General features: G+C 35.7%; 18 protein-coding genes, 4 non-coding genes and 3 pseudogenes across 23 annotated transcripts in view; 16 read left to right on the forward strand and 9 right to left on the reverse strand.

Annotated features, from left to right (window-relative positions):
* LOC18022145 (kelch repeat-containing protein At1g19470) overlaps positions 1–1317 on the forward strand; it is a 1949-nt gene extending 632 nt beyond the window's left edge. Inside the window, exons 2-3 of the mRNA XM_006404560.2 lie at positions 535–1086; positions 1170–1317. Of these exons, the coding sequence (XP_006404623.2) occupies positions 535–1059 (525 nt within the window). The 3' untranslated portion in view covers positions 1060–1086; positions 1170–1317. The remainder of the gene's footprint in view (positions 1–534; positions 1087–1169) is intronic.
* Positions 1318–14323: 13006 nt separating this feature from the next.
* On the forward strand, positions 14324–15112 carry LOC112088169 (kelch repeat-containing protein At1g19470-like). The gene has a single exon (XM_024158440.1). The coding sequence runs from the start codon at positions 14362–14364 to the stop codon at positions 15109–15111; it is 750 nt and encodes a 249-aa protein (XP_024014208.1). The 5' UTR covers positions 14324–14361; the 3' UTR covers position 15112.
* A 62-nt stretch (positions 15113–15174) lies between these two features.
* Positions 15175–16109, forward strand: LOC18022146 (kelch repeat-containing protein At1g19470). The gene is made up of 2 exons (XM_024158441.1): positions 15175–15687; positions 15771–16109. The coding sequence occupies exons 1-2, from the start codon at positions 15183–15185 to the stop codon at positions 15782–15784; spliced, it is 519 nt and encodes a 172-aa protein (XP_024014209.1). The 5' UTR covers positions 15175–15182; the 3' UTR covers positions 15785–16109.
* Positions 16110–17213: 1104 nt separating this feature from the next.
* On the forward strand, positions 17214–18553 carry LOC18022147 (kelch repeat-containing protein At1g19470). Its single transcript, XM_024158470.1, is given in 3 exon segments — positions 17214–17526; positions 17528–18174; positions 18299–18553. Coding segments are annotated over 2 exon segments (834 nt in total). The 5' UTR covers positions 17214–17314; the 3' UTR covers positions 18150–18174; positions 18299–18553.
* A 1362-nt stretch (positions 18554–19915) lies between these two features.
* LOC18022148 (U11/U12 small nuclear ribonucleoprotein 35 kDa protein) lies at positions 19916–24582 on the reverse strand. The gene is made up of 3 exons (XM_006404563.2): positions 24424–24582; positions 20324–20410; positions 19916–20218 (listed from the first exon to the last, which is right to left on the reverse strand). Exons 1-3 carry the CDS (start codon positions 24580–24582, stop codon positions 19916–19918), a joined length of 549 nt encoding a protein of 182 aa, XP_006404626.2.
* Positions 24583–32527: 7945 nt separating this feature from the next.
* Positions 32528–32599, reverse strand: TRNAQ-CUG. Its single transcript has one exon. It is a non-coding gene; the product is annotated as a tRNA-Gln (tRNA).
* A 118-nt stretch (positions 32600–32717) lies between these two features.
* Positions 32718–35578, forward strand: LOC18022149 (transcription termination factor MTERF2, chloroplastic). Its single transcript, XM_006404564.2, has 6 exons — positions 32718–33392; positions 33832–34240; positions 34328–34543; positions 34629–34736; positions 34853–35127; positions 35208–35578. Exons 1-6 carry the CDS (start codon positions 32749–32751, stop codon positions 35464–35466), a joined length of 1911 nt encoding a protein of 636 aa, XP_006404627.1. The 5' UTR covers positions 32718–32748; the 3' UTR covers positions 35467–35578.
* A 12880-nt stretch (positions 35579–48458) lies between these two features.
* LOC18022150 lies at positions 48459–51942 on the forward strand (the record flags this gene model as incomplete). The annotated part of the gene is given in 10 exon segments (XM_006404565.2): positions 48459–48703; positions 48982–49216; positions 49301–49402; positions 49509–49678; positions 49794–49927; positions 50025–50202; positions 50414–50978; positions 51079–51191; positions 51280–51526; positions 51597–51942. Coding segments are annotated over 10 exon segments (2211 nt in total), but the record flags the coding sequence as incomplete, so codon positions are not given.
* A 411-nt stretch (positions 51943–52353) lies between these two features.
* LOC18022151 (putative defensin-like protein 79) lies at positions 52354–52768 on the forward strand. Its single transcript, XM_006404566.2, has 2 exons — positions 52354–52471; positions 52572–52768. The coding sequence occupies exons 1-2, from the start codon at positions 52393–52395 to the stop codon at positions 52766–52768; spliced, it is 276 nt and encodes a 91-aa protein (XP_006404629.1). The 5' UTR covers positions 52354–52392.
* A 1400-nt stretch (positions 52769–54168) lies between these two features.
* Positions 54169–56279, forward strand: LOC18022152 (cinnamyl alcohol dehydrogenase 2). The gene is made up of 4 exons (XM_006404567.2): positions 54169–54258; positions 54426–54539; positions 55089–55759; positions 55844–56279. The coding sequence occupies exons 1-4, from the start codon at positions 54170–54172 to the stop codon at positions 56044–56046; spliced, it is 1077 nt and encodes a 358-aa protein (XP_006404630.1). The 5' UTR covers position 54169; the 3' UTR covers positions 56047–56279.
* Positions 56280–57430: 1151 nt separating this feature from the next.
* Positions 57431–58796, reverse strand: LOC18022153 (annotated as a pseudogene).
* A 1013-nt stretch (positions 58797–59809) lies between these two features.
* On the reverse strand, positions 59810–60187 carry LOC18022154 (egg cell-secreted protein 1.2). The gene has a single exon (XM_006404569.2). It carries the CDS (start codon positions 60185–60187, stop codon positions 59810–59812), a length of 378 nt encoding a protein of 125 aa, XP_006404632.1.
* Positions 60188–61350: 1163 nt separating this feature from the next.
* On the reverse strand, positions 61351–61723 carry LOC18022155 (annotated as a pseudogene).
* Positions 61724–62036: 313 nt separating this feature from the next.
* On the forward strand, positions 62037–62108 carry TRNAH-GUG. Its single transcript has one exon. It is a non-coding gene; the product is annotated as a tRNA-His (tRNA).
* A 6416-nt stretch (positions 62109–68524) lies between these two features.
* Positions 68525–69118, forward strand: LOC18022156. Its single transcript, XM_006404571.2, has one exon. The coding sequence runs from the start codon at positions 68596–68598 to the stop codon at positions 68941–68943; it is 348 nt and encodes a 115-aa protein (XP_006404634.1). The 5' UTR covers positions 68525–68595; the 3' UTR covers positions 68944–69118.
* A 1278-nt stretch (positions 69119–70396) lies between these two features.
* Positions 70397–78730, forward strand: LOC18022157 (ribonucleoside-diphosphate reductase large subunit). Its single transcript, XM_024158458.1, is given in 19 exon segments — positions 70397–70547; positions 70550–70635; positions 71284–71345; positions 71446–71533; positions 71632–71873; positions 71875–71893; positions 72043–72283; positions 72373–72449; positions 72544–72600; positions 72603–72734; positions 73271–73393; positions 73514–73678; positions 77348–77467; positions 77567–77769; positions 77855–78004; positions 78091–78136; positions 78138–78245; positions 78405–78482; positions 78608–78730. Coding segments are annotated over 19 exon segments (2271 nt in total).
* Positions 78731–79325: 595 nt separating this feature from the next.
* On the forward strand, positions 79326–79450 carry LOC112088298. The gene has a single exon (XR_002900461.1). It is a non-coding gene; the product is annotated as a small nucleolar RNA SNORD14 (small nucleolar RNA).
* Positions 79451–79509: 59 nt separating this feature from the next.
* Positions 79510–79634, forward strand: LOC112088310. The gene has a single exon (XR_002900472.1). It is a non-coding gene; the product is annotated as a small nucleolar RNA SNORD14 (small nucleolar RNA).
* Positions 79635–80340: 706 nt separating this feature from the next.
* LOC18022159 (crossover junction endonuclease EME1A) lies at positions 80341–83760 on the forward strand. Of its 2 annotated transcripts, none has more exons than XM_024158405.1 (12): positions 80341–80643; positions 80866–81048; positions 81177–81241; positions 81435–81602; positions 81676–81826; positions 81980–82089; positions 82402–82577; positions 82649–82712; positions 82804–82922; positions 83106–83195; positions 83273–83387; positions 83501–83760. In XM_024158405.1, exons 1-12 carry the CDS (start codon positions 80397–80399, stop codon positions 83642–83644), a joined length of 1632 nt encoding a protein of 543 aa, XP_024014173.1. In that variant the 5' UTR covers positions 80341–80396; the 3' UTR covers positions 83645–83760. The 2 variants fall into 2 exon arrangements, with proteins under 2 accessions (XP_024014173.1, XP_006404637.1); XM_006404574.2 differs by having other exon boundaries at positions 80866–81003.
* Positions 83761–84226: 466 nt separating this feature from the next.
* Positions 84227–86821, forward strand: LOC18022160 (annotated as a pseudogene).
* LOC18022161 lies at positions 86668–88546 on the reverse strand. The gene is made up of 2 exons (XM_006404576.2): positions 88214–88546; positions 86668–88122 (listed from the first exon to the last, which is right to left on the reverse strand). Exons 1-2 carry the CDS (start codon positions 88532–88534, stop codon positions 86872–86874), a joined length of 1572 nt encoding a protein of 523 aa, XP_006404639.1. The 5' UTR covers positions 88535–88546; the 3' UTR covers positions 86668–86871.
* A 323-nt stretch (positions 88547–88869) lies between these two features.
* Positions 88870–91372, reverse strand: LOC18022289 (probable ATP synthase 24 kDa subunit, mitochondrial). The gene is made up of 7 exons (XM_006404577.2): positions 91201–91372; positions 90714–90807; positions 90136–90280; positions 89840–89950; positions 89546–89692; positions 89294–89416; positions 88870–89212 (listed from the first exon to the last, which is right to left on the reverse strand). Exons 1-7 carry the CDS (start codon positions 91237–91239, stop codon positions 89149–89151), a joined length of 723 nt encoding a protein of 240 aa, XP_006404640.1. The 5' UTR covers positions 91240–91372; the 3' UTR covers positions 88870–89148.
* Positions 91373–96542: 5170 nt separating this feature from the next.
* Positions 96543–97526, forward strand: LOC112088178. Its single transcript, XM_024158459.1, has one exon. The coding sequence runs from the start codon at positions 96543–96545 to the stop codon at positions 97524–97526; it is 984 nt and encodes a 327-aa protein (XP_024014227.1).
* A 5774-nt stretch (positions 97527–103300) lies between these two features.
* Positions 103301–104849, reverse strand: LOC18022290 (ras-related protein RABG2). The gene is made up of 7 exons (XM_006404578.2): positions 104575–104849; positions 104371–104397; positions 104161–104260; positions 103933–104079; positions 103749–103829; positions 103520–103668; positions 103301–103417 (listed from the first exon to the last, which is right to left on the reverse strand). Exons 1-7 carry the CDS (start codon positions 104628–104630, stop codon positions 103348–103350), a joined length of 630 nt encoding a protein of 209 aa, XP_006404641.1. The 5' UTR covers positions 104631–104849; the 3' UTR covers positions 103301–103347.
* Positions 104850–117944: 13095 nt separating this feature from the next.
* On the reverse strand, positions 117945–120032 carry LOC18022292 (probable WRKY transcription factor 59). The gene is made up of 3 exons (XM_006404580.2): positions 119756–120032; positions 119504–119659; positions 117945–118241 (listed from the first exon to the last, which is right to left on the reverse strand). Exons 1-3 carry the CDS (start codon positions 119974–119976, stop codon positions 118025–118027), a joined length of 594 nt encoding a protein of 197 aa, XP_006404643.1. The 5' UTR covers positions 119977–120032; the 3' UTR covers positions 117945–118024.
* Positions 120033–121896: the final 1864 nt, after the last annotated feature.

The following is a 121896-nucleotide window of genomic DNA, read 5'->3' on the forward strand; positions in this document are numbered from 1 at the left end:
CCCCTGTGGCTAATCTGTTCTTGATCGCTAGCCAGAGCATAAATGAGTACTTGGGAGTAGCGTGGGGAAACCAAACTCCTCTGCACCAAGGCACGATCTGTCTCCCTGTTTTTTTGGCTTCAAACCTCGGTTTATACTGTCCATTTTTACCCTTCCACTGTGTCTCGTCTCGATCCTTGGGTGATTTTTCTCAATCTCAACTGCTCTATCTCTGTTTCGATCTCGTTAAGTAGGCCCTGGCGGTGTCTCCGCCTTCTTGGTCTGTCAAGAACCTCAGCCATCGTCGCATGTTTTGAAAATCCCAGGTCAATGATGCCTCGTTCCCCAACTAGCTCCAGCAGACATCCTTTACTGCTCCATGAGTCATACCAGAAAGACGTATGTGTTCCATTTTTTACCTCCACTCGGTAGAAGTTTTTTGCGAGGGTTCTGTACTTAAGAAGCTTCTTCCACATCCAGGAGCCCATTGATGTTGTATCTTTTATTGCCCAGAAAGACCCTTCCCGTATAAGCTGCGCCTGAATCCACTGTACCCATAAAGAGCTCGGGGATGACATAATCCTCCAAATAAGCTTTAGACAGCAAACTTTATTTGCAACCTCAATCGAGATCTCAAGCAGGATCCTTTTTCCCAGGGAAGGTGTTTGGGCACGAAGGAACGATGGTGAAGAATTGAAGAGTTTGTGGAAAGCATCGTCTTGTGTGGTTGATGATAAGCTGTATTCGATCGATCCTTTGTGTAGTCTTGGACATCCAGTAGTCGTGTATGATCCAACGGAGAGGACTTGGAGATCTGTGAGAGGTGTCTATGGTTTTCCTACTAATATCTCTGATTATGACTCTAAAATGGCAAATCTTGGTGGGAAGCTGGTGGTTTTGGCTGGTAAGAGCCCGTTGTTTAGGTCTGATCATCACGGGGAAGAAGAGATTTGGTGCTTAGAGATCCATTTGGAAAGACGTCAAGATGGTGAGATTTGGGGGAATGTCGAATCAATCAAGCGTGTGCTTACATCAATCGAGTCGCCTTACATTGAGCATTGTCGAACTTTTACCCTTTGATGATGCTTGGGATTGGTGTTCTTGCAGGTATGTATGTTTATGTGATAAAGTTATGGCATTTTCGTTACCCTCTCAAAGGCTTTACTTATAGGACATTCATGAACTTGCAGGTGAATCAAAGTGACTCAGAAGCTGTATCTGACACCTCAAGAGTAACTCTTACTTCTTTACCTCTCTGCACAGTGTATATACTCTTTACAGAATTAGCCTTGAGTAGATTTCTTAAGCTGTAAAGAAGATAGGTTTATTCTTTTAGCTGCCTTTATACAAAAATTCTTACGAAATTTGTTGTTGAATTGCATCTCTGCACAGTGTAGATACTCTTACAGAATTAGCCTTGAGTAGATTTCTTGAGCTGTACAGAAGGTAGGCTATTCTTGTAGCTGCCTTTATAGAAAAATTCTTACGAAATTGTTGAAATGCATCTTTAGTTAGCTATGTCTTTAGTTAGCTATCATTTTGCTATCTTTTTTTTTTGTATGTTCTGCAAGTCATATTCAAGATATAGCAGAAATCAAACCTGCTTCTACTAGAAGAGCAATGTGAAATCGTGGTTGAGATAAGAAGCATAACAAATTAATTTAGTTAACCGGTGGTTTTGACTTTATGGGTAACTACAATATCAAATTGAGGAAATACAAAGACCTGAAGCGTACATAGAATGTTCAATGTGGAGAGAATATTACCTTTATAGGTACCAAAACCCAATTTACTTATACCATTTGAGAAATATGAAATTCTGGTTTAGAGATGAAGCAAAACGAACGGTTTAGCTATACATTATAGATAACTACAAGTCTAAAATAGAAAATATCAAGTTGACAATATACAAAGACTAGTCAAAACACAACCATCCAAAACTTTGAATTTAACATTTGTTGACACCATTCGAAGGAAAGATACAGGACAAATTAGGGTTTCTAAATAGAAAACAGAGAGATTTGTGACTTGTGAGTAACGTTAAGAGACGTTTGGTTGCTAGAGTTATAGATTTCCTGTTCTTCTGAGTTTAACAAGACCCATTGTGCTTCTACTATATATGAAATCTTGGTTCAGTTATGTGAAGATGTTACGTGAGCAAAACAAACTAAGTTGCAACTCAAAATGTATTTAACTGTATGCTGATTTTACAAGAAAAGTTTCAAATAATACTTTTGCCAAGAAATGAAGAAATGCCACTTTTTTTTGTTATGATAAGAAAATGGAAACAAGTAAAATTGCTTATATATCGTGGTATATTTTTTCTTGTTATAGTTTTGATTTGCTTAATTTTGGTTGCAAATTGAAGAATTTTAATTGTAATAGTAATCTTTTTACAAAGGAAGAAACCACAATTTAGAATTAAGTTAGATTTTTTGTCACGTGAGTGTCCAATCAGGTTTTTAAAACTACTATTTTATCTCTCGGTTTATGCAAAATGACTATTTGAAGTTTTATTTGGTAAATTAGGTCTATTTTTTGCCGCCATCTTTATTTTTTTTTCCGTCATCTTTTAGTCGATAATTAAAAACAAAACAGAGCAATTAATGACTGAAGAGTATATCTATCTACTAATCAGTCATCAGTAAGTAGTAGACACAAGACAAGAAAATCGAATTAGGCCATCATAATCTCTGAAACTTCCGACGACTGATGGCGATGGTTGTAATCTCCGAGATTACCGACGATTCTAACGGCGGCGATCCAAAATACAATATAAGTTATGAGAAGACAAGCTTAAAAAATAGCCATCAATGAGGTCTGGTAGTAAGTTTATTAGACCTATTATTATGTCAGTCAAAAGTGCTAAACAATTTTTTATAACTCTAACGAAATACCGTTCCTTCGTATATGAGAAGACAAGCTTAAAAAATACCCACCAATGAAGTCTGCTACTAAGTCTGTTATACCTGTTATTATATCAGTCAAAAGTATTAAAAAATTGTTTAGAGGTCTAATGAAATATATTCTAAGTAACAAAACATCGCCAATAAAGGGTTTGGTATCAATGTTATACATGTTATACATGTTATTAATCTGTTTAGCATACTAAATTTTTGATTAGATTGGTTAATATCTATTAGGGCCCTAACTCTGACTTTTTAGAGGATAATAATAAAAATACACCAGTACAAAGTAATTGGTAACAGTTTGGAGACCCATAAAAGACAACAATTTGCCACAACAAAGATAGAGTAGAGTGTCTTGCAATACCAAGTAACATGAAAAAAAGGGTTATCGGACGAGCACATGAAATCCTCAGAGTGGTTCAGCGAATTCGTCAAAGAATTTCATAGCCAATACTTGACTCGCGTTGACAAGTTCTTCTGGTGTCATCGACTTGCATCTCTCCACACCCCCAATACAATGCATCATTGCCAAAAGCACAGCGGATACTCCAGAATCAGTACATATGGGTTATGTGGAATCCTTTTGGCTCTTTGTATCGAGAACACCTTATACTCGATTGGACGTTTGTAACCCGTTAACTTTTTCAAGATGAACGACAACATCTGAGCTAGAGGTGTAAACTCTTTTTTTGTGGCCGCCTCTGTCACAAGTTCGGCTTGAGTCATCCCACCCTTGAACATCTCCTTCCTGAATTGAAAACCTTCACCAATAAGTTGAACCACATAATCCACTTTGGGATCGTCGGGAGTAATACTGAAAACATCAACCTGTAAATATATTACACGGTTAACATAATGCTTAGATAAGGGAGTCGTACAAAACAGATAACCGAACTGTTAGATGGCAGTAAAAATTGTTAGCGGTTACATATGCGAGTCGTTTAAACAGCTAACAGAATTGTTACATGGCAATAAAGTTGTTAGCTGTTACATATGACATTCCTTTTAAACAGATAACGGGAATGTTAGATGGGTATCAAAGTTGTTAGCTGTTACATGTGCATCAACTTTAAAACATATAACGGGATTGTTAGATGGGTATCAAATTTGTTAGCATTTAAATGTGCCACCCCTTTAAACAGGTAACAGAATTGTTAGATGGGAATCAAAGTTGTTAGTTGTTACTTACTTTACATTCTTCATCTACTTCCCTCGCATGGCCGGGACTGAGCCCAAGTTTCGAAACCTCCGATCTGGGGTTTGTCTTAGATGTAATCTGATCTGGGTCAATCGTTGTGTCCTGATCTAACAAGCCCTTACCACCTCCTCCCGATTGAACGGCATCGTCAATGTCAACATCTTCGTCTTCACCACCTTCAGAATCAAAAGAATCAGAAGATTCATTCACTTGAACAACCTCCGTAAGCGCCGGAATGGCCTCCACCAGAATTAACTGAATATCATGAAAAAAATCTTTTACTGCGACGGTGCTTTGTGCAAGGGCAACCTCATATTTGGTTTTTATGTTAGCGATTAGCATCTCGAATCCAAGTCTACCCCATGGATATGCGAAGAAATCTTCCAAATCTCTGATTAACTCGACATGGTCATACACGATTTTCGACCGGTGGTTGGTAGGGCAGAGAACAGCGCCGGTAATAGCAGGGCAAGTGTACTTCAAACGAGTAGTCCAGTCGACAACGGTTTTCTTCTTAAGCATCTTGGTTGCCAAATCAACTTTGAGAAGTCTGGTGATTATGTTATGCCCGAAACTCCCAGTAACCGTCGCCAGTGGCGATGAGTTTCCCGAAAGGCGATTTTCGTAAGTAGTTTCTCTCCTCCTCGTCAAGAGCATCGAGAATGTTACTGATGGTATTCGCTTTATGATAGGAGTTCACCCTCTCGCCGGTGGGTTCGTCGCCGGCGGCAAAATTTCTGGTCGGGAGTTCTTGAAGCGCCATTAGTGACCAGATGCAAGTGGGGAAAAAACGTCTCTGCATTAGGAAGTTCCAGAGATGAATTGTTGTAAATATCTTCAATTTGAAATACTCTTTTCAAATTTTTAAGTAGCATTATTACACTAAAGTCCTAGGGGTTCTTTTACCTGTAGCCTATAACCGTTAGAGTTATAGGGAGTTTTTTGTATTAATGAAAATATGTAAATAGGTGTATAACGTATAATTTTATATGTTTGCAAATACGATCGTATTCTATGTTACAGCATGCAAATTCTCTAAATTAAATTATATTATAAATTACATTTATTGTCGCAAACATTATCATACCGAAACTTCTTAGTTACTTAAACCATAACTTACATGTTATCGTTGCATGGCAATTATTGATCTGATGTAGAACAAAAAGCTTTTTACTTAATCGATAATACTATCGCTATTGCATATGTTTTGTTTCTGAGTGCTTGTTTTCTCAATATTTTTTTCCCTCGGTAGCAATCATGGCTGCTGAAAATAATGAGATGAAGAATGAGGAAGAAGTAAGTTGGGTTTTTGTTCTCTTAAGGGAAAAAGGATCCTCTTTCTTAAATATTAAGTTACCCATATACTTTTGAGGATAAATCATGATTGTATGGTTTTTCTTTTTTGGTCATCCTTAGCTCCCACCCTTTGATCCAACCAAGAAGAAGAAAGTTGTCATTCAGGATCTTGTCAAGGACTCAACAGTCACATACGGAGAAATATGATTCATTGCCTGGTATGTTGAAGAGAGTGTTTAAATTAGATGTTTTGTGTCTTTCTAAAAAAATTTTGAACTCTATAAGCCTGTGTTTTGCTGATTATGTGCCTATGTGTTTAGATGGTATTTTTTAATTCCTTTTTTGTGCTAAGGATGTGGAAGTTAGATTACATGAATAGAAATGGAATCCTTTATCATTGTTCTCACCTCATCTTCTACTCTCTCTGAATGTGGAAGTTATAGCTATATTGACTTAAAAATGAGTAGGTAGTTGTAAAGTTTATGCCTGAATGATTCTGAGAAGAACAAGAATGGAACTGCAGATCATTCTATGTGGAGAAACTATGATGACCTGAACAAGAACTTCTCCTCAAACCATTCATTGTCTAATGTCTCTTGAGTGCATCAAAATTGGCTGGCCAATGCGTCTTGACCATGATTTGTTCTGTATAGAATCGTTAGATACCAGCAAACCACAGAGATGGCAAGGAATACTTAGATTTCGCAAGCAGAATAAGAAAACCGAGGAAGAAATGGAGGATGACGTAGAACTTGAGGTACATACTCTGTTTTTGTCGTCTATACAGCATTGGGTCTATACACTGTTTTTGTTACAGTGTAAGTATAGTCTCATTTATACGAGATTTTGGATCAAATGGACATCTTTCACATAAATGGATCATGTGGCATCTTCTCATCTTTGCTTTCTTTGATTTATTTTTTCCCTTTAGATTTCTAAATTCGGAGATAGTGTTCTTTCATATTCTGTTGTTGTTTATGCGTTGTTCGTTGTTCTTATAACTGATCAAAGAGATAATATTTTTTTGATAATATTTTTTTAGCTGTCTTATATTTGTTCCGTGTATACATTGTTCCTGCTCTAGTGAGCTATATATTTGTTTCCTGGTTCTCATGTCTGTGGTTTTGTATCTTTGCGTTTATTTCGTTCTGTTTTTATCTCCTTGCGATTGTTTTGTTATTATATTTGTTCATGTGGCATCGTCTCCCATATTTCCCTTCTGTTTGACGTTTATCTCTCTCCTTCTTTTTAAAATATAACCTATTTTTTGTGTAATATTGTCTTTTACAGTTGTGTTGTTGTGCTTTTATGGGTCAGATATTTCCAGATTCTGATCCTAAATGGAAAGAAGCGCAGATCCTTCAGTTGTGAACCTAAAAGCTAAAACTCACGAGAAAGTTGATAGCCTTGAAGAATAACAGAAGCATTGCAGCTCATGAAGAAGTGAGTCAATTTTATCACATTCCTTAAATGTATCAATCTTCTTAAGAAAACACTTTTTAATGTAATCCCTTTAGACTAGGTTTATTAATACATTCTTAGAAATAGTGAAAATCGAATCATGTGATGACGATACATTGAAATGGAAAAATGATTCTGGTTTCTGTCAGTTTTAAATAAAACTTGAAATTATGACTTTTTTAGCTGTTTGGATTGGTAACTTCTAGAAATGGATACCGCCAGTAACACCTGAGATACATTAGTTTTTTTTTTTGAAAAAATGTTAAATTAAAACAAATTATAATTGGACACTTGAGATCCATTAGTTATTACTTATAGAAGTATTTTAGACGATTTAGTGATTATAATTGAGTTATCAAGGACTTCTTTTCATACGTAAAACTGAGCTTCTTGTCATACTTAAAACTGTATCCTAGAAGAATATGAATTTAGAGAGAAGAAAAATGACAAAGGCAATGAAGAAGGAAAAGAAAAAAAAAAGCATATAAAGAAAAAGAAAACTTGGAAGAAGAAGAAGAAGTTTGAGAAGATGATGATGGAGAAGAAGAAAAATCCAAAAAAGAAGAAAACTGAAAGATAAAAAAGAAAAAAAGAAGATCAAGACACAACATATAGAAGAAGTAGAAGTCGGTAACTTTCATGAAGATGAAATAAAAAGATGAAAAATAAGAAAAACGAAAGATGTATGAGAGGAAGAAGAAATAGAAAAAATAGAAGTTGAAAACAATAAGATGGAAGAAAGAAAAGAAGTGAAAAAAAAAGAACATGAAAAAAGAAAAACCAATAAAATATGAAGTTAGAGAAGACAGAAAATAAAGAATGAGAAGTGATAAAAACAAAAAATATAAGGAAATAGCGATAAAGAATAAAATTAAAAACACAGAAGAAAAAATAAGAAACAAAAAAGTTATGTTTTAGTTTAATTAATTTGTAGATTTATTCATATATTTATATAATACTTTTTGGCAATTAATTTTGGATTGGGTTTACTTTTTGGATTAATTTTATTTTGATCTCTTATGTATTAAATAGTTATTTTAATTTTCTTTAATTTATAACATAAATTTTTTTTTTTTTTTTTTTTTAAAACCTTTTGGCGCCTTGACTAAACACCTAGTAATTAATTAAGATCGTTATTCGTTGCAGTTCTTATAAACAAGTTGTAATGTTATACGCTTGTTTCATCTATCACAAGACTTCGGATTGTAACAGACGTACGTGAACTTGTATGTGAATGATATAGTTCAACCGGAGGCGATGATTGTAACTTTGTCAATTATTACTTGATTCAAAGCACCATTTTTATTTATTTATTTGATAAGAGACATGTTGATCGTAGTCAAAGCAACACCTTCCAAATATCAATATATTAGGACACTGCAGGTTACAAAGCAAAAGACTTGAAGCTTATTTTGTTTATCTTCTAGTTAAACCTCTTTTGAATGATCAACACGTCCACGACGGCGATGACGACGGCTTGTGCGAGTTGAGTTAGCCTCTTGCACAGTGATGCTGCTTTCCCCGAGCTTCTGACCGTTCATTCCGTTAATGGCATCCCACATTGATTTCTCGTCTTTGAAAGTAAGAAATGCATAAACCTTTATGTTTTCAGAATCACGTTGATCTGTAAGGGAAATAAGATTGTAGAATATTGTGTTGTCTTCATAATGATCTCGTACAAGGCATATATATATACACAATATAAACCCTAGAATATCTTGACGGCTAAGCTATAGACACCGACATACTTGAAGCCCAATATTACCGAGCCCAATTCCCTAATACTCCCCCTCAAGTTGGAGTGTGGAGATTCGAAACACCCAACTTGGACATTAGAACTTTAAACTGAGGACGTCCTAAAGCCTTGGTAAGAACATCAGCAATCTGATCTTTGGAACGAACATGAACCGCAGTAATAACGTCTTCAGTAACCGCATCACGAACACAGTGACAATCACGTTCAATATGTTTAGTGCGCTCATGAAAAACTGGATTGGCGGCAATGTGCATTGCTGCCTCACTATCGCAATAGAACGGAACAGGCTGTGTAACCGGATTGCCAAGATCACCCATCAACTGAACAATCCACTGAATCTCCTTTGTAGCAAACGCCATGGCCCGGTAGTCAGCTTCAGCCGTAGAATGTGAGACAGTACTTTGTTTCTTTGTTTTCCAAGAAATCGGACAACCGCCAAGTAGAACCACATATTCACTAAGGGAACGTCGTGTCAAGGGACAGGATTGCCAATCGGCATCACAATAGACAGACAACTGAAGATTGCTATCGGATTTCAAGAGAATACTTTGTCCGGGGCAGCCTTTTAAATATCTTACAACACGAAGTGCAGCTGTCCAATGAGACTGATGGGGCTCTTGCATAAACTGTGACAACAAGTGGACAGCATAACACAAATCTGGTCTTGTAACAGAAAGATAGACAAGACGACCAACTAGGCGTCGATAACAAAAAGGATCCGAGAGGAGAGGACTTGTATCCGACGCAAGTTTGTGGTTTTGCTCAATCGGTGTCAATGCCGGCTTTGCGCCAAGGAGACCTGTGTCAGCGACAATATCAAGGATACATTTCCTTTGAGAGAGGAAAATACCTTCGTCAGAACGTGCTACTTCAATACCGAGGAAATATTTGAGCTTACCCAGATCTTTCATGTGGAAACATTCGCCCAAATATGCCTTAAACTTTGTCAATCTCTCCATGTTATTGCTTGCAATAACCAGATCGTCCACATAAATCAAAACTCGAATTTCTGTCCCGCCCTTCTCAAATGTGAATAATGAGTAATCGGAATAAGATTGCTTGAAACCGAACTTTAACAGCACAGTAGACAGTTTGGCGAACCAGCAACGTGGTGCTTGACGAAGTCCATAAAGGGATTTCCGAAGACGCAGAACCTTAGTAGGATCAGAGTGCGTAAAACCCGGAGGGAACTTCATGTAAACTTCTTCTTTGAGGTCACCATGAAGGAAAGCATTATGGACATCCATCTGATGCACTTCCCAATTCTTTGCGGAAACAACACCTAAAAGACTACGCACAGTCTCCATTTTAACGACTGGAGCAAAAGTTTCGTCGAAATCTTCCCCTTCCACCTGAATATTTCCCATAACTACCAACCGAGCCTTATGACGTTCGATAGTTCCATCGGCGTTATATTTAATCTTATAGACCCACTTGCAGGGAATAGCAATCTTTCCAGGCGGAAGTGATTCAACATCCCATGTGTGATTATCTTCGAGAGCAACGACCTCGTCTTGCATAGGAGCATGCCAAACCTCATCCTTTACTGCTTCCGTATAGCTCTTGGGCTCAACACCTGCAGTCACTGCTGCCAAGAATGCTTGGTGCGATGGTGAGAACAAGAGATCAGAGACATAAGCATCCAAGGGATACGGTGTCTTACCTTGGAAAGTTTCTGAAGACGCCGGAGTGGAGCAGAGTGAGGAGAGATGGGGGTTAAGGGCGGCGGCATTATACGTAACAAAGCCTTTGAGACGCGTAGAAGGAATGCGCTCTCGATGTCCACGACCTAATACTTCAACCTCAGTAACTGAATCATGGTCAACTTGTCCTGAGGAAGTTTGGGACAGCTCCAAAACAGGGGACTCTGTTGCAACATGGGGTATATCTTCAGTATTGGGAGATGGAGTCTCAACTAGAGATTCCGTCGGAACAGGCAGTGAGTCAGGTGCAGTAGAGGAAAGAGGGGCAGCGGAATCTGGTGTTGGTGAATTCGAAGCTTCCTCCACAGCAGCTGACTCAGAACTCCCCCTGACTTCGGAAACCGGAGGCGATGGAATTGCCCAATCGTCATCACAAAACGACGAAGACGAGAGATGCTGAGGTGCGACTACGGGTGAGACGGGAGGCAAAGACGAAAAAGGAAATTCATCTTCATAGAACACAACATCGCGAGAGATGATGAACTCCTTCTTGTCTAAATCATACACTTTCCATCCCTTTTGTCCAAAAGGATACCCAACAAAACGCAACGACGACTGCGGGAGCCAAACTTGTCTTTATCCCTTGACCGTAAGTGTGTGTAACACAAACTTCCAAATACACGGAGATTGTCATACGATGGTGTTTGTCCGTATAAAATCTCATAAGGTGTTTTGCCCTTAAGAATGGCTGTTGGGGTTCGATTAATGAGATGAGTTGCAGTCATGACAGCTTCTCCCCAAAACTTGATCGGTAAGCTACGTTGGAAAAGTAACGCGCGAGATACGTTAAGAATGTGTCGATGTTTGCGTTCAACTCTTCCATTCTATTGAGGCGTGGCAACGCACGAGGTTTGATGAAGAATTCCTTGTTCACGAAAGAACCGAGATAGACACATAAACTCTGTGCCATTGTCACTATGAACTACCTTCACCGTTTTATGAAATTGCCTTTCTGACATCGCACAAAAGTTCTGAAGCACCATATGCACTTCTGTCTTTTCGAGAAGCAAATAAGTCCAAACTGCTCTTGAAAAATCGTCAACAATAGTTAAAAAATAAACTGCTCCACTGGAGGATCTGGTTCGGTAAGGACCCCAAACATCACAATAAATTAACTGAAAACATTCATTTGATTTATTTGAACTTGCAACAAAAACTTCTCTAGTCTGCTTTGCCCGGAAACATGTGTCACAAGGACTAGGGGGCAGCAGATTTATTCAACGAAAACATAGGTAATGACGCTAAAGCAGAAAACGACGGATGCCCGAGCCTCTGGTGCCAACAATTCTGATCAGCCAAGCTAACAACCGGACTGGTGACTCGATGAACCCTTGCAGCCATGACATCTTTAAAATAGTAAACCCCATCCCTCTCTTCACCTGCTCCAATCAGGGTCCTCGTGAAACGATCCTGTAAAACACACAACGTATCGGTGAGAAGAGCAAAACAATTGGTCCGTTTTAGCAGCTTTGAAACAGATATCAACGAGCAATTAAGATTTGGCACAAATAAAACATTGTCCAACACAATATGGCTTGTTAATGGAAATACGCCCATATGAGTTGCAAATGTGCGATTTCCATCAGCAAAACCAACAGCACATGGTGAGATACGAGACGTGTTCTCAAGAAAAGACAAATTTCCTGTCATGTGGTGAGATGCTCCCGTATCTAGTATGAGATCACCTGCACCACGCTTACCAGAGAGACGATCGTTGGAGGATTTAGTTTTCTCCGAAATCAGCTGAGAAAGTGCTTTCCATTGCTCTTCGGAAAACTCTGGGAACGAGGACGAATTGGATGTGGTAGCATGAGCGTTGCTTGCGTGCACACCGCCATTCCCACCTCGTCCTGCACCGCGACCTCGTCTACCTCCGCGACCACCTTTGTTCGCGGCTCTGTTCTGCGCACGATCTTCCCACCAAGAAGGAAAACCGACTAGCTGCCAGCAGTTTGCTTTGACATGGCCACTGCGACCACAATGAGAGCATTGAGTACCACGTTCATGTTGTGAACCACCTCCAGACGTATCAGAAGACGAGTCCCTTTTTGCCACAAAACCCACCGCGTTTTGCTGAGACTCGCGTTCTTTCGCGGAATTCAGTCTTTGCTCTTCCCGAACTACCTTGGCATAGATTTCACCAAGATCTGTGGATGCATCGGAGGAGATGATGGCCTGACACATACCACCAAAACGAGCCTCATCTAACCCCATTACAAACTGATGCATCTTCTCTTCTTCACGCTCCTTTTCATACTCAGCAGCAGCACTACATGTGCACGCAGGAAGAGGTTTGTACATGTCAAGCTCTTCCCAAATTTTGGACAACCGTCCGTAATACTCGATGACGTCGTCACCGTTTTGTCGACAAACAGCTAACTTCTCCTTCAAGTGATGCACGCGCACCTTGTTTCCCACAGAGAAACGTTTGCGAAGATTCTCCCACAACTTGTGTGAATCTGTGATGAACGTCACCGTAGATCGGACCCGCGGCTCAATGGAAGTGCGGATCCAACCAACAATCATCGAGTTAACCGACAACCACAGCTCAAGTTTTGGATCGCTTGCTAGTGGCTTTGGTATGGTGCCCTCGACGAAACCCAACTTCTGTTTTGCACGAAGGGCATTAGTCATCTCGCTTGCCCACTCATTGTAGTTGTCACCGTTTAACATCACCGACGTTATTAGGGCACCAGGATTGTCCGAGCCATACAGAGTGTACGGCGTCGCAGCTCCAGCGTTGGAAACCATTGGAGCGGTGGTCGTAATTGTACTCACGGAAGACTCAACACCATCGACCATGGCTAATCCTTGAATCGAACTTTGAACAAGGAAGTAAACAAGAACACGCTAAAACGAACTTCGGATTAGCGAAAGAGAAAAAAACAACTGCCTTTAGGTCTCAGAAACGATGTCGCTCTGATACCATGTAAGGGAAATAAGATTGTAGAATATTGTGTTGTCTTCATAATGATCTCGTACAAGGCATATATATATACACAATATAAACCCTAGAATATCTTGACGGCTAAGCTATATACACCGACATACTTGAAGCCCAATATTACCGAGCCCAATTCCCTAATATGATCTTTAATGACCTGTGAAACAATTTACAGATGAATCAAAACTCCAATACCACGGTGCATGGTAAATTGATCCCAAAAACAAAACAAGAAAACAAAAAAAACCAACCGTTGTATATGTAACTTCGCCAAAGGGAGAAAATAAAATGCACTTTCAAGATCATCTTCTTCAGTGTCCGAGTCCAGATCGCCAATAAAGCACGTGAATTCGATATCTTCGGACGCCATTTCTGAAAGAGAGATATAAGACAATTTATGGTTTTTATAAGTAGAGAACAATGCGACTTATCAAGGTTATGAGTGAGGGCTAGAGACGTTGAGTCAATTTATAGAAACTGTGTGAGGTTGAAAATTTATGCATATGGTCAATGCAACACGTTGAATCTATTAAACAAAACTATTCTTGAAATCCTAAACTTTAGACAATATTTGATCTTTAGAATAGTTTCAAAAAAAAGTCATAAGCAGATTTCAAAGTGAATTTCGTTTACCAATTGTTTTTTTCCGGCTAATATCATTTTTTTGGGGTAAAAAGGTGATAAATTACAAGAAACAAATTATTTTGGAAACAAAAATGATGAACATTTTTTGTTAACGATGTTTCTGAATTCTCCCTTAGTTTATAAAATACAAGTTTTTTGTTTTTTTTGTTTAAGACCTAGTTCCTAAACTTTAGACAATATTTTCTCTTTAGAATATAGTTTCAAGAAAAATTCATATGCAAATTTCAAAATGAATTTCGTTTACCAATTGTTTATTTTGTTTCCCGGCTAATATCGTTGTTTTTTTTTGGTAGAAAGGTGAGAAAATTACAAGAAAACAAATTATCTTGGAAACAAATTAAAATGATGAACATTTTTTTAACGAAGTTTCTGATCCTCACTTAGAGAGAGCATTTATATTTTCTTTTCAAAAAATCAAAGTAGGCTCGCTTTTCCGTTAATTCTCTGCTAACTGACTTTACACGGCGGCGATGGCCGTTACCTCTGAAACTCCCGACGGCTCTAACGGCGGCGATCCAAACAAGAAATCAGAAGATGTCGAGAAAGAAGGGAAAGAAGAAGATGAGAATCAAAAGAAATACAGTATCGTTCGATTTCTTTCCCAAATCTTCCACACGAACTCACCTAACAAAGAGATAGAAGAAGAGAATCAAAAGGAGAAACCTGTAGATCAAGAAGAAGAAATACAGTATCGCTCGATTTCTTTCCCAAATCTTCCACACGAAGTCACCGAACGTTGCGTCGCACTCTTCCGGAGATGCAATTACCCGAGCCTATCCCTCATCTCCAAGGGCTTTCGCACTCTCACCGCTTCGCCGAGACTCTACGACGCTCGCTCGCGACCCGGCGTCACCAAATCAGTTCTTTACGCCGCCTTCGGATTCCTTCCATCCCCAGGCCCGAGCTGGTACATTCTCCGCCGTAACGAGATCTCCTCACGACTGTTCAGAATCGACGAACTCCCTTCGATGCTTTGGGGATCTGCCGTCGTCGCAATCGGATCGAAGATGTACGTAATCGGAGGAAGCGCCGGCGGGAAACCCTCATCGGATGTGACTCTAATCGATTGCAGATCCCACACGTATCGCTTGCTCCCGAGGATGCGTAGGCCTCGCTGCCGGGCAGCCGCCGGAGTAATCGACGGGAAGATATACGTAGTCGGAGGTTGCGCGAGGCGATCTTCTACGACTTGGGTCGAATCGTTCGATGTAAATTTCTGAGACTTGGAGTACATTCGTCTCACATCGGATTTAGAAGCGATTGGAGAGGAGAGTTTGTGACATGTGCGGTGATGGAGGAGAAGATTTACATGCTGGATCCTGATCGTTGTTTGATTTACAATCCCAGGGGAGGTGTTTGGGAAACTAGAGTTGAAGAATTGAAGCGTTTGTGGAAAGCATCGTCTTGTGTGGTTGATGATAGGTTGTATTCGATCGATCCTGCGTGTAGTCCTGGAAGTCCATTGGTCGTATATGATCCAAAGGAGAGGACTTGGAGACCTGTGAGAGGTGTGTATGGTTTGCCTAATAGTATTAATATCTCTGATCATGACTGTAAAATGGCAAATCTTGGTGGGAAGCTGGTGGTTTTGGCTAGTAAGAGCCCGTTCTTTAGGTCTGATCATCACGGCGTAGAAGAGATTTGGTGCGTAGAGATCAATTTGAAAAGACGTCAAGGTGGTGAGATTTGGGGGAATGTGGAATCAATCAATCGTGTGCTTACATCAATCGAGTCGCCTTACATTGAGCATTGTCGAACTGTTCCTTTGATGATGCTTGGGATTGGTGTTCTTGCAGGTATGTATGTTTATGTGATAAAGTTATGGCATTTTCGTTACCCTCTCAAAGGCTTTACTTATAGGACATTCATGAACTTGCAGGTGAATCAAAGTGACTCAGAAGCTGTATCTGACACCTCAAGAGTAACTCTTACTTCTTTACCTCTCTGCACAGTGTATATACTCTTTACAGAATTAGCCTTGAGTAGATTTCTTGAGCTGTATAGAAGGTGGGCTATTCCTTTAGCTGCCTTTATACAATAGTTCTTACGAAATTTGTTGTTGAATTGCATCTCTGCACAGTGTTGATGATACATGATACTCTTACAGAATTAGCCTTGAGTAGATTTCTTGTAGCTGCCTTTATAGAAAAATTCTTATGACATTTGTTGTTGAAATACATCTTTAGTTAGCTATGTTTTGGGGGTTTTGTGCCAGTGCACTAAACCACTAACATAGTCTCATGTTTTCTCTATCATTTTGCTATCTTTTTTTTGTATGTTCTGCAAGTCAAATTCAAGATATAGCAGAAATTAAACCTGCTTCTACTAGAAGAGCAATATGAAATCCTTGGTTGAGATAAGAAGCATAACAAATTAATTTAGCTAACCGGTGGTTTTGACTTTATGGGTAACTACAATATCAAATTGAGGAAATACAAAGACCTGAACTTATCTACATAGAATGTGCAATGTGAAGAGAATATTACCTTTATGGGTAACAAAACCCAATTTACTTAAACCATATGAGAAATATGAAATTTTGGTTTAGAGATGAAGCAAAACGAACGGTTTAGCTATAACTTATAGATAACTACAAGTTGACAATATACAAAGACTAGTCAAAACACAACCATCCAAAACTTTTAAATTTAACATTTGTTGACACCATTCGAAGGAAATATATAAGTCAAATAAGGGTTTCTAAATAGAAAACAGAGAGACTTGTGACTTGTGTGTAACGTTAAGAAAACGTTTGGTTGCTAGAGTTATAGTAGATTTCCTGTTCTTCTGAATTTAACAAGACCCATTGTGCTTCTACTATGTGAAATCTTGGTTCAGTTATGTGAAGATGTTACGTGAGCAAAACAAACCAAGTTGCAACTCAAAATGTAGTTAACTGTATGCTGATTTTACAAGAAGAGTTTCAAATAATACTTTTGCCAAGAAATGAAGAAATGCCATTTTTTTGGGTTATGATAAGAAAATGGAAACAAGTAAAATTGCTTATATATCGTGGTATATTTTTTCTTGTTATAGTTTTGATTTGCTTAATTTTGGTTGCAAATTGAAGAATTTTAAATGTAATAGTAATCTTTTTACAAAGGAAGAAACCACAATTTAGAATTAAGTTAGATTTTGTCACGTGAGTGTCCAATCAGGTTTTTAAAACTACTATTTTATCTCTCGGTGTATGCAATTCAATGACTATTTGAAGTTTTATTTGGTAAATTAGGTCTATTTTTTTGCCGCCATCTTTATTTTTTTTTGCCGTCATTTTTTAGTCAATAATTAAAAACAAAACAGAACAATTAATGACTGAAGCGTATATCTATCTACTACTAATCAGTCATCAGTAAGTAGACACAAGACAAGAAAATCGAATTAGGCCATCATAATCTCTGAAACTACCGACGACTGACGGCGATGGTTGTAATCTCCGAGATTACCGACGATTCTAACGGCGGCGATCCAAACAAGAAACAAGAAGAAGCGAATCAAAGGAAGAAACCCAGAACTGTAAAGAATCGCTTCGCCGAGATTCCAGACGGAATCACCGAAATCATCGTCGCATTCGTCCGGAGATGTCAGTACCCGACGCTCTCAATCGCATCCCCTACCTTTAGAAATCTCATCTCCTCGCTCGCGCCTCGGCGTCGCCGAATGCTTTCTTTACGCCTCCGTCGGATTCGCCTGGCCCGATTTCCCGATCTGGTACATTCTCTATCGAGGAAGAGATGCTTCTCTACGACTGGGCAGAGTCGATTCGCTTCCTCTCATGCCTAATTGCTTAGTAGACTTCGTCGTCACAATCGGACCGGAGATGTATGTAATCGGCGGATCATTCAGCGACGGAGATCCCTCGACGGATGTGACTCTCATCGATTGCAGATTCCACACGAGTCGCTCGCTCCAGAGTATGCAAGTGGCTCGCTTCGCCGCAGCCGCCGGAGTTATCGACGGAAAGATTTATGTGGTCGGAGGTTGCGCGAAGCGATCTTCTACGACTTGGGTCGAAGCGTTTGATCCAAAGATTTATGTTGTTAGCTTTACGTCTGTAATGGCGAATTTCGGTGGAAAGCTGGTGGTTTTGAGCGCTCATGTGCCTTCTTCTAGTAGAAAGCGTGCCGGGAAGAAGGAGATTTGGTGCGTGGAGAGAAGGGAAGGAGGTGAGATTTGGGGGAACGTTGAATCAGCCAAGGTTGTTCATAAAGTCTCCAACTTGGAATCTGTTGAGATTTGTCGATCTGTGACCTTTTGATGATACTTGGGACGGTTTCTTGCAGGTATGTATGTTTCTGTGATTGATTACTGGCTTTTGAATGATGGATTATTCTCATGTTTAGACATTTTCTCTAGTTAATTCTCTCGAGGGTTTACTTATAGACATTCATGAACTTGCAATTGCAGGTGGAGGGTTATTGTTACATCTATGTATATTTTTGAGCAGCTTGTTGGTCTTATAGCAAATTTTGAAGCAGAGTAGCTTAGAGGCTGTTATCTGACGCCTTAAAGAGTAACTCTTCCTTCTCAACATTTATTTTTCACAATGTGTAGTACCAGTTTATAAATACCTTAGCCTTGAGAAGGTACCTTAGCCTTGATGTAGATTTCTTAATGAATAGTAGCAGTTTATAAATACCTTAGCCTTGATGTAGATTTCTTAAGCTGTATAAAAAGGTTAGGCAATTCTTTTAGCTGCCTCGATAATACAATATTCTTAAAGAAACTAGTTGAAACTTGAAAGGCATTTTTAGTTAGCTATGTTTTGGGTTTTTGTGCAGTTGCACTGAGATGGTCTCACTATATAGCAAGTTTGAAATCCGTTTGCTTTAAAAAAAACATGGTTCTATGCAAGTGATCACAATTAAACATGAGAGAACCCAATGTGCTTCTACGACACAAGATGTCAATAACATGGTCATTGCTTTTGGAATCAGGGAAAAGATTAACCAACTAGTATTTTAACCGGTTGTTGTGATATTAAAGGCCATTACAAAGACCAAGAAGCTTTAGGCGATTATTCTACACAACCCCTTTTATTTGATATATCGAAATCCTCTCTAGTTTTCTTGGAGACAATCTCAAACCACGATTATTTCTGTGAGACTCTTCCACATGGATGTAGCTACCATCAATCTCAATGCCTTCCATCATCAAAACAGCATATGCATATCTCATCGATTCCTCCTCCTTGAAAGTAACAAAACCATGTCCTATCATTGTGCTGAATGCTAAGATAAAGAAAAAAAAATACATGGTCACTGTTCCAAGTTCTGGCAATTGCTTTAATAAATAATATAGAGATATTGGTTCAGAGATGTGAAGATGGAACTAGGAGCAAAACAAACCGGTCTACTATAACCAGTTGTTATATAATCTTATATTCTTATGGATTCCGCTTTTGAACTTCAGTATGCTTTTTCTCTATCACCATTTGTCATTCCACGAGAAAACTCTGAACGGAATCGCATGAAAACGTAGAAATCTGATCATGAAGATTGGAATCAATAGTTCCCGTGGAACGTCGTGAGGTGATGACGAAAACGAGATAATATGGGAGAGTTTGAAAAGATGACATAATAACTGAATCCCACATCGGTAATTATCAAAGATTTACTTTAATATATAAAACTGTAAATCAGTTAGTTAGATCGTCAATTGGGGGGAGATAGGAGCTTATGATTTATATTCGTGGAGATGGTTCCAAAAAAATTTAACATTAAGGCGCCATTTCTATTGGATGAATATGAGCCAACCTATTCTTACCAATTGACCTTTTTTAATTATTTTCGTATATAAAACTAAATTGTTACTAATTTTTTCTCCACACCATTATTACTAAGACAATTCTACATAACTTTTATTTTATCTTATGAAATACGCTTATAATTCAGCAGATTTTTGTTTGCGTGGCCATGTGAGGATTGACTTTTGTAGCATCATATCTTCATATGACAAGGTTTAAAGGTTTTACAACGCAATTGAGGTTTGATTTGTACATGAAAGCAAAAACCTTAAATAGTGTCAACAACAGATGTCATAATCATGAGGCTGATTCGAGAATTCATCAAGGGCAGAGAATGAATTTGACAGCTCAATCTGATAAGGTTGTTTTGCATTTGCCGTACGGCTTTTGTTATGTGACAGAACCGTTGGAGAAGACAGTGTCTCATCTGGAGGCTTAGCCTTAATATCTTCCACATGGATGGAGCAACCATCGATCTCATCACCGTTCATTAGCATTATGGCATCTCTTATAGATTTCTCGTCCTCGAAAGTAATAAATTCATATCCCCTCGATATTCCAGTCTCATGGTCGTTGATGATCTGTAAAGACAAATATAAACGATATAGATTAAACAGTAAGAAAGAATCCAACAAACACAAGTTACTAGTAAAACGCGAATGACACGATATCAAGGCGTAACGAACTTTAGAATCGATAACGTTGCCAAACTTTGAAAAGGCTCTCTTAAGATCATTTTCATCAGCCTCCATGTCAAGACCGCGAACAAAGCACTTGAATACACCAAATGTTGATGCCATTTAAATGAGATATATGAAGAGAAGAGTGAAAAATAACTTAGGGTTATATAAAGAACAAAGAAACTTGAGAGACGTTTGAATTAATGTATTGAGATTTGAGAGCTAGGTTTTAATTTTTTTTTTTTGTCCAACAGTTAGGTTTAACTTTTTAAGTTACATGATTTTAACTTCTTTTTTGTCATGCATGTCATAAATGCTATTCAGTCTTTCCAAATTTTAGAAGTCAGTATATACATTTTGGAACTAGCGAAAATTGTCAAAGTCCAAAAGAAGACTTTTGTTATTTAGAGTTTCAAAAAAAAAAAATTAATATGCAACTAATAAGTAAACATTTTCTCGATATATTTTCAGCAGTAGTTTTGAATTTCTGTAAATGAGTAAAAACTACAACACATTCTTTTGGTTGCCTCATTGAAATGCATCTTTAGTTAGATATACTTTGGGTTTTTGTGCAGTTGCACTAACATGGTCTCACAATTACAAGTTCTTTTAGTTTGAATGTATATATATAATTCCTCTGGAAGTAATCCATACTATAACAAAAATCAACCTGGTTCTACTATATATATATATATATATATATGAGCAATATAACCAAAACAAACCAAGCAGTTTATAAAACTGGGAGTAATTTAATTGACCGTATAGTATGTGTACTATTGATGATGATGAATTATAATGTTGACACAATATTTGCTCAAGCCACAGGAGCTCAATTTGACTTTCGTGAACGTTTTCTATTATTTTTACCTTTTTAGCGGTTCGTTAGTTTGAGAGTAAATATAAAGCAAACTGCCTAAGGATTTGTTATCTGACCGAGTCAGTCCAAACCTTTTTTTTTTTTAAAAAAAAAGCTAAAACTTATTTTGTATATATGCATCTTTGAATCAGGTATGTTGGGCAACTGCAAGTTTTATTTCTAGTATATGATCAAATCAAATTTTGGTTCAGAGATGTGAATGAAGTTGTTCTTGCACCAAAACCAACTGGTCTACTTTAATCGGTTGTTATGCATCTGGAATGGCGAATTTTAAATTAAATTTAACTATATTTAAAGAATTTTAAAGTAATTAAAATTATTACTTAAATTTTTGTGATAAAATTTAATTACAAATTTTTTAAATTTTTGGATTTTCAAATTAAATAAAATCTAAATTTTCGTAATTATATATAACTATTAAAAATCTTGAATAATTTAAAATTTTATTTAAATATATATGACCATATTTAAGGAAATTTCAAAATATAAATTAATAACTAATTTTCGAAATTAAATATTAATATAAAATAAATGTTTTAAAATAATTATCACCTATATTTTAGGAGAATATAAAAACATCTAAATTAATACTTAATTTTTGGAATTAAATATAAATATAAAATAAAATAAATTTTAAAAAACTTTAAAAATGTTTGGAATCAAGCACTAAAAATGCTACTGTTTTAATATAATAGATTTGTTTGTAATCCCCACTCCCACTAAGACCATGTTCAATGGTAGCAACTCTAAAAAGGGTGCTTAAATATTATTTAATTATTAAATTTAAAATCATCTTCATTTTATAACATATGTCTGCTAGTATCTGTTAAGCATCGCTGCTTACAACTCTTATTTAAGCATCAATGCTCAAATTATTATATTTTTATGATTTAATTTTTTAAAAAAATTATCTAAGCACTCTTCCTAAGCATCTGCATTGAACATGCTCTAATGCGTCTCCTTTCCAAATACAGCCATCGCAAACGAGCCTAGGTTTGCATGCGTGGCCAACAAGCCTCTTCCATAGTTATAACCCGATCATCATTCAACATGATAGCTTCTCGTAGCCACTTCAACAGTGACGTCGCAATCAATTAATGTAGGCCAAAAAGATGAAATAAAAACGGAGTCCCACATCGATAACTATCAAACATGTACGGTATCATATGAAGGTGTAAATAATATAGCTTAATAGTCAATTGGTGGGAGATAGGAGTTCTTGATTCAAAGTCGTGGATCAACCTACTCTCACGATCTTTTTCATCAGTGTAACGTTAACACTCAAGACCCCAAACAAAGCACGTGAATACATACACCAAATGCCACTTGAAAGAGATATCTGAAGAGAAGACTGAAGACAGGTTAGGGTTGTGTAGAGAACAGAGAGACTTGTGTATAATGTTGAGAGTGAGACACGTTTAAACTGATTTATAGACGAGATGTTGTTTCTCGATTTTTTTTTTTTTTCATGCATCTCAATTCTCATCATTGCTATTCAGTCTTCCCATGCTTCAGAAATCAGTGTATCTTTTAAGAGTTTAAAAACAAAACAAAATTAATATGCAACTTCATAAGTATAACGTTTTCTCAATAATATGCAACTTGTTGAAATGCATCTTTACATAGCTATCTTTTGGGTTCTTTTTAAACATGGTCTTAAGTTCTTTTTTTTGTAACATGGTCTTAAGTTCTTTGTGTATGTTAGTACTACTAACTTAGTAGATATATTATTCCACTACTAGTAAACACAAACAGACAAATACAGAAATACTTTTTACCAAAAACAAATACAGAAATACTTGGGAAATCTTTGGTTTTAGAGAGAAAGCATAACAAATTAAACCGGTTTAGTTAACCCTAATTAAAACCCTAACGTAAACCCTAAAAAATAAAAGATTGCAAAAGAAAACCCTAACGAACCGCTCGCTCCAGAACCCAAAACCAAAAACAGGTTTCACTCTTCTCTCTTCAACAACGTCTGCTAAAGTAAGACTCTCGATGCTTAATTTATTCTTCTTCTTCATCTTCTTCTTTTTCCGGTTGCGATTCCTTCTACCCATATGTATGTGTTTGCATATGCGGTGGATCAAATAACGACGGAAACGTATTAGATCGGAGATTTTAGTTTCCGATACATTAAAAAAGTTCAATTTTTTTTTTAATTGATTTTGGTGCCCCTTTCTATCACATTGATCTCAAATTTGGATTGTTCTTTCCCTCAGAAAAAAAAACCTCCCCTATTAGCGTTGAAGCATATATATATAATTATCCAAAACAAAAAAAAATATCCACAAACCCTAGCCTTGGCACAATCGGTCTATTGCTGTTGATGTTATTATTTGACTGTAGTTGGAATGTGGGTTTATTAGCATCTGTAGTTGAGATGTGAGTTCTTGATTTGAAACTCATTATGAACTTTTGGTAATTGCTTTTTGAGCCTTGGAACTTTTCTTGAAATAGAAGGTTCTGCGATTGTTCTCCTTTTATCTTAAGCATCCATCATCCAATAACATTTTCTAACTTAGAGTTTCTGTTTTGGTGGCTTGATTGATTGATTGGTCTAGAGAGATTGAAGTCTAGACTCAATGAGCGGAAGTTCTTCACATGAAACGAGTTCTTGGACGCTGAGGAAAGGTCCCCCACCCCTCCTCTTCCCCCATAGTCCCGGTTAGTCTTCTTCTGTCCCTTTCTTTTTTATATCCTCGTTGGAGAAATCAGTTGTGTTTCGATAATGGTTCTGGCCTTTTTTTACTTGATGTCTCAAATGTGGAATCTTCAGTGAAGCTTTCAAAACAAGGCTAGTTTATAAATTTCATAAGAGTCATTAACCACTTTGATAAATGGATCTATATCATTTCCTAGGTTTGTTGCAAGTTTTTTTCCCTGATATGTTTGACAACAGAGATGAGGATGATGATGCTTTTCTAGTTGACAGAAAAGTGTTGATTTTCAGACCCTATATATATAAAACCTCTTGTATCATTTTGGGGCAAAGTTTTGTGAAACCACTCATGTAACGCAATTTTAAGTCAAAACTCTTGTATGCAGTGTTTGATTATGCAAAATTTCACTTACTAGATCTGTATGTTTATTAGCTGAAATGTTCGATTCCGTGGTTTGATCATATTAGCAGTAGCAGTTAGTTTTTGTATATGTTTTTTTATTTATTTAAAGTTTGCCTCCTCCACACTCTTAATTTGGTTATACCACCACTAAGACGATCGACAGTGTAATCCAAATTTGTTGTATGGCTATAGACAGGAAGCCAGATGCAGTAATGACTGGACCAGGATTGAGGGAGATGCTTTTTCCTAACTCCAAATTGGAAAAGAAGAGAAAACGGCGGCTGATCCCAGAAATAACAATGCTTTATAACCTTGATCATTATAATCATAAGGTTGATAGGAAAAAAATTAGGGAAGCAGAATCCAAGCGTGCTGCAGTAAGTTATACAATACAACTCATCGATCATTTCATAGATTTTCATACATTTATATATATATATATATATATATATATATATATATATATATATTTTCAATAGGATTTATCTCACTGATTCGAGTGCTACGTACTCTCAGGAAGAAGTCAAGAAGTTTTGTGAGAGAGCTGATGCAGTAAGTTATACAACTCATCGATCATTTCATAGATTCTCATCATACATAGATTTATCTCACTGATTCGAGTGCTACTTACTCTCAGATCATTAAGAAGGTTCGTGAGAGAGCTGATGCAGTAAGTTATACAACTCATCGAGAACATTTCATAGATTTTCAGACATTTTTATATATAGTTTTTCAATAGGATTTATCTCACTGATTCGTACTCTCAGGATGCCAAGAAGGTTGCTGAGAGAGCTCCTGCAGTAAGTTATACAACTCATCGATCATTTCATAAATTTTCATCATACATACATACATTTATATATACAATAGGATTTTTAATCTCACTGATTCGAGTGCTACGTACTCTCAGGATGCCAAGACGGATGCCTTCATCAAAGACCATGCGGAGGAAGCTCATCAAAAGTTGTCAGAGCTCAGGTAAACTAATAATAATCCATGAGCAATCTATCTCTCTCTTTCTCTCTCTACATTTCCATGTAGTGTGCTTAGACCATCTTTATCGCAGAGGTTTTTTAGAGATATTTAATATTAAATATAATCAAATCAAAAACTTAGTTTAAAAACGTTTCTTATTTGAGAACAATAAGATACATTTCTTCTTGTCACGTGTCTACTCGGAAATGGTTAAAAATTTTGGGGACAAAATGATATTTTTGTGTTTCTTCTTTCTTTTTCCTGAGAAATATTTTTTCTGATTCCTCCTGTTTTCTCCGTCGAAGGTGACGACTCAAGTGATTGTTTGTTTGATGTTAGGACATAGCTATATTTCTGAGGTCACCAAAAGTTTTGTTGTCTCTGTTTCACTGAAATACCGATAAGCTATACCAACAGTTCATCTTCCATAGCAAGCTACGACAATGGTTGTCCTTGAGCTGATAGAAATTTTGGAATTCCTGTGCGCTGTTATTGTGGCCGTACTGCTAGTCCACAGCTGCAGCAACTTTAGGGAGGAAGTTTTACACTTGTCCTGCAATTTTGGGAGAGGTAAGATCGAATTTATGTAGATATTGCGTTAGTTAGCTGTGTTATTCAAATTTCTAAATCAAGTTTTCATTTTCAAATATGTAGGAAAGTCCAGACCACATTTGAAAATGGTGGGATGCAGCCATTGAAGAGCAGCTAACTATTATACAACTAAGAATTGACCAGCAGAGTGAAAAGATGGAAAGCTACAACAGGACAGAACTTTTTCAATCCTATGAGAATCGCATGGAGAAAATGGAACCTCTGATTGACAGAAATAACGAGGACATTAGAGAAATCAAGGAAATCCTAGTGGAGATTCAAAGAGAAGTGGCTCGGATGAAAGAGGCAATAGCGACTCGAGGTTCTGATTTGCTTTTAATTATGTTTTTGGTTGTTTTTCTGCTACTCATATCTTTTTATGCATTGGGAGGTAGAATAAATGTGTATTCAAGTGTGTAATCTTTAAGTAGATGAGATAGAAGAAATTGTTTTTGGTTATTTTTGCTTTCTTATATGTTATGTTTCTGAATGTGTTCGGACTAGAATTCGTGATAAACATCAACATCAACAATTGAAAGCTAATTTGGTTGAAAATATATGACAAAATTTTGGACATAATGAAGATAAAACTGAGCATTTATGGCAAAAATTATGTTTTACTTGTCTTAATGTTTTTATATTAAGTATGTTTTAATCAAATAATTATCTTTCTTTATAATAAAACATTATTATTAATTTTTTTAAAAGATTTCTAAGGGATTCTACCATTAGACCCTACAAACCTAAAGATCTCTTATCAAAGTTTCTTAACCCATTTAATAATAAAAAAATGCTTAAAAAACCCATATGAATTTTAGCGATAATCATACTCTTATCTTTTTGGGTACGTTCATACGTTTGGCAAGATTGTTGACAAGTAGTAATCTGGCTGAAATCTGGTGACTTGAAGACGTTGTATCGTCGTAATTACAAATGCTTTGGGTTGTTGTGTTGGATTTAGTGAATTAAGATTAAACTCTTTTGAAGAATATAGGTCTCAGAACATTATCATCATATGTTTTGGAGGCTTGAAGTCATTTCATACACTATATTGAAATTTGCGTAAAATCAAAAATAATTTAATTACCAATATAGTTGTAAAAAGTGAGTTGATTAAATCAGTTATAGTTTTCTGCTGTGTTTTTAAAACCGGACCAAACTGGCGGTTTGACTAGGTTAAACCGTGAACCGGAAGTTTAGCCAGGTTGTATCTATTATATAAAGACTCAGTTGAGTCTCACAAACTTGACACATCAGCACTCCTTTGAAGGACACATCAACTCATTTATTTGTTATTTAAAAACATTAGTGAAACTCTAATTAATTTAAGCTAATTACTTTTATGTTCATTTTTCTGTGTACTGATTTATTTACCATCATGGACCTCATGGCTTTTTGACTCCCATTTTTTGATGCTTCCTATTCTTAATGATGCTTCAAACGTTGTCTTAAATATTGGTCACTCATATTTCAACGCATAAAAAATAATCAGCAAATATAGAAGAGAAGACATGGAAAGAAGTAAATATTACCTAAGATTTTCTAATAAATCTCTAATCTACAGCTTCCACGTTGTAACTTATGCAAATTTCTATATAGAAGCTTACTAAAGTGAATGTTGTTCACAAATCCACGGTTTAAGATTTATTTTTTGGTCATGGGCAGAGACATCTACATTTAATACCATCGTTTGTGTTCATTTAAAGGAAAAGAAGAATTTTGATTTTAAAAAGAAGATTTTGTATGATGGTTTCGAGAATTCTGTGAAGAGTAAATAGCAAGACAAAGCTATAATAATAATTTCTAAAATTATAATAATTCGGCGACGAAGCTATAATAATAGTTTCTAAAAACTTTGTTTTAAGTTAAGCTGGTGTAAGTTTTCTATTCTATTTATTTTTTGTTTTAGAGAAAATTTTAAGGGAGAAAAATAATACTCTGAAAGACCTATTACATCCATTAGTAAATTTTTTAATATCTATGTTTTTACAAGAAATGATAAAAATCTCGTCTCAATGAATTATAATTAAAGAAATCTTTGTGGAGAAAAGATAAATATAATTTATATCATTTTATGTGCATGAAATGTAGCTAGTTTTATCTCCATCAGATCTTGGAGTTGGAGTATTGGTTCTCCCAAGTACTGCAATAAAAAGCCACTGGAGCGGCAAGAACAAAATCCGATGGTGAAAATGGAGAAAGACGTATTTGGTAAACTTTTACGATAGCTGGTCATGCTTATCTAAAGTTCCAAACTCTACCTGTGATGCAAAAGATAATATATAGTATGAAATATCACAGATTTTCATGCTATATTCATTTCCTAACTTTTCTAATTTTAGTGGAGATTGTGACGGTTTTGCAAATGAGAATATGAAAATTTTATGGAATAAAGTTATCCATTTATTTTGAGAATATACCTCTTAGGTTCCTAATCATAATATTTAGTATTTGCTGGATTCTCATATCTTTGTTTATGATGTTCAAGATAATTTTTCACGTTTAATTGAAGACAACGTTTCTTAGTAGAGAGAATTTCTGATAAGATTTCATAAAACTAAAGAAAAAGTCGAGAAAAAAACTAATTAAAACAAAATCACTTTAACCAAACAAGTTAACAACTAATCTCTCTAAACATATATATGGCCAGTCCAAAAAAACCAAAAATCTAAATTTTTTTTTAACATCACCAAAAATCTAAATTGAATTTCAGTTTTTTTTTTGTTTTTGATCGACAGTTTAGATACCTAGAACGGTTTGGTTACCCAAACCGAAGATATCGAGTTTATGTAAATAATAATTTGTAGGTAGACACAAGCGCTTCTTGCTAGAATGTTTGCCTTCGAATTCTTCACGCGTGAAATGTGTGATATAGTGAAGAAATTGTAAACTGAAATTTAAGGATAAAACTAAACTTCAGTTTTAAACATTATAAAAATATTAAAAAGAAAACCCACGCATATGCGTGGGTACTCATCTAGTTAATACTAAAACTACAGAAGGTTAGATTGATTAGAAAACCAGATTAAACCACTAAAAAACGGAAATTGACCAAACAGATAAACCATAAAAACCGAGTTCAATCAAAAAATGCTTAAATCGTTTTTTCTAGTTTTAACGTTGATTATTGTTTAATAAAATTGTCCCAAAAGATATAATTATCGAACTATATTAACCCATGATCGGAGAGCTTTTCCGGTTCGGTCACCGGTCTGGTTTTAAAACACAAGTTCTTTGATATTTTCAGACTGGAATATCTATAAATGATATCTACATACTTATTTGTGTAGTGATTTACTTAGGTGTTGGCTCCACAACGAGTTTCAAAATTTTTTTGCTTACGTGTCAGCTCTAGAATGAGATTTGGCTGAAAAATAACCTTTTTACCCTATTTTTCAATTACGTGTCATTTTTTTATTGATTTTTATGATGTATTAAAATAACTTAAAATAACCGTTTTAAATTATTATGATTTAGTGCTCTATTCCGTTGTCAATCAAACCGTTTCTAAAATTTTATAAAACTAAAATTTAGTAAAAAAAATAAAAAATAAATAAGAAATAAAATGTTTAATGAAATAACGGTATTTGTGATGTTTATTGGTTTTTGACTTCAAATGTTTTATTATAAATATGTACAAGACTTCTTTTTAATCATCTCACACCCTCTAAATCGTTTAACTTATTCTTTCTTTTTTGAATAAGTTTGTTCAGTACTTCAAATTATTATGTTTTGTTCTATTATTATTGTGAATAAATATATAGTTTGTATCTTCATTCAAAAACTATATCAGCCCAATAGACAAAAAAAACAATAGTATTTTTAATCTGCATCATATCTTCAAACATTAAAATGGAAGAAAATCTTATAAATAAATATACTCAACAATAGAAAATAAAATCCACATGAATCCAAACTACTATTAAATTTTCAAACAATCAAATAAAAAATTATATTAGTTCGTGCAAAGATGCGAAAATTCCCTAGTTTTCATTAATCATATGTGTTTTTTATAAATGATATGTTATAATCAGTTTAATTAAATCTTTATTGAAGCCCATTCATTTAGTTGGATCATTATTACTGTCATAACCCGTTTAATTAAATCATAATACATAAGACACCCTTAAAAATTAATATATATTAACACTTTTGGTTTAGGAATATAATTTATTGTATTTCTTAGATATTCGGAATCTCAAACTCCAGTCCGTCTTCCACTCGATAAAAACATTATCGTACATTTCCATTGCTTTATATTTTTTTAATTCAAATATATGCTGCTAAGAAAATAGGAATGTAGAGATTGTGCTATAAATGTTCATTGTCTCACTTTATTATATGCATTTGTTTTCAGACGTCTAATACTGGGATTTTAGAATTTCATCAGCATTCAAGTTTTGTTTGGAGTTACACACATTAAATTGTCGCAGTATATTTCTCCCCTTCTTTATTTTAAGTTTGTGTAATAATATACAGTGAACTGAAATCTATTACTTTTTCACACTATATTTGCTTTCTTTCAGCAGTTTTCTAACGTGTATATATATTAGAGCATTTGCTTTATTTCATTTTTTTTATTTTTTTCACTTCTTCTTCACTTGATTTTTTCTCTGCCTTAGGTATATTCTTTTCTCCGTTTATTTTCACTTTTCATGAGATCTTCAGGTAAATAAATAAATATATATATATATACTTGTATTTTATTTTTTAACGCAAGGGTATAAAATCTAAAAAAATGACGATGATGATGAAAAACTAGAAATACGAGAGATAGAAAAAATAAATTTTGGAGACGACGAAGATGATGAAAAAAAGAATGATAAAATGACGAAGAAAAAAAAATTAAAGATAAAGAAAAACAAAAAAATGAAGAAACAATCGGAAAAGACGAGAAAGATGACAAAAATAAAGAAGAAAAAAACTTAACTAAAATAAAAAGATGGATTAGACCAAGATTTTAAAGAAGAAGAAAGAGGAGAAAGGTAAGAATTTGAAAAACATAGACAAAACTGAAAGAAAATGAAGAAGAAGAATAAGCCGGTTACGATGAAAAAGAAAAAAGAAAAAAAACAATTTTTGGATTCATCTCTACGGGTTAATCTTTTTATTCATCCCTTCTGATTTTAACCATAAAAATTTGACATCTAATATTATATTTAAACATTTTTAATGAAAAAACTAAACTCTAAACTGAAAACAGTGAACTCAAACATATTAATATTTAACTTTATTTTAAATTTATTTTTGGTAAATAATTATTTTTATATAATTATTTGTACTATTCAGAATTTTAAATTTAGAAGTTTGAAATTTTTTTTTAAAATATCAATAAAAACTTTTAAATAAATAAATAAAACAAATTAAGAATATGAGCTTTTTGTTTTATTTAAAGTTTAGGGTTGGGTTTTATTTATTAATAATTTTATATTTCTAATTTGTTTTCTTAGTTTATTTCAATTTTAAATTTCTATTTAAATATAATATTAGATGTCACATTCTTACTGGTTAAAATAAAAGTGGGTGAATAATGTGGTTCATCGCTAGGGATAAACCCAAAAAAAAATTAAAGAAAAATATGAGGAAGAAGACAAATAAAATTATAAAATAAAAAAGAAGAAAACGAAGCAGAAGCAGTTCAGGTTGAAGACTGGAGAAAAAACGAAAGAATAATAACTTTGAGAAGACAAAAAACGATAAAAAGGATAATCAAAAGAGAAAGACAATAAAAAAAACCGAAAGAGAAAGAAGAAGAATAATTATTGGAAAAAAACAAAGATGATAAAGTATAAGTCAAATTCAAAGACGATTAAGTTAAAGTAGAAGAAACATAAATCACATATGTACGTTAAAGAAGTAGAAAGAAAATGCGTGAAATAACCGATTAGAATGACACCTACTTACGAGAAAATGGAGAGAGAATTCTAGCGAGAAATAGATAACAAAAAATTAGTCTAAAAAAACTTATTTTATAAACTCTTGTGTATGCACAAAGTGCGGGTTATTACCTAGTTGGATGTTAAAATATTGAAAAATCATATGCAAATTTATAAATGCATATATTTTCCAGAGAAGTTTTCAGCAATAATTAATAGTTGTGAATTTCTGTAAGTGAGTAAAACAGAGAAATTCTAATGGTCGTCTTCATAAATAAATATATATATATATATATATATTGAATTTTATTTTTTTGTTGTCCATTCATTTAATAACCGAAAACCCAAAACATGGGCATTACGAGTGGTGATTTCAAGTCCAACCCTTAACCGCCTACAATTTAAAAATCATTATTAACCCATATAGAAGAGATAATGGTATTGGAAACAACATGTGTTAACACGTGGTCAATCAAGGATTGAAGCAGAAACATCGCTGGCGGTCCTTCATTCCTTCCACGATTCTGACGATCTGAGAATGTCGCCAGCAGTTTTGCAACACCTCCTGCGCCGTTTTTTATCCACCACCACCGTAAAAACACCCCAGAAAAGCAAATCCAAACAAAACACATAGATAGGTACCTCACATCCACCGTTGAACAGAATTATTAAATCCAGATAAAACCGGAAGATTTACATCAAAAGAGAGAGAAACCCTCTTTCCCATCTTTATATTTGAATTCAATTCACTTGGAATGAGTAAAATCGAATTTTTTTGAAACAAGGCATAATTAATTGAAAAAACTAACAAAATTAAAAATAAAGGTTCCACCGAGACTTGAACTCGGGTTACCAGATTCAGAGTCTGGTGTCCTAACCGCTAGACCATGGAACCATTTGGTATCAATACACTGTATTATCATATTATTCACCATCTTCTCTCGTTCTCTCTCTCTTTCGTTCTTTCTTCCGGTCTCTGTAATCTTCTCTCTCAATTGAATTCTCCGAACTGCTCTATTTGTCTCCACCATCACTCCTTCCTCCATGATTCTCCACTGCAACGTAAGCTATACCTCAACGTTCTCCCTCGTCTCCTCCTCCTCTCTCCACCGTCAAGACAATCCCGACGAATCACAAGCTACAGTAATCCGTCGCCGGCACAATGCAAAATCCCTTTCTCTGTTTATTCGCCATAATCGAGACCTTAAGCTTAATAAAAACCCTAACGAATCCCCCGAAACCTTCGTTCCGCCTCGGCGTGATGTAGACGGTGAAGACCGATCTAAGCTACTCGAGCTCTCTCTCGTGACCAGAAGAACTCCACAATTCCCTGGATCAATCTACGCTCAATCTGCCTCTGATGTTGATGTCGCCTCATCGCTTCCTTCGCTCCGTAATTTCTTAGGCTCCGATGGTGATGACGACGGAGAGAGCGAGAGGGAGATGATAGCTAAGGCGTTGGAGATCAGGCGGAAAGTGACCAAGGAGATTATCAAAGAGTCTTTGGTGAGGAAAGGTCGATTTGGGATCACGTACGCGACTAATGTGACTGATCGTGTGGGTGATTTCGTTGATCATGTGATGATTGAAGCTGCGGCGTTGAAGCGGCTGCCGGAATTTTCAGAGTCGAGGTTCAACCTTCGCGCCAGGAAGGTTATAGAAGACTCCAATTTCGTTCCTCTTGTAAGGTGAAGCTTCTAGTTTCATAGCTCTGTTTCTTAGTAGCAGTCTTCATTAGTGCCCATAAGGTGTTCGATGCATGGTCTCTTAGAAAAAAACATTTGACTTTCTCTACAATTTTGAGCATATCAAAAATATAACTTCAGAGTAAACCCGAAGAAATGAAATTCTATGGACCCTTATACCACAATTGTTCATCATAAGGGCACCGAAGTGGATCAAGTTAATGGGTTCTTGAATTGTAGTCAGTGTTACAATATCGTTGGCTTGATCAAGTTCATGGGTTCTCTACAATTTTGAGCATATCGAAGATTGGACTTAAGATGTACCCTTTACGCCAGAATTGTTTATTCTTTGTGCCGAGAAGTGAATTCAGTGTTAAGTATACGTTGACTTATTTTGGGAGTTTGTAAAAGTAGTAGTTTTTCATTATGATGAACCGTGCAGGTGGTTGAAGCACCATGAGTTTTCGTATAATAGAATTGGGAAGATCATATGCATGTCGAAAGGAAATCTTGACTCCATCAGAATCATGATCGAGTGGCTTAAAACCATTCATGTGAAGGGTGAATTCATTGGAGTTGCGTTCTTGAGATCCGGGGACAACATCTTGCAACGTAGCCGTGAAGAACTAGACGAGATTGTTGAGTATCTAGAGAGCAATGGTGTGAGGAGGGATTGGATGGGATATGTGGTTGGCCGATGTCCCGAGTTGCTATCCTTCAGCATGGAAGAAGTCAAAAGCCGTGTTGATTTCTTCTTGAAAATGGGTATGAATCAACATGACTTTGGCACTATGGTCTTCGATTATCCAAAGATTCTCGGGTTCTTTTCGTTCCAAGAGATGGAAAAAATGGTACTGAAAGCTATATGTATATGTTCATCCACCATTTGTTAGAAACTGTCTTTTGAGTTCATAAATGTCTTGCTTGTCTTGAACCAGATCAGTTACCTGAAAGAGTTTGGACTTAGCACAGAAGATGTTGGGAGACTATTAGCCTTCAAGCCACACCTCATGGGATGCAGTATCGAAGAAAGATGGAAGCCTCTGGTCAAATATTTCTACTACCTTGGAATCTCCAAAGAAGGAATGAAAAGAATACTTTTCGTGAAACCGATTCTTTACTGTACTGATTTGGAGAAGACAATCGCACCAAAGGTATTTGAACTTCGCTATAAATATGAACTCCCGTATAAAACATCCAGCAGATTCCATTAACTCAGATTCTCTTGTGTTCTTGAAGGTAAGATTTTTCCAGGACATGGGTATCCCTAATGAGGCCATTGGAAACATGATAGTAAAGTTTCCTTCTTTACTAACAAACAGTCTCTACAAGAAAATCCGACCTGTGGTTAGTGCTACTTCTTTTATGAACCAAACATGATCCATAAAATCTTTTTTTAGTGAGTCAATAGGCTCATAGCATATGATGATTCCAAACTCATACCGTTTAAGTTTATCGTGCAGGTGATTTTTCTGTTAAGCAGAGCCGGAGTAAGCCAGAAGAATATCGGTAAAGTTATTGCATTGGATCCTGCTCTCCTTGGATGCAGCATAGGGACGAAGCTAGAACCAAACATGAGATACTATGTCTCATTGGGAATCAAAATTCATCAACTAGGCGAAATGATTGCTGATTTCCCGATGCTGCTCCGATATAATGTTGATATTCTACGTCCAAAATACCGTTACTTGCGAAGAACAATGATCCGTCCGCTTCAAGATCTCATTGAGTTTCCCAGGTAAAATAAAGAAACTTTCATGAAACGATACAGCACCTTCTAAATGTAGGCTTTAAAGTAATCATGTAATACTTTGACAGGTTCTTTAGCTACTCACTAGAGCGTCGGATAATTCCAAGGCACGCCATTATGGTTGAGAACAGAGTTAACTTCAAGCTCAGATACATGTTGGCTTGTACTGATGAAGAATTTGAGAGGAGAGTGAGAGAGAAAGTGGAGGGAAGAGAGAGATTCGAAGCTGGTCTTGACTCTGAGGATTCTCAGCCGTTGGATGAGACCATTTCCGATGTGGAGATTGGTTTCTCTGACTCTTCGGGAGAAGAGGTTGAAGAAGCATAATTAATAGTTCGTAACATAAAAGCTGTACATAGCCACCATGTAAATTTTAAACATAGTTATAAACGGAAAAAATGTGTGAATTGATCTTAATTTATAAATGGTAAACGAGAATATTCATTCATTTTTAAGTTATCCTGTGATGAAACGATGCGTATCATACCTGTGGACTTAAGCTTGGATCTGGGCTGGTAATGGTTATGGATCAAGGTCCAATCCGGATAAAAGCTTCAAGAGAGTCCATGATCTAAAACTCTAAAAGTCTCGTCGTTTTAGGAGGTCAAAGATGCAGAGGTTGTTGGTGATAAGGTTGTTACGCTAACGGCCAAGTGCAGTGGGCTCGAGGTTAATGAGCTGGACCTGAATCAAAAGGAATAACGGCGTGAGAAGAGAAGAGAGAGGTTGTGTGTGAAACAAGCAGAAAAGAGAGAGAATAGAGAGAGAGAGAATAGAGAGAAAGAAGAAGCTTATCTTCGCCATAGCTCGTCTTCTTCATTCTCGGCTTTCTTTGTAACTCTCGTAGTTCTTCTTCTGGTATCTTGTATTCGGATTAAACACATAGTGAAACCTTGTGAGCAGGAGGTTTGCTCACCAAGACGTACCTCGGCATTTTGTCTTGGGAACTTGTAAATCTCGTGTCGTCTCTGTTTTATTCTCTTAATCCTGCAACAAACGAAACAGAGCATAAGCGATAATACTTGGAACCTTAGATCAGCAATTATATCGAGCACAAAGAAGGAGAAAATCGCAACAAGTGGTATCAGAGCCAATCGGTTGGAGCGATCAAAGGTGATTTTCTCTTATAGGGATTTCTTGACTGCTTCTCCGGTTTCATCATAGAGAAAGGATTCAGCAGGTACATGGTCTTAGTATCTGGTTTCTGAATCTAGTATTGTTCTCTGTGAGGTATTCTTTCTGGATTCTTTCTGGTTTACTTATCTGCTGTTCGCGAAAGGTTTTCTTTGAGGATATCATTAGCTCTGGGCTTTTTTCCGCGAAGGTTTGGTTGTGGATAAACTGTGTGGCTAGGTTTTCTGTTCTGCGAAGGATTTCTGGTATTGATTTACTCTCCAGGGTGAAAGGTTATATCAGATTTGATAAGGCAGTATGGTTGAGCCGACTCAGGGAAAGTGGGAAGTAGAAAAGTTTGACGGTGACGGAGATTACACGATTTGAAAGTATAGAATTCTTGCTCAACTAGAGATCCTTGGTCTTGATTCAGTATTGAAGGTAAATGAGGATTCATCTTCATCGGTATTACCTGATCCGAAGGACAAAGATGATGAAGTCAGGTCGGATACTAAATGGTTAGACAAGGATAGAAGAGTCAGAAATCTACTATGCATGAGCTTAACAGATTTAGTGCTTAGGAAGGTGGGTTTGAAACATAAGACGGCCCAGTCTATGTGGGATTCTCTTGAATCACAGTACCAAGATAAATCCCTTCCTAACCGGTTCTATCTCAAGCAAAGATTCTACAGCTTTAAAATGGAAGAAGGTAAAAATTTGGACAAGAATTTGGATATCTTTCATAAACTGGTATCGGATCTTGCAAGTCTGGATGTTGAGTTAAGTGATGAAGATCAGGCTGTAATACTTCTGAATGGCCTACCTTCACAGTATTCTCAACTGGTGCATACTCTTAAGTACAGAGGTGGGCAACAGACTATAACTCTCAAGGAGGTGACCACAGCAGCATACTCTCTTGAAACTGAACTGAAACAAAAGGGACTTCATCTGTCAAAACAAAGCAATGAAGGCTTGTATGTTCAGTCTAAAGCATCTACGAGTAAGAAGAACAACACAAAGGGCAAACAAAAGGAAGATAAAGAAAAGGTAAAGGCCAAAAGCAAGAAAACATGTTGGGTTTGCGGTGCTGAAGGTCATTTCAAGAAGGATTGTCCAAAGAGAGGTCAGACAAGCAATGCTCAAGCAAATGTTGGGCAGGATAATAATGAGCCTCTAGTGTTGACAGCTTCTGAGACACACTCGAGAGATGGTTGGGTGCTGGACTCCGGATGCTCGTATCATTTAACATACAGAAAGGATCTAATGTTTGATCTAGTAGAAATCGATGGTGGAAAGATCTTGATGGGAAATGATACTTACTGTGTTGTCACAGCTATAGGAAGTGTAAGGATAATTAAAAATGACGAAACTTCGGTTGTTTTAACTAAGGTGAGATATTCTGCAACAGCTAAGAGGAATTTAATCTCCTTAGGACAGTTGGAGTCTCAAGGAAGCTGGTTTCAATCGAAAAATTTCAGACTACAAGTGTTTCTTAAGGACAAAGAAGTTCTAGCTGGGAATTATCAAGATACTCTCTATATCTTGGATGGAAAACCAGTAAAGGCTCAAGTTAATGCTGTAGCAAAGTCAGATGAGAAGGCATTACTATGGCACAGTCGTATGGGTCATATGAGTGAAAGAGGTTTACAAGTTTTAGTCAAGAAAGAGCTGTTAAAAGCAGAAGATATTGGTGAACTAAAACAATGCAAATATTGTATTCTGGGTAAATCTCACAAGCTGTCATACCAAAAGGGAAAGCACATTTCGAAAGAGAAGTTGCAATATGTCCACTCTGACTTATGGGGATCTCCCAATGTCACCCCAAGTTTGTCTAAGTGTCAATACTACATTTCATTTGTGGATGATTTCTCAAGAAAAGTTTGGCTATATTTTCTCAGAACCAAAGATGAAGCATTCGGAAAATTTGTGGAATGGAAGGTGTTTGTAGAGAATCAGAGTGGAAAGAAACTGAAAGCACTAAGGACCAATAATGGACTTGAATATTGCAACAAGGCATTTGATTATCATTGTAAGTCTCATGGAATCCTTAGGCACAAGACTTGCCCCTACACTCCACAACAGAATGGGGTGGCTGAGAGATTGAATAGAACCATACTGGAGAAAGTAAGAAGTCTACTAAGTGAAACAGGGTTGGCTGAGAAATTTTGGGCTGAGGCAGCATCAACTGTAGCTTACATGATCAACAGGTCACCATCTACTCCGCTCGGGCTAGAGATTCCAGAACAGTTATGGACTGGTGTAAAACTAGATTACTCTCATATGAAAATATTCGGGTGTCTGGTTTATTATCATGTTGATCAGGGCAAGCTAAAGCCAAGAGCAAAAAAAGGAACTTTATATGGGATATCCACAGGGAGTAAAAGGTTACAGGATTTGGAGTTATGATGAAAAGAAATGTGTCATTAGTCGTGATGTGGTTTTCTGGGAAGACACACTTTTCAAAGATGTAAAGAAGATGGCTATCAATGATCAAGATAGCAAAGGGAAGGGAAAAGAAAGGGTTTCTTTTGAGGTTGATCGAAAAAACAGTGACACTCAGGTTCAAGGAGAAACTTCGGGTGAAGGTGGAGCCACTTCGGACTCCGAAATAAATGAAGACTCCGAAGAAGAATCTGAGTCTGAGGATTCCTCTTCTTCTCTGGATAATTATCTTTTGGCAAGAGATAGAGAGAGAAGAGTGAATATAAAACCACCAAGTAGATATGACGATGGAGACGTGGCTGCTTATGCACTAAGTGTGGCAGAAATGATTGAGTTCACAGAACCCAAAACTTTTCAAGAAGCTATGAAGAGCAAAGAAAAGGATAAATGGCTGGGAGCTACTGATGAGGAAATGGATTCTCTGTACAAGAATCAAATGTGGAAACTCATTGATAGACCAGAAGGACATAGAACGATCGGATGTAAGTGGGTTTTCAAGCTTAAGCCTAGAATACCTGGTTTGGAAGAACCTAGGTACAAGGCTAGGCTGGTTGCTAAGGGATTCTCTCAGATTGAAGGCATTGATTATCATGAAGTTTTCTCACCAGTGGTTAAACATACTACAATCAGGTTGATTCTGTCAATGGTTGTTAACTTTGATTTAGAACTTGAACAGTTGGATGTGAAAACGGCTTTTTTGCATGGTAATTTGGATGAAAGGATTCTGATGGAACAGCCTGAGGGATATTCAAAGGGTAACAAAGTTTGTCTGTTGCAGAGGTCATTATATGGGCTTAAGCAATCACCTCGTCAATGGAATCTACGGTTTAATCAGTTTATGAAGGCACAAAAGTTTTCTAGAAGTAAGTTAGATGCTTTCGTGTACTTCAAAGGTTATGGAGGTGGGAATTTTGTATATCTGTTGCTCTATGTTGATGATATGTTAGTGGCGGCTAAAGATTTGAAAGAGGTTCAGAAGGTTAAAGACTTGTTAAGTCGGGAGTTTGAAATGAAGGACCTAGGACCTGCTTGGAGGATCCTAGGGTATGGACATCATAAGAGACAGATCTAAAGGAGTGTTACATCTATCTCAAGAGTCTTATATTGAGAAAGTTTTAAAGAGTTTTAACGCAGTTGATTTGAAGGCAGTTCAAACTCCTATTGGCTGTCATTTCAAGTTATCTAGCACTAAGGAAGATGATAAGGCGGAGACAGAGATGCAGATGAAGAACATACCTTACTCAAGTGCTGTTGGGAGTCTTATGTACGCCATGGTTGGATCCCGTCCTGATATAGCTCACGCAATTGGGCTGGTCAGCCGATTCATGAGTGCACCTAACAAAGAACACTGGAATGCGGTTAAATGGGTTCTTAGGTATCTAAAGTCAAGCTCAAGTCATAAGCTAACATTTACAAAGGCACAGAACTTCAGTATTACTGGATATTGCGACAGTGATTACGCTACTGACCTGGATCGAAGAAGATCTATCACTGGCTACGTTTTTCAGGTTGGAGGCAATACAGTAAGCTGGCGTTCAGGGCTGCAACAAATAGTAGCTCTATCAACTACAGAAGCAGAGTATATGGCCTTAGCCGAGGCAACTAAAGAGGCTTTGTGGTTAAAACGGATTACCTGTGAACTTGGTTTTCCTCAGAAGACAGTTGAAATCTTCTGTGATTCACAGAGTGCGATCTGCCTGGCTAAAAACGCAGTCTTCCATGAAAGGAAGAAACATATTCAGACGCGTTATTATTTCATCAGGGACGTGATTGAAGACGGAGATCTGGTGGTGTCGAAGATCGGTACAAAGAAAAATCCAGCTGACATCTTGACTAAGCCGGTTCCGGTAACGAAGTTTGAAGATGGGAGAAGTCGTCTGAGAGTACTCAGCGACTAAGGCTAGCTCGGAATAGAGCTAGGGTTCCGACAGTGTTTGTGTCGGAACAGAAGGAAATGGATCGGTCAAGATTCATTTTTTGGTAGGTATGGAACGTATCGAGGTGGAGAATGTGATGAAACGATGCGTATCATACCTGTGGACTTAAGCTTGGATCTGGGCTGGTAATGGTTATGGATCAAGGCCCAATCCGGATAAAAGCTTCAAGAGAGTCCATGATCTAAACTCTAAAAGTCTCGTCGTTTAAGGAGGTCAAAGATGCAGAGGTTGTTGGTGAGAAGGTTGTTACGCTAACAGCCAAGTGCAGTGGGCTCGAGGTTAATGAGCTGGACCTGAATCAAAAGGAATAACGGCGTGAGAAGAGAAGAGAGAGGTTGTGTGTGAAACAAGCGAAAGAGAGAGATCTAGAGAGAGAGAGAATAGAGAGAAAGAAGAAGCTTATCTTCGCCATAGCTCGTCTTCTTCATTCTCAGCATTCTTTGTAACTCTCGTAGTTCTTCTTCTGGTATCTTGTATTCGGATTAAACACATAGTGAAACCTTGTGAGCAGCACTACAAGAAAACAATCGTTTTCCAACGGTCCATTACGACGGTTTTTAAATCGTCGCAAAATTACAACGATTTTACGACGATCTAACGTCTAATTTAAAAACCGTCGTAAAACCGTCGTATAAAAAAATCGTCGTAAACTCGACGTACAATTTACGACGAATTACGACGATTATACATCGATAACGAGAGATTTGCTAGTAAATGTAAAACCGTCGTAAATTCGTCGCAAAATTACGACGAATATACGACGACTACATTTCGATGTACATATTACGACGATTTTACGTCGAAAAAAGAGTTAGGTGAAAAACATTTAAAACATGTTTACCTAACAATTGTAGATGAAAAATTTTATCGCAAAATCGTCGTAAACTCGTCGTTATATTATTGTTGAATGTAAAACCATCGTAAAAAGTTGTCGTAAAAGCGTTGTAAAGCCCGAAATTTTCCTATAAATAGATCTTCATTCCTTCATTCAATCACAACACATCATCATTCAAACATAAGAGCATCTTCATCTTGGAGACCCATTGTAGGTCTCTTAAATTTTAGTATAGTGTTGTAAATCCTTATATATTGGGTTGTCCATTGCCGGAAACCCGAATTAAGAGTTATAATACTTTGAAAAAAAAAAGTAATAATATTATAAGGTTAATTTACTCTATTCACGTGGCTAGACGTGACACAAGAGACCATCTCCTTTATTGTCTAATCAATAAAAAGAGATAGTATTGTGAGTTTATTTTCAAGATGTCTATATACGAGCTAAGAAGTTGGATGTATATGCGTAAAGATTCAGATGGGGCGTTGACAGAAGAGTTCAAAAACGGGTTAGAAATATTTATGTACCAGGCTACAAATATGGAGAGAACGAAAGATAGTGGGAAGATGTTTTGTCCTTGTTTGAAATGCAAGAATACGAGGTATACACTAACCAAAACCGTGTGGACGCATTTATTAAATAGAGGGTTTATGTCGCAATATTTTGTTTGGTATCTACATGGAGAAGGATATGGCAGTAATACTGGGAATGCTGGTAGTAGTAGTAATTATCAAAGTCATGTTGATATTGATGAATCGAATTATGGTCATCAGCCTAATCAGTATCAATATGACCAAAGTGTAAATCATGATAGGATGCACGAAATGGTGACTGATGCATTTCATGAAACGCATACGGGTAATGCTGTTGAGGAACCTAATGTAGATGCCAAACGATTTTATGATTTTTTAGACAATGCTAATCAGCCAATCTACGAAGGATGTAGAGAAGGCTTGTCTAAATTATCGTTGGCAGCTAGGATGATGTCAATTAAAACAGATCATAACCTGGCTGAGGTTTGCATGGATGATTGGGCTGATCTTTTGAAGGAGTATCTACCGGAGGATAACTTGGCAGTGGGAACATACTATGAAATTCAGAAGTTGATTTTTAGTCTTGGTCTACCTTCTGAGATGATAGATGTATGTGTTGACAATTGTATGATTTTTTGGAAAGATGATGATCAGCTGGAGGAATGTCGATTTTGCCAAAAACCAAGATACAGGCCGCAAACTGGTGGGCGTAAAAGGATATTGTACCAACGTATGTGGTATCTCTCTATAACTGATAGGTTAAAACGGCTTTATCAATCTGAAAGGACATCTGCATCAATGAGATGGCATGCGGAACATACACAAGTAGATGGAGAAGTTGTTCATCCATCAGATGCAAAGGCATGGAAACACTTCAATATGGTATACCCAGATTTTGCTAAGTTCAAACGGAATGTCTATCTTGGTCTGTGCACTGATGGTTTTAGTCCATTTGGTATGTCTGGTAGACAATATTCATTATGGCCAGTAATCCTAACTCCTTATAACCTTCCTCCAGAGTTGAATCAGTTATGGTATACTGGCGTTCGTACATATGACTGTTCTACGAGGAAAAATTTTACTATGCGAGCTGTGCTAATGTGGACAATAAGCGATTTCCCCGCTTATGGTATGCTATCAGGATGGACTACACATGGGAGGCTATCTTGTCATTATTGTCTTCATCGAACTGATGCGTTTCAGCTAAAACATGGTAGAAAAACTTGTTGGTTTGATTGTCACCGGAGGTTTTTACCGGATAACCATCCATATCGGAGGAACAAAAGGTTATTTATGAAGAACAAAAGTGTACATGTCCCTACACCCGTTAATTTAACAGGAGTTGATATACAGGCGCAAATCGATCATTGGAGGGCAGAAGAAACAGTAACTCGTGGGGGAAACTGGCACACTCCTACAAATATGCCTGAAGGTTATGGAGTTCATCATAATTGGCACAAGAAAAGTATCTTTTGGCAACTACCTTATTGGAAAGATCATCTGCTCAGACACAATCTTGATGTCATGCACATTGAAAAAAACTTTTTTGATAACATCATGCATACAGTTATGAACGTAGCGGGAAGAACAAAAGACAATGGTAAGTCAATATTGGACTTGCCTGATTTATGCAACATAAGTGAGTTGCATCTACTGAGAAACGGGAAAGCACCAGATCCTGTATTTCGGTTGAGTGCAGATCAAAAGTCACCATTGTTCAGATGGGTTTCTTCTGACGTTAAATTTCCTGATAGGTATGTCTCTAATCTTTCCAAATCTGTTGAAAAGGGGGTAAAGTTTGCTGGGATGAAAAGCTATGACTGCCATGTGTTTATGCAACGATTATTTCCATTTGCATTTGCTGAACTCTTGCCCAAAAACGTCCATGAAGCTATTGGAGGCATTGGTGCTTTTTTTCGGGATCTTAGTACACGAACATTATCAGTTGATGTAATATCACAACTGGCATTGGATATTCCAATCTTGTTGTGCAATTTGGAAAAGATCTTCCCACCATCATTTTTTGATGTTATGGAACATCTTCCTGTTCATCTCCCACACGATAGACCCTCGGAACAGGCAAGTTGAAGATCTTCCCGATGATACAGAACAAGAAGGTGATGATGAGTTTGCTGAAACCGATGATGACGATTTGGCGGAAGAAGACGACGGTGATGGTGATGAAGTAATAGAGGAAGATGAATCTGATTGAGTTTCATGCATTGTATATAGTGAATGTTTGTTATTATGTAATTTGTAACTTTGTTTGTTTGAATTTTTTAAAAACCCTAAAATTCGATTTTACAACGGTTTTACAACGGTTTTTCTAAACCCTAAACCCTAAGTCTAGGTTTTAAGCCCTGAATGAATAGGGTTTCAACATTACGACGTCTTTACGACGAACCATCGTAATATCGTCGTAAAGTTACGACGATTTTACGACGAGTACACTATTTCGTCGTAAAATCGTCGTAATGTTGAAATCCAAGAATTTGAATCTTTTATATCTTATTGGTTGTAAGGTATTTCACAAATGTTTTTGATTGGTTATCTTATTTTATATGAAATGCTATCAATCTGATCAAAATCAAAAATTTGAAAAAAAACATACATATTTACAACTTCATGCATGTTTTCGTAAATGTTAAGTGAAAAGTTATATATTATATTACGGAATTTCAATTTTTACTATCTCATGTCATAAATCCATCATACATGCAAAGTTGTAAACCTTTTGTTATATGTTAGGATACAATAACTTTTGCATTGTTCTTTATGCAATATCCCATTTATAAGATTTAGGGTTTACTCACTTTTTTAAAAAACATCGTAAAACCGTCGTAATATAATCGTAAAGTTACGACGGTTTTACGATGTTTTTTAAAAAAGTGAGTAAACCCTAAATCTTATGCACCGGATAGGCTCTTGATCCGAGGTACGAGGTTATGAATGTTTAGACGTTACGACGATTTTACGACGGTTTTGGGTTTAATCGTCGTAAAACCATCGTAACGGTCAAATGCTCCCATCACGACACGTGTCATGTCATGCAGTGGACCGACTGTTATACAACCGAATCGTCGTAAAACCGTCGTAATGTTACGACGAGTTTACGACGATCACAAAATCTATATAAGGGACGCGAGATTTCCTCCTTCGTCGCTCATTCCTCTCTTCCCTCTCTCTCTCTAGATCTCTCTCTCTAGAAATCTCTCTATCTCTCTAGAAATCTACCTCTCCCTTCTCTCCCTACTCTCCAGCCAATTAATTTGTAAGTATTTTTGTTAAATTAATTTCATTACATATTATTTTAGATTTAGGTTCAGAATTTAGATTTAGGTTCGGAATTTAGATTTAGGTTTCAGAATTTAGTTAGGCCCGGATTTTGGTAAATTTAAATAAATATTTGAAAAATTAGTAACTAATTTTTTAAAATTTTGTAGGTTCTGTCGATATGTCTCCTCGGGCTAACAGATTTCACTACCGACAGCTCGTCGATTCTGACGGTACGGCCCCGTCTACCTCGGCGACCGGATCAACCATCCCAGAGTCCTCGGGAACACAACGGACGGTTTCCCAACCGGTCGTTGTTCCGCAGCCGGCACCGCCTCCACCACCACCAGCCGAACCAACGGCTCCCGCACAGGCTGATCCTGAGGCTGATCTGATCCCGCCTGTACCGTATGCCCAGTTTACGGTACAGGATCTTCTGGCGCAACCCGGTCGTGAGACCATGAACAAACTCGACCCGGATCGAGCCTCGGGCACCTTTTGGTACGTAATTTTTTTCCTACAATTTTTTTAAATTAATTAATATTTATTTTTATATATTTGATATTAATTTACTTTTTCTCTTTCCATTTGACTAGGTTTACGACCGACTGCATTGTCGGTCGTAACGTTGCGGATATCATCAAAGGGTTTTTCGTACAACCCCATACCAGCTAGAAGAAGCTGGATCAGGCCACACTTGACACTTGGTTCAAATGTTTTGCGGTAAGTAATTTACCATTTCGTTTAATTGTAATTTTAAATTTTAACTTTTTACAATAATTACTAACTTTTTTTTTTCCTAGCAAAACTAGCATTGGGAAACATCCGCACACGGACGTGTGGAGACGGCCTTCAAGGAGAAGGTCAAATTCCGCCTCAACAACACCGTTTCCGACTGGAAACGAAAATGGGAGGTTGACGGCGACAAGGCCAAGCCGGCGTCTATGGCCAATACTGTCTGGCGGGGCCTTGTCCAGTACTGGTTGGATCCGCACAACCAGACTACGGCCGCCAAGTGTTCCGGATCTAGGTAAGTAGTTAATTTCAATAATATTAACATTATTTTTTTCTTATAATAAATTCTAATGAAAATATTTTTCAGGAACGCTACTGACGATGCGGGAAATCGGAAGAACGTTCCGCACACTTCCGGCCAGATTCCTTTTGCCGGAAGACGGCTTATGATGGTAAGTAAATTTAAATTACTAATTTTTTTGTTTTCAAATAATTAACTATTATTTCTCGATACTAATTAATTTTTTCATTTTGATTTTTTAGGTCGAAGATAACGGAGGAGAACTTCCTCCGAGGTTTTCGCCGAGACGCATAAGAAGCGTAACGGCGAATTCACGGATCCTCGGGCGGAGGAGATGTACAACGCCGCCTGTGCGGCGATCGAGGAGCGACAGACGCAGCTGACTCAGCAGGCGCGTCAAACGTCTCCCGGAGGTAGCTCGGTCCAATCGACCCGGCGCTGACGGTGGCGGAGATGGACCAGATCTTCGAAGAGGTAAATTTAATTACTATATTTAATTAATGTAACTTTAATTTTAAATTAAATTTCTAACCATAATGTTTTTAAAATATTTGTAGGTTGCCGCAAAGAAAAAGGGGCGGATATTAGGGATGGGATCCATCCGTGATACCCCGAGAGCTACGGCGACTGGTCACGTCCGGGTCCCGGATCCGGTTATCCGCCAGGAGATTAGGAGATTGACCAGATGCGGACCGGTACGAGACGAGGATCGACCAGCTCTACGGTCTCTTCGAGATCATGGGAGCCGACAACCCGGTACTCATGGCGCAGTTGGACAAGCTGCGGGCTGATGGGATTGTCGGCTCGTCTGCCGCCGGGTCATCCACTAGGACGCAACCGCCGGTGCAGACGGAAGAGGAGATGTTCCGATCTCTCGGGGTTGAGCCTCCTAGAGCCGGAGATCAGGCGCCGGCGGAAGCATCAAACCAAAGACCCGGCAAGGAACACGTCCAGGACGATGGGGAGGAGGCCGGTGACGGAATCGACGGGATCGACGATTTAAATTTAGATTTAGATCTGTAGGGTTTTTATGTAAATTACAATTAATTTAATTTCAAATTTTAATAAATTTTAAATTGTAAATTATTTTTTTTAATTTAAATTTTAATTCGAATTAATTTTTTTTAATTTTCAATTATATTAAACGTCGTATAATCGTCGTAATAGCTTTATTAAAATCGTCGTAATCGACGAATTTACGACTAAAATGTACGACAACAAATACGACGATTATACGTCCGTGCTTTACGACGATTTTACGACGAAATGATTAAATACTGTACGATTGATTTACGACGATTTATGCGTCGTACATTTTACGACGATCTTACGTCGACCATTAACGACCACTTAACGACGGTTCAGGCGAAGACCAAGTCGACGCAATTCGATGTAAAATCGTCGTAAACTGTACGACGCATTTACGACGATTTTGTTTCCCTCGATGTTACGACGAAACGAAACCGTCGTATATTATACGACAATTTTACGACGATTTGTTTATTACGACGATGACTTTACGACGATTTTGAAATCGTCGGTAGTCCGTCGTAATAGCCCTATTACGACGAAATAACAATTATTTCGGCCGTTGTAAAATGATGTTTTTCTTGTAGTGCAGGAGGTTTGCTCACCAAGACATACCTCGGCATTTTGCCTTGGGAACTTGTAAATCTCGTGTCGTCTCTGTTTTACTTCTCTTAATCCTGCAACAAACGAAACAGAGCATAAGCGATAATACTTGGAACCTTAGATCAGCAATTAGATCGAGCACAAAGAAGGAGAAAATCGCAACATATCCTATAAAAACAAATTAATATAATCTTCAATTGATATAAGAGTGTAAAATTGCAGGCTCATAGATGGCGTATATGCACTTTGCTTGTCTTGCAGAGAAGTTAATGTGTCATTTTGGAAGAAAAAACCTAAAAATTGAATTTCATTCAAAATTTTTGAACAAAGAAAAGAATTTCATTCCAATTTATTCGGTTCGGTTCAGTTTGGTTCAATACATTTGGTACAATAACAAAATTTGGGTTTAATTTTTGATTGATGAATTTCGGTTTGGGTATTTCGATTATTTTGTGGGATCCTAGGTTGGTCAATAGAAAGTTAGAAACAAAGCGAATAATTTTCTACACCTTCACTGAATAACGACATCGTTTGTATCTACGATTCTCATATTTCGCCTATTTGCATGGGTGTGCCACGTGGCATATGCAGAAGTTGCCAGTGAACGAGTTTTTCTCACTACATCAATGTCACCAAAACCGAATGCGAAAAGAAGATAAAAGAAAAAACAGCAAACAAAAACAGATCACGAGAAAAAGAAAACGATGAAGAAGATGAAGCACTTGTCCTCCATTGCAAACGACGTCGTTCTTAGATGCTCACAGTATTTCTTCTCTCCCTGGCTATATAATTTACATATTTGCAGATCTATATATGTTTTGATTATATAGAAGGTTAATTTAAAAAAAAAAAAAATCGGAAATGAAAGCACATATATACTCAAATTCGTGTAAGTGAGCAGTTTTTTGGGATTTTTTATCGTTTCCTTGGTGGTTAAGCCAAAAGAACAGCAAACCGATTAAAGCTGATTCCTGCCGGTTTAGCATTGGTTTAATTTGGAAATAGTTTGGTGAAATTGTTGGTAACTAACTGGTGTTGCAGGGAACTAGAGTCAACCATTGAGAAAATGGTGGAAGAGTTTGAATGTCAATGGAAGCCTGGAACGGAAGGTACTTACTCGAGGAAGTTTGTGGAATTTTGCAACTCAAAAATGATGAGTCGGCTTTGTGACCAAAACATACCTGAGAGAATCAAAGATGGTTCTTTTACTCGTCTCACGTTCGATATGATGCTTGCGTGGCAACAGCCTGATGCACATGACAATGATTCTCATTTGGTAACTACTAAATCTCCTTGAGACTTCTTGATCATTTCTTGGAATTAGAGTCGTTAATTCATGTTAATATAATTGTGTGAAAAGGAAGCAGTAGGTAAGGAGAGTGAAGACAAGAGGATTCAATCAACCTTATCCCCAGAGCAAGATGACATCTCTCTTTTTTATTCAGACATCATGCCGCTTCTCGTAAGCAAATTCTTGTTTGTCAAAGTATATGACACTGAATATTAAACTGTATATAATAAACAATAATTGTTACCTCAACTTTTATGTTATGTGTGAATTTGATTAGGCTGATCATGAACCAAGTGTTGGTGAAGATGCATTTGTCTATTTGGGCTCAATCGTGCCTCTCCCCGTCGATGTCATCAACGGAAGATACACGTTTGAGACTCTAACGGCTCCTACCGGCCACCAACTTCACTTCCCGGCTTACGATATGTTTGTCAAAGAAATACACAAGTAATTCTTCTTATATAGAGCATATTGTTGGTTTTTTAGACCCGATATATAAATCATGTATATTTCTTCTATAAGTTGGTTTATTCTCGTACAAATTGTGTATATATATAACAAGGTGTATGAAGCATTTGCAAAAGCAAGCAAAACCTAAAGGGGTCGAGTTAGCGGATGATGAAGTTATACTGCATGTTGAAGGAACAATGGCTTCACAAAGAGTGGTTCGCCACATTAAAGAAACAAGCTGGCCAGGTTTGGTTTCCCTGTTTTCCTTATGTCATGCATGTCAAGTTTGATTCAAAGTCATGGCTGCTATAACTTGTCAACAAAATGTCTCTGACTTTTGTAGGTAGGATTACTTTGACAAACTATGCACTATACTTTGAAGCCGCGGGAATTATAAACTATGAAGATGCTCTTAAGATAGATCTTACCAAAGACAATGCAAATTCTGCAAAGCCTATTTCCACTGGTCCATGGGGTGCCCCTCTTTTTGACAAGGCCATTATCTACGAGTCTCCCGATCTGTAAGAATTTCTGCATGGTCTAAACTATCTATGTTGGTTCACTTTAAATTATTTCAATCTATATTGACCTAGAGCTATTTATTGACTTTCGTTTTAGTGTTGTTTGGTAAAAGAACATGTATATATTAGGGAAATTACTAGGCTAATAAAATGTTGCCTCGTTTGTTTATGACTTATATAACATATTTGTCTTTTTGATGCATTTTTTAAGTGAGGATGGAATTGTCTTGGAGTTTCCAGAGATGACAAGCTCAACGAGACGAGATCATTGGCTTATGCTTGTTAAGGAGATAGCATTAATGCATCAGTTCTTGAGGAAATACAATGTTGAATCTCCCTTACAAGCATGGGAAGTCCATTCAAGAACAATCTTGGGAATCGTACGGTTGCATGCAGCCCGTGAAATGCTGAGAATTTCGCCTCCAGATCCAAAAAAGTTTTTAATATTTAGTTTATTTGAGGAAGTTCCTAAGGGGGACTTCGTACTAGAAGAGCTCGCAGAGATTAGTCTAAAGATGAGTACTACCAAAAACCCGTGTAGTGCTAGCTCTATATTGAGGAATATGAACATGGAACAGCTTGGTAACTTATTAAAAGAAGAGGGAGAAGATAAGTGTAAGGAGAAGGAGGAAGTGATTGACAAAGAAGAAATGCTTGCGTCCCTTGAAAGTGCTGTGAATCAATCGAGAGAAGAGGGAATGGAGATTGAAAAGGCCAAAGCTACGACAACGAAGCTCGAAGAAGAAGGGATTAGTGAAAGTGTAGCAGTTCTTATGGTAAGAAGATTTTTGTGCCAAAATATGCTATATTAGGTGCCAAAAGATTGATTAGTTGTTTTAAGGTGTATTGAACTGACATTAATGAGGTATCTTTCAGGAATTGATGAAGCCACTACAAGACGCATTGCCATGGTTTCAAGAAGTGCTTTATTGGAAAAGGCCTTCTCGTACGCTTTTCATTTTAGCCATTACCATTTTCACCGTCTACAAGTGAGTTTAAAGTAACTTATATTTTCTAGAAGAGTAAATACATGGTGTATATATACTATTAATCAAGAAACTGAAATGTATGTTACAGGGAATGGATTGGTAAGGCTATAGCTGCTTGCTTAATATGGGTGGTGGTTAAAATGGCTCAGACTAGAAATAAGATGGTCCACAAGAAAAGTGAGGATACGGTAACAGTGAGCACCGAATCGGACCAAACAGTGACCGAGAGCATTGTGTCGGCTCAATATGGTGTAATAAGAGTACACCAGCTGATGCAGCATGTCAACGTCACCATCATGAAGTTACGGTCCATATATACCTCCAAAGCTAGCAAGGTATAGCTACTGTTTATATATCACTTCGATAATATTGTTTTTGTCTCTTAATTAACCTCTTGAATCTTAGCATGCAAGCATGGTGATGGGGTCGATGATAGTGTTGGCGAGCTTCTTTGCGGTGGTGCCGTTCAAGTTGGTCATCATATCTGGTATAGTATATTGCTTTGTAATGACATCGCCTATCGGAAAAATGATGAGCAACGATCAGAGTAACCGGAGAATGAAGGAGTGGTGGGATTCCATACCCATTGTTCCCGTTCGTGTACTTGACTCTTCTTCTTCCAAGTAGTTCACTTGATACGAGATACTAGAAGCTAATAGAGAAAATAATGTTTAAAACAGAGTTTTGTTTTGTAAAATATTTGCAAACATAATACTATATGTCACTACAATTATAGTAACAAATAAATCAGTTGACCGAATTGATTTCAATTTGTTTTCGATTTGGTAACTTTGTTTTACTAGATAGCTCATCTTCACACTATTTGTAGAAAGTCGCATTTAATTGTTTTCCAGTCAACATCTTTCGGATTACAGTATATTGAATTTTTGGTCTCCATATAACAAAAGTTGAATAAGAACATAAACACTTCACCAAAAAAAGAAAGAATAAGAACATAAACAGAGGAAATTGAAATACAGTACTACTCGCCCTTTTTAGGTAACCAAGATACATTTTACCACGAGTATTCAAAATTATTTTGCATGGAAACAAATTTGTGTCTTGACTTTTGTTATTAATAATTGTTGGATATCTGTTTGAGCCACCATAAGACTTAAATTAGGAGCATGTTAGAATTTCAACAAAAAAAAAATCTACAACTAAACTAAAAAAACAAAGTAAAATTAGATATCTGCAGAAAATGAAAAGCAAGAAATCTGCACATGCTTATGGAACATGTTCCCTTCTGATATCAACCATTTTCTTGCTTTTCTTCTCACGTAAGTCATTTGTTATCTAAGTTTTGAATACAAAAGCTGAATTTTTGTGATGGTCATGATATTTGAATGTATGGTTCCCTTTTTTGATTATCAATTACAGGACAAGCAAGTTCATACCAAATGCTCATATGTTTAGATCTAAACATATCATGTTCAGAGTGCAAAGCACAATGCAACGAGACAAGTTATGGAGGAATATGTGTAAAAAAATATTCCAATACCGATCGTATAATCTGTTGTTGCAAAAAAAGTCCTCCGCCATCATATTATGATCACATAAAAGCTCCGTCTTCATAATCATATCATATGATTGAACATGTTCCTGTTTGGTAATATCGTATCGGTCAACATAGTATAAGAAATAAATCAACAAAATAAAAAATTCCCAACATACTTCGTATATCTAATAATTCTCTCACATGCACACAGTACTGTTCATTATTATAGAAGTTTTATTTACCTATAATTTTGCATCAATTATAATTTCTAGAGATTTTTTTCTAAGCCAAATGATTTAATAGCAAGTTAACATATTTTTTGTTAACAATTTAACAGAAGTGACGAATATACCAGTTTCCACGATTTCACATAATTCCGCTATATTTTATCGTTCGGATTATTCATTGAGTTTTCACATTTTCCTATTTTTTGAAAATTGATTTGCTACATACGAACGTGATAAAAATATAATAGAATAACAAAATAAACTCTTTTGATATTTGGTGTTCTATAAGTGCATGTTTCGCATAAACTTTCCAGTTCTTTTAATTATTGGATCATTTAGATAACATACCAGTTAAGCATGTAATAACCATTTGGCATACAAAGATGTCTACCCTACACATTTGGCATACAAAGATATATATACATGCAGAATCTTCTAAATTTTGACAAAACAAAGATTTGAACGTTACGAAACAATGTACATACGCTATGTACATCAGTGCCGCAAGAAGAATTCAGAGATAATTAGGGAACTGGTAATATAAAAGAATAGTTATTGGTAAAATGAATATAAAAATGTAAGATAGCTTTAATTAGCCATATCGGACAATCTTGTGCCACATAGTGAAGGAGTGAAACCGATCCTCTCCTTGGGCATGTACATTCCGGGTAACTTTATCCTAATCAAATCCCACTCAAATGGTTTAATGATTGCAGCCACACTACATCTTGAGCAATTGTGACAAACACCGCACAACCTTTGTCATCCTTAAACTCCTCATACTTTCAAGTTTCAACTGTCTACTGAAAAGTGAAATCTTGTTCCCTTCTAAGTCAATGGTGCTGTGGATATATATTGGAGAAAGCTCCTTTTTTTGGGTAATTTGTACAAAAACCAAATTGGGAAGAGGAAGACAAATCCTTCTAAAACACTTTTGATTACAATTTTATTCACTATTTAGTTTTTTTTTTAATTAATCTTTTAAACACACTTTATTAATAATTTATAGAAATATATCACAAATTTTGTTTTATAAGATACTTTACCAAATTTGCCCCAAAAAAAAGATAGTTTACCAAAAAAAGCAACACAATTTATTAGTTTCTTTATCAACTTAAAGAAAAATATTTTCTTTCTTATTAAACGGATGAAAGCAAAAACGGGTTAAATGTCCATATATGCCCACACGCTCCTTCTCTATATATTAAGAGAAAAACAAGAACCCAATCGGTCAAAAAGAGACGAGAGAGATTATGGCGATATCTCTAGATCGAAACAAAGCATTTGGTTGGGCCGCCAATGACAAATCCGGCATCCTCTCTCCATTTCATTTCTCTAGAAGGTTTCTCTCTTTTACTTTTAACATTCGTATTCTGTTTTCTTCACAAGACTTCGATCTTCTTTGTTCTCTGCTGGTTTGTATAGGAAGATATTAATGAGTTGATGATATATTTTGATCGTATGATGATATAAGTAATTGCCTTTGTGTTTGGTGTTATATATGTATAGAGAGAATGGTGACAACGATGTAACAGTGAAGATATTGTTTTGTGGTGTTTGCCACTCTGATCTTCATACCATCAAGAACGATTGGGGATTCTCTCATTACCCTATCATTCCCGGGTATCCCCAAAAAACTCTTTCTTAGCAAAATATATAAGGATTCAAATATTGGGATCGATATTTTAACAATGGTGGAGAAAGAAAATGTTTTCAGTTGAGGGCTGTTTTTTTTTTTTTTTTTTTCCCACAGTACGAATATTTTGAAAAATATAATGTCATTCATGGTCCATTTTTGAAAAATGCGAATACCTTGTAGATATTTTCATGGCTATATCTGGTCCAGATTATTTTTATTCCTTTTTAGGAGATTTTTATTTCCTTTGTAGGATATCTTGGTAAATAGGGAATAAAGAGAAAAAAATATGGAGATTTTATTAAATAAAAGAAAAAGAGTTTGATACCAAAATAACCGCTCTTTATATATGCTTAAAAAAATATTTTTGAGTTTAGATTTAAAAATTAATTATGCATGTACAGTATATGGCATTTAGAAAAATATGCAGTAGTAGATCAAATTAATAAAAAAATTACAGTTAAATTACCATTACTATTTAATTTTTATTAATGATAACTTTAATCGTTAACAAACTATTTTTGTTTATTTGCTAGGCATGAAATCGTTGGAATCGCAACAAAAGTTGGTAAGAACGTGACCAAGTTCAAAGAAGGAGACAGAGTAGGAGTAGGAGTAATAATCGGTTCATGCCAATCATGTGAATCATGTAATCAAGACTTGGAAAATTACTGTCCTCAGCTCGTATACACATACAACTCACGCTCGATTGACGGAACCAGAAACCAAGGAGGTTATTCCGACAAAATCGTTGTCGATCAACGCTTTGTCCTAAGCTTTCCCGACGGTTTACCGAGCGATTCAGGCGCACCACTTCTCTGTGCTGGAATCACTGTGTACAGTCCAATGAAGTATTATGGTATGACTGAAGAAAAAGGGAAACATTTAGGTGTGAGTGGACTTGGTGGGCTTGGTCATCTCGCTGTGAAGATTGGTAAAGCCTTTGGTTTAAAAGTTACTGTGATTAGTAGATCATCTGAGAAAGAGAGAGAAGCGATTGATCGACTCGCTGCTGACTCGTTTCTCGTCACAACGGACTCGCAAAAGATGAAGGACGCGATTGGGACTATGGATTTCGTGTTGGATACGGTATCACCAGAACACTCTCTTTTACCGTTGCTTAGTTTGCTTAAAGTGAATGGAAAGCTTGTGACTTTAGGCTTACCAGAGAAGCCACTCGAGCTGCCAATCTTCCCTCTGGTTCTTGGTAAAAAAGAAAAAATATGAAAGTTGTAATTTTATGTATTGCGTGTTGTGCAAGTAATGATAAGGGTTTTGTGTTCTGTTACAGGAAGGAAAATGTTGGGAGGGAGTCAGATTGGAGGGATGAAGGAGACACAAGAGATGCTTGACTTCTGTGCCAAGCATAACATCGTTGCGGATATCGAGCTCATAAAGATGAGTGATATCAACTCTGCCATGGCTCGGTTGGCTAGGTCTGACGTCAGGTACCGGTTCGTGATCGACGTGGCTAATTCAATCTCCCTGTTGTGATCTTGATAATCGAATTTTGATTGGTTGGAAGTAGGATTCCATATTCAAATCACATGACAAGCATATCAGAGTCTCATTTCTGGATTTCTTGTTCAAAATTGAAAGTACTTTTTTAATAGTCACATTCTCATCTCTTCTATGTAGTAGTATGATGTACTGCTGGTGATTCCGAGCGCTTTTGACATTGCAAACCAGTGAACAAGCATAAATTCACGAAGAGATAATCTTACTGGTTTCCCCTCAAATAGTACTCAAATCTTGTTCTTCTTTGCCACTTCTATTTACCTTTTAAGCAAAAAGATCCCAAATTTTAAAGACCATTTGGGTTTCTAAGTCAACTCAAACAGGTTCTCGAATTTCTTCTTTTTCTTTTTGAACGCATTAATTTTGTCCGCTTTTATTATGGCTAAAAAAGATTTTAGCCACTTCATAACCAAATAAGTTGAGATCTCTTCCAGAGCTTGAACCAAAGAGAGAAGGTTTTACTCAGTTATGACGTGGCTAAAAGATCTTTTAGCCTTACTAAAATCAGACAAAATTGATGTGTGCAAAGAGAATGGATTCGAAAAACTGTTTGAATTGACCAAAAAAAAACCCCAAATTGTTATTGAAATTTGAGCTATTTTTGCTTGCAAAGCAAATTGAAGTGACAAAGAAAACGAAATTTGAGTTCTATTTGGGGAAAAACCAATAAGATTGTCTCTTCATAAATTTAAACTTGTTACTGGTTTGCAATATGGAAAACGCTCGGAATCACCAGCAGTTAGAGATACACCATACTACTACACTAAGTTTGGAAGAGATGAGAATGTAACTGTTGAGAAGGCACTCTCAATTTTGAACAAAAAAATTGACAAAAAATCCAGAAATGAAATTCTGATATGATTGTCTTGTGATTCTTGATGGAATCCTACTTCCAACCTCTCAAAATTCAACGTGCTTAAGTCATAAGCTGAGAATAATATTGACCAGTGAGTCTTGGTCTAGAGTCTGTTGTGGTTTTTGTTTGTTTTCTGCTTTCATTTTTTATTTTTAAATTTCTCGTCTTTCATCGATGGTGTAATGTATGAAGTAAATATTCCGAGATTTTCTTAGTGGAGAAATACTTGTCTTTTCTTTCGATACTCTGTTTCCTGGTAGTCTGGCTATTGTTTAAAAAAGCAAATATTGAGAGATATAGTTTTTCTTGTTGAACAAGTTACCTCTTTATATGCTCTGTATATTGGATTTCGGTCTTTTTCATATCCAAACAGTCCCAAAATGTTAAGTTCATAATTCATACACACATTTTTTAGATAAAATTTTTGTTCTTTCTGATTCATCTCTCATCTGCCAACTCTCTTATCGTTCAATTTGGTTTTTCCCGATTAGCATACAATCATGTTTAAGGCATAACAAATTGGTATCGGAGCCTTGGTTGTGCGAGTCGATGGCTAATACAAAGATTGTGGAATCCATTTGTAAATAAAGAAAGAAAAAAATCCATCTCACATTTCTGCAAAGAGATACCAATCTCGACGCCACCAGGTTCATCTCTCCTCTCCGACATAGAGAACTGATAGTTGTTGTAAAGGGACATAATCTCGGTATTAACCGGTCTTCCCCACCCGAAATCTGATCCGTATATCCCAAACTGGTTAGACCCGGTTATGGATAACTCCTGTGTACCTAATTTCATATTCTTTTTTTCCTTCCACGTACTGCTCCCAGAGTAACTCAACCTCTCGTGAACCGCAACTTTTTACCGAATCGCTAAGAACCTTGACGCAATTTACGAATCCATCTTCTCCCAAAAACGTCTTCGCTTTGTATTCTTTCAAAACGATGGAAAAGACACAGTTTCCGAAGTAGGTCTCAGGAACCGGAGGGTCTAACCGGTTTCTGAAATCAGCAGGGTACCTAAACCGAACCGGTCGATCTCCATTGCCTCCACGCGCCTTCACCATGCAGGACCACACATAGGCGTACGTGACTACAAACATTGACAAGTGAAGATCAGAGCGAGTTGACTCGTTCTTTGCTTGCTCCTTAAGTTTCTCGATGTTCTCTTGAGTTAGCTCTAGCGTGATCCGAAAAACGTCATCGTTGGTCTCTTCTTTGCAAGGAGAGTACAGTTTCAGGGTTCTTGCGCTGTCTTTGTCCTCTGCGAGATACGACAAGAGGTCTAAGAGCATTGGTAAATGCGAAGCTCGAGGTATAGCTCCGTATTTACAGATGTGAGCCCATGTTTTGTAGAATTTTGCCCCCGTTATGCCGTCTACGACGGCATGGTGGACTTTGGTTCCGATGCAGAAGCCTTGGTTCGGGAACAGAGTGATTTGCAGAGCAAAAACAGACGCGGAGTCAGAGGAAACTGGTAACTCGGGCACCAGAACGCGTAACTCAGTCTCGTGACGAAGCCCTTTGCTTGAGATACGAGAGAAACCAGCGTAAGACTCGGCCACTGTGAGAGAGACAGCGTCTCCCGGTAAGACGATGATGTGCGGCTTAGGATCTTGTGGGTACCATTTGAGGTGACCGGAGAGTGGGAGGAAGTACGTGAGGGCGAGGGAAAGGGATCGCTCGAGCTTGGGGAGGATCAAAGAGTAGAAGCAGTCACGAGATGACTCGGTGAGTCTGTAAAAGGTGAGTCTCTCGGGAGGATTGAGTTTTAGCCACACAAGATCGAAGAAAGTGAGTGGGAGAATGAGCGGGTCGACCGAGTGGGTTGCAGGGCTGACTCGGGATATCTTGATTACCTTCAACGCCATCGTTGACCAAGATTATCTCATTTGAACTTTCTCTTTCGCACGGACACACTCTCCATGGAACCTATATTCACTAATTATCAAATATAGCATATAAATTTTGGTTATAAGCAGCATATGAAAGATGCTTTTGGTAGGTAAAACAACTTCAACTTTTAAAGCAAAGATGATTTAGATATTCAACATTAAATATTTACAAATCAATTGGTAGGTAAAGATGCTCTTGGTAGGGAAAACCACTCCAATTTGGAAAGCTAAAATCACTTAAATATTTAATAAACTATACTTATATAATTCTGCCATCCCATGAATTATTGTTTCAGGGAAAAGGTTATCCAAATTACATCATTTTGTGAGCCTAATATAAAGAGTAATTTACAGCAAAGAGGATTCATCAATCATCGTTAGAACTTAGAAACTTGATTCTTCAGATATCAGACCTATATTCCAGCATCAAATGCAATGTTCTAAGGACATTTGAATTGCATTATCCTTAACAAGTGTTCTTCCTTGTGCTATACTCTGATACAATCAGGAAAAAAAAAAAAGGTTGTTCTGTACTAGTAAGTGAAGCTAATGCTAATAGCAAAAAAACTTAAAGCAATTTTAATGGCCTTCCATGAGTATTGTTTTAAAGCTAAAATTCTGAGAATTTCTTGAGGGTTGTTACAGAAGCAAGAATCCAGCTTTTTTTTTAGGACTAGTTACTTGTATTTTCTTTACTATGATCTGTTTCCTGGGTTTTTAGGATTGTACATACGTCATTGTCTTGTTCTACAAGTTATTTGCTTGAGATTTGTATCTGTTATAACTTTGCTCTGTTTCTTGAAAAGACCTGTTTTGTTCTGAATATTGTTTTAAGCTATATGTTGACCATTCCTATTTGATGGTATAGACGTGGTTTTAGTTCCATACGCAAATCCAAAAAGAGACTCCATTAATGTAAAAGAAGACTCCATTAGTCCAATACATTATATGAAAATATAGATTATAACCATTTTAAACGTTTGCATACATCAAAGTTTTACTGGGGAAGTAGCCGGAGAAGAACCACCGGAATTCGGAGACTGACAAATGCCGCGAAGGACGTTGGTTTCCTCAGAGGTAAAGCCAAGGGAAGTTAGCATCGCCGGCCAACAATTGTTGGAAATGACTTCGACAGCGTGACAGCATCCGACACCGAGTTTGGTCTCGCCGTTGAGGAAGAATAGAACTATTTCATTGGTGCATGATTTGAGCTCGTAGAGAGCATCCCAACACTCCATTAGTCCTCCTCCGTTAAGCCTCGCCGCTATGTTGGCGTAATCCGGCGTCATCGGCAGTGTCTTGCTGGAGATGTTGAAGACGAGGAGGAGAGCTACGGTGGCGAAGAGGAAACCTGAACTAGAAGCCATTGCTTTTTTTTTTTGTGTGTGGATGTGGTGATGATTGGGTTATGAGAGCTCTGTTTTTATAGTGTGGTTTTGGATGGAGTTGAATGTTAGTACCTAATGGTGGTGATTTAAGAGTAATTAAAAGGTGGATTAGTGGGAGGAATGAGAAAGGACCGATGGTAAATGCTCTTTGTTAATTATGGAACTTTAAAGCATAGTTAGTGAAAACGTATCTTGACATTGGCAGATTGGCTTTGTGACTATGAGTAACGCTCTTGATGGAGATTGAAGACTAAGGGTTAACTTCATGCAAACAGCAAAGAGAAGTATTTTCGAACTTAGGTTTTAAATGTTAACTATTAGCCGTATTGGTCAAGGTAACATCATTCAAAAAGCAGACTATTATATAAGCAAAAATTTCTATTATTATTAATTATCAACGATATTGTCTGGAATGTGTCAAATACATATTTATAAAAGAAAGTACATATTTTTTTTGTTAATTTCCAAATAGTATATGTTATAATTTTCGATAATTTTAAAGCTTAATTTCTTCTATTTAATTTTGGTATATTCAATCAGCTAAAAGCCTAAAACATTACTATGAATTTTAGTTTATTTAAGATTTTTGCCTTTTATTATTGTACGACCATTTTTACTGTTATAAGTTGTTGTGGCTTCTAATTGGATTGTTTCTTTCTAATAGCTAACTACAATTCTTGTTGCCTTGCTTAAACTTTTAAAAGATGAAATCACCAAAAATATTACGAACGTAGTCTATAACCATTATCCAAAACATGTATAACTTTTAGGAAACTAAAATCTATGTTTGAAGTTCATAGCAATCCCAAGTCCAAATTGTCCAATCCAAAGCTTATTTAAGTTAATCTGTTACAACCTCTGTTTTACATACTATATATGATAATGGTTTTGAAAGCAGAAATAATGATTTTTGCCTTGAAAAATTTGCAAGATCATCAATTAAATTTCTTGGACAAGTTAATTGTTTCTATGCTCTGTCTCTTCTAAAATGTATTTTAAGATATTCCGTATTGATGGACTCTTTCCTTGTGTTAATCACAAACTCACATGAATGAACTGTCATTTTCTCATTATACCATAGATTAAAAACTACTATATATTATAACCATATTTAATGTCAGCATACATAAGAGGAACATATATCAAAGTTTCACAGGAGACGAAGGCGCTGGAGAAGAAGAACCACCAGAATTTAGGGGCTGACAGTTACCGCGAAGGACGTTGGTTTCCTCAGGTGTAAAGCCAAGAGATGTAAGCATCGCCGGCCAACAATCGGTGGTGATGACTTCGACGGCGTTGCAGCAATCAGAGCCGAGTTTGGTCTCGCCGTTGAGGAAGAAGAGAACGATCTCGTTGGTGCAAGATTTGAGCTCGTAGAGTGCATTGCATGAGTCCTCCTCCGGTAAGTCTCGCCGCTATGTTGGTCGAATCCGTAGCCGGGAGTTTTCTGCCGGAGATGTTGAGGACGAGGAGAAGAGTGACGGTGGCGAAGAGGAGACTTGTGTTAGAAGCCATCGTGTTTTTTCTTTTAGGTTTTGTGTTGTGTTGAGTGAGATGATAATAATGGGATTAGGTAAGAGCTCTGATTTATAATAATGTGGTTTTGGAAAGAGTTGAGGTTTAACTGAGATTAAAGGTGGGATTTGGTGGGGGAAGTGGGAGAGGGTTAAGAGTAAATGAATTTACTTTAATCTTAGTTCATAGAACTTAAAGAAATGAAGGTCTTATTGAAATAGAGTAACGGTCTTAACGGAAATATCAAAGATACAAGCAAAGGGTCGGTTTTTTAATTAATAAATACACAAGTGTTAGTGAGCATAGCACAAAAGTGGCTGTAGTTTAGTGGTGAGAATTCCACGTTGTGGCTGTGGAGACCTGGGCTCGAATCCCAGCAGCCACATTTACTTCTTTTTTTTTAAGTTTTGAAACCTGTGGGCTTTGTGTTCACTGAAGTTTCATTTAATGTAGGCCTTCGTAACCCAAATATCCATTATCAGTGGTCTGTACTCTATACACGCATGTTTCTTGAATTTCATTTTGGAATTTGCTGATAATAATAATATTATATGGTCAAAAATTTAATACCCGGCCTTTTCGAGTTCATTAAAAAAAAGCAAGAAATTAGGATGGTTTCGACATCAATGTTCATCCAACAATAAACACTATAAATTCCTTGGTCAGGATATATTTTTTCTTTTCACTATTATCTCTTTCGATTTCCCAAAGTTCGTAAACTAAACTCATTTAGCTTTTCTTGAAGATTCGGATCTCTGCTGTTCTCTCAAATTCTCCTTACCTTCTTAAAGTGATCTATGATCACTACAGCAACAACAACAAGGCAATTAGAGAAGTTATGTGTTTCATGATGGACCCTCAATCCGGAAAGAAAGTCTGTTATGTTCAGTTTCCTCAGAGGTTTGATGGTATTGATAGGCACGATCAATACTTAAATCGCAATGTGGTTTTCTTCGATGTAAGATTACCCTGAATGTCTTTGCTTTCCTCTGTTTATGTTACTGCTCCCTTCTCATTGGTGTTGATAAACAGATCAACATGAAAGGATTTAATGACATTCAAGGACCGATATATGTAGGGACAGGTTGTGTCTTTAGAAGGCAAGCACTTTTATGGATTTGATGCACCAAAGAAGAAGAACCAACTAGGAAAAATCTGTAACTGTTGGCTAAATGGTTCTGTTTTTGTTGCGGTATGAGAAAGAAGAAGCCGGCTAAAGGGAAGTTATATGTTGTGGAAGAAAGTGATGTTGATGTGTAGTCTCGTGATGGTGGTTATTGTGTAGAGAAAATAAGCTCTGTGCAGATGTTAACGTGTTAGTTTTTCTTCGTTAATTCTATTATTTTAATGTAATAGTAACTACATTATAGCTATCATGCAGTTAGTAAAAATTAAGGAAATATTAGGAGATTATGCGCGCGGTCAAAAATTTAATACCCGGCCTTTTCGAGTTCATTAAAAAAAAAGCAAGAAATTAGGATGGTTTCGACATCAATGTTCATCCAACAATAAACACTATGAATTCCTTGGTCAGGATATATTTTTATTTTCACTATTATCTCTTTCGATTTCTCAAAGTTCGTAAACTAAACTCATTTAGCTTTTCTTGAAGATTCGGGTCTCTGCTGTTCTCTCAAATGCTCTTACCTTCTTAAAGTGATCTATGATCACTACAGCAACAACAACAAGGCAATTAGAGAAGCTATGTGTTTCATGATGGACCCTCAATCCGGAAAGAAAGTCTGTTATGTTCAGTTTCCTCAGAGGTTTGATGGTATTGATAGGCACGATCAATACTTAAATCGCAATGTGGTTTTCTTCGATGTAAGATTACCCTGAATGTCTTTGCTTTGCTCTGTTTATGTTAATGCTCCCTTCTCATTGGTGTTGATAAACAGATCAACATGAAAGTATTTAATGACATTCAAGGACCGATATATGTAGGGACAGGTTGTGTCTTTAGAAGGCAAGCACTTTTATGGATTTGATGCACCAAAGAAGAAGAAACCACTAGGAAAAATCTGTAACTGTTGGCCTAAATGGTTCTGTTTTTGCTGCGGTATGAGAAAGAAGAAGCCGGCTAAAGGGAAGTTATATGTTGTGGAAGAAAGTGATGTTGATGTGTAGTCTCGTGATGGTGGTTATTGTGTAGAGAAAATAAGCTCTGTGCAGATGTTAACGTGTTAGTTTTTCTTCGTTAATTCTGTTATTTTAATGTAATAACTTAATAAGTTTTATTTTTATTTTTCTTTAGATTTTCTTTAGGGAGAGTTTTTGCTTTTGTTTTTTTTTTCTTTTTGAATTTGTTTGCTAATGTAATCAGTTATGGTATTGTAGGTAGATTATAAATTTATTAAATTAATCCAAAAGGTAGAATAATTTGAAAATTATTTTTTTTCTATAATTTTTAGTTCTTTTTTCGTCTTTTTGGAAGTCCTTCAACTCAACGGTTGATACAGTATTGTTTAGAAATTATAATATGATGCATGTAGGACAAGCGTTGTGTAGTCACTAATTACGAATAAAAAAATGTCAATCAATGTATTCAATCTATTAAGAATGATAAAAATATTGCATATTTTAGTTATATTTTGACACCGATAAAAAAGATGCATATTGAATTTTCATGAAAGTTTATCAATTCTTTGATTCTTATTATCTTGGAAAAACATAATTATTTAATATCTATGTTACACATTCTTTTTTTTGTTAAAGATCTATGTTACATGGTTGCATCCGAACTTTTTATAGTTTTTTTTTAAAACATAATTATTTAATATCTACGTTACACAATTTTAAGGTGTAACATCAGTTTTAAAAATTAGTGTGAATTAAAAAAAGGATACATCACTTTTTATAGTTTTTTTGTTCTAGTTATTTTTGTTTGATGTATAATAAAAATATATAAACTTTTTTTATAGTAAAATATGTTTCATAAAATATATGTTCCATTTCATAAAAGTATATGTTCCATGATCATGTAAACTATCATTTCTCAACGAAAAACAAAAATCAAAAATAGTGCACAAACAATTTTTTTTCTTAATTCTATCATTTTAATATCTGAACTGGTTTTGGTTTCATTAATCGTTTTCATAATTCAACGAAAATAATTTCTGGATCCACTACTGATATTTACTATAGCACATGACCAAATTGACCAATTGGTTCAAGTAGATTGATGTTGTTACTACCAACGTAATCATACGCAATGCCAATGATTGTATTTGGTAGATTATGTTCACTGTGAAAATATGTTGAATGCTCTGCTACATAGCTAGTAAGCCTATCAACGTTGATCTTGGTGACAAGATTTCTCTTGAATGCGCAAAAAAATTATCTTTCTTGAACTTGGTAATTTGAACCCATCAACCAATAACGAAATTAACCTTTCAAGAAAGTAGAATAATTTAAAATTATTTGTTTACTAATGTAATCAGTTATAGTCTTTTAGTTAGCTAATAATCTTATTAAATTCAAGAAGGTTGAATAATTTAAAATTATTTTTTTTAATATATTTTTTAGTGTTTTTCAGTTTTTTTGGAAGTCCTTCAACTCTATATTTGATGCAGTGTTGTTTAGAAATTATAATTTGATGCATATAGGACAAGCGTGTGTAGTCACTAATTACGAATAAAAAATTATAAGTTGTGTATTATCAAATCATAAATTGTGTATTATTCAATTTCAGTTATTGGAATCCTTATTCAGTTAGAAATATTCGAAATAATTACGTGAATTATCAAATTTTCAATCTAAATATTTTATTTTTTTTGCAAGTAAATGATATCATTTACTTTGAATGATATGTAATTTAATAGTCATAAAAAAATGCAATAGACAAAATCTTATACTAATAAAAGTTGAAGTTAAATGTTTTTCAAGGCGTCCACATAGGATTTAAAAGACTAATTTATTTGTCCACACCAGCATTTAAAATTAAGGAAAATTTCCAATTTTTAATATTATTGTTGAATAAAAAATTAAGAAATTTACAAATTCTAATATTATTTCTGAATAAAGAATTCTGTATAATTTTTTTATTGGTCCACCTCAACATTGAAAATTAAAGAGTTTCCAATTTAATTATTGTTTTTAAAATTCTTAAAGATAAATAAATACTAAAAACTAAAATAAATAATATTAACATAAAAATTTTAAATTCAAATTAGATATATATGCACAATATTTAGAGGCTCTTAAAGTAGCATCCAAATTTTTGTCACATAACTATAATAATTTTTAAGTTTTTTTTCTATATGTTTAACCATTTCAAATAAAAAAGAAACAAAAAAATAGAGTCAGATTTCATTTAAGAATGAATCATTAGTAAAATCTCCAAATCTTTGCCGTCGAATTTGAAAAGAATGATAAATTTCAAAAAATTCGAAAACATGTCAAATGATTGATATGCAAGACTTTTGAAAAAAAAAGCACTGAAAATATAAAAAAATTCATTCATTAAGACGAAAGAGACTGAGGTACCCAAAGAAGATTTTTGATATAACATGACATCTGATGGGGTTTTAACAACCCAACCTGAACCACAAAGATAACAATTAGCTGACTAAGCAGCATTAGAATACATTCGGTAAGCCTCAAAACAAGGATGAGAGACCAAAATCATTTACCGCAATGGGCCTCGTGTGAGATCTTCTACCTTTGATTTATAAATCTATTACTAATAAAAGTTAAAATTAAATGTTGCTAAAAATGCCAACATATGATTTAAAAGTTTAATTTTATTTATCAACATCAATTTTTAAAATTAAAGACTAATTTTAAAATTATTATATTTATAATAAAAAAATAAAAGTTGAAGCTCTTAGAATATACACATTAGATTTAAAAGATCAATTTTATTAATACACATTAATAACTAAAATTAAAAAGTTTCTAAATTATAAAATTACATTGTTAATACAAAACAATATAGAAAAAATTGTTAATTAAAATTATTCTATTAATAATAACAGTTAAATATACATTATTATCAACGCATCATTATTAATATTTAAAATTCAATTTTATTTATATATATCAAAATTGTAAATTAAAAAAGTTTTATAATTCTAATATTATGGTTAGGAAAATAAATTAAAAATAAAGAAATCTCTATTAACAGAAAAAACAACATGATATTAAAATTTCTTCTAACTTACAAATTTTTTTTTTATCTATTAAAAATACATGCTACTTATACAAGCTTAGGTTACTTGATTATAAGGTTTTTCACCAAGAATTTCAAATAATAATAATTATTTAAAATTTTTAATATATGCAAAACATATTTCCACATAATCTCATGTAATATATTATGCAAAAATGATCAAAAAATTATATTTTGTATATTCGACTTGGAATTGCAATAGATTAATGTAAAAGTTCTTAGTTTTGAGTTATTCAATTAGTTATTTCATTTTTTAAAATTTGTATGTATTAAAATGTATTAGTTTTGCCTACTTAATTATAATTAGAAAAAGTGAGAATGATATGATGAAACTGAATATAATCATAAAAAAATTATTAAATTAAATAAATATGATATATTCAATGAAAAACAGATATAACAATAATAATAATAAACATAATGAAAAACAAAATTTCATTCTTATTAGAAGAAATGACGTATAATCATTGAATAATTATTTAGAAGTTTACACAACCAATTGACATAAATATATTTAATTCATAAAGTTTGTGTAATTTTATTCATTTCATATTAATTCAACTATTGTTTTGATTTCAATTTTAAAGTTTGTTATTAATCTCAAAACAAACATTTTATTTATTAGTTTATTTTTTAAATTAATATATCAAAATAAAATTTTGTATTGGTTAAACAAGAGAAGAAAAAAGATTAAATTTTAAATTCAATTATTTTTAATTGTTTAAAAAAACACATCTATAATTGGAATAAAAGTGAAAAATGATTAAAAAAATTATCTTCTTGATTTATGAAAGTGAATGTATAATATTTTATCATCATGTCAATAATATGTTTAAAATGTAGCATTTGATTAATTTATAAAAAAATTAATTGGTTTGGGTATATTAACTTAAAATTGTTTGACAAAATATTACGTTTTTGAAATATGACATATTGTATATAGATTTAAAACAAAACTGTTAAAACTTCACAATTTACATAAAAATTATTAAATTAACAGCATAATATTTTTAATATATTGTTAAAATATTAATATATAAAATTTATATCTTAATAAATATAATTGATTGTATATAAATTTTATCAACAAGCGCGTGGGTGCAAAATCTAGTTGCTATAGTAAAATTTGTTAAACCAAAATATACAAATGTCTAATGAAGCCAAATTGTAGATTCTTCAAAGAGTATGTTTTAACGTATGGGATTGCAACACGTGGATAGGAGAAACAGGGACCCACTTAGGTGACAACTCCATATTTGGAATCGGAATGGCTTACGTGGAACCCACCAAATCGTGTAACAGAAGTCAAACGCATCTATTGCTCTAAGCTAAAAGTAAACCTCATTGAAGAAGTAACCATAGGAAGCTAGTATAGCCGTTGGATCAACGAGCCAAAGCTTCATGTGAAGAATAAACTTTTGACGGATCAGATTCTAAGAGATACTATACACACGGTTGCACGAGATCAGCCCACTCTTTCATTTAAAATTAAATAATATCAGAAGACACGTTCTTCTTCTTACGAAACCGACTTTGTAGTTTCTTTCCTTATTTCCATTGCACAAAACGAAAAAACGACAAGAGATTAAAAAAAAAAAAAGACAAAAGTTTTAAAAATAAAATATCGCGATTAATTTCTTGGATTTCCTGTTTATTGGCTTTGCTATTTTAATTTGTCCCAGATTAATTAAATTTTCGGAACATGAACGATCCAATGGGGGAAACTGGATTTTCTAGAGAATCGGCTGAGATCGTGTTCTCGGAGACGGAGATGGCAGCGGCGGAACAGCTCATGCAGCTCAGCGAGGAAGAAACGGTGAGCTGTAGCAGCAGCACCGGCGGAGATGGCGGCGGCGAAAGAGGACGAGGAGGAGAAGCCAAGAGAAGGCATGAAGATGTTAGCTCGAGAATCGGAAACGAGCAAAACGACGGCGTAAAAGGGAATTGTAATCTTGGCGTGGAGATGAAGACGAACATCAAGAAGATGAAGGAAAAGAAGTTTCGATCCCTTGAGAGTATTTACAGGGCAACGAAGGAGATTAGGGCTTAATGGAGGAAAGGGGGGATGGTTAATTGCATGTTAATTACGCTTGTTAATCTATTTTAGTAACCTGTGTGTCAATGATTTTGTGTATCTATGTAGTGCTTAATCTAACGTTGGAGGTTGATAATGTGTGATAAATAGTTTTTGGAACCTTTTGAGATGAAAAGTGTAAATATTTGTTTTCTCACATGATGATGAGCTGCTCTTTTATCCTTTACATTTTGCAAAAATTATACAGTTTTATTCTGGAACAAACAGATTTATGATGTGGAAATAAAAAAACGCTGTATCACAAAATGTGTAGGACGAGCATGTTATATATGGCTTTTCATGAATAGTTGTTGAAAATGAAAACAGTGTTTTGAATCTGATAGTAGTACTATCATAGTACACATTCAAATTTTCCTAGTAATTTAGAATCTACTACGTGCATATTATTTCGTATTAAATTGAAAGTTTGAGCTGTTTAATGTACCATCTGAAATTATTTTGCTTCTAATACATTTTTAAAATTTTGTTTATAGTTTTAACAAAAAAATTAAAATTGTTTACCGCGTTGACTCGTTGTACAACAACAATCCTCACACACCATAAATTATCTTTGAAACTTCATGATAAATTTTTTTTTTTTTGCATTACTTATTGTCATCTTCCTGTTCTGAAGCATCCAAACATGGTTTTGATTCATAAAAACATGTTTTTAATTAAAAAAACTAACACATCAAATATACTGTTGAATATATTTTGAGTCTGTCTAACGCAGACAACAGTTTGAAAAACCGTGTCCTTTGATTAGACTTTGGAAACCCTATATTCAACATGGAAATCAATTTTTTTTTGCTCAAATATTAATAATGTCTAATCTATTTGTAAAATTAAGAATGTTATACACAAACCTAATTTATTTTGAATGAGATTTAATTTATTTCAAAAGAATTTAATTATGTATAATTTTATTTTGAATGAGATTTATTTTATCTTAAAAGAAATTAATAATATCTAAATAAAAAAATATAAAATTAATAGCCTGTTTATTTAAATTTTAAAGAAAGTTAATCTCGGCTAAAAAAAAGACAGTTGGACCCCATTCGAAAATACATTGAATTTCATGGGTTGAGTCTAAATTTTAACCATTAATAAAATTTGAATTAGTTTACCCGCCACTTAAAAAACAAAGCTCAATATCTTTTTACAGAAGCTGGCGGAAAAATTCTAAATATTTTCCTGAGAAAGTTGATAAGAAAACCGGCCATTAAAAGTCAAATTAGACATGAATCAGAATAATCAAACCCTAGAGAGAGATTTGAAACCGAATTCCCAAAACCCTTTTTGTCGTCTCCATCATATCTCTATATAAAACCATTTCTCATTCTCAGCGATAGTGTTTCTTATCGTTAGACACTCATTATCTGTTCGACAGATTTCCTCTAAGAGTTTTTATTTCCCCTAAAATAGAAAAATGTATGTGGTGAAGCGCGACGGAAGGTAGGAAGCCGTTCACTTCAATAAGATCACTGCACTACTTAAGAAATTTAGTTATGGGCTAAGCAGCGACCACTTTGACCCTGTCCTCATTGCTCAGAAAGTCTGTGTTGGTGTCTATAAAGGAGTTAACTCGACGAGTTGGCTGTTGAGATTGCTGCTGCTATGACTTGTAACCATGAATATGCCTCTCTGAGGATTCTGCTCTCTCTCTTTGTTTGCCTTTCTATGATTTGCTTTATGGGTACTTCTTGATGTTGAAGAGTCATTTCTAGAGGAATGATCTCCCTGATTAGATTGGTGTTTCATATGATTTAATTGTGAAGTTGAAACTATTCACCATACTTTAGGTTTCGGTTAGTTGAGCTTGAAAATGACTATTTCTTCATTGAAATTGAATAAGTAAAAGTTTACACCTACCTTCTCACAGGAATTTCCAACCTTGGCTCAATCGGAGCAAGGTGGAAGGATGCGAAGATTGGAGCGGAATTCCATCTTTCTGAAACCTCTGGAAGGTACCTTCAGAAGGCTTGTTCTGGGACCACCCGCCTGCTCTGGACCCGGAATTAGTGGGTGCAAGGATGCAAGTCTTACAGGACCGCATTCGCGGCCTGCAAGTTGAATGGACATCTAGGGGTAAAGCACTGTTTCGGTGTGGGCCGCGAGAGCGGTTGTAAATGGGTTTTCAGAGTGATACCTTTGCAGGTGTAGCTGAAGCAGGGGCGCTAGCCCCGTTTCAAAATCTTACGCGATCCGCTCCCCTTTCCCTCCGAAGGTACCTTCCATATTAGATAGTTTGAATTATCGACCTGATACTTGCATGATCCATATAATTTACATGTTTTCTGTGTGTTTATGTTTCAGCTTGCTGCTAGGATTGCTGTCTCAAATCTCTACAAAAACACTAAGAAATCATTTTCTGAGACGTGAGTGTTACCCTGAACTTTTTATTTTGTGTGTGTATTTCATTGATTTAAGTTATTGTTTTGAATGAGTTGACTTTGATGGATTGTGTGTATTTTTCAGGGTTAAGGACATGTACAATCATGTCAATGAGAGATCTGGACTGGAAACTCCTCTAATAGGTGATGATGTATTTGAGATAATAATGAAGGTAAAAAAATTTGTGTTTCTTGGTGTGATGTAGTTAAAAATGTCTTCAGATCTATCTTGTATATCACCGAATTGTGGTTTCATTGGTTTTTTTTTCAGAACACTGCTCGTCTGGACAGTGAAATCATCTACGACCGTGATTTTGAATATGATTACTTTGAATTTAAAACTCTTGAGAGATCGTACCTCTTAAAAGTCCAAGGGAAAGTTGTTGAAAGGCCTCAACACATGCTGATGAGGGTTGTTGTTGGTATCCACAAGGACGATGTTGATTCTACAATCAAGACTTACTATATGATGTCGAAGAGATGGTTCACTCATGCGTCTCCTAATCTCTTCACCCGGAACTCCAAGGCCTCATGTAAATTGCTATTTATGCATCAGGTAAATTGCTATTTATGCATCAGGTAAATTGCTATTTATTGATATTTATGTGAATCCATTGATAAGGGGATGTATCCATAAAACGCGTTTATGCTGATTTGCTATTTAAAATTATTGAATTGGCAGTTAAGCAGCTGCTTTCTGATATGCATGAAAGATGACAGCATTGAAGGCATATATGAAACACTCAAAGAGTGTGCTGTTATAAGTAAATCTGCTGGGGGTATTGGTGTTTCAGTTCATAATATCTGTGCAACTGGAAGTTACATTCGTGGCACAAATGGAATGTCTAACGATATTGTTCCAATGCTATGTGTATTCAACGACACTGCTCGTTATGTTGACCAAGGAAGAGGCAAGAGAAAGGGTACACCACAGGTTATACTTTGCTAGTGTTATCATTTGTGGAGTATATGCTGTCTAGTTTATCTGATGTATAATTTGTATTTGGTGAAGGAGTCTTTGATGTATACTTGGAGCCATGGCATGCTGATATCTTTGAGTTTTTGGAGCTGCGGAAGAACCATGGAAAGGTAAACTCAAACCAAGATATTTCACCATATTCTTCTAAAATGTAATTTCTAAGTTAACCTGATACGGCCTCCAAATACACTTTTCCCAGTGCAGGAGTAACACAGGGCTAGAGACTTGTTTTATGCTTTTTGGGTTCCAGAGCTTTTCATGGAGAGAGAGTCCACAATAATAGGCAGTGGTCACTGTTTTGTCCTAATGAAGCTCTGGGTTTGGCAGATTGCTGGGGCGCCGAGTTTGAGAAACTCTACACTAAGTATGAAAGAGAGGTGAAGGATTTCATCCATGTATATTTTGGTTCTTAGTAACTCGCATTACTATTACCTCAATACCAATTATGTATGTTTTGTCCTAATGAAGCTCTGGGTTTGGCAGATTGATGGGCGCCGAGTTTGAGAAACTGTACACTAAGTATGAAAGAAAGGTGAGGGATTTCATCCATGTATATTTTTGGTTCTTAGTAACTCGCATTACTATTACCTCAATACCAATTATGTCATTAGGGAATATCTAAGTTAACCTGATACGACCTCTAAATACACTTTTCCCAGTGCAGGATTAACACAGGGCTAGAGACTTGTTTTATGCTCTATGGATTCCAGATCTTTTCATGGAGAGAGAGTCCACAACAATGGGCAGTGATCATTGTTTCGTCCTAGTGAAGTTCCAGGTTTGGCAGATTGCTGGGGCGCCGAGTTTGAAAAACTGTACACTAATTATGAAAGAGAGGTGAGGAATTTCATCCATATATATTTCATCCAAGATTTGTAAGGGAGAAGGTGAGTGGGTAACTTGTTTGCCGTATCTGTGAATTTACTCTTTCTTTGCGCTCCATGTAACATTCTTCATCTCACAACATGACATTCCATTGGACTCTCATCCACCGCAGCTTGCTGGCAGTTTGGGCTCAATAAATCATCACTTTGATTTTGATAAGTTAGCAGATGTCAGATACTAAGTACTTGCCTCCTTTGACTTGAAACCTGAAAATGAACCAATCATCTTTATAAAATTTCCTTGTCTGTGATATGATGTTGACTTTTACTTTATTTTTCTGTGTGGCCAGGTGACTGCTAGTGTTACCATTAATCACAATAAAATAATAGATGTGAATTACTATCCTGTAGAGACTGTAAAAACGTCAAACATACGTCATAGACCTATTGGTATTGGTGTACAAGGTCTTGCAGATGCTTTTATCCTTCTTGGAATGCCATTTGATTCTCCAAAGGTAGACTTGCTTTGAATGATATGATCAATCTTGGGAAGTAGATTTTATTCTTTGTTCTAAGATATTTGATTTCACGCTCAACAACTGAATAAGGACATTTTCGAAATCATATACTACCATGCACTCAAAGCATCTTCACAACTTGCCGCTAGAGATGGTAGCTATGAGACATACAAAGGAAGTCCTGTGAGTAAGTGATAGAGTTTAGACTTGTGAACTCTGTAAATGCTGCTTCTATTGATGATAACGATGAGTACAAGAGAATAGATCAATGAAAGACAAGAAGATATATCTCTCTCTCAGAATCAATCTCTCTTCCTCATCACGATAACCTCATAACAGCCATCGCCATAGTCGACGAGCTCATATCGCTCTCCACTCACATTCAACAACAAAAGCATGAATATCAAAAATACCACAAATCTCTTATTTAAAGAAGATGAAATCAACGGCAAAGCCTCTGATTGTATTCGAGTCTTTGCCTTCCCTTGCCACGTCAAATGTCTCTTTCTCTTGCACTTGGTCATGAGGAACGTATCAATACCCCGCCCTTTTGAAAAGCTTGTCCTCAAGCTTGGAGAGAATGAAATGATGGAAAGACACAATACTGGTTTTGGGACGCCTTCCTTCTGCTGCAACTCCAATATTGAGTTTGTCGTTTTGTTCTTCCAATGATGCCACACACATAAACGTTTCCATTTGACTCAGGTTGAACACAATGACAGGCCTCCTGAAACCTCCAACACTTGTGTTGCACATCTTTTCGCTGAATTACTGCAGATGTTTGCAGTAAATCTCGTTGTGTGTGAGCAAATTCTATCTTAGTATCATTAGCAAGCATCTGATGTAGATATTGTTTCTGGCAATGCACCTTAGTCCCCTTGTCGCTGAGATTAAGTTTCATCCTCATTTTACGCAGCATTCGTGACACAAATGTGTGTCTCATCCTCTCAGCAGTACTAAGTTGAAAATTACTTCCCACCATAGGTTCAGAGATTGATCCCAACAAGTCATTCAATTTCGCATGCCTTTGTTGTGCTATTATGTTGACATCCCCATCCATTTCAGCTTGGTTCGTAGAGGAGGCAGTCAACTTCAACCTAAACACAGGCTGACCTATGCTTGCAAGTATTGTGAAAGCACAGTTGTGGTTGTCTATACGACGCCATCGGTGCCACAGATAAGAAGATTCCTTGGCAAGTGACCACCAAAGAGTTAAAGCTATTTTCTGAAGCGGCATTATGTATCTTCTGCAGCTATCTCCCCAATCTCTGTTTGTATCAAAAGTTGTCTCCATATACTGTCTACAAGGACTGTATATATCTACAGTGTTACACCATGCGCCATTTCAGGGCTTGTAGATGTCTGTTGAACTTCTTTCAAATGATTCAAAACTTGTAACAGCAGCAAATTTATACGAATTGCCATTTCATATGCTCTATTTTGCAATATGTTTCCAAGCTGAATTTGAGATGGTAGTTGAACTCCAGTATCTTTTGCATTTCCCAGCAGACCTGTTACTCCACATCCTTTATTAAACTGAAAACTGGCACGTTCAAACAATATATGGCCAACTTCCAGCAATTTCGCAGACAGACATCTCTCACCATCCAAGGGTTGAGTCCATTTGTCTCTCTGTACCCGTTTCACTGCTTCCCACTCTGCATTCACACTAGCTGTTTTGTGAAATAACTCGACATGGCCAGTGTGTATCCATCTTGAATTTCATGCTCCTTAACCTGTTCATTTAATGGTTGAATCTCCTGCTCATTGCTTGTATTCCTCCCCCATCGCAATACACACTGTTCAGTCATAACAGAGTGAAAATTCTCCAGCTCAGTTTTATATTTAAAACTCCAATCCGTAAGAGAAATCCTTTTCTTCCTCCTTTGATGTTTCTGTCTTGCACATAACCCTTGGCATAAATTGTCCCTCAACAAGGCAGCCATATAATCTGCAATCTGCTCTTCAAATCTGAGAAACACATGTCGATCTAGGAAGGAAAATTGATTCATCAACATCGTAGGAACCAAATCACTTGTCACTGAGCTATTCTTAAACTGGAAATTCCATGATCTGGAAAAAAATTTCTGCTTCCTCTGCTTTATCATCCCATTTTTATATTTAAACTGCCAAGACTTAGGAGATATCCTTCGTTTCCTTTGATGTTGAAGTCTGTGTCCCCTAAGAATCCGATTATCGAACACCTTGAAGGCATACGTTGTGGAGTCGACACACGTTGATTTCTCACAAAGCTCAGACACAGCAGAATGTAAATCATCAAGGACGTCACTCAATCCTTCTGATACGACTTGTTGTTGATCCTCAATTACCATATTTGTTTCTAAATCTCCTAACATCTTATCGCTAAGGCCAGGTTCCATGAAAGAAAGTGATACCTCAGATTATGCAACACACTCAGCCTCCACGATTGAAGCAGATGCCGCCGAACGTGAATCAGTTGGAAAAATCGAATCTGCCTTTGGAGTTGTCTCTGCGACACAAATTGACTCAAGCGTTGTAATCGCTTTTGCGGATTCAGATTGAATCGCAGAAGATCTCAATCTCTTCCTCAGGCGATCTTGTTCGGCAAGCAACCAATAACGTTCAGGATCACCATCATCACCGTACTTCATCAACAAAGCCTTCCGCAAATCGTTCCAGGTTTCAAACTCTCTTTGACAATACCACCTTAGTGCATCACCTTCAATGAAACCAAATGCCATCGCCTGTTTCTGCAATTCAGTGATATCATCGCATCGAGCAAAGTATCTCTCCATCCAAGTGATCCACGACCTCACATCGTTTCCCGTGAATATAGGTACATCAACGAATCCCATCGCGTTAGATTCAATCCGAGCTCACAACGCACCAATTGATAGAGTTCAGACTTGTGAACTCTGTAAATGCTGCTTCTATTGATGATAACGATGAGTACAAGAGAATAGATCAATGAAAGACAAGAAGATATATCTCTCTCTCAGAATCAATCTCTCTTCCTCATCACGATAACCTCATAACAGCCATCACCATAGTCGACGAGCTCATATCGCTCTCCACTCATATTCAACAACAAAAGCATGAATATCAAAAATACCACAAATCTCTTATTTAAAGGAGACCTCTCGTAGTAGTAGTATTTATGCTGTAATTTCCATTAGTAAGGTATCAAGAGTATTGATCAGAGTTGCAGGGGAGGAGAGAGACTCCATAAACATTCTCTCAAGTCCTGTAACTTCTTTTGATTGATACGTAATCAGAGTACTATTCAGTATTTCCTTAGATTGCAAGTACATCATACCAGCAGAGGTTAGATACTAAGTACTTGCCTCCTTTGACTTGAAACCTGAAAATCAACCAATCATCTTTATAAAATTTCCCTGTCTGTGATATAATGTTGACTTTTACTTTATTTTTCTGTGTGGCCAGGTGACTGCTAGTGTTACCATTAATCACAATAAAATAATAGATGTGAATTACTATCCTGTAGAGACTGTAAAAACGTCAAACATACGTCATAGACCTATTGGTATTGGTGTACAAGGTCTTGCAGATGCTTTTATCCTTCTTGGAATGCCATTTGATTCTCCAAAGGTAAACTTGCTTTGAATGATATGATCAATCTTGGGAAGTAGATTTTATTCTTTGTTCTAAGATATTTGATTTCAGGCTCAACAACTGAATAAGGACATTTTCGAAATCATATACTATCATGCACTCAAAGCATCTTCACAACTTGCCGCTAGAGATGGTAGCTATGAGACATACAAAGGAAGTCTCGTGAGTAAGGTACGCATCTCACCCTACAATAATTTTCAGTATCCATTGACCAATTTCGTAATGTCTCCTTGTGGATTGTTTAGTTGACTTTGTCCGATGATACTTTAGGGAATTCTTTAACCTGACATGTGGAATGTAACTCCATCAAACCGTTGGGATTGGGCTTCCCTAAGGGATATGATATCAAAGAATGGAGTAAGGAACTCTTTTTTAGTAGCACCTTTGCCAACTGCTTCAACCAGTCAGATTTTCGGGAATAATGAATGTTTTGAGCCATATACCTCAAACGTCTACAGCCGCAGAGTCTTGAGGTGTGTGATTAGACCATATGACAATGTATCTATATTTCTGGTTTCCTCCTCTGGCTTATTCATTTGGTATTCTTGGTTTGTTCAGTGGGGAATCTGTAGTGGTGAATAAGCATCTTCTCCATGACTTAACTGACATGGGACTTTGGACTCCGACACTAAAAAACAAGATAATTTATGAGAAAGGTTCTATAGTAAATGTCCCGAAGATACCTGATGATTTGAAGGCGATATACAGGTACAACTCTCACTTAACTTGTGATCTTACTCACTACTGTGTTCCGATACCAAGATTTGACTTGTTTCTCCTAAAAGACAATGCAGGACTGTCTGGGAGATTAAACAAAGAACAATAGTGGACATGGCTGTTCGACCGTGGGTGTTACATAGATCAAAGCCAAAGCTTGAACATACACATGGACAAACCCAATTTTGCGAAACTCACTTGCTTGCATTTCCATGCGTGGAAAAAGATATAAGCTTACCTTAAATATTTTGCTAAACTCGTTTCATAATCAATGTGAAACAGTGTCGAAAAATATTACTGAGATTCTAACAAGTATTTGGCCCATTACTCATAGTCTTTGGTCCTGTGAATAATCTCTGATCTTATTTTGTTGTTTTGAATCTACCTAAAGGGTTTGAAAACTGGGATGTATTACCTGCGATCACGTGCTGCAGCAGATGCGATAACAGTTGACTCAACCATGCTCAAGGTAAACAAACAATACCATACTCTTAAAACACTGATTCTTCCTATGATTTTGGACATCTGCGAATATTATTGTTGGATTCTTTTTTTTTTGTTTTAACAGCATTATTGTTGGATTCAGTGTAGGAGGAGAAGCTGAGTGTAATAGCCGAAGGAGACAAGCAAGTAAAGGAAGAGGACAACGAAACTAAAATGGCACAGATGGTTTGTTCCTTGACAAACCCTGACGATTGTCTCGCCTGTGGAAGTTAAAAGCTCTTAAGTTGAAGTTTGGTCTTTCAAAAGTTAAAAAGTAAAAGCACGTCTCTTGGACTATCTGTCGCTTATTTAACTTGTTGGTTTGTATATGTTAATAGTTTTCGAATGCGTAATGTTGCTTGTTCGAGTTTTGTGTTGTAATCCAAGTTTCATTTTTGTTATATAACAATAAGTCTTGACACGTCTCATCTTGAAAACTGTAATTTTCCGCTTCCAAAACGTTCTTAATGATCATATGGCAAGCAAAATTCTGAACGCAACTCTGAACATAACCGTTTGACTTCGTGGGCCATTAAATGGGCCGACGGAGTTAGTCGTCACTAAATTAAACTAAAGCCCATATAGATGCAGCAGATTAGCAAGAAGGGAAACAAATCTCAGCCGTTCATCTTGTGGTCAATAACAAAACCCTAGTCATCATCCAACGACACCTCTTTCCCTCACTATATAACCATCTCATCTCTTCTTCTCCTCCAAAAAAACCGTACAATTCGAATTCCTGCCTTATTTTGCTGTCCAATTACAATTTGTGTGTCTCCGATTTCCTGATTTTAATTTCAATCTAGTTTTTTTTTAAGAATTATAGAAAATTCGATGATGATAGATTCAAAGGCTTGTTTCTCAAAACATTCGCAGTTGCCGCCTAAGGCTTTCGCCTTTCGCCGGGCTTGAGAGTCAATGCTGTTCTTTATCCTTCCTTGGATGTCTGAGAATTACAGTTATGTTTTGTTTTGTTTTTTTCGGTTTCATCGTGATGTTTTGTTGTTGTTATGTATCGATGATGATAAATCCAAAAGGCTTGTTTCTCAAAACATTCGCAGTTGCCGCCTAAAGCTTTCGCCTTTCGCCGGGCTTGAGAGCTAATGCAGCTCTTATCCTTCCTTGGATGTCTGAGATTTTTATTTCTCTTTCTCTTCTTCTTAGTTTTGTTGTTTCAATCTTCGATTTATATTGGTGATTTTGCAAAGGTATTTTTCCCCCGATTTTGCTTGAGAATGTTTGAGATTATTGGTTTTGAATTTCGCACCATATAATCAAAGATTATTTATTCGGTTAAGAACAATTCAACTATTTTATGTTTTAAAAATTTGATGTTTTCCAATTTTCTATGTGAATGCGTTTGGTTTACTTTGACAGGTGCTAATATAAGATTATTGTTTGTTTGAAGAATTCAAACTTTATGTAATTGCTTAAATTTGTCATACTTATCCATTGTAGCACATAGTTACATTGTTTTGAAGACAAAGCAATGGTCAGTGACACTTGACAAACCATTTGAAACAAATCTCGAATATGATTGATCCAACTTCAACTAACTTTGAATGTGTAACGTTTAGCTTCCAAATTTGGAATAAGATTTCATAAAAATAAGCTCTATTGAACATAAACAATTCAAACCTTTAATCAAATATGATTATAGACTTCAAATTTAAGAACCGATAAAAAAGTATGATCAAACTAAATTGTGAATGAGAGCATTAAAGGCTCTGAAATCGTTTGGAATCCAATAAACGGTGTATCCAAACACTCTTTAAACGAAATTTTATCACAGTATCGCCCTCATTTAGAGTTATCCCGCCTTCATAAGAATCGAACTCAGTACTCTCTGCGAAATTCAAATTCCATCTCTCTTTCTCCTTTTCTGTGAGTGTTTTTTCTCATGAGCGATCCCATTCTCATCTCCGACGAGGAGGATGAGTCTACTCCACCACAATTTCCGTCCAAGAGGGCTCGAAAGAATCCCACTCCGACGATTGTAAACTTGGATTCCGACACGGCACCGCCGGGGTCTTCTTCTACTCCGTTCCTCGTCGACGAGTCATGTCTCCCTGACGATGTCACCGTCGTCAAATCTTCCTTGGGTTCCGGAGCTCGAGGTCCTTCACTCCGCGAAGACAAGTTTTCCGGTAAATTTGACGTTCCTTTTGCGAGAAATCTCTCAATTCGTCTTTGTCATTTCAGTATGTACGGTTTATCTTTGGTGAAATGGTTTCGATTATTGAGGGATTTATACTCGGGGAGGTTGTTCTATTTGTCAATTTTTGTGATTCCTGTTGAGTCTTTTCAGTTCCTTTCTTTTTTAGGGTTTTACTGTACATTCACTATGTTTATTTTGGAATTCTCTTTAGGTAAACGACTAGTATCTCTTGATTCGGATTCTGAAGACAGTCCTCGACCTGAAACTTCTAAGAAATATGAACCCATACATGCTGATCCTTTGGTTCAACGATGTGAATTGGTATCTGGATCCAGTGATGCAGATTCTGGTGAGGAGAAGAACTTTGATCTGAATGCAAGAATGTTTTGGCCAAGTATTTTACGCAGTTATATGCTTAGGAGAAGTAGTTATCAGTTATAGAAAATAATGCGTGATGAAACTTCATTTGCAAAGGGTTTTCTCTTCTTAAGTTATGAACTGCTGGTGGTTGTTTTCTTTCAGATAATAGTCCTAATTGGATGCAGGGAGCCAGTTTTCGATCTTCACCTCCCAACAATGCTATTGAGGTACTTAGAAAATTTGGAAATTTTGATTTGTAATCTTTCTCAGTGTTCTTTTAGAAAATTAGAAAAACTGGTATGCTGGTTGTTTCTTTCCTTTGTTTGGTACACACTGTGTTGATCTTGTTTCCAAATGGTAGAAGCTGTATAACGTAAATGTAATTGCTTGTTTCTTCTGTTATTTACTTGCAAAAATCAGGTAGAATCTGGCCAAGAGAAGGAAGAAATGAGCGCTGAGAAGTTTGGTCGACAAAAGCAGACCAGAAGCTCTAAAAACACATCTGTTTCTGGTAAAGCAATGCCAAAAAAACAGATGTCAAAGGACGAAAGAATCCGAGCGACAGAGGAAAAGAAGTTAAGAAAAGAGGTGAGTGTCTTTTTACGTGGCTTTTCTAGTTTGTGTTCCCTGGACCAATTGTTAACTGGCTTCCATCATCCAGCAAGAGAAATTACAGAAAGCAGCATTGAAAGCAGAAGAAGCTGAGCGTAAAAAGTTAGAGAAGGAAAAGCAGAAATGGGAAAAGGGAAAGTTAGCCCTTAAATCTATTGTTGCTGAGATTGATACTAAAGTGGTTGAAGGATCCATTGGAGGTAAAAAAAATTCTCTATTCTCTGTATTATATTATCCTTCAACATATGAGTAGGATGTTTGTTCTTTGACTCTCTTTTTTGTTTCATATTTAATGGCTGGTTTGTGACTTATGTATAAACACACTGAGTTTCTCTGGTATAATGATGACATAGGACTTCTGCTTTTAAGGTTCTCTGAGAAAGGCATTGCATTCCGTATAGCCCCTAATCCTATCGAGAGATCCATTGTGTGGACGATGACAATTCCAGAGGATATTGCTCCGGTACGATCAAATCTCAGTCGCTTTGGATTTTCAACTGATACATGTCCTTTAAAAGTTTTCTTTAACTTCCATCTTTCAGAATGAAAGAATTTTTTTATAGAAGGAGATCGATCAAATATTACTTCATAACACCTGACATTGAGCTATATTATGAAATATTAGATTTGAATCCCTTTTGCTATGAGTTGAAGGGCCTTGGAAGAAAAGAATCCCTTGTGTGATGGGTTGAAGGGCCTTAGAAGTTTTATGTGAATCAGCTGTACCTAGTATTTTCTTTTACTCTTGATTTGCATCTTCTTTTCTCTCTTACAGAATTTGCCCCGAGGGACCAAGATTCCATATGTTTTACTTGTGTACGAGGCTGAAGACTTTTGTAATCTTGTTGCTAGTGAAAGACTTCTCGAAAACGTCTCAAGAGTTCGGGACCAATACCCATCGTATACAGTGTGTTACCTTACTAACAAGTTAATGTCCTACGTAAAGAAAAGGTTAGTTTGAGAATGTTAATTTTTGTTGCATCAATTTTTCTATCCTGAAGCTGAAAAAAGCAATCTTCTAGGGAAGGGGTTGAGTACAAGAAAGATGGTAATCACAGTGGTTGGAGAAAACCTCCTATTGATGAGGTACTACACTACAGTAGCTAATGAAAATGTGTTTAGAGGAAAAATTCTTAGTGCTTCTTTACTGTCTTTAAACACATCTGATGTTTTACAGGTACTTGCAAACTTAACTACTCACTATATTGGAGTACATTCCAGGCATTGTATTGATGAGGCTGAGGTGGCTGAACATGTTGTTGGTTTAACAAGTAGTCTGGCCTCTTGCCAAGTCAGGTATTAATTTTAAATCATGCATGGCTGTGAAGTAAGTTAAATGGCACCGAATGTGAAAGTTTAATATTAAGTACTTGATACATATATACATGTGGCATTGTGACTGTGTGGTTCTGGCTATTTTGTTTCTCTGGGTTTGCCTGCTTGGTTTTGAAGTAAACTAACCGTGGTTCTGATGCACAGGGATAAGTTATCGTGGTTAAAAGTAAAAGCTGACGGTGTAGTAGCCTCCAAGGATGCAGTTGTCAAACACTTGATTAAAAAGAGTCCATGGTAAAGTAAAGTAAAACCATTACAATCTAGGTTTTGTTTCAGTCTCTCTGAATGCGATATGTAATTGTGTTCTACAGGTTAAAAGCGTTAGTAGCAATACCAAAGGTGCAGCCAAGATACGCTGTAGCAGTGTGGAAGAAATATCCATCCATGAAGTCTCTTCTTGAGGTTTATATGGATCCTAACAAATCGGTGAGTAGAAAAAACCTTGCGAGAAACTAACTACGGAATTTGACTTGCTCAGTTTGTTGTTTCTAATAGTCTCTGAACCAAATCTCGGTTTTGGTTTAAAAATTTGGGTACAGATTCATGACAAGGAGTATCTACTGAAAGACTTGAAGGTGGAAGGTTTAGTAGGAGGAGACATAAGGTTAGGTGACGTTTCTTCAAAGCGAATATACAGAATTCTCATGTCCCACAATGGAGGCATTATGACTGACGAAGTATGAAAAGGTCCTTCACAGATTTATTCTCCACATGACTTGAACTAGAAATCAAAATGTCACACAAAACAGTAGAGTGATTGTGGCTGAGATTTTGTGGTTGTTGGTATAGGTATGTATGCAAGTTATAACTTGTGAACAAAAGTTTATAAATATCATTCCCATCTTCTTTGAAGTGTTTAATGTGAGTTTAGCTCTGACTCGTTTTCTACATAAGAAGGAAGTCCCTCCCAACAAAAACTTAACGAGTGCTTATAATCTACTGATAAAAGCAAAAGCAAAAAAATAGGTCTATCAAAGCATTTCATTTCTCTAGAATGTTTCTCTTTTACTTTCAACATTCGTATTCCGTCTTCTTTTACTTTTACTTATAACATTTCAATTTCTTCTTTTCACACTTTCCTGTTTTCTAGAGAGAGAGAGAGAGATCAGAGATTCGCTCATAGTAATTAAATTTCTTGACTACATTATATCTTTACACCTAATCTTGACTACATTATTTTTTACATTATCTTTAGAACTAATCTTCTTCTTCTTTCTTTCTTTTCTATTCTTCTTCTTGTTGACTTTCACTCTCCCACCGATCGAATGGCTGAGCTTAAGCATGTCTCCCATGAATGTGTGTTGACCTCGCCTAAAACAGTCGAAAATGGGATCTGCAACATTTGCTACAAAGACGAGCCTGTCGAATTTGCATGTGATCCTTGTAACTTCGATCTCTGTAAAACTTGTTCCAATCTACCCAAGAAAGTGTCTCACAACTTTCACTCCAAGCACCCTCTAGAGTTTTGTCTACGCCAAACTGATCAGAAGCCAAGTCACATCATATGCTACGCGTGTGGGAACATGTCTTCTGGCTCGTTTTACGAGTGTAAAGAGTGTGAGATCTACTTGGATCTGAGCTGTGCGCTCATGAAGAACATCTCCAGGTTTTGGGACGCCAAAGAAATGCTCCACAACAATCATGCTCACTTGGTTAAAAGGTGTAGACCAGGACCAGACGCTAGAGGCTCTTGCCTTCTCTGTGAGCTTCCTTTATCTCCATCCTCTGTATGTTACGGTTGCGTTCATTGTTACTTGTTTTTTCATGAGCATTGCCTTGATCTTCCCACTGAGATTCAACACCCTCTTCATCCACCACACCCTCTCAAAAGACTTGATTACATCCAAAGTTGTGGTGGTGGAAGAAACTGTGATGCTTGTGGAATGACAATCTACAGTGTACCGTTTGGTTGTCTAGAATGAAATTTTAAACTACATTTGAGGTGTGCGGATACATTCTTGCGAGGTTTGATTCATCGTCATCAGTCTCATGAGCACAGATTGTTTTATGCAAATAATCTTGATACTTACCGTTTAGGGAAAGTATCAAAATGTCACATATGCAAGGAATATTGTGGAAACCCCTTTTTCTACTGCGTCGAATGTGGTTTTAGGTTTCATTTGAAGTGTCTTGAGATTCCTGAGTTGGTACTCACTCATTGAAGCGAAAAATGTGATTTTCTTGGCCCACATGGAATGCGTTCTACGCAAGGTAATTGATATTTTCTTGCAATTACTAATTTTTTTTTTGTTACTCTCTTAATGATGATAACAGACTTTAAACAGGGAGCAGAGCCTTCTCCATTGTATTTGAAAGATCTGTATTCTTGTGGACAAGGCATCACGCCAACAACAGAAGATGACTTCAAAAGCATCAAATCAGAAAACAAACTCATGAAAAAAAAAAAAAAAAAAAAAAAAAAGAAAAAAAGAAAACAAACTCATGGTATGACTTCTTGCATCTATTCTTACATGCTGATCTTTCATTGGATTGACTCAAGTTTGTAATAATATCTCAGGTTAACAGTGTTGGCCACACTCATGTGCTAAGATTCGTCGATTCAAGAGAGCTTGATGATGAACATGCAGATTGCAGCATATGTGATGGAAAATTATATGGTAAGGCATGTAAATGCGAGACATGTAGCTTCTAGACACATAACTTCTGCGCGGAGCTAGGGCTACCAATAAGGCATAGACTTCATTCAAAACATCCTTTGACACTCCTCCCTGATTCCCCTGTTGCAGGGTTTAGTATGATTTGTGACATCTGTAGCCAGAAAGTATCTGGTTTCAATCTCTTTTGTCGGATATGCAGTTTTATAGTCCATGTTCGTTGCGTCTTAAGACATAGCCAGTTCCTTGGGACGTTACATAGAGGGCAGAAACTCATGGTTAGAGCCCGAGGAACATATTGCCTCAAGAACCATAGCTCGTTTGAAGTTACTGTTTCGAGCTCATATCCTAATACTTGCACTATTTGTGAAGAGAGTTTGTGTGGGAAAATTGTGTCGTGTGTAGACTGTAGAGAAGTGTATCATACTTGGTGCATTAAAGGCCTGCAAGTAAAACTTCGAAGCCATCCACTTCACCCTGGTCACAAGCTTAGGTTTTTCCCTGTGAGTGGATCCAAGTGTGCTGTCTGCAAACTGAATATTACAAAGTATGGCTATAGTTGTCGCAAATGCGAGGTCAGTTTCCACTTCAAATGCGTCAAAGCGGTTGGTCTATCAGAAAGGACCAAGTATCACAGGGATCACTATCTCTATAACTTTTGGGAGAAAGATTCAACTCGAGTCTGTAGTGTTTGTGCTAGGCGTTGCGGTGCGTTGTTCTACGGCTGCATGAAATGTAAATTCAGAGCCCATGTAGAGTGTCTTGGGTTTCCGACCAGTGTGAAGAATCAACGGCATCAACATACACTCGAGCTAAGTTATTCATTGGACAAGAAGACTTGTTCTCTATGTGGATCAGAGTGCCACGAGAGGATATACTCATGTGACCACTGCAATGAAGGGTTTCATTTAAAATGCGTAATGTCTACGGTAAAGATCTAATATAGAATCACTAAACCCATATAATATATCTTCTTTTGTTTTTAGTTGATTTCAACAATTTTTTGTATTTTTTATCCAGGATGGCCTTATTGAAGATGCAACAGAAGATGATCAACTTCGAGACATTTATCTTATGTACATTGAGAAAGAGATATCCAAGATAATGAGTCCATATGGGACTGTGTAATACCAGATATACTTGGTTATTTGTATTTGTAATATTTGTTTTAAAACCTGGAGAAAGCATTTGAACAAAAAAAAAAAAAAACCTGGAGAAAGCCAAGTCTTCAGATTTGGTGTAGATACAGAATTACATGGAAACTTGCTTTACTTCTCTATGTGCTGAACGGAGAGTCATGGTTCCTTGATGCTGATTCTTGAATGTAGTCTAGAACCTTCTGGAATCCCCAATGGCGGATTTTCGCAACAACAGTTATCAACAGCAAAGAGTTCCCACTCTTTAATCCCACATTTCTCCAATGCAGAACGCAATCTCTCCTTTTCCTTCTCTGCAGGGTACGAACCATCTGGTGTCACGAGCACAGCACCCGTGTAAGACTGTCCTGCTACACGAGCCGCTCCATTGTAATGGAACAGTCCCCAACTTAGATCATCAGACACATCCACAATAGTCCAAAACTCGTTTGACACCACACCATTGTCTAAAACGCTAAAACGGAATGTTGCAGGAGTTTTTCCTCTCTTAACCGAGTATCTTCTCCTTCTCCACACCAGTTTCTCTTCAAGCGTCCTGACCTGAAACACGGGTTCATACCAAAACGATGACTTCCCTTTCCCTCTATAGAAAAGCTGGTACTGACATGGAAACTGATCATAAGCCGGGTTTTGTCCAGCCGCTACACGCCAGCTCCAATCCAAGTCCCCTAACCATCCAACAAACAAGTCTTCTGCTGTCTCATGGCATAACTCTTTCCCTCGAAAACTAGTCATGGGAGGCACATAAGGCTTCTCAGGGATCTTCGCATCCAGTTCTAGACAATTGTGTTTCTGTAGTACACAGAGAGAGAATGCTTCAAAGTATGGACTCTCATAAGAAGCAATGCATCTGTAACTACACACTTGATCCACGGGACTGCATTGGTTCAAACACTGAAGAGCTTTTCGACAGTTCGGATCAAAGAGACAGTTCAAAATCTGAGGTCCACAGTTCTTGACCATACAACCAAGTGTGGAAAACCCTTTCGACCTCAAGTTCTGCAAAACAGGAACTGGTCTTATGTAAGCGTTGATGATCACAAGCAAACAGAACCTTATATCATCAGAGTTACGACGCTCCCAAGCATCTCCCACTGTCTTCACAACCTCTATTGCTTCCTTGTCCTTGTTAACGCTTCCAAAATCGATTCCTCCAAGCCTGTTCATCAAATCAGGAGAAGACTCAAAGCAAATCATATTCTTGATGTTGCTGCTGTTCCTCTGTATCCATTTCACAGATTCTGGGTTATTTACAGAAACTATTACCAATATATCAGTCTGATTCAGCTCCTGCTTCAGACTCACAGCTCTCTGATCATTTGACCTAAAAATTCCATCATCAAAGACGAGCATTTCATATCCATCATCAACCCATTTCAGTCGTCTAGCCTGTTTTTCCAAAAACGAATTAAAAATCCAAATTTTGCAAGAACCCATGTAAGTAAGAGAGACAGAGAGAGAGAGAGAGAGAATGACTTACAGTGTGGAGCATAACCTCCTCCCAAGAGGTGGATTTGAGTGGGCTTACTGCTCCTTTGCCGACGAGAGCAACCAATCTGACCGGAGGCTCAGGCTTTTCCGTCTTCGTACTCTTCTCTGTCTGCAGGACCGATCGAACAATGGTTCGCGCACGGAAACCCACTCTCCGTCCGGAAAACGATGTGCCATCTTCGGAACGACGAAGATTACGGAGAGCATTTGCCGGAGAGAAAGCCGCTTGGCGAGTGAGGAACCGGTTGAGGAAGAGAGAAGAAGCTCTCGTTCCAGGTGGAAAAGAAGCTACTTTCAGAGAAATCGACATGGGGATTGGCCAAGATACACAGTTTAACGTCTCTCACGGTGGACTCGGCCTTTATAATTGTTCATAAATACGCGACGTGTTGATTTCTGATTGGTTCAAAATCGTTGCTTTTTCTGGCCGTCAGTAAGAAAGTAGTATATAACTAGAGTCCAGAGATGCTCAGAAAACGCATAGAAACCTCTAATCTTTGCATTGCAATTTGCAATATAAGCGACCTAAATAGCCAGTTTTTAACAATTTATATTTGTTAAATGATATTAGTCTTTAGTTCTCGACTTGCTCAAATCTAAAACAAACAGCTTATTTTTTCTCTCGATTAAGCTCGGAACATCAACTTTTTATTTAAAACATCTGAAATTTCATTTATCACCATTATCAGAAACATGAAACCACGTTTGTTTGTGTCTAAGAAACTCGAGCGTAATAACCAGAGAGAAAAAGTTAGACCACATTTGGTAAATTTCCAATCCATGGTGAGACCTTATTAATCGCCAAACCAAAAAGAGCAAAAAGGGAACAAATGATCTTCCCTTTCAAAGACAAATGACATGAGGGAGAGAGATCTTTCTTCTGCCTTTCTTACAACAAATCAAATGTTTTCCGAGGATCAAACCTTAGATGAAATTACGGATGTCCAACGACTTCACGTCAGGCATTTCCTCATCCTTGAATTCCTCCCTGAAGAATCGTTTTTTTAACATGATGAAGATTCAAAAGATTGATAACCAAAAAAAGGAAAAAAAACAGAGCTAAACTTACTTCTTTTTCTGAGACTCCATTGCTTCAAGAGCATCACTCTTCAGCTCATCCAACTGTGCTTTGGCAATGCTGAGCTCCAAATTTTCCTCGTATTTAGGAAGATCTTCTTTCCTAATCCCAAGCCTGTTCAGATTAACGTGATGCAAACACGTGATTTCATTAGCTATTATATGTGATCAAATATATACAAGGAGCAATGGGAATTATTTGTTCTTGTTTTTGTATGGGTGGTTGATGAGTTTAATGACGCACTTTTTGTTGCCTTTCTCGAATTCTGCAACCAAAAGATCCATTCCTTTCTTGTCGCTTCTCATGAGAGGCTTCTTTATATCCTTTTCAACTTTCTCCAATGCCTCGAACATCATGGCCTCAGCACCAAGCTCATCAGTAAGTCCCCTCCTGCAAGATATAATATCATAAGCACAAGAATAACTCAAGACTGCTTTTAACTATGTTTCAAACAATAGCATGAAAAAGAGGAGCTTGACTGGTGAGGAAAACTATCCAAAAGGGTCAATGAAACTAAAGTTAAAGTCTAACAATTACCTGGTGCGGATATCCTTCAACTTCAATAGATATGCACGAGCATCTGGGATCTCTTTAGTCTCGGTCTCAATATCATATTTAATGCGTTGAGATTCAGAGAACATGTCTGCCCTGCATACAAGGCAAAACGCAAACAAAAATAAACAATGTATTTAATAACCCTAACTCATATGACAAATTAGATTCGGGAAAATTGAAATAGCTAAATCATGAAATCCCAACAAACATAATTAGAGACAGCAACATACAACTGAGCAAAATAACAAACAACTAGAGAAGCGTAACAAGAGGCCTACTTTTGCCTGATGGTCTTCATGACATTTGCATAATGTTTTACCGCAGCCGGGTCCTCTGGATCAAGGGTGATTTTTTCCTTACGGAGAACATCAACTGCAGCCTGAAATTTGTTCTTGATCTCCGTGAAGACACCCTTCAACATCTCTGTCAAAAAGTTGAAAACTTTAGTCGATCATAGTAAACAATAACAATGTCACATCACTCTAAACACACACTACAGATTTCACCAACGCATTGAACATAATCCATCATAAACAGAATAAATATAAACTCAACAGAAGAAGTAAAGAGATAACCAGCTTCTTCACAATAACATATTGCATTTACCAAAAATGTTTCTCTAGAGATTTCACAATGAGAAAGTGACTTGACATTTTCTCAGCAAGAAACCACGTTAAACTCAAGAGCATGAACGGCTAAACAAAAGAAAGCAACTGTTTTCAGAAAAGCAATGCAACCAGAAGCAACGAATTCAACTAATCGTGTAAGCGAAATCGCATACATAACTATGCAACAAAAAAAAGCATAATGTTTTAAACAAAATTACAAATCAAAGATATCAAGTTTGGTCACCAACCATCTCCTTTAAATGTTGGACGAGCAGCTTCCTTAGCAAAGGAGCGGACTGGAATAGCATGGTGCTGCTGCAAAATGACAAGACTCCCCTGTACCTGCGTAATGATGGTAAGATAAGTTCACAGCTAATCACTGATATCAGATACGTATGGTTTCGATGAGAAACATAATATCCGATTCAAACACTTCATTTCGAGCCAGGAAAAGCCCATCCATTTCATACCAGCAGAGTTCATTACCATTAAAAATTTCTCATTTGATTCAACGGACTCTCCAATCGAGATTTTACATACGAAAACGACATTATTGAAAGGGATGTGATTCGGTGATAGATAGCATCAAACCCATCATCGCAATCGAAAGACACAAAACCCAGAAATTCGGAGGAAAAAGAAATGGAATCAAAGAGACCGACGAAAGAGGATCAAAACAATCGTGAAGACAACAGATTTTTAAATGAATCAGAAGAATCGAGCGAGAGAGTGTACCTGCTTGGATCTGGAGAGGAAACGAGAAGCGTAAGCCATTTTCTGATCGAGTCTCGAAATTAGGGTTTGTGATGCGTTGAGATCCCTATCTGAGCGACGGAGCAGAAGTCACAGAGGAGGCACTTTTACGGAGTCCTGCTTAATTATACAGCGTAGATCAACGGCTGAGATTTATTCGATTGTCTAGATAGTAGTAGATACTTAGATAGGAATGTTATGGAAAAAAAATAGGAATGTTATGTTGTGGATCGCTTATAATTTCTTCTCTTTTTACCGTATAGTATTTTTTGAAAATACTGTACTAGCATTTTCCGATTAACAATTTTCATTTGTTAATTACCATTACAAGCGTTCTTAATAACAATATCTCTTTGAACAAAAACAAAAACTGATTCTTTTCTTTCAAACAATGCTACGGATAAGCATTAGCTCTGGTGCTTACAAATAAAGAAATCAAGGATGCACTTGATGCGATTGGTGCTGATAAGACACCTGGACTAGATGGGTTAACAGCCCGATTCTATCAGCAATGTTGGGATACAGTTGGTGAAGCGGTAATTCAAGAGGTTAAAGAATTTTTCTTAACCTCAAAAATGAAACAAGGAATCAATAACACCAATATTTGCATGATTCCAAAGGTTGATAAACCGGAAACTCTATCAGAATATCGACCTATTGGATTATGTAATGTTGTATACAAAATTATATCAAAAATCCTTGTTAATCGCTTAAAGGGTTTCCTAAATACCATTGTTTCTGATTCGCAAGCAGCTTTTATTCTTGGTCGTATGATCACTGACAATGTCCTTATAGCTCATGAACTAATGCATTCCTTGAAGGTTAGAAAAAGAGCTTCTCAAACATATATGGCTATTAAGACGGATATTAGCAAAGCATATGATCGTATAGAATGGGATTTTTTAGAAAACACATTAAGGGCTTTTGGTTTTGATGAAAAATGGGTTCGTTGGATAATGGTGACAGTAAACACAGTGGAATATTCAGTCCTCATCAATGGAAATCCACAAGGCAGAATCATCCCAGAAAGAGGGCTACGACAAGGAGATCATTTATCACCATATCTATATATACTTTGTGCTGATGTCCTAAGCCATATGATCAAATCTGCTTCAGATATGGGCAAAATACGTGGAATAAAGATAGGAAATGGGGTTCCAGCCATTACTCATCTCTTATTTGCGGATGACTCTCTGTTTTTTTTGCCAAGCTAACAATCGAAACTGCAAAGCAATTCAAGACATCTTCAAGAGCTATGAACAAATGTCTGGTCAACAAATCAACCCATCTAAATCAATGATTACTTTTGGTTCAAGAATACCTGGTGATCTTCAAATCAGACTTAAAACATTCTTGGTATTGATAAGCAAGGTGGAGGCGGTAAATATTTGGGTTTGCCAGAACAATTTGGGCGTAAAAAAGGAGAAATGTTTGAGTACATCATAGACAAAGTGAGAAAACGTACGTCCCATTGGAGTGCTAATTTTTTTATCCCAAGCGGGTAAAGAAATCCTAATCAAATCTGTAGGAATCTCTATGCCGGTCTTCTCTATGTCCTGCTTTAAATTGCCCGTAAAAATTACGGATGAAATAAGCTCCTTGTTGATGCGATTTTGGTGGGAGAAAGGAGATAAAAATCGAGGAATTTCATGGATTACATGGAAACGGTTACAGCACTCAAAAAAGAATGGCGGTCTGGGATTCCGTGACCTCACTAAGTTCAATGATGCTTTACTTGCTAAACAAGCCTGGCGTATTCTCAAAAACCCGAATACATTACTAGCTAAACTGTACAAAGCTAGATATTTCAAGGACACTTCGATTTTACAAGCCAAAGCTCGGACAAACCAATCCTATGGATGGAGTTCGATTCTTAATGGTTTAGAATTATTAAAAAGAGGAATACGCCACATCATTGGCGATGGAGAATCAACAAAAGTCTTTGAAGATAATTGGATTCCAACAATTCCACCAAAACCAGCTACAAATGTTCATGGAAAAGATGATGTTTTGGTTAAAACTTTCATCAATGAGTCACCTCACACATGGAAGCCAGAAATGCTGGATGCTTATCTCAACGAAGAAGAAAAGGAACTTGTCAAAGATTTATATCTTCCGCAATTTTCAAAATCTGATAGACCTGTTTGGATTCACGACACTACAGGGGAATATACAGTCAAGAGTGGATATTGGTTAGCTTTCCAAGACAACATAGAAGAAATTGTTGCTCCACATGGAAATTCCGAGCTTAAAATAAAAATCTGGAAACTACCAATTATACCAAAACTAAAACATTTTCTCTGGAGTATTTTAACTAGAGCTATTGGAACAGTGACTAGATTAAATACAAGAGGGATTCTTATGGATTCAACATGTCAACGATGTTGTTTGTCTCCAGAAACAATAAATCACACAATGTTTACTTGCCCTGTCTCCAAAATGATTTGGCGAATGTCCCAGTGTCCAAAGGCAACCGAGTGATACAGATGAGGAATATTGTGATAATAATTTCTCAAGTCTACTTGATTTTCACAATTCTGAAGCTCCATCAGTTTTTCAAAAACTTCAGCCTTTTTGGATAATTTGGCGAATATGGAAATCTAGATGTGATTTGATTTTCAAAAAACAAAGAGTGCGTCCAAAACGAGTCATCAGTTATGCAAACATTGACGTTAATGAATGGATTCAAGCAAATATATCAAATTCTGAAAATCAAGTTAGATGTACTGTTCACAACAATGAATCTGGTTGTCTACAAAATCATCAAAACGTTTGGCATCGACCACCTCCTGAAACTTTTAAATGCAATTTTGATGCAAGTTTTAATCCTGTAAATCAGCTTTCTACTGCATGCTGGATCGTCCGTGATCATAACGGAAACCATTGTTTTTGGGGGTCTTCCTCAATAGGTAAAACATCTACACCACTGGAAGCAGAGGCAAAAGCTCTTTTAATTGCAATGCAACAATTTTGGAGTACAAGATTAAGATGTCTAATCTTTGAAGGAGATTGCAAAATTCTTATTGACGTTATTCATAACAAATCCTCAGAGTTTTCCATTGACAACATTTGCAGTGACATATAAGGCAAAATTTGATGATTGTTCATTTAATCACACTAAGAGAACAAATAATGCCCCAGCTCATGTGTTGGCAAAACGTGGTCTTTTAAATTCAATTTTCTACTCTTCAAAATTGTATCCACCTAGATGGTTAACTGCACCTTTGTATTCAGACTTTGTAAACTCATTTAATTAATAAAATCTATTTTGCCAAAAAAAAAGCATTAGCTCTGGAACGGAGCAATATACGGGTAATTTTGTGATACTAATCAGTCGAATCTGAGTTTTAATTATCTGGATCCGTATTTAAGAGGTCCGAATATTCGGACTTCGGATATTCACATAAATATTAAGATATATGTGAATATTCGGATCTAAAAAAAATAATAAAATATTATAATTATTATAAAATTAATTTTTATTTACTATTTTGTAATAAAATAAAATTTTTACTAGGAAAAATATTTTCATTTAATTTTAATTACTTTTATATATAAAAATCTTAATTATATTATAAAATTATCAATAAAATATAATTTTTAATATATTTAAAGATTATGAATTCAGATACAGATATCCAGATTTTATAATTTAACTATCCAGATCCGAATCCAGTTTTGATGGATATGATATTACTTTCTGGATCCGGATCCGATCCTCTCAAATATCCAGATTTTTTGGAGCAGATCTCAGAACGGATCTCGAATATTGAATAATAATTTCAACCCTAATTAGCATACCCTTGAAAAAGTTTTTTATTGATTAGAAATTTTGGATTTTGTTATAAACAAATGGATTTCTAGTAACCGGCCCATTAACCATCAGGTTAATGTCTCATGGCCCATTAGGGTTTCTGATACATTAGTTATGTAATGTATATATACACTGCTTATGGAAACAATAAGAAAAGAGTTTTTCCCTTAATACGTTATCAGCACAAAGCTCAACTTCAAACGATCATATCTCTCAAAATACAAGGAGTTAGAAGGCGATCTACATATCATTTTGAAGCACTGGAAGATAAGAATCTAGTGGTGAAAACCGCTCCTCAATCCGACACCAGACGCGCCCTCAAGACTCAAAACAATCGGCGCTGTCCCACCTTAGCGGGTGATTCTTTCCAAGCGGTGGTTCCTCCATTGTAGCAGCTGTTCGTCCTCCCTTCTGGCCATCATTCTCAGGAGTTTCCAGTAGATATCTGTGGTCTTTAACTCCCAGATCATAAGCCGGTCAGAAATCCATTTGGCGAAAAGGTATTATCTAAAACTATAGATCCTAATCAAAGTTTTGGTTTTTTTTTTGAAAACCCTAATATGGATCGGTTCTTTTCATGATTCTTCATCGTCTTTTTCGTTTTTAAAACCATAACCAAACCGATCCTCTTTCTTCTTGTCAAAACCCTAATTGGTTTTATTTTTCCTAATCGGCTTTATCATATAAAACATAAACCCTAATGCTTTGTTCAAATCCTAAACCGATCGGTGCACCTCCGATAAAACCCTATACCGATCGGTCCTAGCATCATCTAAACCAAACACTAAAATTCCTTGCAAACCGAAACCTAAATCTTTGCAAAACCCTAGATCTAAAATCGTTTTGGTTTGTCTATCGTTAAACCGAGATCGATCGGTTTAAATCTTAAACCGATCGGTTATTTATCTTAGATCCGATCCATGAAAACCCTAAAACCGGTCCATGCAAGCTCCTAAATCCTAAACCAATCGACCCCTTAAACTCTAAACCAATCGATCCACCTAAACCGTTTATAAACCGATAAATTCTAATCCTAAATCGATAGGGTTTAAGTTTAAACCGATCGGTTTTTCCTAATAAAAATTAAACCCTAGCAAATCCGTTTAGTTTAATCCCTTAACCGATTAATAACCCTAATAACCGGTTTCCAAAATTAAATCTAATTTAACCGGTTTTGTTGTTTAATCGATCAGTCCGATCGGTTTAAGCTTAATCGGTTAATTTCAAATTAGTTTCTAAAATCAATCTCTAGATTTTTTTTTTTTTTTTTTTTAAAATGGTTAAGAGATAAACCAACGTTTATCTATTAGAGCTAAATTTGGAAACCCTAGTAAACCGGCTAGGTTATAAACCCTAAGGTTCGATTTTAGAGTTCACTTATATAGCAAGTTTCCTAAAATAGCAAGTTTCCTGAAATGGAAAGTTTTCCCAAGAATACCTTAAATCCCTTATTCCAATGACCATAGTCTCATACTATTGATTATTTAACATAAATTATTATATGTTTCAGATGTCAAACATTCAGAAGGTCGAATATGAGGCACTTACTGTCTCCGGAGATAACTACCTCAAATGGGCCCTTGACACCAAGATCTACCTCAACTCAAAAAGTCTGGGTGAATGCATCAAAGATCCCAACACCGCGACTCAAACAGAACGGTACTCGGCGATATTTATTATCCGCCATCACCTCGCTGAGTCTCTCAAGCAACAATACCTCACTCTTGAGGATCCACTCGAACTTTGGGTGGCACTGAAAAAGCGATATGACCATCAGAAAACGGTCATACTGCCCCAAGCCAAGTTCGACTGGAAGAACCTACTGTTCGAAGATTTCAAATCCGTCGAAGAATTCAATTCCAAACTCTTTCGGATAGTTGCACTCATAAAACTATGTGGCGAGGAGGTCACTGATAAGGATATGCTAGAGAAAACATTCTCTACTTTTGGCACTCCCAATGTTGTTCTCCAACAACAATACCGTGCCATGAATCATAGCACCTATGAGGATTTGATATCTTGCTTACTGCTTGCTGAGAAGAACAATCAGCTTCTGTTGAGGAACAGTGCCATGCGGCATCCAGGATCAGCCCCATTGCCAGAAGGAACCAGAAAAGAGTCCAACTTCGTCCAACGTAACAGATCCTCAGATCGTGGACGTGGACGTGGAAATGGACATGGACTGCGCGGCAGAGGACGCGGTAGATCGAACCAAGATAACCGACCTAACCTCAGTTTTGGTCGGGGTAAGGGTCGTGGTATCAACAAACCGACCCAAAGAGGCAGTTCATCTAGACCAACTCCTTGCTCAAGATGCGGAATGACTAATCATTGGGTCAAGATCTGCCGTACTCCCAAATATCTTGCTGAGCTCTATCAGAAGTATGGGAAAGATAATCATGAGGCTAACCTGGTTCATCAAGTCAATGAAGATGACTCAAAGGATGATAAGATTGATGGCATGGATTATGAGCTCTCCGACCTTCTTGATTGATCTCAAAAATCTGAATTTGTTTTTCATTACTCCTTAAACTTTTATCTTTTGTTTTTGGGATTTATTGTCTTTACTTTGGATTTTTAAGACCTTTTACTTTTACATTTTAATTTATGGAGTAATGTTTTATTTACATTTCATTTTTGCATGTTATTGAATTATAATTCTTGTTTAATGAAGATATGCAAGACAATATGGATATCATTGTCGATAGTGGATCGAGCCACACCATTCTAAAAGACAAGAATTACTTCATAAATTTAGTAATCAAAACCGCAAACATTAGCACTATAGCGGGTAGTTCGAGCCTAATAGAGGGCCATGGCCAAGCTAATGTGTTGTTATCAAATGGCACATATCTAGACATCTCTGATGCCTTATACTCACCCAGTTCTAAGAGAAACCTATTGAGTTTCAAAGACATAAGATTGAATGGTTTCCATATCGAAACTCAGGATGAAGGGAACAAAGAGTTTTTAATTATCACTAAAATGATAAATGGCCATAAACAAGTTTTTGAAACTATACCCGCCGTATCTACTGGCATTTACCATGCTAAAGTCAGTATGATTGAGGCTAATGCTGCTATCAAAGCACGGTTTTTAGATTACACTATTTGGCATGATCGCCTGGGTCATCCCGGTGCGAACATGATGCGTAAATTAGTCCAGAATTCTAAAGGGCACAGCCTTAAACCAAATGGTATTTTCCCTCAGCACCTCAAGTGCACAGCTTGCTCACAAGGGAAACTGATTACCCGACCTTCACCAGTCAAAGTGTCTAAAGAGAGCTTGAACTTTCTGGAAAGAATCCAAGGAGACATATGTGGACCAATTCACCCACCTTGTGGGACATTCAGATATTTCATGGTCCTCATTGACGCATCGACCCGCTGGTCGCATGTCTGTCTGCTCTCTTCTAGGAACCAAGCTTTTGCTAGGTTATTGGCCCAAATCATCAGATTACGAGCCCATTTTCCAGACTTCCCATTAAAGACTATACGTCTAGATAATGCTGGTGAATTCACTTCCCAAGCGTTTAATGAATATTGTATGTCCATGGGGGTAAGTGTTGAACATCCCGTTCCACATGTCCATACACAAAATGGATTAGCTGAATCCTTCATTAAACGAATTCAATGGGTTGCTAGACCATTACTCATGAGGTCACAACTCCCGGTCTCAGCTTGGGGACACGCAGTCTTACATGCCGCTGAACTAATACGCATACGACCATCTAGTGAGCATAAATATTCACCATCCCAATTGCTAACGGGTCATGAGCCAGACGTCTCCCATATTAAAACATTTGGGTGTTCAGTCTATGTACCCATTGCACCACCACAGAGGACTAAAATGGGACCTCAAAGGAGGATGGGAATATATGTTGGTTTTGATTCTCCCACCATCATAAAATATCTCGAGCCAACTACAGGAGATCTGTTTAAAGCCAGATATGCAGATTGCCGATTTGATGAATCGGTATATCCTAGATTAGGTGGTGAGACAGACAAGCTGGTAAAAGAACTTTCATGGAATCAAACATCCACACAATGGCAAGATCCTCGGACTCTAGAATGTGATTCAGAGGTCCAAAGAATTATACATTTACAAAAGCTAGCTAATCAATTGCCAGATTCCTTTGCTGACCCGAACAAAGTTACCAAATCGTACATACCAGCTTGTAATGCACCAGTACGAATAGATGTCCCCTCAGGGAAAAGTCAAGTTGCTATAGAGTCTGACGCACGTAAGAAACGTGGCAGACCACCAGGTTCCAAAGATAAGAATCCCCGGAAATCAAAGAAAGGTGCAATGATTGAAACCGGAATTCAAGAGAACACGGATACAGCCTCAGCTGATACTTACCCTATCGAACCATCTCAAGAGGTTTGGGACGCCAAAACTCAAGGTTCTGAAGGGATTGATAATAATGAGATCTCAATCAATTATATCATATTTGGTTCTCTATGGAACAGAAAAGATGTCGACATCAATGAAACTTTTGCATACAAGGTAGCACTTCAGATTGCGCACACGCAAGAGGATCTAGAACCCACGTCTATAATTGAGTGCACTCGTAGATCAGATTGGCTGAAATGGAAAGAAGCCATAAACGTGGAGTTGAATAGTTTAAAGAAACGGAATGTGTTTGGTCCGATCTTAAGGACACCATTCGATGTTAAACCAGTGGGAAACAAATGGGTCTTTGTGCGTAAAAGAAACGAACTCGGCGAAGTCGTTAGATACAAGGCACGCCTTGTAGCACAAGGATTCTCACAGAGACCCGGAATCGATTATGAGGAGACTTATTCTCCAGTGGTGGATGCAACTACATTTCGATTCCTCATAAGTCTGGCCATAAGAGAAAACTTAGATTTGCGGTTAATGGATGTTGTAACCGCATATCTTTATGGACCACTGGACAGTGAAATCTATATGAGATTACCAGATGGTATTGAGCTCAAAGATAAGCATGCATCTCGTGATAAACACTGCATTAGGCTGAACAAATCCTTATATGGACTGAAACAAAGCGGACGTATGTGGTATAACCGGTTAAGCGAATATCTCATCAGAGAAGGCTACGAAAACGATCCGATCAGTCCATGCATCTTCATCAGAAAATATCAAAACAAAAGATTTGTAATCATAGCAGTATACGTGGATGACTTGAACATCCTCAGAACATCTGGTGAAATCGCCCAAACAGTTGAATGCTTAAAAGCAGAGTTTGAAATGAAAGACCTAGGCAAAACTAAATTCTGTTTGGGATTACAACTTGAGTACGTCAATGACGGAATCCTTGTGCATTAATTGGCATACACTGAAAAGGTACTCAAGAGATTCAATATGGACCAGGCCCACCCATTGACCAGCCCAATGGTTGTGAGGAGCCTTGGATTGGATAGTGATCCATTCGGTCCAAAGAAGGACGATGAAGAAATTCTCGGTCCTGAAATGCCATACCTCAGTGCCATAGGAGCATTAATGTACTTGGCTAGTCACACTAGACCAGACATCTGCTTTGCCGTGAGCCTCTTAGCTCGCTTTAGTTCGTGTCCAACTCAAAGGCACTGGAACGGTATTAAGCACATCCTTAGATACCTTCAAGGTACTAAGGACTTGGGATTATTTTATTCTAACCATAACAAGGATGGTCTAGTTGGTTTTGCTGATGCAGGATATTTGTCAGATCCGCACTGTGCCCGGTCTCAAACCGGTTATGTTTTCACGCATGGAGGAACAGCCATATCTTGGAGATCCATGAAGCAGACTATTGCCGCTACCTCATCCAACCATGTGGAAATCTTGGCCATCCACGAAGCTAGTAGAGAGTGTGTTTGGTTGCGGTCCATGACTCAGCATATCCGATCAGATTGTGGTATGGACGAAGATAAGGAGCCTACGGTGATGTATGAAGACAATGCAGCTTGTATCGCTCAACTCAAGGACGGCTACATTAAAGGTGACCGGACGAAGCATATTCTGCCCAAATTCTTCTTCACTCATGAGCTACAGAAGGATGGTCAGGTCAAGGTTCAGCAAGTCCGATCAAGCGAAAATTCAGCAGATCTATTCACTAAATCATTACCGACTTCTACACTCCGGAAGCTCATTCATCAGATAGGAATGCGTAGACTTAGAGATCTACAGTGATGCCTAAACCAGGGGGAGTAATGCGTGTTGTACTCTTTTTCCTTCACCATGGTTTTTCCCACTGGGTTTTTCTGGTAAGGTTTTAATGAGGCAACGTTCCCCAGCGCATTATAAAGATCCCGGTTTTGTGACAGACACGGTTACCTTGTCCAAGGGGGAGTGTTATAAACAAATGGACTTCTAGTAACCGGCCCATTAACCATCAGGTTAATGTCTCATGGCCCATTAGGGTTTCTGATACATTAGTTATGTAATGTATATATACACTGCTTATGAAAACAATAAGAAAAGAGTTTTTCCCTTAATAGATTTAATATCACTTTTGACAACAATGAATTGAAATATCTATTATATTAAAACACAAGCACATTTAGTACTTGCTTCCAAACACTCCCAATTTTTTTAAAAAAATATTTTGAGAAACAATTTTAAAATTATCCTAAATTATTGTAATATTATTTAAAAACATATTTTCTTTTTTATTTAAAAAAATATCCGAAAATTGGATATGAATTTAGATAACTAAAGATTTCCTTAAATATAGGTCATATTTAATTTAATATTCAAACTATTTTTGTAATTAAATTTAATTCTAAAAATGATATTAATTTAAATTATTTTATACTTCTTTAATTATAGGTCAGATTTAATTTAACATTTGAAAATTTAAATAATCTTTTTAGAAAAACAAATATGATAAAAAGAATAAATTATTGTATTTTTTAATCATATTCAATCAGAATAAAATTTCACGTATTAAAAACTAATAAATATTAATATTATATGGTAATTTGATGGGTTGGATTAGATTTTTTTTTTTAATTGCAGTTTTATATTCAAAACATGCAAGATATTAAGATAAATATTATTTCAAAATTAGTAAATAATTATATTATATAGTAATTTGACGGACGGGTTAGAATTATGGTTTAGTAACTACAGTTTTTTTTGACTAATAGAATGAGTGAGTTAAAAATATATTTTTATAATAACGGTCTTTTGCGATTAATAGAATGATCGGGTTAAAATTATGTTTTTATGATCATGGTCATAATATAGTAGAAAAAATTAAAAAATAAATTATATCTAAACACAAAAATAAATCTTTGTTATTTATTAAAAAATTATATCTATAAAGAAAACATAAATAATATTATAAATTTTGATTAAAAAATTTACCGTGCGGATGCACGGGGTAAAGTCTAGTGAAAGGTTTTAAAAGTCGTTGACTAGAGTTATATCTTCAGAAATTGGAGTGTTGGTTACTAACGAGTGCTTTTATGTTTAAGATGTAGAGTTAATCGCTGAGGTATTCATATATTCATATAGTTTCTAGTATCAACCAATTGAGGAATTTGTTTTGCGGTTTTGCCCAACAGCATTCTTAAAACTTTACTATTACAGGGGAGACATTTTTCGTGGTATCCCAGGCTTCAGACGCATTGCTATGAAATTTATTTTCTACAAATTCAATAAGTTTTATAGTTGAACCGGATTAGAGAACACTTGAGCTGATTGTTGAGAGCTTGATTTGTAAAATTATTAATCAGCTAAACAAATGTTAATTACGTACTGATTATCTTTAAAATTTGTGTATCCCGATATTCTAAACCTGTATTTAGGTGGGTGGGTACTCAGGACAGCTTGGTGGTGACAAGCCACTATCTGTTAGTCAACCCTGTACTGATTATTTATTCTAAATGGAAAATAATTTTGCTTACCTGTGATTTTGTTTGAATTTAGTTAGATATTTAAAAATGATATACAACCAAAAAGAGAAAATCTGTTTTTGTTTTTCTTCAAAATATATATACAGACTATATATAATAATCAGGGAGAAGTAGCTATGAAGAGGGACATTACATTTACATGCCAAACATAAACGTTGAGTGATGTGGATTTGTATGAATGTATCAACAAAAAATTAGCATAAATTAAATGAAATGCTATACATGGTATACATGTTTAGCAAAAAAAACATATAATTAAACAAAATGCTATACATGAATCAAAACACACAGATTATTGCATATATCATCAGTTTTTTCGTTAATAAATCTCTTTAATTGATATAAAAAATATATAGTAAAAATAAATAAAAACAAAGATTGAAACAAAAGATCAGGGAATCGATATTATTGATCAGATTTGTTAAATATGAATCAGCAAGCACAACCTCTTGGCTGATCCTCAAGAATATCTCTGACAGATATAGACATGTCTCTGAAGTATCTGCAATTTTGAAGACAAAAGGATCAAACATGAAACCTAGAGAAAATTTGGAAAGAGTTAAATCTATCTATGAATCAAAATTGAAATAGTCTAGAAACTCACATGTTGTCTTGTTTATGTTCATTGGTGAGAGCTTTGTGTGCAACGCCCAAAAAAGCTTCGTCGACATTGATATCTTCCTTTGCAGAGGTTTCATGGTACGGTATGTTCCCCTTTGAGCCACACCATTCGATGGCTCTCTTATTCGCAACCTGCAGAAGTGAAATTACGGAAATTAATTAGGGTTTTGTGATGGTTCTAAAGAGGTGATTCATAAAGAATATTGTCTTACAACTCGGCTGTTTCCGCCATCTACATCGGTTTTGTTCCCAATCAGAACAAATGGAAATGTCTCAGGTTCCATAGGATTTGCCTGGAAGATATCAGTAAATGGAATCAAATCGATAAGACTTACAAAAATAAATGCATTGTAACTATAACTTCACACGCAAGAAAATCAATGATTAGGGTAAAACCTGTTTGAGGAACTCCGTGTGCCAAGTATTGAGAGTTTCGAAAGATTTGAGGTTGTTCACGTCGTATACAAGAACACAACAATCAGCACCTCTATAGAATGCTGATCCTAGACTGTGAAATCTCTCTTGTCCTGCAGTATCCCATATCTAAAAAAGAGAGTTTCATAAGTTTTTTTCTGCATTTATAAAGGTTTGACTCGTGAAACAAGAGATGATTTATATATTTACTTGTAAAGTGACAGGTTTTTCTTCAATATGAAGCTCCTTGGTGACGAAATCTGCTCCTATCGTGGCCTTGTATTGCCGGTTAAATTTCTTGTATACGTATCTTAGGTCACAAGTTAAGTTTACCGCAAAAAACATAGATCTAACATAAAACATACCGAAACATTTAACTAATTTATAAGCTAGAGGTGAAGTTTAATTTTAAAAGGATACTGGTTCATCAATGAAGTTTTGCCTACCCTGCATAAATAAAGAGATTCAGAAATGGACCAAAAAACAAAAAACAGAGGCAATAAATTTTCTTAAAAATTTTTGAAAAGAAAAAAAAACCTTGATTTGTATCATTATATATATTCAAGACTCAAGAGAGAAGGTCTCGTAAATCTTGGGAAAAAAAAAATCAGAGAAAATTATTACCCGCTATCTCCGAGGACAATGACCTTTAGCAATGTTCTGTTCTTTAAAGAATCCATTGTCAAGAAGCTAAAGAATCTACAAGATTGACCCTTTTTTAAGCTAGAAAAGTTTCTTCCTGGATTTTGGACAGAGACAAAAAGTCTACGAGATCGGTCTTGATGAGCTTTCTTCTTCTTCGCTCTTCTGGGAAAGAAAACAAGGAAAAGGACAAAAAAGAAGAAGAAGAGAAAAAAGGTTCTTATCACGTGTGATGATATTGGTTGATGTGAAGAGAAGCCATGTGAATCCTTTGCCAACTAAAAGCAAATAGTTAGGCCAGACCAGCGAATTCGAATCCGAATCTAAAACTCAGGTCCTTTCTTTAATTCAATTGTTATTGAAAATAAAAAAATTAGTCTTCAATATTTTTTAGTCATCAACTTTACAGGAGAATTGAGTTGTCTTTTGTTTTCTGACAATTTGTTGATTAAATTCTGTCTAAATTTGGTCGCCAAGTCATTACTAGTTAGCTCATGATAGGCAAAACCGTTTTTTGTTTTTAACTTAAAAATAGAATAATTTTCTTTTTGTTGCTTGGCAATGAATTAAAACGTCAATTAACAAGCAACAGGTATGATAAAAAAAAAATTAACAGGCAAAAAGTATGGAAATAAAAAAGAGGATAGTAGATAAAGGAGATGACATTTTGACATTTATTGATAAGGTGTCGACCAGATCGTGCTTGCCTTCACAATTTCTCATATCTTAATTGATCGTTGACATGACAGATAATGTAGCCATCAATTATTAATAATAATTGGTTTTCTGTTTTTTCGGCTAAACTACAACTGTACATGTTAACACGCCAATGGACACACAAACGGTAAAACAAATCCATTACTACTAATTAGGGACCTGATTAAAATTAAATTGTGATATGTTCTCTGTAAACCTATGTCCAATCATATATATGAAAATAGATGATCTCTCTATAATTTACCACATCAGAAATTAAAAAGCTAACACATATCCTTTCACATAATTATTAAATCATAAATTAAAAAATTATCAAAAACTAATTAATATCACTAATTTTAACATAAATTTTGTTTTCAATAATTTTTTAATATGTATTTATGTTCATAGCTATTAAGTTACATTACTTTCCACATTCATAATAAAAATAAATAAACAACATTTCTAATTCCTTGATATTCATCTAAGATTTTTTAATATATTTTTGTACTAATTTGATATTTTTTCTTCCGGCTTATCCTCATCATGAACACTATTTCGAAGCTTTTTCTATGAAAAAATGTAAAGATGTAGCATTCTTTTTATTTAAAAATTTTGCAGTTTTTATGAGTCAACTATGATATTATTATATCTACATTTCATTGTGAAACATGAAGCATGGGTTGGTTCTTGCAAAATCATGGCAATTGTGCATGCCATAAACATGAGAACATTAAAAATCGGAGGTAATTAAATGTTTTCAAGCAATTCAACCCAAAAATATGGATTTCATCTACGTCTTTGTTACTCATATCATGTTTATGATTTCTAGAATGGTAGAACAATTTTTTAACTTACCCTACTTCCAATCCTAAATAAAAAAAAACTATTTGTTTGATAAAGATTTTGTTTTTTAAAAACATAATATAAAAAAAATTAAGAACATTATCATATTTTTATAATTAACTACATGTATATCAACACAAACAAAAATTTAAAAATATTAAAAATATTATATGAAATAAAATCTGTGCATATGCATGGGTACAAGCCTAGTTCCTTATTAATATGATATTGTCCGTTTTTTAATTCAAATGGTGAAGTCCACACGGATTTATTATTGGGTTCTTTTCCAAAAGATCTCATACTAATTACTTTTGGACATGATTTATATACTAAATATTCTTTGTCTAAACTTCCAATGTGGGACTTGGATTGATATCCCAATAATCCCCTTGTCAAGCTAAGAACCACGAAATTCTGTGGCCTCCCAATCTCCTGCGAAATTTGGTACTCATCTTGTACCGCCGTAGGCACCAACAAAACTCTACTCCTAACCCTTGCACAACCGTTAGTCCGTTATGAAGACTTATATATTAGACATTCTTTGTCTAAGCTTCTGATGTGGGACTTGGATTGATATTCCAACAATCTTTCCCTAAAACCAAATACCACACAAACCTGTGGCATCTTAACCTCCTGCGAAACCTGGCACCCATCTTGTACCATCGTACTCACCTACAGAATCTGGCACCCAGCATCCCTAATCGCAAAGTCACCTTGAGGACACTCTCTTCCACACTGAACACACAGCCCACATCCACTTGTCGAGGTCCACCTTTTTTAGAACCTCGCTCTGATACCAATTGTTGGGCTTTTTAAGCCCATGCCCAACTATTTATTAGTATGATATTGTTCGCTTTGGGCCCAAGTGGTAAAACCCACACATATTTGGTTTTGGACTCCTTCCCAAAAGGCCTCATACTAAACTGTTGGATATGACTTATATATTAGACACTCTTTGTCTAAGCTTCCGATGTGGGACTTGGATTGATATTCCAACAATCATTCCCTTAAACCAAGGACCACACAAACGTGTGGCATCCTAACCTCCTGCAAAACCTGTCACCCATCTTGTACCATCGTACTCACCTACGGAATCCGGCACCAACACCCCTAATCGCAAGGTCACCTTAAGGGCTCTCTCTCTCACACCAAACACACAACCCATACCTACTTGTCCAGGTCCACCTTTTCCAGAACCTCACTTTGATGCCAATTGTTGGCTTTTCAAGCCCATGTCTAACTCCCTATTAGTATGATATTGATCGTTTTGGGTCCAAGTGGCAAAACTCGCACGGATTTGTTTTTAGGCTCCTTCCCAAAAGACCTCATACTAAACTGTTGAACATTTTGTTTATATACTAGACCATATTGGTCTAAACTTTCGACGTAGGACTTGGATTGATATCCTAAAAATCCTCCACTCAAGCCAAGAACCACACAAACTTGTGGCCTTCTCCAACCTTATGTGAAACTTAGCACCCTTCTTGTACTGCCGTTCCCACCAACGAAACCCACCTCCTAACTTAACGCACTCCCAAGAAGACTTTCGATAGAAGACACCAACACCCCAATCGTAAGGTCATCTTGAGGGTTCTCTCTCCCACATCGCACAGATTTTTTTTTGGATCCAAAAAAGTCTCATACTAATTACTTTTGGACATGAGTTATATTCTAGATATTCTTTGTCTAAACTTCTGATGTGGGACTTGAATTGATATCCCAACATTTAGAATATAATTGTTTAAAAAAAACCTAGAGATTGAAAAATATATTTTCCAAAAAATATTATTTGATATATAAATTATAACAATTTAAATAATCATAATGTAAAATTATAATATATTTAGTCACATATCATCCAATAAATATAAATATTGCATAGAATTGTTGCACTAATTAAAAAAAATTAACATTGTGTTTGTTCATCAATTAAAAACCCAAAAATAGAGTATAAATGAAAGAGTATCAAAACAAAATAAAAACAATATCAAAAACAGAATAAAACCTTACAAAGGGAGAAATCAAACAGAATAAAAACCTTACAAAGGGAGAAATCAAATAAATAAATGATAGAAAGGAATGAAAAGAAATGTCCCAGGTGAGAAGAACCATTGCAAGAAATGGGTTATTCCACGAAATTGCCCACCTTTTTTGTTGTTGATTGAGTTATCTCATTTACCTTAATTTAATTATACTTTTAAACTATAACATATATGCTACAAAGGTGCAAGCAAAAGTTTGTCTTCAATCAACTTAATATATAATCTTTGATGGTAAACATGTGTATTAGGATTATGAGAAAGATATTGTTATTCTAAATATTTTTGAAACTTTTCAACAGAACTAATTCTGAGATCTAAAAGATTAGAAACAAGAAAATATTGACTTATACACAACTTTTAAACATGAAATTGTGATCGCTTGTCATTTTTCACAATTTTATAAACTCAATGAATTCAGAGCAAAACAAGTTTTTTATACAATTCTTATAGATTCAGCAATTTATGATTTGCTCAATTTTATGATAAAATTTTTAATGACATAATAATTAACAAAATTCTGTCCAATGACTTCATATTCTTGACTTCAAGTCAGAAAAAAACATTGTATCTCTATTATATTATTTAAGTAAGCACACTTAAAAAATAATATTTATGTTGTAAATTATTTACATCAAATGCTATTACAAAAAGACTAAAAAAATATTTAAGGATATAAATGACCATTACAAATGCATCATGTGGATCATTACACGAATCATTTGACCCGTAACTGGAATAACTCGGAACTTAAAGTTAAATAAATGGATCTTCAGAAAATAATTACATTACACGATTACAATAAAGCATTAAATTTCTATATTCACCGATTAAATCATCGAATATGTAAATCAGGTTTATAGTGAAAAATGCGTATTACAGAAATTATACCAAAATCTCTTTATAACTCTACACAATTTAATGACACAATATTATTGGAATCGTATCTTACCAAAAATGTAGTTCATATCATTTAATTTTGGCTACCACGTTATATTAGTTTTCCAGTTGCCGACGTATCTAAATGACATAATATTATTGAATCGTATTTTTTTGTGTGTAACCAATAACTTCATTAAATCAAACTGCAAGTGTGTGAACCGCATACATAATGTTTTTTGCTTTAGAAGCATCACATACATTAGATAATTTTGGGATAAACTTGAAAGAAATGAAAACAAATCTTCTGGTAAAAGGTGAGATGATCTCAAGAATACCATGAAGTTTGTAAACACAATAACCTAAGATGAAGGCTCTAACCAATTGTAAGGAATCGGATTTTACCGAGAATATCCTTTTTTCAGAAGCAACTTGATAAAGAGCTGCAAAGCTTGCCATCCATTCTGCCACTAAAAGGGAAATGACGAAATCAGAGACTTGGGAGAAGCCACGAAGAGCTTGATGTCTCAGGTTCAAGAGTGTCCAGCCAAGACCCTCTTTCTTCTGCTTGTCTCTCCAAGAGGCAATAGTTTAGCAAATAAAATCAGTGAGAGATTTAGGGGAGGGCATAGACACCACAAGCGATGATGCTGTGGATTTACTCAGAAGACCCTCGGCTTGGCAAATAAAATCTATGAGAGATTCAAGGAAGGGTATGGACACCAGAAGCCAAGATGACTTGGATTTACTCAAAATACCCACCTGTCATTCGAACAAGGCGATATGGATGCCACTAAAGGGTACAACAAAAGTGAAACCTATAGAAACTGAGACCATCAAAAATAGAGCTAACTACTACCAGATACTACACGACCAGGACCAACCACTCAACAAGCATCTGATATCTTACATCAGAAGAAGAAACGGAGAGTAAGCATGGGCAAACCTGGAGGACCAAGAGAGGAGAGGTGGAAGTGATGGGAAAAGATCACAAAGTACTGACGGAGGCGGTTGTGGTGGTCGATTTGCGAGGATAAGAAGTTCGGGTGTGGGTGAACTGAATTTGAGAAGCTGAAGTCGAGGTCACCAGTTGAAACGACGGCGGCGGATCAGGAGGCAACGGTGGTTGGGGTGGATCCGGTGGCTCCGGCGAGACCATCACACGAATGTGAGAAGGGAAAACAAGCCGAGCTGTCGGAGACGTAGACAAAAGAGTATCTTCCGGGAGCATGCAGAAGCCAAAGATTTCACCCATGACAGAGGTTACGGTAAAGAGCGCCAGCTATTCGGACTCACTTGAGAGGACCCAAAAATAGGAGAACCTCTTCAGACGGGTGTTTGGACGGAGACGCAGCGGAGAAGACTCATCTTGGTTAAAACGGTGGCTGCTCCTTGGGCTTCGGGCCTGAGAGAACTCGATTAGGGAAAACTTTATATTATTGGAATCGTATATCTTACCAAAAATGTAGTTCCTATCATATAACTTTGGCTACAAAATTATATTAATTTATTAATTTCTAAAAACCGACGTATGTAAACCCTAAATCACAAACAACTATAAAGGCCGATCTTCTAGAGCATTAGCAATCACAGCAACTTTCTAATTCCAATATATCTAAATTAAATGGCAGTACCTCCAAATGGCTGCTTCTTTAACCATCTCTTACCTCGACCAAGTGAAGCCTTACAAAACCAGTTGGTGAATCGAAGTTAAGGTCTTGCATACATGGAAACTCTACAGTAAGCTGAGCGGAGAGTCACTTGAAGTCGTTTTTGCTGATGAAAAAGTAAATCTCTATACTATTATCACAACTATAACTTAAATATCACAATTATAACTTAAATTTACATATATTAACATTCTTCTATTGCTTTGGTTTAAAGGGATCTAAGATTCACGCTTCAGTTAAAAAAAAAAAAAGATGTTATCCGTGTGGAGAAAGACATATGTGAAGGAGAATGGGTATTAATTGAAAACTTTGCTCTCAGTTATGCAACTGGAAAATACAGACCAACCAATCATGCTTATAAAATGGGGTTTTTAGCAATGACTGCTGTAACCAGATGTTCTCTTAGACCTCAAAATAACTATTTGTCATTGGTCAATTTCTAATCTGTTTTAACGCCACAAAAACTTAACCCCAATATCTTAGTTGGTAAGAATGAATATCAATCTCATAATATTTTCCTTTCAACAATCAGTATATAATATATTGAACTAACTATTAATTATCTTTCAATTGATTTAGATATTGCTGCTCATGTTGTTAATGTCGGCAAGTTGGAATCGCTCGAAGCTGCTAACAAGCCAACAAAGAAGCTTGAATTTGAACTAAAAGATGAGAAGTTTGAATATTATAAAATCAAAAAAAAAAGTTTGTATATTAAACAAATTATTTTATGTTATTAAATGATAATGTATACTGATTTTATCTTCAATATATATATATATATAGTTGTACTTTGTGGGAATCATCATATGCTGAAAAGGTTTATCAAGCGTCTGAAAACGCTGGTGACAAGATGGTCATAATTCGACAAGATGGTCATATGTCTGAAAACGGTGGTGACAAGATCGTCATATGCCAAGATCCAGGAATTCAGAGGTAAACAAATATTTTTACTCTTTCTCATATATTATGAGCGTGTCTTAGTTTTGTTATTAAAATATTACTCACTTTTATGAATCAAAGATAAAGTTTATCTCAAATGTCTTTGACGCTTCTCAATTTATGATAAACCCTTAAGATTCTGAAATTGAAAGCTTTTCACCAACATTTTTCATTTAACATTATTTGCTCTGGAAATTGATCATATATTTAATTTTAAGTTATTAAAACATTGTTTTTTTCTGTAAATTAGGTTACTAGACGATGGTCTTGCTCTGACTATCTTAGAGAGCAAACCCAAATCTTTGTGTGTATTCAAATCTTCTGAGAATTGGAAGCGTTTTCCACGGAAAACAATTGCTGAACTCCTTGAATCTACAGATGTTTGTGATATCATACAAAAGTTACCTAATATTTTGAATGTTATAATTTTGTTTAGTAGCCTCGATATTTTAACTTTCAGGTTGGGAAGGCAAGGATTATCCACCAAATAATTTTTTTTTTTTCATGATATATGCGTCAAATCTTCATACACAATATCTTTGGTCTACGATTTTTCTTCCTTTAAGTTTGCAAGCTTGGATTTCTAATTTTGGTTTTTATTTAACATTCCATACCAGTGAATTTGTTGGAAAATCAAAATGAAAAAAATTAGCATTACGAGTTAAATAAACTCACCAAAACTTTGTGTAGCTTAAGTAAGTCTGGAAATTCGGGTATTTGGTTCGGTTTCGATTCGGAACCAATCGGTTCCGGATATTTCGAATAAAAAGGGCGAGCATTTATCGGATATTTTTATAACTTTCGGTTCGGGTTCAGTACTTTTATTTCGGTTCGGTTCCAATTCGGATAATCGGATCTTTTGCCTCAAATTTTTAATTCGACTCAAATTTCTTTAATATAAATTATATCCAAAAATTCAAAATATATATATATATATATATATTATATATAAAAACTTAAAAATATACTCAAAAATCCCAAAAGCAAAGAAAAAATATCTGTAAAATCAGAAATATATACCAAATATCAGAAATATCAAAAAAATAACTAATATTTAAAGGGATATATAATTATACTTTGGATAATTCGGGTACCCAATCGATTCTCAGTTCAATTTTAGTTCGGTTTCGGTTTTTCGGGTATAAGAATTTAAGATCCATCGGGTATTTTTAAAAATTTTGGTTCGGATTTGGTATCTCCATTTCGGTTCGGTTCCGGTTCGGATATTCAGATCCAGATTTTTTGCACAGGCCTAAGCTTAAGTGATTATTTTTGCTTCCTCTAATTGAGAAACCAGCTCCACAAATCCACGGATAATTGACGTTCTTCAATCCATAGAGGACTCCAGTTGTTCCTTGCAAAAACCAAGTAAAGCGTGAATCATAACAAATCTACATATAGGTTGCTTAAACCTTATCAATAAAACGAATCAATTCAGGGAAGACAGAAAATTTGACAGCAACAAAGAAAGAAAGGAAAAGCATACCTAAAAAAGAAGATGAATTACAGGAAAGAGAGGCATCAATTTACAAGTAACAAACTTCGTTGAAAGCAGAAGAGAGGAGGTTAATTTCTGAATCTCTCCAACAATTCGGAGATCCATAGAAGAGAAATTCAGAAACTGTTGAAAGCTATCAAATTTGGAAAGAATTTTGTTTTCTCAGTTTACAGCACTTCCTTTCTCAAATTTTTAATTTCACTGAGCAATGGATAAACAGGACTTAAGGTCCAAACATTCACATGTATCCAATACCAAGGCACAAAGGCTCACTAAACACTAAAAAAATACAATATACAAAAAACGCAATATAATATAATTAGATACTATAATATTCATAATCATATAACATTTACCGTGTTTGAAATCTCGGCCACTTAGACAATTAATCGGCCGATTAGGCGCGAGTCGGAGGTATGCCGCCGCGATTTTAGGCTAGGCGGTCAACTTAGGGGGTCAACGATTTTCTTCCGCCTAATAACCGTTTTTTAAGAGAATCGTTGACTTTTTAAAAAATTGGAAACTTAATACTATTATTCGGGCCCAATATCAGGCACAAACGTGTCCAAATTTTGGTGTGAGCCCATATTTGTTGACGCACTCGTTTCAATTGGACATGAGATGAAGACACTTATTTGTAGTGCAGCTTCCCGTTCTCATTTATCCAAGTTTGTCGATGTGGGACAACTCCAAAGACCTTATTTTTAAAAAACTGTCATAGGTGTTTATGATTTGAGTTTAATATGGGTTTCTATCTACCAATATGTCTTTTATATCTATCATTATGCATATATTTATAAAAATTTTAGTTTATACATTCTCTAATATAACAAAATTAATTTTTAAAAATGAATAAATTTTAAAAAATAATTAAAATAATTAAAAAATTAATCTTCGATTAATCTCTGATTAATTCCCGATTTTTTGTCTAGGCGCTAGGCGGACCTCGACCGCCCGACTAACGCCTAGCGATTTTTTGAACATTGAACATTTATAAACAATTGAATTAATTCGAAAAAATGTCACTTAAAATAAAAAAAACTTGCCTCATGCTGTAGCGCAGGTTAATTTCTAATATCTTATTATATAGTGAAAATTTCTCAGACTAACCTTTAAGGTTAATGAAATGACAAACATAGTCTAACATATTGAGGGGCTTACTAGACTAACCTTACAAAGTTGGTTTAAGTCCATTTTATACAGATGTTGAATATATTATTACGAAAATGCCATCATGATTTATTTTTTATAAATTTTTTTTTTCGAAAAAACTTTAATTTTGAAAAAAACTTTTTAAAAAATCAAAATTTTTTTTAAACGAAAAAAGCAAAAAAAAAAAAATACAAAACCAAAAACTAAAAAAAAGAAACCCTAATTCATCTTCTTCTCTCTCTCTTTCTCATGGCGCTGTTTTTTTTTTTCTCCCATGGAGCTGCTCTTTTTCTTAATCTTGTCATTCCTCTCTTGCTCTCCTCTTTATCTTTTCTTTTGTTTTGTTAAATTTTGTTGTATGAATATGTATTCTTTATGAACTTCAAAGCTTCAATGTTTCAGATCGAGAAAAACACAACTAGTTCTACCGATTTTTTGTATCAAGAAGCCTCCAACGTTTCCAAGCTCGGAGATCTAGATCTTCCCATGGTTTCTACAATTCATTCTGCTATTATGTGAGTTTTTTTTTCATTTTTTCGAATTCTTTGATTTTTTTCTAGATCTGGGTTTTTGGATCTAATATCAACGATAAACTATGGAGATGTGGCGGTTGGCGGTGACTCTTAAGCAGCATTCTCGCTGCGTCGCGCACAACCGCAGTGGATAGACGTTGTTTCGATGGAATGGTGGTGTTGTGGAGGTTGTCGGCGGCATAAATTTTTTTTTTTCAGGTACGTTTGGTAGATATATTTGGAAATCGATTTTGTATTTTTTTTGTTGTAAAGTTCATAATGTGTGATGGTAGATTTATTTGAAAAACGGTATGTAGTTTGGTAGATTATTAGTTATTTGATGGTAGATATATTTAGAAAACGAAATGTGGTTTGGTAGATTTATTAGTTATTTGATGGTAAAATTATTTTAAAAAACGATGTCATTTGGTAGATTTATTAGTCATCTAATGATAGACTTATTTGTAAAACGATGTGATTTGGTAGATTTATTAGTCATTTAATGGTAACTTATTTGAAAAATGATATGTGTTTGGTAGATTTATTAGTTATTTATGGTAGATTTATCAGTCGTATATATTTGAATTTTATATATAAATAGCAATATTTGTTTATTTTTTCTGACAGATTATGGGCTTTGCCATGGTGAACAAATCTTTGAAGGGATATCCAGCACCGATCCGACATGTTTTACTATGAATTGTAGATTTACATTTGATAGATTTGTTTTGTATATCTATATTTGAATTTGTAAAAATGATAATTAGATTTTGAATGATAATATTTTTGTTTTCAAATTATATTTTTCGTAAAACATTGATCCAGACATTTCACATTTTTATCACATTTGCTAGTAATGTTATTATTCAATTTAATTTATTTCTTTACTTTCACTATGATGTATATCATAACTGAAATCATTTGACATTGTGATGTTGTAAAAGTTTATGTAAATAGAGTTAAATGTAACAAATATTCAAAAATAAAAATCAAAAGATCATAAGTTAAGAGATGGTTATTACAAATATGACATATATGTTCAAAGTTAATATGAAAAGCAAAGTTATCTTAGAGAAAAGATATATCATAGAAATAATATTCATGTTATAAATTTTTGATCATTTATTATGGCATCTATATCGTAAAGACCAATACTCATTTGTGATTGAATCACAGTTAACCGACATAATCTTAGCAAACTCATGCAAAGAAAACGTCAATGGTAACAAAACCAAGTCAAATATAACCATGGAACAAGTCTACCATATGTACGAAACCTGTTTAACATACAACATTCGAAAACAAGGCTACCAAACCGCTGGTTTTTTCGTAGATAGGAGAATATATTTAGGACAAAAAAGTAATTTCAATCCAAAAAGTCAAATGTCTGCCAAACATTAACAACTAAGTCTACCTCAAGCATGAAAAATAACTCTACCATATAAACAAGTCTACCATAAGCATGTCATATGTCTACCATATCAAGGTTATCTCTGTAAATACCAAACTTAATTAATCTACCACATTATTATTTCAAGAAGTCTACTATACGGTCGATAAGTCTACCAGATTACATAAACTCTACTAAACATACAAACAAATCTACCAACATCTTGTAAGTCTACTTCATGTCATTATTAATCTACCACAAATCAGAATGAAATTTATTTAAAATATAAGTCTACCACAAAACAAACATATCTACCACAAAACAAAATCTACCAACAGTTTTTAAGTCTACCTCATGTAACATATAATCTACCACTCACCGGAATGAATTTTAAGTGAAATAAGTCTACCACAAGTCAAACAAATCTACTACAATAGCGAAAACTCTACCAACTATATATAACTCTACCATTAAACAGATATATCTACCACACGTATTGACAACTTTTTTCACATAAATCTACCGCTAAAGGAAATAAGTCTACCAACTCAGAAAATAAATCTACTTCATTGTCAATAAATCTACCGAAAAAGTCAACTATGCGAGAAAGTCAACGCTTTTTTTAACAAGTCTACCAAAACTTTTGACAAGTCTGCCATTCATAACAACAAATCTACCGAAACATAATAAATCTATCTCTTATCGTCAAAACTCTACCAAAAAAAGTCTACCAACAGTTAAAAACTCTACCAACTCTTGAATAAATCTATCATCGCCCTAATAACTCTACCAACAAAATTTCTGCGTTGACCAAATTTTCATAAGTCTACCGCCATTGCTTGGTAGACTTATTAATTTTTGAGCGCATAAATCTGCCTACGTGGCATTAAAAAAATAATGGCATTTTCGTAATAAAATTTTTTTCAACAAAGGCAAAAAGGGTGTTTTGGGTATGCTAGGTTAGTTTTTTAAAAATAAAAGTGCGTCGAACAAGTAATATAGATACTTTGTAGTAATCCTCCCTATTATATATGTACATAGCTTTGCATTTCAGCAACTTTCCCTCATGATCTCATGGCTCAAAGATTTTTAGCGTACTTTTAGGCCCATATTAAGTATGAGTTAAAAGGCCCATTCAATAAAGAAAAGTCACACAGAATTACAGAATATGCATTTTCTTTCCTATAGTTTCTATTTCTGACATGTTCTTCTTGTGCTTATAAACTCGTTTTCCTGTATAGGCACTGATTAATGCCCTATTTTTTTTTATTAACTTCTGGAATTCTAAATCACAATGAATTATATCTGGTTACATATATTGTTTATCAAAACAAAAGCTTATAGCCTAATGATTTGTGTTCGTGTTTGTTTGATTAGAGATTTAGAATCACGGTAGTGAGATCGACGGTGGACAACTTTTCAGACCTTAATTTATATGTTCAAACTTCAGCCCGTCTCTTCTATATATTTTTCGAAATAGAAATGCAAAAAAGTTTTTGGCAAATATTTTTGTTCCAAATGTATTGAAATAAATCATTTGGATTGTTCATCCTAATATGACCAACAATAATATTAATATTGTTGTTAGTAAATACTGAAATTTGCAAATAAAAAAAAATGTATATATACAAATTAGTTAGTATATACAAAAACTACTATCAAACCTCACATACAAGATGACTTTCAATACACCTCCACCAATTCAATACATTACAAAACCGACCCAGTGTATATGCAGATACATGTGCTGTACGCGTGATTATGATGATATACAATTATACACTATATACACAAACTTATAAGTATGGTCATGGAGCCGAATGTGAATAACTATAAGTATGTGTCTGAAAAGACAAAGTGTTGAGAGAGGTGAGATCAAAATCGTCTGAATCACAATAAACCACAGAAGGGCTTGGGTGGTTATGTCTCCCTTCGTAGGTTGTCAACACATACTCTGGATTGCTCGTATCTATATCAATCTTCTTCTTCACGATACAACCGGGGTTCGAACACTTGTGATAATGCCTGTTTCAAATAATTAACACCAATCATATATTAGTAAAACTCTGTAGGATACTTGTATATGATTTGTGTAATGCAAAGGTTTAATTGTATAATAAATAGTGTGGTCACAATATTAGCATAATGATAATAATATCGTCGTCTATATGTCCATTTCATATCAAAGGTGGGGGGGAATTAAGGCCCTTCAATAAAATATCATTATCAGAGCCAATAAGTTGAAAGATTTGGTTATTGAAAAGTTCATCATTTTGTATCCAGTCGACGTTATTTGATATAATGCATTATATATATAATCTGCATGTTGGTTATCTACACATATAGAAACATGCGTTTGGACAAGAAACATCTCCGCTGAAGAAGGAACATTAACCATATTATATATTATACATTACCTACACATGTAAAGTATTAGCTATTTTAGCTAGAGAATTTATATAAAAATTACGTATATTATTAGTCGAAACATGCTAATTTTTATTCATAGATATAGTGAGTATCGAAATTATATCATTATCTTATCTGTGAAATATATTTTTGTGGGTAGAAACACATACTAATTTCAAAAAGTGAAATTGTTAGTTATACGATTTCTGCAATAAATAATTGTGTAACAATGTGAAAATGAAACTAGTACGTAAACTACTAGAATTTGGTTTCATTTTACTTCTTGCTAAACCAATGTACGTACAAGGTTTTGGTTTTAATTATTAGTGCAAAAAGAGCAGTAATTACTTGTAAAAATTAACCTGTAAAAATCTGAGCCTGGACTATGTATAAACTGTTTCAAGTTGTCCATTTGATACTTAACTAATATACGCTTTAAGAGATGCATACTTTCTTAATTCATCAAGTGGGCATATTCATTGCGATATTCAAACCAACACAAACTATAGCATATGCAACTGCTATATTATCAAAGTTGTCGGATAACGCGCTTCTTTCTCGAGGAACGCCTCTTCCCGTCCGAGGGACAAGTGAAGTGAGAATTATACTTTAATAAAATATATAAGACTGTACGAGTCAGTAAATCGCGACCATATAAATTAACCACTATCCTATACGAAGTTAGAATCAACAATTTATCTTTTTCATCTTTCCCCTGTTTCACTATAGATTTTCCTTGTTTTTGTTTCTTTTTTTTGGCAAAGTTTTTCTAATGGCTGGTTACGCTTATGTAAGTAACTAACTACAAAAAGCTCTCATTTTTATGATTTTGACAGTACTTTTCAATGAAAAAAATTAAAATCAACGGCTTAATTTACCTTGGATGTGGACTACCTCTTATCGTTTTCTTGCCGTATTTCCTCCATTTATATCCGTCATCTAAAGTTTCTTTAGCTGATTTCGTTTTAAACACGTGAATAACCTGGTGATCATCTTTGTGTCTCTTCCTCTTCTTGATCTCATCTTTCTTCCCTCTGTATAAAATTGCGAAACATATCAGTACTGTTATTATAACATTCATTAACAACAAACTAATGCTAATTATATGTATGATATAAAGGTTGACTTACATTTCAAGGCTCATAGGTGAGGTAGCTAGGCTTGTTTGAAGCGGGCTTGTGACTTCTGCGGCCAGTAATTTCTCTGAGGAGGTCCAACTCAAAGTGGGCGAGTGATCCTCGAGGCTGAATTCTTCCATGATCATCTGAAAAGTAGTATCATCAAAATCATCGAATTCGAAAGTTTCAGCGAAATCTGTGAAATTAGGGTTAGGGTTTGACGGATAATTCATTTTCTTTGTTCAAGAAACTTGTTTGGTGTTGTCGGCTGTTGCGCTAGGAGGAGGAGGGATCTTGTTAAGCAGTATACTGTTTATATAGACAACAAAATCCCAGGAAAAAAATTAAAAAAGTAATACAACATAATTAAAGTATATTTGCATTTAAATAAGTAAATAGTTCCATGCCTAGATTCAACGAAGCTTCTTGAATGGAATTAATATACAAGTAAAAACTCTATAAATTAATATTTGATAAATTAATAAATTTGATAAATTAATTAATTTTCTTGGTCCCAAATTTAAATCTTGAATTCAATTAATCATTTAATAAATTAATAATCCACTAAATTAATAAAATGTAGAAGTCTCAACATTAGTAATTTATAGAATTTTTACTGTAACGACAAATGATATTTTCTTTATTGTTATTCTTTCTTTAGTTTAAAAAAATTAAAAGTACTCATAAAAATGGAAAGTTTACTTTTTCACATATTTTTTAAGAACTTTTGAAAAAAAACTAATTTTAAACGTTGTCCAATCAAATCCTCGAGTAAAAATACATGTATATAACGGCCCCCTCAACAATAATATTACAAATAATTAATCACTTTTGATAAAATCTCGATCTTGAGTGGATTTAGCTAGCAAACGAACCAATAGATGATGGGTCCAAGATCTAACCGAAAACCTAGCTCTGATTGTTCGATAAAAAGAGAAATCTAGTTCTGATTGACAATATTAATGTTTTTTTGCTTTTAAGTGTTTTTTCCTCCTATTACCACATACATTCGTAATGCAACAAAGAAAAATCCAATATTTGATTAATTATGAAAGTGATCAAATATTTTTGAATAGAGACTAATTGCGTTACAATCAGTTCAAATAAGGCATCATGAATATTCAAATTGTAGTAAAGATTATTAAGATTTCGTAGTTGACGATTTGTTTATCATGTTTTGTGGACTGGAGTCAAAACTATCATGGAGTTTATATGCTGCAAATGAAAATCACTTTGGCAACTTCTCGTAAGTCTTTCGAACTTAGTTTCTATTTCAAAAGTGACAACCGTTGTGTTGTTTATAACCATGAAAAACAAAAATTTACAGTTTAATGTTTATAAGAGATATTTTTAAAGCTCATATTTTATCTTTGTGCTTATAGGACAAGTAGTTCCATTGTTAATGATTTTTAATTGTAATACTAATAGCCTTATAGGGCAAGTTGTCGAAACTTTGTTATTAATTATAGTCAACACCAACCTTTGTCTGCGTCGCCAAATTAATTTATAACCAAGCACCTATCACATCAAAAAGAACATTAAATATTTTGTTACAATGAATCACTGAGAGTTTTCTTCTTTTTGGCCAGTGGTTAATCTTTTTTTTTTTTTGAAAGGCCAGTGGTTAGTTAAAATTTAACTCTTGAACTAAAATTCTAAAAGCTTGTAAACATGTAAAGTGCGACTTTTCTATATAGCCATGTAGGACGCGCACCGTTTGTTACCAATATTTTGCATTTAGCAGAATTAAAAATTCGAGCAATAGCGTGATTGGTATATTATTTATAAATAACTAGCTTTATTGCATGGATGAGATTTTAAGTGCATCTTTACTTGCTAGTTACTTCATGGATGCCACTGACGTTAGAGAGATGACGTCAACCTTGTAACGTCATTTCCCGTTGCCGATGCCGTAGAGCGGAATTAATTAATTTACGTACCAATAATCAAATATTAATACGGATTTTTGTCGTTGATAGGCCAAGCACGGGACTGATCAACGACGTTCGTGGATGCCACGTGGGAAACCTCATTCTGATGGGACCACTATTCCTCTTTTTTGATCTGGCACGATATATATTTTTTACAAGCGGAAAGATTTGGCTGCTTTATTTAGTTAATAAAAATATTAACCATGGTTGAAATAGATTTTA

The sequence above is a fragment of the Eutrema salsugineum genome, unplaced genomic scaffold, assembly GCF_000478725.1.
Source record: "Eutrema salsugineum unplaced genomic scaffold, Eutsalg1_0 scaffold_15, whole genome shotgun sequence".
NCBI lineage: Eukaryota > Viridiplantae > Streptophyta > Magnoliopsida > Brassicales > Brassicaceae > Eutrema > Eutrema salsugineum.

Coding starts and splice junctions, on each gene's coding strand:
- LOC112088169 (XM_024158440.1), top strand. CDS start 14,362: ATGGCCGTTACCTCTGAAACTCCCGACGGCTCTAACGGCGGCGATCCA.
- LOC18022146 (XM_024158441.1), top strand. CDS start 15,183: ATGGAGGAGAAGATTTACATGCTGGATCCTGATCGTTGTTTGATTTAC.
- LOC18022148 (XM_006404563.2), bottom strand. CDS start 24,582: ATGATCAAGGTTATAAAGCATTGTTATTTCTGGGATCAGCCGCCGTTT. Junction 20,411..24,423: donor CAACAAATTTGGATTACACT/GTCGATCGTCTT, acceptor GGTGTATTCAAG/TGCTTTGTTCGCGGTCTTGA. Junction 20,219..20,323: donor GCAACGTTATCGATTCTAAA/GTTCGTTACGCC, acceptor TTGTCTTTACAG/ATCATCAACGACCATGAGAC.
- LOC18022149 (XM_006404564.2), top strand. CDS start 32,749: ATGATTCTCCACTGCAACGTAAGCTATACCTCAACGTTCTCCCTCGTC. Junction 34,241..34,327: donor TCCAAGAGATGGAAAAAATG/GTACTGAAAGCT, acceptor GTCTTGAACCAG/ATCAGTTACCTGAAAGAGTT. Junction 34,737..34,852: donor ACAAGAAAATCCGACCTGTG/GTTAGTGCTACT, acceptor TTTATCGTGCAG/GTGATTTTTCTGTTAAGCAG.
- LOC18022151 (XM_006404566.2), top strand. CDS start 52,393: ATGAAAAGCAAGAAATCTGCACATGCTTATGGAACATGTTCCCTTCTG. Junction 52,472..52,571: donor TTTCTTGCTTTTCTTCTCAC/GTAAGTCATTTG, acceptor TATCAATTACAG/GACAAGCAAGTTCATACCAA.
- LOC18022152 (XM_006404567.2), top strand. CDS start 54,170: ATGGCGATATCTCTAGATCGAAACAAAGCATTTGGTTGGGCCGCCAAT. Junction 54,540..55,088: donor CATTACCCTATCATTCCCGG/GTATCCCCAAAA, acceptor TTTATTTGCTAG/GCATGAAATCGTTGGAATCG. Junction 55,760..55,843: donor AATCTTCCCTCTGGTTCTTG/GTAAAAAAGAAA, acceptor GTTCTGTTACAG/GAAGGAAAATGTTGGGAGGG.
- LOC18022154 (XM_006404569.2), bottom strand. CDS start 60,187: ATGGCTTCTAGTTCAGGTTTCCTCTTCGCCACCGTAGCTCTCCTCCTC.
- LOC18022156 (XM_006404571.2), top strand. CDS start 68,596: ATGAACGATCCAATGGGGGAAACTGGATTTTCTAGAGAATCGGCTGAG.
- LOC18022159 (XM_024158405.1), top strand. CDS start 80,397: ATGAGCGATCCCATTCTCATCTCCGACGAGGAGGATGAGTCTACTCCA. Junction 83,196..83,272: donor TTGATTAAAAAGAGTCCATG/GTAAAGTAAAGT, acceptor TGTGTTCTACAG/GTTAAAAGCGTTAGTAGCAA. Junction 83,388..83,500: donor ATATGGATCCTAACAAATCG/GTGAGTAGAAAA, acceptor ATTTGGGTACAG/ATTCATGACAAGGAGTATCT.
- LOC18022161 (XM_006404576.2), bottom strand. CDS start 88,534: ATGTCGATTTCTCTGAAAGTAGCTTCTTTTCCACCTGGAACGAGAGCT. Junction 88,123..88,213: donor AGGAGGTTATGCTCCACACT/GTAAGTCATTCT, acceptor TTGGAAAAACAG/GCTAGACGACTGAAATGGGT.
- LOC18022289 (XM_006404577.2), bottom strand. CDS start 91,239: ATGGCTTACGCTTCTCGTTTCCTCTCCAGATCCAAGCAG. Junction 89,951..90,135: donor ATGAAGACCATCAGGCAAAA/GTAGGCCTCTTG, acceptor CCTTGTATGCAG/GGCAGACATGTTCTCTGAAT. Junction 89,417..89,545: donor TTCGAGAAAGGCAACAAAAA/GTGCGTCATTAA, acceptor TAATCTGAACAG/GCTTGGGATTAGGAAAGAAG.
- LOC112088178 (XM_024158459.1), top strand. CDS start 96,543: ATGTCAAACATTCAGAAGGTCGAATATGAGGCACTTACTGTCTCCGGA.
- LOC18022290 (XM_006404578.2), bottom strand. CDS start 104,630: ATGGATTCTTTAAAGAACAGAACATTGCTAAAGGTCATTGTCCTCGGA. Junction 104,398..104,574: donor ATTGTCCTCGGAGATAGCGG/GTAATAATTTTC, acceptor TTATTTATGCAG/GGTAGGCAAAACTTCATTGA. Junction 104,080..104,160: donor AAAAACCTGTCACTTTACAA/GTAAATATATAA, acceptor TCTCTTTTTTAG/ATATGGGATACTGCAGGACA.
- LOC18022292 (XM_006404580.2), bottom strand. CDS start 119,976: ATGAATTATCCGTCAAACCCTAACCCTAATTTCACAGATTTCGCTGAA. Junction 119,660..119,755: donor TCACCTATGAGCCTTGAAAT/GTAAGTCAACCT, acceptor AATTTTATACAG/AGGGAAGAAAGATGAGATCA. Junction 118,242..119,503: donor AGAGGTAGTCCACATCCAAG/GTAAATTAAGCC, acceptor TATTTGAAACAG/GCATTATCACAAGTGTTCGA.